The sequence below is a fragment of the Trichosurus vulpecula genome, chromosome 1 (assembly GCF_011100635.1).
Source record: "Trichosurus vulpecula isolate mTriVul1 chromosome 1, mTriVul1.pri, whole genome shotgun sequence".
Taxonomy (NCBI): Eukaryota; Metazoa; Chordata; class Mammalia; order Diprotodontia; family Phalangeridae; genus Trichosurus; species Trichosurus vulpecula.
The window spans coordinates 517259737-517403915 of record NC_050573.1 but is presented as its reverse complement, the minus strand read 5'-3'; the positions used below and the strand labels follow the sequence as shown (position 1 = coordinate 517403915).

The following is a 144179-nucleotide window of genomic DNA, read 5'->3' as shown; positions in this document are numbered from 1 at the left end:
TCACATTGTTGTCTTCTTCTATGTTTATGTCTTGGTATTTCCTGCCACTGTAGTAGCTTTTTATGGTCAAGTTCTTTTTTTGTTGTTATTTGTGCATTTCCCAGCCTATTTCTTCACTTTGAACTTTATGTTAAAGTTAGGCTCTGCTCACCTGGGGTTGGGGAGATATTGTGCCAAGCTTCAGGCTTTTTCATGCTGCTGTTTTCAGAGCTAGTTCTGGAGGTCTGCAAGTTTTCAGTGCTTCCAAGGTGGTGTTATCCTTGGAAAGGTGGGGTCACTGCTCACGTGGTCTGCATTCTAATCTTTATCCAGGAAGGTCCCCTGCTCCCCTGCAGCAGCAAGTAGTAGTTCTCCTCTTCACCCTGCAATTGTGACCAGGGTCCCTGCTCACTCGTGACCAACCACAAGTGCTCCTCTCCTCCTTGAACCTGATCCCAAAACTGCTTATGGGTTGTAGAATTGTTAATCAGTGCCAACTGTGCCCAGTGCCGGTAAAGGGTATTTCTGACCAGTTGACCTTTTGTTGGCTCTGCTGCTCCAAAAGTTGATTTGCAGTGTTATTTTAAAGTTGCTTAGACAGGAACTTTGGGTGATTTCAGCTGGGTTCCAGTTTATACTCTGACATCTTGGCTCTGTCTCCAACTCTGCACTAAGTTTGGTACCAATATAGTGAGTTACCAGGAGCTTAGTTCTGTGATACTGCCCAAAGAGAGGTGAACTGCTTGGGTTGGAAATGGAGCAGATCAAAGCTCCCATTCCGTTTGGTAATGGTTTCTATCTTTCTATCTTCTAATCCCATTCAGTTAATGGATAAAGATAAGGATCAATGTCTCTTCCAAGGAGACATTATTTGAATCCAAATTAATTCTTTTATATGCTTACTTGCCCAACTCACGCAAAATAGACTATTTAACCCTTTGGAGATTAGAGCAATGATTATTTTAAAAGTTTCTTTTTATAATTGTAATAAATAGACATTGAACACAGCATGGGATGATCTCTGCTGACCCTGACATTCATTGTGGAGTGGATAATGAACTGACCTCCAAGCCTGGAACATTTGGGTTCAATGACATATACTTGTTGTGTGGCTCTAGGACAGTCACATCTAAGCTCTTGGTTCCCCAGTTAACTCTAATACTATAAGCTGCATGGAAAGTGCTAACCTGCATTGGATACAGGGAATTTATTCATCTGGGAATTTGTTGTATCAGTGCTATTGAGTCCATAGGTCAATTTCCTATCCTCTGTGTTGTCTTAGTCTTCTGGAGTAAGAGGACTGTTTGCTTTGGGTTTACACCTGACTGACTTAGCTGTGGGACCAAATGAGTCTTACTTCACTGATTCCAGCTTACTCCTTCCCAGTAATATATAAAACCTAGTAGTCCTGGACTGGAGCAAGACCCCCAGGGCTTCTTTTTTTCCTAGTAGCTGTCCAACATGTTCTCTTCCCCCGCCAGCCCTCTACCAAAGCGTTTCCCAGTAGAGCATCTTGGATTTGCTTTCGCAGTTACCCAGGGCACCAAGGAACTGTTTTTTTTTACCTTCCCATTTACACAAGGGGCCCTTCCTGTACTCTGAAAAAACATTTTTGCTTATCATTTCAACTATTTAGATCTATTTTCTAATTTAAATTGGGTATAGAATACGGAGAGAATCATTGTAGTGGATGGCCTATTAGAAAGTAGATGCTTCCTCCACCCCACTAGAATTTCAGAGAGTCTTAGTATCTCATAGTGGAGCACCCATCTTTATCCTGAGTGCTTCTCCTGAGAGTAGCTTTTGTTATCTTTAGGAGTGAATAATAATAATAATAATAACTAATTTACAATGCTCTTCAAGGTTTAGAAGGTGTTTTACATATATTACCTCATTATATTTTCATAACAGCTTAGTCCTGTTTTAGAGATGAGAAAGCCTGCTGCGGGAGATTAAGTGATTTGCATAGGGTCTCACAGCTTATAAGTGTCTGAGGCAGTATTTGAATTCAAGTCTTCCTGATTCCAATTTTAATATGTCCATTGTGCCACTTCACTAAATTATTTTCTTTTTAGGTTAATGTTAAGCCATTAAAAATATCCTATCGTGCTTTGGTCAGGGGAAGGGAAATATCAAGTGAGTTTAGGAACAGAAATGATGTGTTACCTTATTCTGAGGATAAGTCCTGGGTCTGACTGATGCTCTTCTTCTGGGGTCTATGTTCTCTTTTCTAGAGCCACAAGGACTATGACATGAGCTCTCAATTTATAGAAGAATAAAAGGATCAAAACAGACTCCCAACTTATAGAGAAACAAAGGAGTCAAACTAGGCCTGGGTTACCAATGGTTAAACAAATACCAAAAATGTTTAAGGACCATTCCATTTGTCTTTTTTCCTCTTAAACTCAGTGAGTCTGAAACTTTGTCTGCCTCCCTAAATTCTTCTCTCTTTCAAAATCTCCCGGGACTATTGAGGAGACCACAGTTATCCTTGTTCCCTGGAGCTCATAACCTCTTTGCCAATATCTTACCTGCCTTTGATCTCATAGTAGAAACATACTGTATAATCTTGGAATAGATTCGAGGGTTTTAATGTTTCTTTCAAGACTATATCATAATTTGAGCACAAAAATCAGAATGGGTAAAATGAACCATTTGACAGGTGAAATTGTTAAATGTAGAAAAAGGATCTTCCCTAGTTCACCTCTTCTTTTTAAGCTTATGCTATGTTTAAATAACTTGGCACATTAATGGATGGATGGATTACATGTCCTCAAGCTAGAACAAACAAGAAAATAAGAATTCTACTTTGTGCTGATGTCATGGTTTTGTTAAGGAGTGGACCTAAGAAATATCTAAAACTGCTGGCTAATTATTTCCAGAAGGCATTGCTTAGCATCAGTTGATACCAGACCTAAAATGGTTACATTTGGCAGACTTTTTTCAATATTTAGGATAGAGCAAAATGACACTGACCAGTCAGTCAGTTCACTCAATTACTTTCTGGTGCACTTTGTAGTCAGTGACCAAAATTCAGTCCCACTCCAAATCAGAAATTCTACTGGTTTCATACTGAGGTTCTTACATGATAAAAAGCAGTTGATTAGTAATGCCTGGTCTAAAGATTATTTTCAGGCTAAAATCATCTGTCCCAAGTGCAGAAATGTGAAGCCTCAATTGAATACTTGTCCAAGTGCTTGCACAGGTTCAGAACATTCTTTAAAAGAAAACTGTGACTCTTAGGGAATCCTGTGGCCCATCTCCATGCAGAAGTGGGCTGGCCCTCCATCTGGATGAGGATACAAGTCAGGTCCCTAAACTTTCACAACAAAATACCCACTCTACCTCCCATATGTCTGGTATCTGAAGCATATTGATTCCTCTTTAATCAACAACACAGAGTATCAGCACTTAGAGGCACTCATCAGAGAATACGATCATGAATTGACTTTGATCCAGCACTTGCCAAAGGTTGGCTTGGAGACATCTGTTTTTGAGAGATAGAAGGAAACCAGATGGACTTGTTAAATTTTCATTCCTCTAGGTTCTCTAAGCACTATTCCTATGTTGCTAGACCATCAGAAAGTAGTGTACTTAATAACAATAGTTGACATTGTTTATAGCACTTTAAATGCATTATCTCATTTGATCCTCATAACAACCTTATGAATTGAGTGCAGTGATAATCCCCATTTTGAAGCTGGGGATGCTGAGGCTCAGAAAAAAGAGACCTCATCAAGGGTCACATAGCTAGTGTCGACAATAGGATTTGAACTCAATTCCTCAAAAATATCCTCATTTTCTTCCCAGTAGAAGACATTTTGAATATTTATTTTCCTTCTGTGATAGCACTCACTTTGGATTTCTTTGGTTTCTCCCACCATGCTCCCAGTCATTGGGAAATGTTATCATTTTGTAAGATGCAATTGGCCTTGTCACTCACACCTCATCAATACCCTTTGTCCCTCTTACTGGAATGTAGAGCCATGAACTCTTCCATTTAAGGAGAGAGAACAGGGCAAACGTCTCCTCATACACTTCTTTATTTCTCACCTGGCTGTACTCATTTTGAGCTTCTTTGATTTCTCCAGCAGCTCTCATTCGGGCTTCTTCAACTTCTTCAGCCTTCTCCAGAACTAGATGCCATCCCTTTCTGCTTATCAGAATTCTTTTGTGCGTTGTCTTCCCTCATAGATAATAAGCTCCTTTAGAAAAGGGATTGTGTTGGGGGCGAAGCCAAGATGGTGGCTGGAAAGCAGAGACTTGCCCAAGCTCTCCCTAGGTCCCTCCAAACACCTATAAAAATGGCTCTGAACAAATTCTAGAACTTCAGAACCCACGAAATAGCAGAGGGAAGCAGGGCTCCAGCCTAGGACAGCCTGGATGGTCGCTGGGTAAGGTCTATCGCATGGAGCTGGGAGTGGAGTGGAGCAGAGCCCAGCACGGGCTGCACCTGGACCAACCAGACTGGGAGCCAGGTGGAACAGGCCATAGCACCCTGAATCAGTGAGCTGTGGCAGTTACCAGACTTCTCAACCCACAAACGCCAAAGACAACAGAGCGGGTTAGTGGGAAACAACTTCTGGGACAGAGTGAAAGGAGTTCGAGGTAGGCCACCACCCCAGGGGCGGCAGAGGTGGTGCGGCTCTGAGGTTGCTTCCAGGGCTACAGCTGCAGTTTGCTTCTGGCCCCAGGCCCACCTGGTAGGAGGAATTAAGTGGCAGATCAGAGCGGGAGTGCAGAGAGTGCTTAGATTTGAGTTGCAGTCTGGGTTGGCAGTCCTTGGGGGAGGAGGAGCACTGGTGTGGCAGAGCTTGCTGCATAGAAATAGCTCTGAAAACAGTAGCACAGCCCCTCAAGCTTGGGACAAAGTACTCTCTACTCTACAAGTAGTCATACCTTGACGAAAAGCTCAAGGGTCATGCAGTTGGCTGGGAACATGGCCAGGCAGCAAAAACAGAGTCAGATTCGGACTCAGACTTTGGAATCTTTCTTTGGTGACAAAGAAGACCAAAATGTACTGCCAGAAGAAGTCAACAAAGTCAAAGAGCCTACATCAAAAGCTTCCGAGAAAAATATGAATTGGTCTGAGGCCATGGAAGAGCTCAAAAAGGATTTGGAAAAGCAAGTTAGAGAAGTAGAGGAGAATGGGATGGCCTTTCTTTTTCATATTGGTATCCTCAGTGCTTAGTGTGGTGTAGCACATAGTAAGTATTTAATACATGTTAATTGGCTATTGAATTTTTCCTTACTCAAAGTTCAGCACTCTGTACACTGGAAAGAGCAGACCTACTCCCTACTTTATACATGGAAGACTGAGTCTCAGAGAGTTAATAAGTATATGAGGAGGAATTCAAACCTACATCTTTGTACCTCCAAGTGCACAATATTCTATCCATTAACCTTGCAGAAATATCTTCTCAGAATTTATTTAATATTATAGCCCCATCTTTCAGGAATATGGGGCTCAATAAAAAGAATGCCCATCTTAACATTTCTGTCTTTTCCAAACCATATCTAAATAAGGTGTTTGCTATGTTCCACAAAGTCCCTTGTATAAAGACCAATTAAAGAAATTCCTTCTGGGAATTCAATTTGAGACTCCAGAGATGCCTATTTTCTTTCCTTCATCAATTAAAGAAACTTAATAATCCATGTTTCTTATCTTACTTTCCAGGAAATTCAAAGCTTAATTCAGCAAATGCCCTTACCTATCTAATCTGAAATACTTGACAATATCATTTTTCATTCATTTTAACTTAAAATTATTGACTTTTATATTGTAATTAATTTTCAATTCCCTTCAAATTCTTTAAGGAATAGATTATGAATGTTTATATATGCATATATCGTATATATATGTATGTTTGATATACATATATACGCATACATATACCAATATTTTATTATTGTAGTGACATTTTTATTGGCACATTTCATATAGCTCCAAATATAAGCATCTTGAGGGCAGGAAACTTTTGGTATTTCCATAGCATCTAACATAATACCTTACTTATAGACATGGCTCAGTAAGTAAAGACTTGTTGGGTCAAATACTGAGACATTGGAGGGCAGAGCCAAATTTGATTTCAGGTAGGTGGCAAGGAAACAGAACTGTTTGAGTTATACACCTATTTTGTTTTTATTAAAAAATATTGATGGCTAAGGAAAGGAACTACTGAGTCTCTAGTTGTGGCTTTTTTTGAAAACACCAGTCTTTCTTCACTTTCATCTTCAACAGAGAAATCTCTTGGGTAGGAGTTTTTTCTTTAATGTTTTGACAATTCTAGCTCCATGTGTTGCACCTACAAGCACTGGTGAATGAATACATTATGTCATATTTGGTTAGATATGCAAGAAGAAGGAGGTCCTTTGAGCTTATTTCCATTTTTATTGTTGTTTGTGTGTATGTGAGAAAGACCTTCCACTATTCCAATAATCAGTAGAGACAGATATTCCTACAGTTATACATTTTCTTACTCTTTGGAGAAGCTCTTTATATCTCTTTCCAGGACAGGTTTGAATTTTTTCTCTCAGGATCTGGACCAATAACTTTTTAAAACCAGTTGGTGATAAATTGGTTTGCCTTCTATCTCCACTCTCCAGCTGGGATCATCAGCAATTTGTTGAGGTCTTTATTTTCAGTGCATTGTTCAGTGAATCTTTTTAAAAAAATGAATGTAAACATTTTCTTAAGGCGCTTCCTGGAGACTTCCACCCCTGGTTAAATAACTATTTGTATTCTTCCCAGCACATTATTTTCTGTAGTTAATGTGTCTTTCCTCTTTGTACCTTTTCTTTCAAGAGAAATAGGATGTCAGAGAATGTCTCCGCATCTTAGAGGGCCTTTAAATGCTCACTGTAGGAAATCTAGGTCTCTAAAATTAGTGGTGGGGACTTGACAGTATAGCCTCTCCCTTTATTATTATTTGTACATGCTATTGGAACTGTTGAAACTTTAGAACCATGAGTGGAATCTTCAGACACCTAGCATGAACATTTAAAATCAGTTTTCATTTGTGAATCATAACATTTCTATAATTTTGGAAGAAATTATTAAAATGATCAATATTTTCATTGCTAAAAAAGGATAGTGGGGTTATAGCTAGCTCCCAAAAGATGGATTAATTCCTTCTGAGCACTCTTCATAAACTTGGATTAATTTTCACCACCTGATAAAGCTAGCTTGGGCTTGGTAAATAAACTTTTCTTTTTTCAGGCATGGATAACAGAGAGAAGATGGAGAATTACTGATCATAGAATTTTAGAGCTGGAAGGAAATATCGGCCATTTAGAACAACCCTATCAATTTTACACATAAAGGAACTGAGGACCAGGAATGTATAAAATGGGGATAATAATATTTGTGCTACCACTAGTGCACAAAGGGCTGAACAGAGAATTAGGAAAATTTTGTTAAAATTAGTCTCTGATACTTGTTAGCTATGTGACCCTGGTGAGGTCACTTTTCTCTGAGCCTAAATGACTTGCTCACGTAACACTAGCTCACTTATGTCTCTTCTATTTTGTTGTTGTAGTTGGGCAGCTAGGTGGTACAGTGGATAGAGTATTTGGCCTGGAGTCAGGAAGACTCATATTCCTGAGTTCAAATCTGGTTTCAGACACTTACTAGCTGTGTGACCCTGGGAAAGTCACTTAACCCTGTTGCCCTCTGTTCCTTATCTGTAAAATAACCTGGAGAAAGAAATGGCAAACCACTCCAGTATCTTTGTCAAGGAAACCCTGAATGGGGTCACGAAACTACCCAAGTAACTTGCTCATGTGTAGGTCCTTGGGGTAAAAAAGATAAAAACAAAGCAGTCTCTATCCTTGAGCTTACAGTCTACTGGGGGTGGTGTACAACATGTACAAAGATAAATGAAAATATATCTGGAAGAGGGCACTAACAAACAAATGGATCACAAATGCTCTTGAGCAGGAAATCACAACTGGGCTGTGCTTTGTTAGAAGCTACATGGATATAGGGGCAGTTAGATGGCTTAGCAGATAGAGAATTAGTCCTACAGTCAGGAAGACATGAGTTCAAATCTGGCCTCAGATATTTACTAGCTGTGTGACCTTGGGCAAGTCACCTAACCTCTGTCTTTATCCACTGAAGAAGAAATGACAAACCACTCCAGTATCTTTGCCAAGAAACTCCCCATGGACAATGTGGTCCATGGGGTCATGAAGAGTCAGACATGACTGAACAACAACGGGAAGTGAAGAGGAATAAGAAAGTGGTATTTTTTTCTTTTCTTTGATTTAGGTTTCAGTTGATGATAATTTGACTTGTTTTTTCTTTTTTTAGCTATCCCATGAAAATATTATTTCTAGATTTTATAGCATCCATAGCATGTCAGAGGTGGAAGAGGTAGACCTCTCCAAAATCCTCTAAGCAGTAACTGACATTCAACAGTGCTTTAAGATTCATAATTCATACATCATCTCACCTGATGCTCTAAAAAAAACATAATGAGAGAGGTACTATAGGTATTAGTACCTCCATTCTCCAGAGGAAGAACCTGAGGTCCTCAAAGTTTTATTGATTTGATCCTTCTCACATGGCTCATAAATACTAGAGATGAGATATGAACTCAAGTCTCTAATCCAAATCCTATATTCTAAAGGGTTTTTTTAGACATGATTTAGACTCTAGTCCAATCATGTCTAAAGAAGAACCCTTTCTTTTCTCCTACCCCTCAGAACACGCTTGATGAATGGTCATTCAGCCTTGATCTCATGATCACCAATCTCTATAATAAAAAAAATTGTTATTGAATCATTACATTTAGAATGAACCCATGTTTTATTTTGTATTATTTTAAACTAATATTTTATTTTCCCTCAATTACATGTTAAAACAATTTTTAACATTTGTTTTTTAAATGAGTTCCAAATTCTAGCCTCTCTTCACTCCCTTCCCTCCCCCCTCCCTGAGATAAATTCATGCTTTTAGAGAAGTTTTGGTGCCTACACTAGCAAATAAAACATTTTAAGGGCACATGGATTTTATCAATTTGAAATCTCTAAATCCTATGCATGATATTTGCCAAGGAAATATTTTGAAGCTATTGGAAGCATCTAACAGCTGAAGCATCACTTTCGGTGACAAGTAAGAGCTGAAAATGTTTGTAAAACACTTGCTGTCCCAGTGCTTTTTAAAACAAATGTTTTTCTTCAGCCACCACACAAAACAACATTTTAGAAGTGTCTGTTGGTAGAGCAAATATTTTCAAATGAAAACATTTATAAAGCATCACCACTTTTGGACTGCTAAGTCCACTTGGCTCGAACAAATGTTTTGTTTAGCAAATGCTTTCCAGAGTTCTGTGGCCACAGCATATTCTTCCTAAAATGACTGTGAAAATTCTACAGAGTAAGAATTTTTGATTCCTAAAATTTACTATTAGAATTAAAAACCAGTAATCTAATGATGTTCAGATTCAAGGTTCGTGTCCACTCAATAATGCTTGAAAAACATTGAAGTTCAAAGGACGAAAAGAAAGTCTGGTAAATGGCACAAAGCAATTTATTGGTACCTGGTCACATGTGATCCACATTGACAAGATATCAATGTGAGGTTGATTTACCTTGAACCTCATCCAAGTACTAGAAGCACTTTTTGGTTTCAATCACAGAAAACTATGTTGGCAGTAGAATGTCATTTCCTTGAGCCAAGGAATTATTTTTCATTTCGTTTTGGTATTTCTAGTGCCTAGAACAATGCCTTGTGCAGAGTGGGCAATAACAAATGCTTGTTTTGTTCAGTTGAAATGGATCTTCAGGACAACTTTGACAGTGAGGATTCAGTATATGGGCCCATTTTGCTGGCTTTCATTTGTGATAATTTGGGGAGGCATAGATTAATTTGACTGTGGTATGGAGCATTCTAAAATGTTTTGCTGAGTGTTTCTTAATGAAATTGACCTTTAAATTTTTCTATAGAGCCCTTCTTTGATTTTAAAAAAAGGTGCCAATGATTGAAGTGTCATATTTCAAGTATTTCTGATTTCAAGAGAGTGGGTACTGTTCCTACCACTGATGTAGATTGTAGCCTCTTCATCTCTATTAAGATAGTTTTCATGAACTGAAAGTATCATAAAATAAGTTAAATTCTGCTGAAAGTTTATTTTTTATTTTTGGACTCACGATTTCATCAGTGGAGGGAGCTCTCTTTTGAAAAAGTTCTTTTACCAATGAATAAAAAAGGGGCTGGTGAAAATAACTGCCTAGATTTTACTACTTGACCAGATACTACGGAGAGGTCACAAGGTGGTATCATAGATTTGTAAAAGACCTTGGAAGTCATGTAATATAATCCCCTATTTTTTTCAAATAAGAAAACTGAAGACAAAAGAGGCAATGACTTGTGCAATTCACATAGAGAGTAAATGGCAGAATCAGGATTGAATCAGATCCCCTGGTGCCAAATCTGATGCTCTTTTCTGCATATAACAGAGCATGATATGGAAAGAATAGCACATGGAGAATTCCAGAAATTCAATGTGGCTTAGTGTATAGAGAACCACTCTTAAAACAAGGAAGGTCTGAATTCAAATCATGCCACTGACACATACTGACTCTCTGACCCTATGCAAGTCACTTAACATAGCTGCTCTGGGCAACTAAGGCTATAAATTGTGGAGAAGGCACCTATTGCATCGAAAGAGGGAGCTCTTTAATGTAATGAAACTATAGCTCCTGTCCCTATTCTAATCAATAATATAGAAAAAGAGCAGAGAAGAATGATGCTGCTGGCCTCATATACACTAATGTACAAAATATGGGCAATGAATAACGTAACCTGGTGGCAACAATCCCAGGTGATAAATATTACTGATATGTGGAGGGTTGCTACTTGTTACTGCAATATGGCAGAGAACATTTAGAATAAAATGGATGGAGAAAACATAAACCGTATTGTGATAGAATTATGCTAGGAGAATGTAAATTGAAAACTTTCTGAAGGGAAAAAAACCATGCTTTTTATAAATTTTGTATCTCTTACAAATCACTGCACACAGTAGGTGTCTAATAAATTTTATTGGATTGAATTAAGTTTAATTGAATTGACGTGCTAAATGAAGACAACAGATATAGTTCTGATGTGAGCCATACAGCTGGCATGCTATAGATAAAACGGATTTGGGTTGGGGAACCAACCTTCAAGACATTTTCTGGAAATTTGTTAAAAAGAGTAGCTGATAAATTTTAAATAAGATATTGATAATTTCATCTTTCCAAATGACAAGACAGAACTTTTATTCTAAAGCTGGTTCTGACAATAGGAAGGAACTTATTGCTGAAGGAGAAAAAAAAGCCCTGGAAAGAATTGATCATAATATCCTAGCTTGTAATGGATGAGAAGTGCTAGACAGGAGGTGGATGGAGGCTGGTACATAGAAAGACAGGCATATGATACAAAGATTGCCAGGAAACAAGTATGGTGGCTCTCCAAAAATGGGTTGATCACAACAAGGTTAAATTTAAATAGGGATGCGTGTAACCTCATTCATTTGGATTAAAAAATGAACTGAAATACTACTAGCTATTGAATAAGTATTTTATATGTCAGGCACTATGCTAAGTGGTAGAGATACAAAGAAAGGCAAAGACAATCTTTTTTCTCAAGGAGTTCACAGTCTAATGGGAGAGAAAACACACAAACTACTACATACAAACAAGCTATACAGAGGATAAATTTGAAAGCATCAGCCAAAAGAATACGTGAGAGGCTTCCTGTAGAAAGTGGGTTTTAGCTAAGAAATCTCAAGAAGCCAGGAAGCAGAGGTGAAGAGGGAGAGCATTCCAGCATGAGACAATACAAATGCCTGGAGTTGGGAGATGGAATATTTGGTTTGAGGAAAGAAAGGAGTCCAGGGTCACTGGATTGCAGTGTGTGTGTGTGTGTGTGTGTGGTGTGTGTGTGTGTGTGAAGGTTAAGGTTAGATAGTGATTCATAGTTTAGTTTTAAATAAACTGAGGATCCTTATCTAACTCACACTGATGAGTCTGATTCCTGAGAAAGGCTATATATCCCTATCATGATTTTATGGTACCTCTGGGAGGTATCTTTTTTTCTAATGCTATTGACTCAAGCTCTCTTTCCAGAATATTCTCCCCAATACTAGTTACAAGTGATTAATGCCCCAGTATCTTTTAACCAATTAACAATTAGCTTTTACAAAGGGATATTTACTGAGAAAGTATAGTAAGAATGTAAGTACAAACATTTGCTCCCAACATTTGAGGGCATATCACCTCAGTCTCTGTGGAAAGTGGGCTCAAATACAACCAGTTTCTACATAGTATTTAGCCAAAATAGTTCATTTCTGAATTTAACATAACTGGTAGATGAGTCATTGAAACACTCTCTCTGCCGCCTGTGATCTATGCTGGGTCAAACCGGTCACATGGAACATTACTTCTATCATCTTGTCATAGACTACGTCTTCTAGACTTCTGGCACTTGATGTCCTGACTTTTTGAAGCTCACAAAATCATAACCCTGTCCATTACTACGTGGCACAGTGGATATGGCTCTGGCCTAGAATCAGGAAGACCTAAGTTCAAATATGGCTTCAGACCCTTACTAGCTGTGTGACCCTGGGAAAGTCACTTAACCTCTGTTTGCTTCCGTTTTCTCATCTGTTAAAGGAAAATAATAATAGCACATATGTCCCAAGGTTGTCATGAGGATCGAATGAGATAATAATTTTAAAGCACTTAGCGCAGTGCCTGGCACACAGTAGGTGCTATTTAAAAATGAGCTATTATTATTGAAAACAGTGAAGACTAAGCAGAAACAGGCAAATAACTAAGGCTCATATTCTAGGGCCAAATAGGGAGGGGCCAAGACCTGTCCTTATCTAGATGCATGGAGTGGGTCCATCTCCTCAAAGGCAGTTAGGCAGGAAAGAGAAAGAGATCCGCTTGAGCTGGTTAGTGCCTTTTAAATGGACCCCAGATCTGCTTCAACAACCAGTCAACACACTTCTTCACCACATGGTTAGCAGACTGGAACTAGTTCTAGAATACTTGTGAGTGCTACAGAATCAGGGCTCCTTTATATATGTCATTGTTCTTTTCTAGTCTCCACTTAGCATTGCTTCTCTGCCTTGTTTAAACTCCACTAATAAGATACTCCTCCCAGGATAAGCTCATCACTTCTTGGCAAAGATATTGGAGCAGTTTGCCATTTGCTTCTCCAGCTCATTTCACAAATGAGGAAACTGAGGCAAACAGGGTTAAGTGACTTGCCCAGAGTCAAACAGCTAGTAAGTGTCTGAGGTTGGATTTGAACTCAGTTTTTCTTGACCCAGCACTTCTAGGCCTAGTACTCTATCCACTGTGCCACTTAGCTGCACCTTCTAAACTGCCCACTATGCTGCTAACTCAAGCCTTAACTGACATCACTTCTCTCAGCCTCCTCTCCCTTCTGTTTGGAGAGTAGAGTACTAAACTCCTCCCAACGTCTTCCTTTATAGACAGCAGGAACTAGATTTCACCTAACTCCACTTTTTATCTGCTGCACTGCCTGGTTTCAGCTGCACAGAACAAGTTGCCTTCTGGGTACTCTCTGAAACTCTGCAATCTGGCTTCCTACCTTATCATTCATCTTAAACTGCTTTCCAAGTCATCAATAATCTTTCAATTGCAAAGAAAATGGTCACTTCTCAATTCCTTATCATCTTTACCTCTCCATAGCCTTTGACACAGTCAATCACCCTCTTCTGGATACTTTCTTCTCTTTAGGTTTTCATGACCCTATTCTTTCCAGGATCTCTTCCTACTTCTCTGTCAATTCTTCAGTGTTTTTGCTGGATCTTCCACCAGATCATACCCAGAACCCATGGATAGCCGCCAAGGGTTTGCCCTTTCCCCTTTTTTCTTCTCCCTCTATACCATCTCACTTATTATTTCTATGCAGATGGTTCTCAGATCTATTTATGTGGCCCTAACATCTTTCTTTCCACTCCGATCCATCCTCCACTCAGCTTCTAAAGTTATCTTCCTAAAGTTCAGGTTAACTATATTACCTCTCTACCCAATAAACTAAAGTGATTCTTTCCTCCAGAATCAGATATGAAATTCTCTGTCTTTTAAAGCTTTTTACAAGCTGGGGCCTTCCTATATCTTTTTTTTGTGAGGCATTCAAGATTAAGTGACTTGCCCATGGTCACACAGCTAGTAAGTGTCAAGTGTCTGAGATCAGATTTGAACTCAGGTTGTCCTGACTACAGGGCTGGTGCTCTAGCCACTGTGCCACCTAGCTGCCTTGATCCTTCCTACTTTTGCAATCTTCTTATACTATACTCTTATCCAATACTTCTTATCCTGCCATCTAATGTGACAGGACTTCATGCATGTCCTTGTATACTGCATTCCATTTTCTGACTCCCTGTCTTGTCATTGGCTATCCGTCATGCTTAGAATTCTCTCTCTCTCTCTCTCTCTCTCTCTCTGTCTCTCTCTCTCTCCTTCTCTCTCTCTCCTACCTCTCTCCCCTCTGCTCTGTCTCTCTCTCCCTGTCTCTCTCTCTCTCTGTCTCTCTCTGTCTCTGTCTCTCTGTCTCTCTCTGTCTCTGTCTCTCTCTCTCTCTGTCTCTGTCTCTGTCCCTGTCTCTCTGTCTCTGTCTGTCTGTCTGTCTGCCTCTCTCTCTCTCTCTCTTTCTCTCTCTCTCTCTGTCTCTCTTTCTCTGTCTTCCACTCCATCTCCTGGCTTCCCTGGCTTTCTCCAAACTCATTTCAATACTACTTTCCACTAGAGCCCTTTTGGTCTCCTAACTGCTAATGCCTCCCCTCTGAATTACCTACTGCTCACGTTGTATATATCTTGCATGCATGCTATCTTGTTTGCATGCTATCTCCTCTACTAGAATATGGGTTTCTTGAGGGCAGGGATCATGTTTTCTGGTCTTCGTTTGTACATGCAGTACTGATTTGCTGACTTTTTCTGATTAGACCGGGGAGGGGGGCAGGAGTAGGAGCAATGTGTAAAAGTCGTGGGTTAGATTTTAATTTAAAACAAGCAAACTTCTCAACAATTTGAACTGTCTGACAATGCAAGCGGCTATTTTTCTGGGCAGTGAGTGTCTTTTTACTAGAAGTCTCCAAGTAGAGACTGGGTGATCTAAGCCCATCACAGATGATACAAATGCAGGGTCATGCTCCAGGTGGAAAGTGAACTGGATGTCCTTTGAAGTCCCTTTCAACTCTGAGAGTCTATGATTCTGTGATGCCTACCCTGTAATAAGGTAGTTCAGTTAATGGCAAAGTTGTCTGGCAAAACCACAAACAGTGCAGAATATAGTTCTTATGGCACTTTTCCCTTATGCTATGCAATTCAGTTCAATTGAACTCAACTGTAAATATTTGTTGAACAGCTGACATATGCTTAGCGTTCTACTATGAGCTTTTGGGGATGGTGCAAAGGAAGTTGCAGTAGTTTCCTCTTACTGAATAATCTATAAATTCCTTTCCTTTGCATTCAAATCCCTTGCCAACTTGGCTCCAGCCCACCTTTCCAGTATCTTAAACTGCTTAGCATCACTTCCCCTGTGTTCTAGCTAAATAGTGTTATTCTCAGTAATCCCTTTTTTATCCTGCCCTCTCTTTTTTCCATGTCGTTACCCATAACCATGACTGGAAAAGACTCCTCCACAACCTCTAATTTCCATCTCCACTTTTCTAATTTGTCTGTCTATCCTCTAGGCCTAACTCACATGCTTTCTCTTCCAAGGACCCTTACTTTAATGTTTTCAGATAAAAGTGGTTTCTCCTCATGTTTCTCAAAGCAGTTTTGCCTCTTCCATTTGCCCTGAGTATCATGGTTATTTATATATGTCTTCAAATCTTCCTCTATCTCTCCAATAGCAAAATCAGCATTGTATTTCCATATTTCAGGTACCAACCTTATACATAAAAGGGTCTTAGTACAGGTGGATGTTATGTTATAGGGGGTATATGTAGCTTTTAGTTCTAAGTCTATCTCCAATCAGCTACATGACCTTGGACAAGTCACTTAACCATTTTACATCTTGCCTCTTTCTATTCTAAAAAAGGAAAATCATCCCTATATTACTTACCACCTAGGATTATGGGGAGGATCAAGTAAGATGATGCATGTGTTTTGAAAGACACCTAGTGATTTATAGATTCATTGTATTAATATTATGAACTGCAATTCCAAGTGGTCCCAGTGGGGTTATGAGCAATTATGAAGCAGTGCTGGGCTATATTTCATAGTCCCTTTGTGAGGTAGGTGAAGGATTGTAATGAAGTGCATAAAAAAGCTTGGGATATGGGAGACAAAAAAAGGGAGAATGGAATAAAGTGGAGAAACCAGTTTAATTATCGATTAGACAAGAATTGATGTCCAATCCTGAAGATACCAAGGTATTTTTAGTTATCTCAATGGGGTATGATGAAATTATCTCCAAATAGATATAGATATATGTATGTATATACACACTATATGTATATTCCCTTCAGCTAACACTGAGGTTTCATGAATTATACACATCATCTTTCCATGTAGGAATGTAAACAAAACAGTTCAACCTTAGTAAGTCCTTTGTGATTTTTCTTTCTTGTTTACCTTTACATACTTCACTTGATTCTTGTGTTTGAAAGTCAAATTTCCTATTCAGCTCTGGTCTTTTCACTGAGAAAGCTTGAAAGCCCTCTATTTTATTGAAAATCCATATTTTGCCTTGGAGCATGATACTAGGTTTTGCTGGGTAGGTGATTCCTGGTTTTTGTCCTAGCTCCATTGACTTCCAGAATATCATACACCAAGCCCTTCAATCCCTTAATGTAGAAGCTGCTAGATCTTATGTTATTCTGATTGTGTTTCCCCAATACTCAAATTGTTTCTTTTCTGGTTGCTTGCAGTATTTTCTCCTTGATATGGGAGCTCTGGATTTTGGCAACAATGTTCCTAGGAGTTTTCTTTTTGGGATCTTTTTGAGGAGGAGATCTGTGGATTCTTTCCATTTTTATTTTACCCTCTGGCTCTAGAATATCAGGGCAGTTCTCCTTGATAATTTCTTCAAAGATGATATCCAGGCTCTTTTTTTGATCATAGCTTTCAGGTAGTCCAATAATTTTTAATTTATCTCTCTTGGATCTATTTTCCAGGTCAGTGGTTTTTCCAATGAGATATTTCACATTGTCTTCCATTTTTTCATTCCTTGGTTCTGTTTTATAATATCTTGATTCTTGTAAAGTCACTAGCTTCCACTTGCTCCAATCTAATTTTAAAGTTGTATTTTCTTCAGTGGTCTTTTGGACCTCCTTTTCCATTTGGCTAATTTTGCCTTTCAAGGCACTTTTCTCCTCATGGCTTTTTGGAGCTCTTTGCCATTTGAGTTAGTCTATTTTTTAAGGTGTTGTTTTCTGCAGTATTTTTTGGTCTCCTTTAGCAAGTCATTGACTTGTTTTTCATGGTTTCTTGCATCCTTCTCATTTCTCTTCCCAATTTTTCCTCTACTTCTCTAACTGTCTTTTACAATCCTTTTTGAGCTCTTCCATGGCCTGAGACCAGTTCATATTTTTCTTGGAGGCTTTTGATGTAGGCTCTTTGACTTGTTACTTCTTCTGGTTGTATGTTTTGGTCTTCTTTGTCACCCAAGAAAGATTCCAAAGTCTGAGTCTGAATCTGAGTCTGTTTTTGATGTTTGGCCATGTTTCCAGCCAACTACTTGACCCCTGAGTTTTTGTCAGGGCATGACTGCTTGTAGAGTAGAGAGTACTTTTTTCCAAACTTCAGGTGATGTGCTGTTGTTTTCAGAGCTATTTCTACACCAGTAAGCTCTGCTGCACCAGAGCTCCTCCTCCCCAAGAACCGCCAACTCAGATAGCAACTCGGATCTTAAGCAGACTCTGCACTCCTGCTCTGATGTGCCACTTAATTCCTCCCACCAGGTGGGCCTGGGGCCAGAAGCAACTGAAGCTCTAGTTCTGTAGGGGCCACCATCTCCACTGCCAGGGTGGGTTGGGGGGGGGTGGTGCTGAACCATGAACTCCTTTCACTCTCACCCTGCAGCTTTTCCCACTAACCTTCTCTGTTGTCTTTGGTGTTGTGGGTTGAGAAGTCTGGTAACTGCCACAGCTCACTGATTCAGGGTGCTACGGACCGTTCCACCTGGCTCCCAGTCTGGTTGGTCTGGGTGCAGCCCACGCTGGGCTCTGCTCCACTCCACTCCCAGCTCTAGAGTGATAGACCTTACCCAGCAACCATCCAGGCTGTCCTGGGGTGGAGCCTGCTTCCTTCTGCAATTTCGTGGTTTCTGAAGTTCTAGAATTTGTTCAGAGCCATTTTTCATCTGTTTTTGGAGGGTCCTGAGGGAGAGCCCTAGGCAAGTCCCTGCTTTCCAGCCACCATCTGGCTCTACCCCAAGTTATTGGTTTCTAACCAAAGGACTAGACCTATGAAATTAATATTTTATGACTATTAACATGGAAACTAAAGTAGAATGGGTTGGAGATGTTTCAATAGCCTAAACTTATTAAGTAATAATAATACTACTAATAAATAATGCTGCTGATAAATCATATGGATATCACTGTGAGTCATGGAACTCTATAGTACAAGAATGAAAACTGAATGTCATTCAGAGGGCAATGGAGAAGCATGTAGTAGATGTAAGAAAAATGACATGACAAGAAAGAAGAATGGAGAAGGTATTAACACTCCTCAGTGAAGAGAAATGCTTCATGTAGTCTAGGGGTGTAAAATCTGTGGCCTTGAGGCTACACGTGACCTTGTAGGTCCTTGAGTATGGCCTTTTGACTGAGTCTAAGTTTCACAGAACAAATTCTTTTATTACGGGGATTTATTCTGTGAGGTTTTCATTCAAAAGGCTGCACTGAGGACCTTTAGGGTCACATGTGGCCTTGAGGCTGCTGGTTCCTCACCTCTGCCTTAGTCAGTGTTGAAAACAGAACACCTTTTCTTAAGAGAGCAACTATGCATTCAGAGATCAAGGATTTAAAAACTGTCAAAGGGAATGTCAGGCTGTTGCTAAAAGCAAGAATAGACAATTTAAGTCATATTCTAAAGAATTGGACAGAAATAGTCTTCCTCCTCTTTATTAAGAGATTACACTGAGATTAAAACATGATGTGGTCTGTGAGCATATATTTTAAAAAATGCCGTTAGGCATGTACACTTATGCTCTCATAAAAGACATTTAGACTGAAGCTATGTATGCCAAGTGAAGTGGAGGACTGGGGCAACATCTATATATCATAGCTATTGCATAATTGTTCTTATATAGAATGACCAAGTGTGGTCATCATAGTTATAGTACTCAATTTTAATTACTTTGTGATCACAGTTCTTTTCATTTACATGATAACTGTGTACATTATTCCCAGGATCTGTCTATTTCACTTTTTATCAGTTCATATAAGCCTTCCTATGATTCTCTGAGAACTTCATATATATTACCCCTTGTGACACAATAATATTCCATCACATGCTTCTATCAGGATTTATTTTGAAATTTATTGTTTTCCTGTCTTAAAGCTGTATCCACATCACCACAGAATTGATGAACAAAAGATTTGATCTGTCACAGTTCCTGCAGGCTTCCTCATGAACAAAAGAGAACAATACTCCTGGAATCTTTGCCATTTGTAGAACTGAAATGTAAAGAATTAACTTTTAGGTCGGGTTCTACAATCAGAGATCAGCATTTGCCAGGAGATTTTAGCCTCTTACCTGATTGTTCAACAATCTTGCCAGCAGCTACTGTGGCTGTGTAAAACCAACAACAACCAGCACATAGAGAATGCTGCAAGCCCAAGTTCTTTTGATCTGCTTACTGAGGAAAGCAACATTAAGGGTTAACAATTTACTTTAATCCAGCATACAAATATCATTCACTAGTTAACTACAGGGGAAAAGCCAGTACCCTGAACTTCAGAGCAAACACAAACAAATTGCAAACATCAACAGACAGATCTTGTCTGATTCAAATTTTCAATTCATAGTTACCAGAGCTTAACAGAGTCTGAACATCCTGGTTTACAAGCTGGAGGGCTCTTAACTATAGCTGCCCAGTCTCTACATCAGCATACCACCAAGAATGACAGCCCTAAAGCAAGTAGCTCTGTCTTCTCTTTCTACGCAGTCCTCGGCTGCCATCAAACATGATCTGAGCTACTATAACTTAAGCTCTTACGATTGGCTATGGTCGTAGCAACTCCCCTTAGGACCCTGGGGGCTTCACGCCCACATTGGCTTAGCACCTGGTAGCTCAGGGGTTTCGGGCCTACCTGGGAGCAAAGATGTATAGGACCTCCCTTCACTGGCCCTACCTGGAGCCCCCACCTTGGTTACCAATGCACTGATATACCTCCAAGTTAGTTTTGTTTGACATTGCCTTACTTTCTCACTATGTGCTCCTGCCACTTGCTGGAATTCACTTTGGAAAGGAAATGAAGCTGACTTCATAAGACCTCCTCTCCTCCCTCACTTGGGCACTTTTCTGTTAACAATCCCAAGTTTCCTTCTGTCTGATCTCAAGGCTCTAAGGAAATTGTGTGTGTGTGTGTGTGGTGTGTGTGTGTGTGTGTGTGGTGTGGATGGCTACTGTGAACAAACTCCCTCTACCAGTAATGTGGCATCAACTACTAACTACAACTTGAGTTGCCTGGAATAATGGTGTAAACTAAAAAAGAAATGGGGTACACTAAATAGTACATGGGGACCCTCATAGGCTGCATATTGACTTAGTTTTAAAATGTAATATTTCTATGCTTTTTTGTATTTTTAATTGTTTTTTAATGTTTCTCAATTACATTTCAATCTAGTTCAGGTTGCATTCAGTAATGTTGTGGGCTGCATATAGAGTGTTTGACACTTTGGCCTAGAGCACTGAGACTAATTGATTTGCCATGGGTCACATAACCAGTATGTGCCAGAGGTGCCACTTGAACCCAGGTCTTCTTGGCTCTTAGGTTATTCTCTAGTCAATATGCTATATTGATTTTTTGAAGGGAACAATATCCAGGCCCCAGTCTTGCCTAATATTTACAACAATATTGTTTATGTTGCAAAACAGCTATGTGAACCAGTTAATTTCCCACCCATCTATAAGGACGGTGGTCTAAAGTATGAGGTAGTCATACTGTACATTATCTAGTTCTCTAAGTATTAATTGCCAGTTTCTCACTACATTACATTTGACTTTCCCATTCCACAGCTACTAGTTATGATTCTTGGATCACAACTGAATTTTTCAAATTACATGTAAAAACAACTTTCACTTTTTTTTAAATTTTGGGTCCTGAATTCTCTCTCTCACACCATTTTCTTCCCTTGTTGAGAAGGCAAGCCATTTGCTATAGGTCTGGAAACTGCCACTGCTGCCAGTGATTCAGTCCCTGAGGCCTGCTCCGGGTGTACTAGGGCCTGGTCGGAGCTGGCATGGTCTGCACTTTCTTTTCCTCAGTGAATTTCTGTATATCTTTTTCCATTTGGCCAATTCTGCCTTTTAAGAAATTCTTCTCCTCAGTGGATTTTTGTGCCTCTTTTATTATTTGGCCTATTCTGTTTTTTAAAATACAAAAAATAAATTTTTGTGTGCCTCTTTTTACCAAATAGTTGACTATTTTTCATGACTTTCTGGCATTATGCTCATTTATTTTCCTAATTTTTCATTGACTTCTCTTACTTGAGTTTTAAATCCTTTTGAGCTCTTATAGGAATATTATTTTTGGACCTGAGACCAATTTACATTTCTCCTTGAGGCTCTGCATGTAGGTGTCATAATATTGTTTTTGTTTTGTTTTATGTTATGACATTTGTTTTTGTCTGAGCTTGTGTTTTGATCTTCCTTTCACCAAAGTGACTTTCTATGGTCAGGTTCTTTGTTGTTGCTGTTCACTCATTTTTTCAACTTATTTCTTAATTTTTAATTTTATGTTTAAGTTGAGATTATGTCCTGGTATGGAGGGGGCACTGTCCCAAGCTTCTGCTTTTTTGTGATACTGTTTTCAGAACTAATTTTACAGACGTGTAACTTTTAGGTTTTTTTAGGTGTAAGGATCCAAAGAAAGGAGTAGTCACTGCTCTTCTGGCCTGTGATTTTGTCTCTGAGTGACCACAGGCACTCTTTTTTGCCCTGGAGCTGTGTCCCGAGTTCATGCTTTTGCTAGTGCTCTTCCTCACCCTGGGACTGTGACCTGGAACCATGCATGGGTAATGCAACAGATTCCTTCTCCCAGTGTCAGCAAAGGGTCTCCTGCAATCACCTTCTGACCAGCAGTCTGACCAACTTGCCATCTGTCATAGTAGATTCAAACGTCTCTAAGGCCTGCTGCTCTCTTACAGGGCATGACCTTCAGTGGACCCTGCTCTACTCTCACCCCAGTGAGACAAACCTTTCCTGCCAACTTTCTAAGTTGTCTTGGGCTGGAAAATTGTTTCATCTCATCCTCTTTTTTTTGTTCTGCTGCTTCAAAATTCATTTTGAGTTATTATTTTAAAGTTGCTTGGAGGGAATTTGGGAGAGTTCAAGTCCTGCCTTTACTCCACCTTCTTCACAACTGGCTTTTTAAGGTTTGAAGGTTTTACAAAGAGAAATATGATTAAGAGCCTTATGATTTGTTTTTTACTTTTTAACATTTTTTCCTTTTAATAATAAGTAGAGGTACTGTATCTTTATCACCTCACAGGTAGTAGCATATTTGCTAGGAGCATAATGCACTAAATACTTATTTTTTAAATGTTTTGCCTTGACAAAAGAAATGATCATAGTAAATAAATAAAAATAAAATTATATTAGCATAATTGTTAATAAGCCCAATTTCTTTTTCCTTGAACACATTAGTCTCTTGCTTTCAATCACATTTCCCCAATGCATTCCACAAGATAAAAATCTCATTCAATAATTTTCAATAAATAAAAAACACCATAAAACATAGCAAAAAAGTTCAACCCAAAAGCTACAGTATGTGAAAACTTCCATAATTCAGGTTCTAGGGAGGAGATTTATGAAGGAGAAAGATCTAAAGGGAGATATATAGCAAACTATAATTTTATAGAGGCAGAGAAGGATTTAGCATTGGGTTTTGGAGGGGATTTTATTGGGGAAAGAAGAGAGAACATGATAAGAACAGAAGAAAAACAATTACCTATCGACAAGATAAGATTATTTTTAAAACTATCTTTCATGATTTCGGGTTTTTATATTCCCATTTGTGGACACCCAAAGGACTTCTTGGCTCTCTGAGGTCAATAGTAAAGGTTTAAAAACATCCATGAAATATTTGTTTTTCATACTCCAAGAAGAAAATTTGTTTTTTCCATTAATCTAGCCTAACCTTCCCATGGGTCTTGGTCCAACAAGACCTTGTTTCATTAACTTTAACATTTTTACTCAAAATATCAATACTTCAGTTATCTGGGAATAGTGATTACTTATTAATATTTTGTTTCAAAATAAAACACTGACTACATAAACTATTAGACCTAAGTGCAATCACTATTTAAATATATATATTATATAATATATATATTTATATATTAAAGATGGATCTACTTAAGGGCCTATAACTCAGACATAAGAGCACAGTGAATGTGTGATAAGTATTCACCATGAATAGATATGTATTTTGCTCTTTATTTGGAGGGGCTTCTTCTTTTCTAGCCTCTTCCTATGTTTTCCAATATTTTACATTTTATTCTCCCACAATCTCTCATTCAGCTTCATTAGCCACTTGCCATTTCCTCACACACGGTACTCTTTTCCCAACTCCATGCCTTCAAACTGTCTATAAGTCATGCTGAAATATTCTCTCTCTTCACCTCCTTCTCTTTGTTTCCTAGATTTCCTTTAAGATTGATCTTAAATTACACCTTCTGTAGTTGGCCTTATCCCTCCTACAAGATATTCTGGATATATATGGTTATTTACATGTTTCCCCATTAGAATGCAAATTTCTTGCATGCAAGTTTAGGGTTTTTGTCTTTCTTTGTAGGTCCAGTGCTTAGCACACTGCCTGGCACATAATAAGCACTTAATAAATGCTTGTGAATGAATTTGACTGATTTCTAATTTTACTTCTTCCTTACTTCCCCTTCAGGACAGAGGTACATATTGAGTATAACTGATTTAGGACAAATTTAAACATTGTCTCTCTCCCACAAGGTACGCCTCAATGTTTCTTATAAGTGTCACCACGTAGCTAGAAGGCTCTTTTGTTCCCTTTTCCCTCCTCATTTAGTAAGCTGGCTACCTACCATAAATTAAATTCCTTGAAATCTTATGTCATTCAGAAGGTCTTCCTGGACTCATCCAGTGAGAATCAATGGTTTCCTAGTCTTGCCCCTATAGTGGAGGTCTTATGGCTATCCTCTACCTCCACTTTCTACCCAAGGTGTCCACAAATGAAAAAGAATCCTCACTCTAACCTAACTGAAAAGTGTTCATCGGTCTCTCAATATCTCCAGTGACAGGAATCATTACTACCAGGGCAGCCCATTTCCCTTTTGAGTGGTTCTAATTGTGAAGAAGTATTGTTGATATCAAGCCTCAATGCTTCTGTGCACCTCCTCTCCCTTCCCCCACCCATAACATAGAATAATAAAGAAAGATTGCACAAGAAACCACATCATACATACTATTCCTTTTAATATATACTAAAGCTATCATGAAAATTTCTTTTATTCCTCTTCCTCTCTCCTACCCTAGAGATAGCTACCATTAGACACCAATATGTATGTATGTGTGAGCATGTGTGAGTGTGGTGTGTCTCTGTGTGTGTGTGTGATGTATAAAATCATTCTATACATACTTCCTTCTATTTATCGATTTTTCTCTGGATGCAATAATATCTTCCTTTATATGTCCCTTGTAGCTAATTTGAGTATTTCTAAAAGTCAAAATGACATTCACTCAAAATTGTTCTCAAAACAATGTTGTTGTTACTGTGTACAAAGTTCTCTTGGTTCTGCTCATTTTACTCTTCATCATTTTGTGCAAGTCTATCCATGTATTCTAAGATCATTGAGCTCATCATTTCTGATAGTACAGTAGTTTTCCATTAGATCATCCCACAACTTGACCAGCCATTCCCTAATTGATGGATATCCCCACAATTTCCAATTCTTTGCCACTACAAAGAGAGGTACTCTAAATATTTATAACATATAGGCTCTTTTCCTTTTTCCCTAATCCTCTTTAGAGATAGATCTAATAGCGGTATCTCCTTCCCTCCCTTTTTGTTGGTTCTACCATTTATGTCCAAATAGACCAAATCTAATACCTCTCCCATGTGACAGCCCTTCAAATACTTGCAGACAGTTTTGATGTGTCTAATTTTTTTCACTTGAGCCTCATATGGCATGCATAATAGATCCTTCACCATCCTAGCTGTCTTCTGGATGTTGTCCAATTTAACAACATCATTCCTAATTTCTGTAGCCTAGAACTGAACAAACTACTCCAGATATGATCAGACCAGACAGGGTCAAGTGGACCCATTTTCTTTTTATTCCTATAAGTTTTGCCTCTTTGAATGAAGCATAAGCTTAGTGTGGCTACCCTATCAAGCTTGCAGTCTACCAGAAGTCCTAGGTTTTTTTTCAGATGAAAATATCTAATTATGCCAATCATCTTGTGCTTTTGAAGTTAATGTTTTTGCAATATCAGTATAAGTATTTACATCCCTATTGGATTTTATCTTAATAGATGAAATTCCTACCATATAATACCTAGGTTGGAACTATCCTTCTATTTAAACTTTATGTAGGGTAATTTCCATGATGCTAAAGTCATAGTTTACTTATTTCTTGTTTGATCATTACAACCATCTTAGTTCAAGTTTTAAGAAACTTAAAGGTGAGAGAATTTAAGAGATTGGTAGATAGTAAATATTAAAGGCAGGATTTGAACTCAGGTGTACCTTTTTTAAAGTAGTGAAACAGGGACCATTTTTTGATGGTCATGTTTTATTCTTCCTTTTCTTTAAACAGGTTAACCAAATACAGGCAGTATTTGATAAAATAAAATAGGTGAAATGAATTTTCAAGAGACTGAGATGACACATGCTACATTTAACCTATTTTTATTCATGCTTGCTTTGGGATGGGGAATAGATCATAGTAAAAACATATAAACAAAATATGTCTTACCATATAAACCTTTTGACCTACATTAATGAAGTACCTTAATTGCATCCATTCACATAAGTCTAACATTATAATTTATTAAAAAATAAACACAGTTAAGACTTATAGGAGCATTTTATAATAATAATTTCTAAATTTTCTTTGTAGATAGATCAAGCACCTCCAAAATAACTCAAGGATCTTTTTATACCAGGTCTAGCTCTCTTTTAGCCACATCCCATGCTGTAATGGTAATTCAAATTTGAAGATCTTTCCCACCCATTACTAGGTCCATGTGACCTGTTCCTCGCAGGAAGCCCAAGTCACATGTGGTGGGAGGATCTTGCTGAATGAAAGGAACTGTAAGGGTGGAGCAGGAAATTCACAGAGCAATTAAAGCCGAGGGAGAGAGCAGACATGTGCTGGCTGTGCTATGAGTGTTTCTTGGTGGCAAGGCCCCAGCAGGGGATGGCTTGGCTCCCTGCTGTGATGTCATGTTTTAGATTCTTTGCTGTTATTCTAAAGTGGATTTACTGGTTCTGGAATTTGCTTGCTGCTTGGATAGGTCAGACTTATTGGTTTGGGGATCTGGTTCTCTGGTGCCTGAATAAATGGTTTACATCTGCCTTCTATATGGGCAGTCTCTTGTATTTTATGATACAGAACTACATAGGCATATTCACAATTATGGTCCATATTGTGATTATTGCCTTGCTAATACACATGCTTCTCCCAAGAAGGAATTATTTAAATGACTAAGGCTTGAGGTGAGGGAGGCCAGAGCTGAGGCTAACTTTGATCTGAAGTTGTGAAGAAGAGTCATAGAATCATAGATTTTCAGCCAGAAGGACCCTCAGAGGTCATGAAGAATTCTCTTACAGATGAAGAAACTAGGACATAGAGTGGTCGAATGCTTTTCTCAGAGTCACATAGCTGGCATATGTCTCAGGTAGGATTTGACTCAGGTCTTCCTAAGTTCAAAAGGGCCCATTTGAACTCATTCACTCTAACTCCAGTGCCACCCAAATAAGCCCTTCCTAAATGGTATTTTCAATGACCCTATTTGCATTATTTTTAGAAATGCATAGACTGATTTTTAGGAATACAATATTGCAAGGAAGTCATTTCAAAGGCATAGAATAAAGGAATGGGAATACTTGCTCATTGGACCAATGCAATAGAATTAATCAGAACTAACAGGAGAAAGGGAATCAGAAGAAAATCACAGGAATGAAGAACCATAGGACACCAGCATGAGCCCAGCCACTGGTAGACAAGTGAGCAAGATCACTATCAGGACAAGTTGGAGCTTGGACTGGATAAATAAGTTGTACATATGGCAGTAAACAATACTGATGGCGTGACACCTAGGACTGACATTTGTTGGAAACTGGGAAAGTGTCAGAGAGGAACAATGCTTAGTGGTTAGTATATGGACAGTTCAACAAACCTGCTTGGATGGTCCGAACACTGACTCTTAGCAATCTTTGTCTACTTTCCTACCACTCTACTACAATCACTGAGGGCTGATTTATTTTTTTTCTGTTTCATGAGTCATCATGACCAAATAATCTATCTCTTACTGGCTATATTTTTTCTGATTAATAAGCTTCTCCATATTTAATTAGGTTGGTCTACAGGCATAATTTTCATGACTAAGAGAGACAGATACCTTTCTAACTTAGTCAGACCTTGCTGTATAGTCTTCAGAAACCCCTGGTCACTTCCATGCTATAATAAAGCCTTTTGTAGAGGATTCATCACTCCTCCTGTTGATAAAAGGATTGATCTTCCTTTGGTTACCTGTGAAAAGAACTAGATAGGACGATACAAATTCAGCATCCGTATCTTTATATTGATCTCACTAAGCCTGTGACCTCAAATAATTATTTGAAGTAGTAGCTCACATTTTTATAATGAAACTTAGAGTGAAGGGGGATGTTATATGATGAATAGGAAGCTGACCTTGAAGCCAGGGTTCTAATCTTGCCTCTAATACATGTTGGCTGTGTGTCCCTGGATGAGTCACTTAGACACTCAGTGCTCCAGGCAACATTTTTAAGGCTATAAGTTGCAGAGAAATTGTCAATCTGCATTGATAGAGGGAATATCCTCCCTTGGGAGTTCTCTATACCAACTAAACTACACTTTAGTGCCTAGTCCTATCCCAATCTTTTAAAGTTTACAAGACACTGTTCTCACAACAATCACTTAATATTCAGTCTAAATGATATTGGCCCTCCTTTTTTACAGCTGAGAAACATTTCACAGAATGAGGAGACCTGGTTTTGACTTCTGACTCCTAGCTGTGCTCAGGGTCAAGTGTCTGGATTGAACTGTGGTCTCACTAAAAATCAAGAACTCTCTTCCATGCACCCCCGCTGCCTCTTGATTGAGCAGTGGATGCTTTGGCCAATGATTGCCTTCCAGCAAAAGGGGCACCCTGATGAGTACAGTGAATCACCTGCTAACTCCTGAATTCAGGAAGGTATAATGGTTTTCCAGGCTGCCAGTCAGAACAATAGTTGATATTCAGAAGAAAGAAGGACAAAAGTCTGAAGAACAAGCCACTCCAAGTTTGTTGTTTCCTCCTTCATAATTGCACTTGGCTGTGATTTGCCATGTTTTCATGTTGTTCATCCTACACTATTTTTCCCTTCATAATCATAAAAATAATAGTCATTTGCTATTTTGGAAATTGGTGCTGTTTCATGCACTGACATAATTGTTTATTGCATTAAGGATACTTTTACATTTTTGTGAAAGACAGAAGGGCATAGCTTACTAAGGCTACTTTATTTTTAACCACATCTGTGCCTTTGTGATAACATGAATATGAAACCATTTCCTGAACATTAGACAGTACCGTACTTGCATAACAACTTGCAATTCTGAGAGAATATTCTACATGCACATTTTAAATATGTCAGCCAGGTTTTCCATCTTTTATGTGAATGAGTGATGAGTTTAAACCATTAAACATAAACTATCCTTCAAGTTAGATGCATATATGTACATATAAATATCCATATGTTATCTATCTTTATCTATCATCTAACTAATGTGTTATCTATCTGTCTATTTGTTCATCTGTATGTCCATCTGTCCATTTTTCTGTCAGTCTGTCATTCTATCTCTATCTATCATCTATTATCACTGATCTATAAGCAGCTAGGTGGCACAGTGGATAGTGTGCTGGCCTTAGAGTCAAGAAAACATGAGTACAATCCAGACTCAGATATTTATTAGGTATGGACCCTGGGCAAGTCATTTAAAACCTCCAACTGCCTCAGTTTCCTTATCTCTAAAATGAGGATAACAATAGTACCTACCTGTCTGTAAGAGCAAACACCCTGGCACGCTAAGCATGGCCTGCTAGCAAATTTCTTTGATCTGCTTTCCTAAAGGAAAGGCAACCTTAAGGGGTCAAGAATCTTACTTTAATTACAAATAGTAGAAAATACTAGCAAAGAGATTAGCACAGAGATGCACAGACAGGACTCCAATTGTCTGAGCAAAGCATACGACCACCTACATACACCACCATATCAGGAGAGCACAGACATCTGAGCAGTCAGCGAACTCTTAACAATGGCTACTCAGAGTCCCAGCCAGAGATCAAAACGTTCTTCTCATGAGCAAGCCCAAGCCCCAAAGCAAAATACAAAACCAGAATATATATACATCTCAGAGCCAGAAGGCATCATGAGCCTTGTGACTTAGTACCTAATTAGCTTAGTACCAAAAGGTGTGAAAGCCTTCCTACAAGTAAGCCTCCCTGAAAAAAAGCTTTCCCTTAGGCAGTTCCTCCCCCAATGGGCTCTATATGACTCAGGATGTATCACAGCTGTGAGCTGGGCCATTGCTCAAAGCAGCAAGACATCTGTGATTGAAATATTTGTGTACCTTTAGACTGGGGAACACGGCCCTGTTCCAGGAAAATAAAAGGGGACACTAGTGGTCACATAGGCCTATTAATGGATGGGGAAGATCTTCCTATTCCATTAACATTACACTTTCTGAGTTGTTATGAGAATAAAAAGAGATGATACTTGTAAAGTTTTTGCATGCCCTAAAAATGCTAGATAAGTGCTACTGTTTACATTATCATCATCATCATTTGTGTTATTCAGTAGTTCTTCAGTTATGTCTGACTCTTTCTGACCTCATTTGAGGTTTTCTTGACAAAGATCCTGGAGTGATATGTCATTTCTTTCTCCAGCTCATCTTAAAGATGAGGAAACTGAGTCAAACAGGGTTAAGTGATTTGCCCAGGCTCATATAGCTAGTAAGTATCTGAGGCCAAAGTTTAACTTGGGGAGATGAATCTTTCTGACTCCAGGCCAGCACTCTAACCACTGTGCAACCTAACTGTCCATTATCACCATTTTTATTTATGATTTTCTATCAAAGGATTTAGAGCTGGAAGGGACATTAGAGGTTATCTGGTATAAATTTCTATTTTGTTTTTAATTTATTTATTTTCAGTTTTCAACATTCCCTTCCACAAGATTCTGAATTCCCAATTTTCTCCCCATCTTTACCTTCCCCCACCCCATGACAGCATGCATTTGAGTACCCTTTGTCCAATGTGCCTGCCTTCTATTACCCCCCGCCCCTTCTATTATCTCCTTCTCTTCTATTTTCCTGTAGGGCAAGATAGATTTCTATGCCCAAATTTCTAATTTTAAAGACAAGATAACTAAGGACCAGAATATTTATGTAACTTGCTTAAAGTTACACTGGTAGAGTAAATAGCAGAGTTAGAATTGAAAACCAACTGGAAAGAAAGCCGAATTTGGTATAAGAGGTCGTGAGTTTGAAATGTAGCACTGCCATTTCTGTGTGACCTTGTACAAGACATTTTATTTCCCTGGGTCTCAGTTTCCTCTGATGAAAAAAAATGATTAGACAAAATAACTTTTAAGATCCCTTCCAGTGCAGAACCTCTGACCAGTACCCATTTACAATGCAGAATAATTACTCTTGTGCCTTTCCATTCCCAAAAAGTATAATCACATATGTATAATTCCTCCAAAATAATGCATTTATCAAGCCTCCAGTTCATATTTTTAGTCACCCAGCTAAGGCAAACCCATCCTTCACTTTCTAACATGAGGCAAAGCTGAAATTTCAGAAGTGCAAAAGAATTTTGTTTGCATTTTTTAAAAAAATTCAGTTTTGAGGAAGTGTGGTACTTTCAGGACTAAGTTTTATAAAGAAAAGGACTATAGATCAAGAAATCTGGCACATGAGACAAAATGGAGCAAGCAGGGAGAAGAAAGTAGAAGCAAATAAAGGAGAAAGTACAGCATAGTCATGATCCAAAAAGAAATAGCATGTGGAAATGCAAAACATGTTCCAATAGACAAAAACAATTCTGAAGTCTGAAACAAAGAACTCTTTTCACTGGAATATAGGAAAGGACCCATGGAACAGCAGATAGTCAACCCTAGAGCCAAGAAGACCTGGATTCAAAAATCACCTCAGAAACAGTCTGGCTATGTGACCCTGGGCAAGTTCCTTGATCTCTCCTACTTTCTAAGACTACAACAATAAAGAATACTTGCATTAGTCAAGGTGGTCCTTCACTGGGAGCTCAATAGGCCAATAAAATCATAGGTCATATTTCTATCTCAATGTTACAGTTATTTCCATTTACATGACAAAGATAGGCCTGGGACGGGAGCTGTGATTTCATTGGCCTAAGGAGGTCCCAGTGAAAAACCTCTTCTAGAAATGCAAGTCAGCACCTTCTCTGCAATTTAGAGTCTTAAAGAGTATGGTCAGGTCCCAATTAGTGCAAATAAAGAATCCCCTGAAGTGGTTGCATGTACTCCAATCTGCACTATTCAAATATAATTACATAAAATATGCAAAAAGCCCAATAGAAATATGCCATCCAAATTAAAAAAATGAGAACTACTTTAGGAGATTTATTATTCACACTAATCAGAGCCTAGCTCTAAGGTACATAGAGAATATATGAGATTATAGTTGTTTTTTCTTTTATACTAGCAATCTAATAGAAATGGAATAAATGTATATATCTACAGTCGTATGTACTCAGGGGTACAGCGAAACACTTTTAAAATGGACTTCATTAATTAAAAATTCAGATAATTAGTATGTGGGATATTTACCTTTATATCATCTCTGAAAACAGTAAATCATTAACGTAAGTGAGGAAAAAAAAAGCTAATAATGAAAGCAAACCTTCAAGGCAGTTGTTTAGCACACAACTATTTTCAAGGACTCTTCAAGCCACTTTATCCACACCAACTGAAATATAAACCATTAATGTACTAATTACTGAGAAGTGTTATCTCTTCATTAAGGCAAATCTGTCAGTATTTTTATTTCAAAACTTTGTAAGCCTTGATAATATTGCTTTATCTGCTTTGAAATGACTAAAGTAACATTTATTTAAAAATTATTTTTTCTTATTGTTTTCCACATGTGTTTCCATATTGTTTTCCTTTTCTCTTATGAGTTAATAAGATTTTTAAAAAATATATTTCTCATTGATGATTTTAATCAACAAACATTAAGTACTATGTCAGGTACTGGGGATTCAAGAACAAAACCAAGACAATCCCTGCTCTCAAGGTGCTAACTCTATACTGGGGGAGGGATGTAATATTTTATATGGATAAGGAAATAAAAATTATTTGAGGAAGGGGAGAAGAATAGAGACTGAGGGAATCAGGGAAAATGCTACAGAAGAGGTAGAACTGACCAGAGCTTTGAAGGAAGATAAGGAGTCAGAAAGACGGAGTTAGGGAGGAAGTGTATTCCAGGCATGGAATAATAGCTTATGTGAACATGGAAGCACAAGATGGATTCCATTTGGTGTGCAGGTTTGCTGCAAGCAGAAATGAAGTGACATCAAATGGATCCATACTGTGGAGGATTATCAATACCAGGCTAAAGAACATATTTTCCCTTGTCTCCCATCTTCCAGATGTTGATTCATTTGACTGATATCAATAAATTTCTCCCACATGAAAGGAACTATTTTAGATACAAAGAGAAATTAGATATTATTCTGTCATCAAGGTGTTTGCAATCTAGTACAGAACTAAACTACACACTGGAATAAATAGAGGGATAAGTGACAAGTACTAACTAAAATCTCAGGGAGCAATATTCCAGGTATGCAAGACAGGCAATGCAAAGGTAGGAATGCCATGTGTAAGGAACAGAAAGAAGGCCAGCATCTCTGGGAGGTGCTCGTCTAACTTCTGATGGTTTGGTGAACAGATTTTTCTTTATTAGTACATTTTAAGCTTTTTCCTGCAACCCTTGTGGAGGAGACAGCCATCGATCACCAGACACAACAAAACACTACCACCATGTCGACTACCATCTCCCTGAAGATCAGGAGGGAGACATCCTAGTATCTTGTGTCCTACTGCCCCAGAATATAAGGTCAATCTGTCTTTTCCCTGTGCTTATTTCCAGATCATAGCCTACAGCACTGATTCCTTTATGGAGGTACTTCATGGCAGCTGCTTCTGTTGTCGATTTAGAACCCCACTTCCTTAGCAGCCACAGTTATTGAAGGCCTAGAAACTTGTCATTTCATTTTCAAATGTTCCAAATCAGAACTAGATACATTTTTTTAACTAGTGGAAATAACATTAAAGATGTACCACTATCTGCTTTGCTATTGCTCCTTAAGTGCATGACGATTTTCCATCTGACTTGGAGCTGAAAACCTATTGTTTTCCCCCATTAGATAGTGAGTTCCTTGAGAGTAGATTGTCACCTTTTTTTAGCTTTTACTTTATATAAAGTAAGTCTTTAATAAATGGTTTTTATTCATTATTAATTCACTGAAGGCCAGGACCTTGTCTCTGAATTTTCCACCACACTTTCTACAGTGTCTTATGCAAATAAGCACCCAAATATCATTATTTGTTGAATTAATGTATCAATACATTAAGTGTCTCTGATTTCTCCTTCACTGTGGGTGATGGCAAGATATTTGAAAGGACTACCGGAACCATACATAAATATCCAATTTTCAAAGAACAAGAATACCAAAAAAAAAATACACTTGCTAGGCTTCTCTAATATTACCTAGTCATTTTCTCCCTAGAACCCCTAATATGGCATGCTAAGATGAGAGACCGTGCTTTGGAGGACTTAACCCTGTTAGCTCAAAACTCCAGCTCATGACCCTTCTGTCCTGTTTGATGAAGGCTTTGTATGGCTCACTAGATCTAGGTAACCCCAGTCAAGTAGCCATGCATTACTTTATGCTGCAGCAGTCTTATTATCCTTCATTACTCTGCTGCCTGGAGAGTATCCAATCCTCTTTTCCCATGAGAGTATTCCTGTAGTAGAATGGGAGCTCGGAGTGAAGATTCTATCCTGCTTCTTTTTATTTTTTTAATCTCCGGGGTTTAGGAAAATGCTTGGCACATAGTAAATACATGTTTTTTTAATTAACACATTCATATGTCCAGAAATTATGAAACAATCACTATATTGAATCATATAATTACACCAACTTTCTAAGTGCAAACACACGACTCACAGTATTGTAGATTATTATAATTATTATTGTTATTACATGTTCTATTGAATTTTCATTTGTTAAAATATTTGCCAATTACATTTTATTTAATTTTTTTGTCTTTTTAAAATAGTATTTTATTTTTTTCCCAGTTACATGTCAAGATAATTTTTATCATTCATTTGTACAACATTTCGAGTTCCAAATTTTCTCCCTCCCTTCTTCCCCTCCCTTATTTTGAAAACTATAGGCAATTTGATATAGGTTTACACATATGCTCTCATGTAAAACATATTCCCATATTAGTCATAGTTGTGTGAAAGAAGAAATAGATCAAAAGGAAAAAAAACTCAAAAAGAATAAAGGAAGTAAAATAAAGTATGCTTCCAACTGCATTCAGAGTCCATCAGCTCTTTATCTGGATGTGGATGGCATTTTCCTTCATGAGTCCTTTGTACTTGTTTTGGATCATTGTGTTGCTGAGAAGGAGCTGAATCTTTCATAGTTATCATCGCACAATGTTGCTGATACTGTGCACAATATTTTTCTGGTTCTGCACATTTCACTTTAGATCAGTTTGTAGAAGTCTTTCCAGGTTTTTCTGAAATTGACCTGTTCATTATTTCTTATTGCACAATAGTATTATTTCATTATATTCATATATCACAGCTTGTTTAGCCATTCACCAATTGATGGCATCCCCTCAGTTTCCAATATTTTGCCACCAAACAAAGGGGTGCTATAAATATTTTTGTACATGTAGTTCCTTTTCCCTTTTTTATGAAATATTTGTGATGCAGACCTAGTAGTAGTATTGCTGGATCAAAGGGTATGCACAGTTTTATAGCCTAGTTTCAAATGTGTTCTCCAGAATGGTTGGATCACTTCACAATACCACCAACAGTGCATTAGTGCAGTTAGTGCAATTTTCCCACATCCTTTCCAGAATTTATTGTTTATTTTTGTAATATTAGTCAATCTGATAGACGTGAGGTGGTATCTCAGATTTGTTTTAATTTTCAATTTCTCTACTGACAAGTGATTTAGAGCACTTTTCAAATGCCTATACATAGCTTTGATTTCTTCATCTGAAAACTGCCTATTCATATCATTTGACCATCAATTGGGGAATAGACCGTTTTCTTATAAATTCAATTTTTTATATATTTAAAAGTGATCCTTTATCAGAGACACATACTACAAATATTGTTTCCCCAGATTCTGCTTTCCTTCTATTCTTGGTTGCATTGGTTTTTTTTTTTCTGTGCAAAAGCTTTTTAATTTAGTATAATCAGAATGATCTATTTCATAGTTTGTTATGCTCTCTATCTCTTGTATGGTCATGAACCTATAACTCACTTAACTTCTCCTTTAAGAATTTGGATGCTTTGCCACTTGGTACATATATGCTTAGTATTGCTATTACTCCATTGTCTCTGGTACCTTTTAGCAAGATGTAGTTTCCTTCATTATCTGTTTTAACTAGATCTATTTTTGCTTTTTCTTTGTCTGAGATCCGTACTGCCATACCTGTTTTTTTTTTACTTCAGCTGAAGCATAATAGATTGTGCTCCATTCCCTTACCTTTACTCTGTCTCTCTGCTTCAAGTATGTTTCTTGTAAACAACATATTGTAGGATTCTGGTTTTTGATCTACTCTGCTATCCTCTTCCATTTTATGGGAGAGTTCGTCCTATTCACATTCACACTTAAGAATACTTTGCATTTCCCTGACTCCTATTTTTTCTGCCTGTTTGTCCTCTCCCTTTCCCTTTCCCTCCTCACCAATGTTTTGCTTCTGTCTACCACCTCCCCAATCTGCCCTCCCTTCTGTCAGTCCTTCTCACCCTTTTCTTAATCTACTCCCATCCTACTTCCTTGTTGAGTAAGATAGATTTTTATATTCAGCTGACTGTGTTTATTATTTCCTCTGAGACAATACTGATGACAGCAAGGTTCAATTGATGACCATTGCCCACCCTCCCACCTTCTCTACTGCAATAAAATTCTCATGCCTCTTCATGTGAAATAATTTACTCCATTCTACCTCTCCTTTCCTTCTGCCCAGTGTATTCTGCTGTCTCATTCCTTAGTTTTTTAATGTCATTCCCTCAAATTCAATTTATACTCATAGCTTTTGTCTATATTCCCTCTAGCTATATTATTAGTGATAGAACTTTTACTAATTATAAGTATCATCTTCCCATGTCGAGATATAAAAAGTTCAGGTCCATTGAATCCCTTATGTGTTCTTTTCCCATTTTACCTTTATAAACTTCTCTAGGGTACTGATGCTGGAGATCAAATTTTTTTGTTCAGTTCTGGTCTTCTCCTTACGAAGCTTGAAATCCTTCTATTTCATTGAATGACCATTACTCCCTTGAAGTATTATGCTGAATTTCACTTGGTGATTCTTGGTTGTAGTCCTAACTCAGGAGTGGGAACAATGTGGCCTTGAGGCCACACATGGCCTTCTAGGCCCTTTGGTGTGGCTTTTTGACTAAGTCTAAGTTTTACAGAACAAATCTTTTTATTAAGAGGATTTGTTCTGTGAAGTTTGGAATCACTTGAGGACCTAGAGGGCCATATGTGGCCTTGAGGGCACAGCTTCCCCGACCCTGTCCTAGCTCCTTTGCTTTCCAGAATATCATGTTCATGACCTCCAGTACTTTAGTGTTTCAGCTAATAAGTCCTGTGTAATCCTGACTGTTGCTCCCTGATATCTGAATTGTTTCTTTCTGGCCACTTCCAGTATTTTTTCCTTGACTCGGTAGTTCTGAAATTTGGCTATAATGTTCTGTGGAGTTATTATTTTGGGATCTCTCTCCTCTGATGATCAGTAGATTCTATTTTGGCCTCTTTTTCCAGGACATCAGGCTGTTTTCCTTGATAATTTCTTGAAAGATGCTGTCCAGTTCCTCTTTTTAATTGTGGCTTTCAGGTAGTCCAATGAATCTGACATTGTCTCTCCTGGATCAATTTTCTATGTCAGTTATTTTTCCAATGTGGTATTTTGCATAAATATGTTTTTCATTCTTTTGAATTTGTTTGATTGATTTTTGATGTCTTGTAGAGTCATTACCTTCCATTTGCCTAATCCTAACTCTTAAGGAGTTGTTTTCCTCTCTTAGCTTATGTCTTTCCTTTTCCATTTGGTCAATTGTACTTTTTAAGGAGTTTTTTTCTTCACTGGAGTTTCATATTTCCTTTTCCATTTGGTCATTTCTACTTTTTATGCTGTTGTTTCCTTTTTCCAAGCTGCTGACCCTTTTTTCATAATTATCTTGCATTACTCTCATTTCACACCCCCCCCCCCAAATTTTCTTCTACCTCTCTTAAATTATTTTTAAGGTCCTTTTTGAACTCTTCCTTGAGTTCTTTCTGGGCTTGAGACCACTTCTTATTTTACTTTGGGGCCTTGCTCATAGGTGTTTTGACATTGTTGTCCTCTTCTGAGTTTGTGTTTTGATGTTTCCTGTCACCACTATAACTTCCTGCAGTCAGATTGTTTCTTGTTCGTTTTCACTCATCTTTTTTGGCCTTTTTTCTTTCTTTTAAATTTGAGCTTTTCTTCCAGGGTGGAAGGGGCACCGCCTCAGGTTTCTTGTGCCAGGGACTTCTGGTTCCAGCTGACTTCCTCGTGATGTACTGATGTTGCCCTGAGGCCCATGGAGACTTTTGTGTTTGGTGCTGTGTTGGTGGGGTGGGCTAGGGGGTGACTGGCCCTGCTGGAGGTTGTAGGGGTCTCCTGGCTTATCTGTTGCTGAGTGTGGGGGCGGGGCTAGTGCTTCTGTCTGGTGTGTGTTGAGGCTGGTGGGGTGTTTCTGCATTTCGCTGGGGTTACACTAATGCATGTGGCTGTCTGGCCCCTGGAGGTTGCCTTTTTGCATGGGGCTATGCTGTAGCATGTGGTGGTTCTTATAGCTGGAGTCTGCCCATTCCCCTTGGTATGCTGAGGCACTTGGTAGTTCCTGGTGCTGGAGTTTGCTGGCTCCACCACAGTTGAGCTCAGGATCTCCAACTGGCTTGTGAGGTAGGGTTTACTGCTGATTTACTAGGACACTTTATGTCCTGGACTGTTTCCCCTTTTGCCCAAGTGGACAGACCTTTATTGGCAGTCTTCCAGGTGTCTTGGGCTAAAAGATTGCTATGCCCTGTCTTTTAGCTGCTTTTGCTATTCCAGGATTGTTTTGGGAGCACTATTTTATGGATGCTTAGAGGTGAACATGGGAGAGGTATAGTGATTTACTGCTTATTCTGCCATCTTGGCTTCCAGAATAAATGAATATTATTAATAAAAATATTAATAAAAGTAATAGCATTTTTATATTTTAAGTTTTTCAATGCACTTTATAAATATATCATTTTATCCTCAGAGCAACCCTGGGAGGTAAGTGCTATTTTTGTCCCATTTTACAGATGAAGAAACTGAGGTAATGAACAGTTAAGTGAGTTGGCCACAGTCATACAGCTAAGAAGTATCTGAAGCAGTGTTTGAATTCAAATATTCCTGACTCCAGTTCCAGCACTCTACCACTTCACCACTTAGCTGCCTCCAGAGAATTTCCTGGAAGAAGTAGAAAACAAATTAAGAACTTTGGAATGAGCAATCTGTAGTCACAGAGATCCCGCAATGGAAATCCTTCTAGTGTACTTCCAATATAAAGTGTGTGAGGCCTTCTACTTATTGTATAATCCTGGCCTCTCCTGATAACTCCATAGAATGAGGAGATTGCTTTGTATTGATTCCTGTTGTCCTACAGCTTTCTTTGGAGGACCCCAACAGGAATTCCACATTGTCTATACTCCCTCCTGGTGGTTTCAGACATTACTATCTTACCTAACAGCACAACTATCTTTTGGTGAGTTGAGTAAAGATTGCTGAGAGCTTTCTGTTTTTTTGGATAGTAAGCCAGTGGTTCCACCAACACACAACAAAATCTCAGTTTTCCTTCACCTCTAGGATTCACAGATCCCTCTGTAGTATATCACGGCCCTAGCAACATAGTCAAAGATCTAGGACTTTTCCTTACTAAAACTAAATCTTTTCTGCTTCCCAAATCTTGAATACATAGAGGATTACCGTCAAGAAGACTGCTTCTTAGTCTGTCAACAAGTGTTTATTAAGCCCTTCTTTGTGCTTTTCATTGTACCAAGCACTGAGGATACAAAGAAAAGCAAAAAATTCTTACCCTCAAGGATCTTACATTTTAATGGGGAGATGGCATGTAAATAAGAATAGACAAGTTAGGTACAGAGGTACATATAGTTAGATAGGTACATGCATATATACAGAGCAGATGCAAGTTAATCTGAGAGGGGAAGAGACAACAGCTCTAGGAGTTGGGGGACCTGGAAAGGCCTCCTACAGAAAGTGGGATTGTGTTTTGTTCCAGTTCCATGAGAATCCCCATCACTGACCTCAAATTTGAGTTTTTAGATCCTGATTCTGGATACCCTTTCCTTCTCTGATCTCTGGCAGAAGTGTCCTCTATCCAAGGAAATGTTTTCTGCTTGTTCAGGAGTCAGTAAAACACATGAATTGTATTCTAATTGCTTCCACTTAATTAAGGATTTGAGTGGGATGATTCAAATCTGTCAAGGTGTCTGCCACCTCTACTACTTCCTTGCACAAGCATGGAATGTTACTTAAACAATTTCTATGGTATTTGGGCCCATAGAGCGATTCAATCCTTTAAAATAAGCTCAAAAGAGGAGGATGATTTCCTCAACCAGAAACATCCTTCTCCTCCTCTTCCTCCTCCTCATCATCTCCTTCCCCTCTTCCTTGCCTTCCCCCCTCCTCCTCCTCATTTGTCTTCTTCTTCTCTTTCTCCTTCTCCTCCTTCTTCTTCTCCTTCTCCTCCTCCTCCTCCTCCTCCTCCTTCTTCTTCTTCTTCTTCTTCTTCTTCTTCTTCTTCTTCTTCTTCTTCTTCTTCTTCTTCTTCTTCTTCTTCTTCTTCTTCTTCTTCTCCTCCTCCTCCCTCCTCCTCCTCCTCCTCCTTTTCTTCTTCTTCTTTTTTTCTTGTTTTGTTCTTCTAACTGGGTCTCTCTAGCTCTACTCATGGGCTGTTTCCAAGGCTTATCAGCACACAAGTTTTAATCTGTTCTGTTTCTGACCTGAGCTAGTTCTGCTCCCTCTACTCCCCTTTAGGTACCCTGGTCCTCACCTCACTCTACTTCTCACCATATTGGCTCTGGACTTAGTGTGGGCACACAACCAGCTTTAGTCTTAGAGCAGCTCAGAGCTCCAGAACTCAAATGATCTATGTGCTTCAACCTCTCCCAGGAGCAGGGATTCCAGGCATTCACCCTTATGCCAGGCAATGTTACACTGTTAAGAATTATTATTATTAGTATTGATGAAATGCAAAAGTGAGAAAGTATTTTGCATAAAATAAGCTTTTATTATACATCTTTTTATGTTTGTTTCCCCAAACCATGGATTTACTGGTACAGCAGAGCTCTTGGTGAGGAAATACTCACTACCAATGCAGATCAGTCTCTGTTCTACATCTTTGAGCTTTGGAGCATTGCCTGGGAGAGTTGAGAGGTTAAATGATTTGTCCAGTGCCACACAGTAACCATGTGTCAGAGATGGGACTTGAACTCAGGTTTCCTTACTCCAAGGCTGGCTTTCTATGTAATGTGTCATTCTGCTTCGCAATATAGAATATTCTCCCTTCTACTCTCACCCCCCTCACCCAAATGCTTTAGTGAAAGCAAGATTTTTTTCCAACACTTGATTTAGAGATGTTAGACTTTTTAAAAAAATATTTTAGGACAAGGTCAGTTAGAGTAATTGGTACAATGCAACCAATAGGGAAATAACTATTAAAAACAGTCTGGAATGAGACAAATTGTTCTATGAGCCAACATTTATATTTGTTCTATAAATCATTATGAATAAAAATGCAATATGTTTTATTTTTATATTTTTAAAAGTAGGGGGTACTTTAAAATTCTTTTTTTCTTTTCTGTTTTACTTGGATATGTAATCATTCCTCTCAATTATTTTCTTATTTGCTTAATATCCATTGTAATGTCCTTAAGGGAATGGTATCAATAGGAGATACATGCTGCCTGCATCAGCGATCAGTAATGTTTTTTTTTGATGGTCTCCTTTAGATGAATAACCTCCAGTTTTCTTTATTCTATGCTTCTGTTTTTATGGGATTTTTCAGACTGTTTCCACCTTTGTTTTTAGTTTTACTGATGAGTTTTACTTTGACTGCTGAGGGGTTTAGGGTTTCTCTATTTATAACCCTCCAATCCTGGTCTAAAGTCCTGAGGGGCTGTGCCTCCTTGTCCGCAGTTTCTTCTTCCACTTGCAGACTTTGGTGTAAGTCCAATGTTGCCCTTCACAGCAGGTGAGAGGCTGTTAGCAGGACTGGGTACTAGCTAATATGCATACTGCCATTCATCATCTCTTTGTCCCTTTGTTACAAGGATGCCACGAGTGCTTGAGCTGGTCTCTGCTGTTCTTCCTCACTTTCAGGATTAGGTCTGTGGTTCCTTTCTTCATGTTAAGTGTAACCACTTTAAAGTGAATTTACTATTCAAGAAGGCTCCCCAGGCTGATAGCCTGTGGGAACCTCAGAATCTTTTCAGTTTTCAGACCTCTGTGATAGGACAAAAGACGTTGTGGACCACCTACCTTATCTATCTCTGCTTCCTGTAGTCAGGGAACAAAACGCCCCAGGATTAATAAAGAATGAGCTGCCAAACAGGTGATGTAGAACAGTAGGAGGAAAGCTGGGTTTGGAAGAAGAAGGCTAGTGTTCAAATCTTGCTTCTGTCACTTATCTCCTGTGCGACCATGAGTAAGTTAAATTAACTAGTCTTTATGAAGTGCTTACTATATGCCAGCCACTGTGCTAAGTGCTGGGCAAAGAACAACAAAAAGGCAAAAACACAGTCTCTCAAGTTCACATTTTAATGGGGGAGACAAGCAAACATCTATGTACATTATATATTCATCCATTTGTATATCCACAAACATATATATTTTCTTTCTTTCCTCCTTCCTTCCTTCCTTCCTGCCTGCCTTCCCTCCTTCCTTCCTTCCTTCTTTTCTTTCTTTTTCTTTATTTCTTTTGTTCTTTCTTTTGTTTTTCTTCCTTCCTTCCTTCCTGCCTGCCTGCCTGCCTTCCCTCTTTCCTTCCTTTCTTCCTTTCTTCCTTTCTTCCTTCCTTCCTTTCTTCCTTCCTTCCTTCTTCCTTCCTTCCTTCCTCCTTCCTTCCTTCCTTCTTCCTTCCTCCTCCTTCCTTCCTTCCTTCCTCCTTCCTTTCCTTCTTCCTTCCTTCCTTCTTTCCTTCCTTCCTTCTTTCCTTTCCTTCCTTCCATTCTTTCTTTCTTTCTTTCTTTATCAGATTACATGCCATCTTAGGGGGGAGGGGGGAGGAAGGGAGGGAGAGAAAATGTGGAACTCAAAAACTTGCGGAACTGAATGTTGTAAACTAAAAACAAAAAATAAATTAAAAATCATCAGATTAGGTTTTAGAAAGAAATATTTATTTCAAAAGTATAGCAAGAATGAACATAGAAACATTGCCCCAACACCTCGGTGGGACATAACCCCACCTAGAACATCTCAGTTTCTAGGGAAGGATAGAAGATTAGGTTCACAGTCCCATTAAGTTCAAGTCCAGAACTCCCCTTAGACTAGTATTCTGGGATCCTGACTTCTCAAGGATTGTCTACTGGGTTGGCCACAACATTTGGCCTGGGATCCTGCATTTGAAGGTCCCCATGACTCAAGCTCCAGCATCTGGGACTCCACTCCCTGAAAGCAGGACTGAAAAAAACAAGCAAAAAGATTAAAACCCCAAGCCCAACTGGGGCCACATGGCCTGGGGTGGGGAGAGAAGGACCTCAGGTATCTTCCTTCTCTTAGTTCATGACATCCCCTCCTCTGAGTGAAATAGGTGAGTCCTGAAAGTTCTGGAAAGATAGAATAGATTGTTCATATAAGGTGATTTTTTCTCTTTTTTCTTTTTTTTATTTTTATTTTTAGTTTACAACACACTGCTCTACATAATTTGAGTTCCAGATTTTCTCCCCTCCCTCCCCCTCCTCCCCAAGATGGCATGGAATCTAATATAACTACCACATATAACTTTGCATTGAATTAATTTATACACTAGTCAAGTTGTGGAAATTATGACCAATGGAATGAATCATGAGAAAAGAAAAACAGAACCAAAAAAACCCAAAAACAAAAACAAAAGAGAGAAAAAAAGGTGGAAAAAAGGCGAGCATGAAGTGTGCCTCAATTTGCATTCAAACTTCATAGTTCTTTCTCTGGATGTAGATAGCATTCTCCAGTATCTCTAATAAAGGCCTCATTTCTAAAATATACAGAGAACTGAGCCAAATATTAGGAACACAAGCCATTCCCAATTGAGAAATGGTCAAAGGATATGAACAGGCAGTTTTCAGAGGAAGAAATTAAAGCTATTTATAGGCATAAAAAAATGCTCTAAATCACTACTTATTAGAGAAATGCAAATCAAAACACTCTTAGATACCACATCTCTCCTGTCAGATTGGCTAAAATAACAAAACAGGAAAATGATAAATGCTGGAGAGGATGTGGGAAAATTGGAACATTGTTACATTGCTGGTGGAGTTGTGAGATGATCCAGCCATTCTGGAGAGTAATTTGGAACTATGCCCAAAGGGCTGTAAAAATGTTCATACTCTTTAACCCAGCAATACCACTCTAGGGTTGTATCCCAAAGAAATCACACAAGCGGGAAAAGGACCCATATGTACAAAAATTTATAGCAGCTCTTTTTGTGGTAGCTAAGAATTGGAAATCAAAGGGATGCCCATCAATTGGGGAATGGCTGAACAAGCGTGGTATATGAAGGTAATGGAATACTATTGTGCCATGAGAAATGGGATGATACAGACTTCACAACAACCTGGAAAACCTACACATAAGAGTTTTAAAGTTGCAGTTAGTGCTAGCCGTGCAGCTAGTGGAAACAGCCATTTTTGATCACATGGAAGCCAAGACCAAATGTTTGTATGTCCAACCCTGTGGTAGACCAATGCAGGATGTCCCACATGTCAATCATCCTTTCTGTTTCCCAGAAGTGGGTCTCCAGTGCTTCCCATGTGGGTGATGCCATTTTAGGTACTTTTGGAATATACCAAATCCCCAACACACTTGTATCAGTTATTTGTGCACAATGTTCCTTCCCATTAGCTTACAAACTCCTTGATCTCTGGCTCTGTGTCATATTTTTCCTTGTGTCCTAATGCCTAGCATCATATTTTGTACATAGCAGATTCTTACTAAATGTTGGCTGAGTTATGCATGTTGAACTAAATCTCTACTTCAGGTCACATTGAAGACACAATTACCAAGGAATTTCCTTGCTGATATGGCACATCATTACCCTTCCCCAGGTGGACAGATAGCAGTGGAAGAGTGGGAAGAACAATGAAATGGAATCAGAGTTTGAATCCCAACTTTGATACTCATTGATTGACTTTAGGCAAGTCACTTAACCTAACCCAGGTCTCTGTTCCTTCATTTGTTAAATGAGGGGTTGGACTAGGTCAATTCTAGGGACTCTTTCCTATTTAGATCTATGATTCTTGCAATACTTCTAGCTAGTCAAAATCAATTCATTGCACCTTTAAACTGTGCCTACTGAATTCGACAAACATTTATTTCAATTCCTACTATGTGCAAGGCACTGGGTTAGAGGCTGGAGTTATATAGATAATTAACAGCAACAGCACAATGGCAACAACAAACCTGGAGTTTCTACCTCCCAAATAACTTGCATTCCAACAGGGGGCCAACAACCTTTACACGAATATGTGTAGTATTGAGAATTGAATTAATATCCTCTTTTTACTTCACAGAGAACACTTTATTGACTTTCATCCAATATGATTCAGGCATTCAATTTCATCTATAAAACACAGAATTCTGTATTTTGCGTTATAGCCTTTGAAACATGCATAGTAGTTTAATGTATAATTTTATCTATCTTTCTTAGGCTGTGGCACCCTCCTACACATATATTGTTTTCAATTTCTATTGCGTGCATTTTGTATCTAATTACCCTGTCTATGTTGTATCTCCCACTAAGAATGTAACCTCCCTGGGACAAGCACTGTTTTGATTTTGTCTTGTATCTTCAGTACCTAGCTCAGTGCCTGGCGTATCACAGGTACTTAATAAATGTGTTGTGAATTTAATTAAATTTAATTGCTTGTGTTTATAACTCAGAACTAGATTTTCTTTGGGGTGGGGGACTCAGCTCACTCTCACTATCTCTTGGTAACCACATAATGCAAAATGTGCTTTTAATTGATCACTTAAAATTCTCTGCTCAGCTATCTATAAATCTCTATTAATTTTTCTTTAGTACGATGGCTTTTAAATAAAGATTTATGTCTGATTCAGGCTCAGCTGTTTAAAAAAATGACATCCTTTAAATAGATATCATATTGTTCTACACACAGAGTTTCAGAACAGAGTCACAACAGGCAGTCTCCACATGGAAGATAAATGCCTTCCCAACGATTTAGGAAAAATCACAAAATAAAACAAACAAAACCAACATTCTCTGTATGTACTGAATACCGTAGATCAAGCTTGAGGATCTTGGTCTGAGAAATAACCCACACACATCTAAAATTTACCAGTGGTTGTAGAATCAAAGTAGTTCAGAGGCCCTTAGTGGCCAACCACATCAATCCATACCTGAAAAAGATTCCTCTCTATAATCTTCCTGACAAATGTTCAGCTAGCTTTCCATGGAAGAGGTGCTTGGCACGGTGGACAGAGTGCTGGGTGTGAGAGCAGAGGGCCAGGTTTCAAATCTTGCTTTTCCTCCTCATTATCTATGTGACCTGGGCAAGTCATGTAAAATCTTCAGGTCTCAGTTTCCTCATTTTCCATAAAATAAGATAGTTGGACTAGACCAAAGGTATCAAACTCAAATAAAAATGGGGATCACTTAACCAGATGCTGAGACAACCACGCAGCAATTTATCTATATTCTATTGTATTTTTATTTATTTTGTTAAATATTTCTCAGTTACATTTCAATGTGGCTTAGGCAGCACTTCAGAGTGTTGCAGTGGCATCCACATCTGGACTAGATGACTTCAGAGGGATCTTCTAGCACTACGTCTATGACCTTTGACCTCCAGGGAAGGGGCACTCATTCCTTCCAGAGAGTGCATTCCATTTTGGATAGCTCAATATGAGGAAGCCTTTCCTTACCTCAAGTCTAAATTGCTTGTTTGTAAATTCCACTTATTGCTCTTAGTTCTGCTCTTTATTTTTTAAATTGTTCTTGAGTTATGACTAAAATAATTTATTTATTAAAAGATTGTTGAGTTTTATTTTTTAGATTAATTAATTTATTTTTGGTTTTCAACATTCATTTCCACAAGATTTTGAGTCACAAATTTTCTTCCCATCTCTAGCCTCCCCTCACCCCTAGATGGCACGTATTCTGATTACCCCTTCCCGAGTCTACCTCCCTTCTATCACCCCCATCACTTGTCCCCTTCCTCCTCACTTTTTTGTAAGGCAAGATAGATTTCCATACCCCATTGCCTGTATATCTTATTTCCCAGTTGTATATAAAAACAGTCTTTAACATTTGATTTTAAAACTTTGACTTCCAAATTCTCTCCCTTCTTTCCTCCCCATCCACCCTCATTGAGAAGGCAGTTCTACTCTTTAGAGTCAAACAGAATACATTTAATTTCTCTTCCTTGCAATAGTCCTTCCAATACTGGAAGGCAGTTATCATGTCGCCCTTACATCTCTTCTCAGGGCTAAATAGTCATAGATCCAGTCAGTCAGCATTTATTAAGCACCTACTATGCACCAAACACTGTGCTAAGTAGTGAGGTTAGAAAGAAAGACAAAAGATGGCCCCTGCCCTTGAGGAGCTCACAATCCAATGAGGGAGAAAACATACAAACAACTATATATAAACAAGCCATACATATAGGATATATTGGAAATAATCAACAGAGAGAAGGCCCTGGAATTAAGAGGGATTTGGAAAGGCTTCCTATAGACAGTGAGATTTTTGTTGGGACTTAAGGGAAGCCAAAGGATCCAGAAGGTAAGTCACCTCTTAGGGCATGAGTTGCATGTATGTCACAATCCAACTTTCCCTCTCCTTGGTGCTTTCTGACTTGAAATGACATAGTATCATAGAATCATAATCTAGAGCTTAAAGGATTCTCAGGGGTCATTTAATCCAAACCCTTCATTCTGCAGATAAGGAAATTGAGGTACAGGGAGTTCAGGTGATTTTCCCAAGATCACAAAAGGTATAAACAAGTGAAGTGGGATTTGAATTCTGACTCTGGAGGCATTGCTATTACTACCAACACTCATCCTAAACTGTGGTGCCTCAAATTGAACAAAATCCTCCAGATGTGGTCTGATCAGAGCAGAGGACAAAAGTACAGTCATCTCTTTATTCCCAGATGCTCTGCCTCTCTTAATGTAGCCTAAGTTCACATTAAGATTTTTTTACCCCTCCCTTACTATGCTTAACACAAAATTACACCCATGCATATCACAGCAGTATTGCAGGTGCTGTTGTGAGCATTTGCAGACTAGAGAGCTGAGGCTGGTACTTTAAGTTTTAATTAACGTTCTTATAGTTTGCAGTCTGGTTTTGTAATAGACCCAACTTAATTCCTTTTGGAGCCTGTCTGTGGACCTATACTAATTTGCATGGACATAGTGATTATATTGTTACCTTGAGAAAATACTAAAGAGAGATAGCCTGCTAAAGTAGAAAGGATATTGCCCTAATACTCAAAAAAAACGTAGGTTCAAGACCTGGCTCGGTCACTCCCCAGCTGTGTGATTTAGGATAATTCAGTAAGGCCTTGGGTCTCAGTTTTCTCTTCTGTAAAATGATGCTAAAAAGGAACACTAGCATCTGCTCTAGTTCTTAAATCCAGTGGTTCTACATGTCTATTATCATAAGGTTAGATAAATAGGATAAAGCTCAAATATTTGAATAGCTGCAAATATTTGGGAACAAATAGATCTAGTTAGGGTTTCCCTTTTTCTCAAGGATGCCTTATGTAGCCACTCGATACTTTCCACAGCAATTCTCAGCTCTGTTAACTTTCTCCATTTTAAATAACCATACACTGGCAGTGTTCACTTGCTTAAATATTTATATATCATACATAGAGGGTGCATTATGATAGATCTATTATAGATTCAGATTGGATGGAATGAATACATTATGGATCCTGTCCCTCAAAATCATAGTTTCTGATGTATAGCTGCATGAGGTTGGCAAGGCATTGAATCCTACTATAATGCACCAAGAAACGAAAATACATTACTTTCAGAAGAGGGACACACGGTGATAACTTTCATTACAAGTAAATCTGGACAGTATTTCATGAGTAACCACTACAAGAAGCCCAGTAATTCTGTCTATGAATTGCTTAGGGATGCAAGTTTTTTTTTTATTTAATGTTTGATATTCTCTAAGGAAGCTTGTATTTCTATAGCACTTTAAAGTTTACAAAGCACTTTGCAAAGTGCTTTGAACCTCAGAAGACCTTAGTGAGGCATGTGCTATTATGATCCTTATTTTAATATTGAAGGGACAGAACCTGAGAGAGGTTAAAACAGCTCAGAGTCAGACAGCTATAAAGAAACTGAAGTAGGCTGCACACTTACATCTTTCTGACTCCAAGTACAAAACTCTATTTACTGTGTTACTTTGCTGCCCAGCTTATTGCAAAACTTCAAAGATCTATGATTTTGATAAATCATATTCATAAATTGCTGTAGTTGAGAAAACACACATTAATTGATAATCCAAGAGAATGTAAGCTTCATGAAGGTAGAGACTGTTAATTTTTATTTTTGTATCCTCAGTACTTTGAATAGTGCCTAAAACACATAGGCATTTGATAAATATAGATTTTTTGGTTAGCACTGTCAGGACCATTGAGGACCAAGATGCCCAGAAGAGGCACTGGAGTAGAATTTTGTGTAAGTTATATTATATGACTTATTGAAAGTATCAAACTTCAGAGAAATTGGGGTTTACAACACACTTTGCTGTTTCCTTGGGGCTGTGCGTGTGTGTGTGTGTGTGTGCACATAGGGGAAGCAGGCTTCATTTCAATTTCCTTGCATGGCCCTTTAAAAGACTTCTTGAAGTTATGAGTTCATCTGCCTTATTTGTAACTATTGTGATTTTATTTTTTATACTGTCTCTGAAATGAGATACTCAAATTTGTTTCCAGTTGGGTAATTTCCACTTGGAGTAGGGTTCTTTGTTGCATTAGGTCACCATACTTGTCCTCATGTCATGGTTACAAGTACCTGGCTGAAGCTTTTGTATTTATTTATATTCAGGATATGTATTGATTGTTGTTTAATCATTATACAATAGAAAAGGGAATCAAGATACCAGAATTTAATTAATGACTACACTTTTGGTCCAATTTATAGTACTGACCAAATCATTTTCACAACCTATATGCCATAAAAGCTACTTTACACTGGGCAGCCTTACTTATTTATTTTGCTAATCAGTAAAATGATTGAAGCTGATCCTCAGAAGAGTAGAAGAGCGTGCCTTTTTAAAGTGAAGTATAGTTTTTTTGAATTTGTCTTCCTCAAAGGGTGCCTTCTTTGAATTCAGTAGCTTAGAAAATCAGTCTTGTGAGCAGATTGAATTATACTAGGAGATTGTTTAAATTACAATATCTGAAGGGTATAGTGTCTCCCACATGAAAGTAACTCTATCTTAAATTCTACTTTTAGACATTCATTCCTTTATTTCTTAAAGGATTTGGGGCCACCAAAAGGGCTTTATTAGATAGATAGGTAGATAAATTGAACAATAGATAGAGAGATACAATGTCTATTAAACCATTACTACAATGGGCCAGTCATCATAGGATATAATTAGGATACAAATGCAAGAAAAAAAGATGATCCATAGTCTCAAGGAAATTATATTCGAATATTGAAAGGCAAAAAATAAAGGGGAGCTAACAAGATGGGGTAGGAAGGGTATCTGTGAGGGGACAAGGAGGTGGAGCACTACAGAGGTTTTCTTAAAAATAAATTTTTACATTTTATACTTCATTTATACACACACACACACAGAGAAATAAGGGAGTCAGGAGCATTTCAAAATACACAACAGAATACCAAACTAGGATTATATGTGAAAGTTGCTATTTCATATTGCTCACTGTTTAAAAGAAGTATAAATTTGATTCTACAAGCTACTTTAAAAATGTTCCATTTGTACTTCCTTCTGAAATTTATTTTATTTCCTTCTATACATTAAAATATTTCAGTGGCCCTCTTTTTTTTGGCATGGTGACTGCCAACCTCACCTCCCCCATCCATGCCCTCCACTCCATTTAAAACAGAATGAGGGGAACTGGAAAAAAATAAGAGTAGTCAAGAAAAAATAAATCTATATAGTGTCTATATGTACAAATATACATTTCCCTCTCTCTTATTTTTGCCCTTGGAATCCACCACTTTTCTCATCTTCTCTTGATTCTTGTGTTTGCATTACAAAGTTCCTACTCAGCTAGATTTTTCATCAGATATGCTTGAAAGTCCTTTATTCAATTAAAGGTCTATTTTCCCCTTGTAGAATTATACACAACATTGTAGTCATATCCTTTGCCTATTGGAATATTGTGTTTCAAGCTCTCTTCTAGTTTAAACAGAAGCTACAATGTGTAATTCTTCTTGTGGTTCCTTGGTACTTACAGCTCTTTATGGATACTTGTAGTATTTTTTTTTCTTTGATGTAGAAACTCTGGATTTTGACTACAAGATTTCAGAGACTTCTATTTTTGCTGTTTTTTTTTCAGAGGTGATTTATGGCTTATCTTTATATTTATTTTGGTCTTTGGTTCCAATATATCAGTGTTGTTTTCATTTCTTGTTTATTGAAATATAATGTCCAGGTTTTTTTTTTAATTGCAACTTTCAGAGAAGCCAATGATTCTTAAATGAGCTCTGTTTAATCTGTTTTCCAGGTCAGTTTCATGTGATATCAAATCATCTTACATTTCCTTATATTTTTTCAATATTTTGACTTCTTGTAATATCTTTTTTAGTGGAGCCATTGATTCTTCTTGGTTCATTCTAATTTTTAGGGAATCTTTTACTTGGGCAAGGCTTACCATTTTCTGCTTTAAACCATTTATTTGCCTTTTGATTCTTTCTTTCAGAGCTTTCCTTTTTTCTCTCCCCCTCCCTCTTTCCCTTCCTTTCTTCTTTCCTTCTTTCCTTCCTTCCTCCTTCCTTCCTTCCTTCTTTCCTTCCTTCATTCTTTCCTTCTTTCCTTCATTCTTTCCTTCCTTCCTCCCTCCCTTTCTTATCTTTGTCATCATCATCATCATCTTCTCTCTTTCTTCACTTTTTTGTGGAATATCCATTCCATCCTTTCAATATCTTCTTACAGTGATGGTGACAGTCTTTCTGGTTGGATTTGGGGTACTTCTGCATCTATGATAATTCTTTATAATATTAAGTTTTTTCCTCTTTTCACATTTTTTCCAAAACAAAATCTTGTGACACGGCCAGACTTTATCACATATTTCATTTTAGGATAAGTTGGTAAGCCCTGCTTTATCTTGATCTTGGTTACCTGGATTCCTATGTTTTTTTCCATATCTTAGGGTTAGGTTTCCATAGATTTTTGAGGTTCAGGGCTCTAGATCTTCAGGCTGCTCTATGTAATGTCCAAACAGAGTGTTAGAGACTACAGAACCTTGGGATCTCCTCAATTGAGCACATAAACAGTCAGTAATGTATATAACTCTTGGCAGTTTCCAGGGTCTCTGTTATGGCTTTTGACCACTATGGATCTTTCTGGAGGAATCCTGCTTTTATTAGGTTTAAAAAAGTCCCATAATCATTAGTGTTTTGGGGGGGGTAGTAGGATGTATATGGGGAAAGCAAAGGCTAATTTTATCACCCTCATATTTTAAGTGAGAGTTACTCTGATACCAAACTCTGAAGCATAATGACAAATATGGCTTACCTCCTTTGTGTCTATTCATACATTTTCTCTGATGCAGCACTTTATAAAGCAGGAACACAAAGGAGGTCCTTCATGTTGGACCAGAGGATAGACAGATTCCTTTTATCTTGCCTCCTGAGCTGATTGACCTCTCTTCTGAACTCTACCTACCTATTTGCAAATACCTACTGCATTTTTTTCTGCTTGGACTACAGGAGTACCCCCACCCCTTTCAGAACTGAAAGGGATTCCAGAGGTCACCTGCTTTAACTCAAATCTGAGAAAGTATCCCTATGACAACCTACTTGGTAAGTGTTTATCTAGCTTCTACTTAAAGTTCTACAATAAGGTGTAACCCACTATCTCCTAAAGAAACTGATTCTACCTTTGGGCAGGTTTAATTGTCAGGAAGGTTGTCTTTATCTCAAGTCTAAATTTACTTGAATATAACTTTTGCTGATTGCTCCTGGCGCTTCCCTTTGGGGTCACATAGATTAATCCAAGTCTCTTTGAAATATTTGCAGATAGCTATAATATCTCCCCTATTTCTTCTCTTTGGGCTCAACATTTTCAGTTTCATCACCCAATCCTTATATGGCATGGACTCTTGTTTCTTTGCCACCATTACTGTACTCCTGTGGACAGTCTTTAGTCTATCAATGTCCTTCTTAAACTGCGGTGCCCAGAACCTAGCACAGTATTACACACGTGGCCAGTCTAAGGAATATTAGAGTAGAACTATCAATGTGAAACATTATATATAATATATACATATACATATATGTATACATAAGTCATTAATAAAAATAATTTTATATAAGATTTGTTTTTATTTCATTTTATTTTCAGAGAGTGGAATGATTCAACTTTCCAGCTGACCTTGATTTGGAAAAGCCGTGCCATTTTCCACAATGAAATGATAAAGATGTAGCAGCTAGGTGAAATGGAAAGATGGATTTGTAGTCATAATATGTGGGCTCTGCCACTTTCTTCCTATGTAACCTTGGGAAAATCACTTCAATTCCTTGGGTCTCAGTTTGATCATATGTAAAATCGGGGAGTTGTATTTTATGGTCTCTAAGATACTCTATTTGAATCCTAAGAACTCTGCTGAAGGGATAGAACCATTCAAACCGTGGACTTGAAATGCTTTATATGTAAGATAAACATTTAGGTGCCATTTGTGATGTATTGGCAAATAGGGATAAAACTAGTCTCCTTCATACCCTGATAACAAAAAATATATGACAGTGAAACTACACATAAATGCAACATAATAAAGTGACAAGCACAATATGTCAAGGGATGCATAGTAATGCTACTTTGTAAAACATTTACTGTATTTGTCTCTAAAATGAACAACAACAGAAACCCACCAAATGGTTGCATCTGTGTTTATTTCCTCCCTGGTCTTTGATACTTGGAATCCTTTCAATGTTCAATGTCTATAAAGAGAGTATATATATTTTTATATGGGACACCTTTCTTTTAACACTGCTGTCTGGGGGACCCTCAACTAATGTCTTTCTCTGATGCCTCAATGTAGTAAGAAGGTGACCTTAGATTCTTGAAGGTGATGCCAGTGGAGTGCTAGTTCTCACAGGTCCTATCAAGTTGGAAAAGTTTTAAGTCTGTACCTGGTGATGGATGATGTATCTTTATTTTTGGGAAGAGCTTAGCTAAGTGACGAGAATCTTATCATCAGATGAATGAGCAATAAATGACTATTTTTGGCCTTAGAGACTCATGCAGAATTATCAATTAAGAAGTGGAGGGGCTATGTTCAGTGAGGATGGAGGTTTTAGCCATGTCAATGAATTCTGTTTTTTTGAAAAAAGTATTAGGAGGCATACTTTCTAAAGCCACATGCAGTAGATAAAAAATACTGTGTGGCTCTTCCCCCATTCTATTTCTCAACATTTAAAAACAGGAGACATATAGGTTGAATAGGTGACATATAGGTCATATCAAGGACAGCTTTGAATGTAAAAATGAGATGCAGGAGATATTCCAGAAAGGCAATGGGCAAGATATTTATAGAAGTGAGGAGATGAGAGTAAATACTGGGAAGGCAGTCCATGGTTGACTTGGTATCAGCGGAGAGGTGGGTTTATATGCTGACTATCTGTAACTATGTGAACATCTAAGTACCTTCAGGCTTTTTTTTCTTAGACCACTAGGTGGTGCAGCTCCTTCCCATTTACAACCTCCCCAGGTCCCCGGGAAAATGAAGCTAAAGCAAAAGGTTCACTTCTTCACCCACCCAAACATGGGGATCAATGCAATTATCCCCATAGTAGGAAAACTCAGGTCTGGAGACACGGGTATGCTCTGATGTAGTAAGAAATATATTACTTATAAAAAAAGTGAGAGGCATCATTGGTTAGAGAGCCAGCCATGGGAGTCATAAAGAGCTGGGTTCAAATCTTGCTTCTGCCACATCCTGGCTGTGTGGCCCTGGGCAAATTGCTCAGCCTCTCAGTGCCCCCAAACAATTTTCTAAGACCATAAGTCAGATATATATTTGTCAGTGGGAGCACCCCATATGGGTGAAATATGAGGTCTAGTTTCATGCAAGAGAGGTGGATATAATTTTGTATATAATAAGAATAAATTCTTGGTATATGGAGCTGTTTTACAAGAGTTTTGGAATATCATAAAATTAGAAGCAATTTGATAAGTCAGGTTCCTACAGTAAGGTCTTTCTTTTTCTAGGAAGAAGAGTCAGCCAACAAGTATTTACTAATAACCAATCTAATATTTATTATGCACCTACCTACACTATGCTATGTATGGGAACTCAGTTCTTGCCCTCAAGAAATTTATATTCCTCTCTACATACACAGTATTTAAATGGGGATTTTTAGATATCTAGTTCAATTCTCTCATTTAACAGATAAGGAAACTGAGGACTAGAGAAGTGAGGTGAGTTCCCCCAGATCATTCCGGTCATTATACTTTTAGATAGCTCTAAAAGTTAAGCAGATTTTTTTCCTTAACTAAATCTACTTCTCTATAATTCCAAGCCATTCCTTCTAATTTTACCTTCTGAGACCAAACATAATATGTCTCATCTTTCTTCAATTTGACAGGCCTTAGTAGACCTGTATACAACTGTCACATGCCCTCTGAATCTTAGCTTTTCCAGGCCAACTATCCTCTGTTGATTCAGCCGATCTTTATATGGTATGATCTTTGGGCCTTCACCATCCTAGTTATTTCCTTCTGGACATTTTCCAGCTAATCAAAGGCCTTCCTAAATTGTGTTGCCCAGAACTGAACATAAAACTCTAGAAGTGTTTGATTAAGTCAGAGTATAGTTGGGACTTCCACTTATTTATTTTGGTATGATATACCTCACTTAACATAATATTATACATATTACCTTTTTTGACTACCATAATCACATGGTTATCCCATTGAGACTGGAGTTCACTAAAGCATCTGGATGGTTTTCAGATACATTGATAATCTTGTACTTGTGAAGTTGTATTTTTTTTAAACTAAGTATATCATTTCATATTACCTCCATTAAATTTCATTTTAACACATTTATCCTAGTATTCTAGCATGTTGATTTTTTTATCCTAACGTTCATCCAGTATATTAATTCTTTGGTTATAGATTTGTGTCTTCTGTAAATTTGATATGCAGGTCAGCTATCCTCTTGTCAATAAACCAAAAGACATTGATTAAGTACCTACTATGTTCCAGACATTTTTTTTGAATCATTGATAAAAATGCTTGATAAAGGACCAAGCTTAGATACCTGGGACATTCTAGGAAAGATCTACTGAAGTCGATATTCAACCTGTTATGTACTCATCTAAATGTATCATCAGATGACCCACATTTCTACAACTTGTTCAAAGAATAGCATTAGAGATTTTGCCTAATAGTTTTTTTTTGCTAAAATAGATAAATTATATTTATAGTATTCATCCAGGTACACACTCTCCGTAAAAGTAAAGAGATGAGGTTAGCCTTCCCAATGAAGTCATGCTGGCTTTTTGTGATCACTGTTTATCTTTTTTCTAAGTATTTATTAACTATTCTTTTATTAGTATTTTCTGGTATATTCCTAAGACTCAAAATCAAGGGCATTGGTCTATATCCTCCAAAATCCACATGTTGCCCTTGACTATCATACTAACATACCTGCTTCTGCTCAAAGTCTACTAGATACAGTCAGAATAATTTTTAGGTGGATTGGAGATTAAGAGTAGAATAAACAATAGGATTTTTTTCTTGTTAATAACCATCAGGATCAGGGAACTAGTGGCAGATCTGAGACTAGGACCTGCACATTCCAGGTTCAACCTTAAGGTCTTTTTCATGTACTCTTCTAAAAATTATTCTAACTTTCTATTTAATAGCTTGGCTATCATATTGATGCACTGGTCTACCTTTTAATTTTTTGCTCCATAACAAAATAGTGAAAATCATTTTTGGGGAATATTTTAGGTTATTCTCTGCCCAGTGGAGAGGGTATATTTCAATTCCAATATTCCTCCAGTTTTGGGAAAGTCAACAGAACCTTCTTTTGTCTCCACTGTGAAAAAGACTTTTGTATGGATGACATTGCCTTAAATCTCGGGGCATATGGTCCTCCATCTTGGGCCAGACCCTACTTCCCTAGGAGACCATACTTTTGTTTAGAGTATAAACAGAATCCAGTTTGGGCAATTTCTTGCCTCTGTCCTTCTACTCCTCCATTAGAATTTAGGGGAACCCAGATCACAATGGAGAAAAACAACCAGAGAGGTCTGGATGGAGATGGGTTCTTTTGTCCAGATTGTTGTCTCACAATCAAACCAAATTCTCATCAGAAGGAGCTGAAGACTTCTAACCTATTTCCTCATTAAGTGCCCACCAATTAGAATTGATTTTCACTTGTCAGGGGCATTTCCTTTAAAAAAATATTTAAGGCTTTCAGTCTTTCAGGCTTTCCATATTTTTGTCTTTGGTTTTGTGAGAGAAACCACTGACCATCAATTTATTGGTTGTTAGCTAGGCTAATTAATAAATTGATTATTAATTACCCAGAAACTCTCTCGGGTTTTTAATTCACCACTGTTCCTACTATAAACTTAGTTTTTCTTTTTCCTGTGAGTCAAACTCAGAGTCATCCAAAAAGACCACACATCCTTTTGAGTTTTCACTCTCTTTATATTGAGAGGATCAATACAGATTAAGGTAGAAAGAACTCTACTACATATAAAATGCACATAATGGGCACAGTTTACTACAACTCCATTCTGATATTTGATACCACATCTACACGATGCTGATGAATCATGTGTACTTTTATTCATGATAAATGTGGAATGACCTTCTTTCTGACCCTAGGAAATATACCTTATCTTGTTTGACACTAGAGAACTGGGGCTATATCTCCTTTATTTTCCAGGACATGTCATGATATGCACAGTGCAAATCTTGGAGTCAAGTAGACCTGAGTTTAAATCTTGCCTCAGGCACTGACTAATTGTGTAGCTTCTGGGTAGGTTACTTAATCTATCACAACCTCAGTTTTCTTATCTTTAGGGCAGGGCATTAGGTACCTGCCTAATAGGGTTATTGTGGGGATCAATTAGATATGCGCAATGCATTGCAAACTTGAAAGTGCACATTAATGTGCAGCCTAATAGCAGAATGTGCAATCTTCTATATGGTGGGATTGCATACAAAGGCTAGTATACACCAACATATAATTTTCCTGCCTCTATGTTTTCACATTTAATGATTCATTATTCAAAAAAAAATGTTCTACGTGTTTACTATGAGCCAACATGGTATAGTTTATATAAAAAAAAACTTAACTGTAAAATTTGGAAGATAAAGGTTCAAATCCTTTCACTGGCACATTTTGACTGTGTGACCCTAAGCAAGTCACTTAACCTCTCAGAATATCCAGGCAACACTCTTAGATTAGAATTTGCCAAACAGTTGCTGGTTAATTTTTTGGAGGAAGTTTCCTCACTAGGAATTTCTGTTGCTGTGAATGTCCAATGAGGAATTTTGAGGAACAGGAATAAAATATACCATCAAGGAATTACATGATAGACAGAGATGTGATCCTGTGGTGAGCACCAGAAGATAGGTAGATGGCCAGATTGCTCCCCGACCCCCTCAGGATGTCAGGACAAAGTGAGAAAATCCTCTAAACTCCTTTTGTGAATCTCTTTTGGTTAATTTTCAGGAAGTAATGGATGAGAGGCACAGGATAGGCAGACATGAATGGCTTGCAAAATACATTATTGGAGGGATCTTCCAAACTGATGAGATCACAGAGCCAATTGAATTAAAAACATTGGTCTGAAATTAAAAACGAATTTTTCCAGTCGATCAACAAAGAATTTATTAAATTCCTACTATGTGCCAGGCACAGAAATAACTTATTTCAGTGGCCCTAGTCATTAAATGACATGGTAACTGTTTCTGACAGCGTCTGTGAAATTTCACTTTTGTAGTCCCCTACCTCTCTGCTGAGTCATCAATAAGCACTTAATAAGTGCCAGAAACTGTGCTAAGAATTTCAGGTACAAATATAAATAGAACAAATAGTTCTTTGCCCTCAAGAAGTTTACATTCTAATTGGGGAAGATAACACATAAAAAAAGTGATGAAAAGTGAAGGCCAATTCCTGCAGAGCATATGGTGGGAAAAATGTTCAGAAACTCAAGAATGGTGCCAGAGAAGAATGAAGGGGTGAATATGGCTGGCCTGGGTATTCTTCTTTAAAATGGAAATTCCCTGGAGGAAATGACCAATCAGAAGAAGGAACTGCAGAAGTGGAAGAATCTTTTAGCATGAGAAGGCTATTGGTGCAGCTTGGAAAAAGAAATCTGGAGAGCCAGGAGTGGGATCTGGAACAGAAGGAAGGCATGAAGATGAGGTAAGGAATGTATAGTTCATCATCTGTCCTTTAACCCAACATTGGGCATAGCTTTCCATTTAAGTTCCACTGCTTTTTACTGTTTTTCTCATTTATCTTATTGTAGTGACCACATGTTATTCTTCTCATTATGCTCCCTTCATTTGAATCTATCCATACAAATTCTGTATTTTTGTAAGAATTTCTCATATATTCCTTTTTATTGCACAATGATATTCCAATAAATTCATGCCCAACAACATGTTCATCAATTCCCAAATTAATGGAAACTATTTTCTTTCCAATGTTTTTTGCTAATATGAAAAATATATCTTACTTTGTGTTTTTGTTTTACCTTCTTTGGTACAATGTCTAATGGTTAAATCATTGGGTCAAGTGGTGTTTTTGTGCATATTTCTCAATTGTTTTCCAACTGTTAGAACCAATTCATGGCTCTACCAACAGTTCATTACCATACTCATCTTCCCACAACTTCTTCAACACATTAGTCACTTTTTATCATCTCAGCATCATTTTAATTTGTGATTCCTCTGATTAGTGATATGGTGTATCTTTTCATATGGTGGTGGGATTCATGTCTTTAGAAAACTGTTGAAATCCTATGACCTCTTATTGCATTGGATTAAATTTTAATTATATATTCAAGGTTTACCTATTAAAACACAAATATTATCTAAGAAAGATAACATACTAAGCCACACATTAGCCTTCTTAGCTAAGATTAGTCAGATATTGGAAATGAAAGAGCAGAATCTTAAGGGAATAGGCCATAGAAGAGATGAGTTTTGATGAGGAATTAGGGGATTAGAGAAATAACTTGGCTAGTGGATGGAGTGTCATGCTTTGGAGGCTGGAAAATTTAAGTTCAATGTCTACCCCTGATACATTCTAGCTGAGTAATCACATGAAGGTCACATAACATTTCAGTGCTATGTAACTCACCGATTCAATAATTCACAAATGAATTGTCTAGTGATTAGCACAGTACCTAGTGTGTAGTAAGCTTTTAATAAATGCCTGCTGATCAAACACAGGTTCAGGTACTGTGCTAAAAGATGGGGATATAAGTACACAGAATTAAGCAATCTCTACTTACAATGAACCTACTTTTAGAGAAGTGTGTAGGAAAGACTGGAGTGAGGAGAGACTTGAATTAATAAGACTAATAAATTGTTGGGGGCAGAGCCAAGATGGTGGATATGGGGCAGGTACCAAGCTGAACACTCTCAACATTTCCCTCCAAACAACTTTAAAATAATGCCTCAGGTCAAATTTTGGAGGGGCAAAACCAACAAAAGATTGAGGTGAGACATTTTTCTCACCTAAGAAAACTGAAGAGGTTGGCAAGAGAAGTCTGTGACACCAGGGTGGAAGTCTGTCGGGAGCCCACACATGTAGTTGTGGTAATAGCCATCACAGCAGCAGCAGCAGCTTCAGGAGCTGTCACCCCAAAGGAGATAACAGGATCAGACAACTTGTCAAAAGTTTACAGTGAGTCCTTTGCTAGCACTGAGTATAGCTGATGTTGATTGGCAACTCTATTGCCAATACTCAGTTCTGGGTGGCACTTCCAGGGTGAAAAGGAGTACTGATGGTTGGTCACAAGAAAACAGGGGCCTTGATTACATTTTCAAAGAAAAGAAAACTGCTAATTTTTGCAAGTACAGTAGAACACAGACCCTTCCTGGGCAAAAAAAGAGTGCAGACCAGGAGAGCAATGAACATACCTCTCCCAGGATCACACCTCCTTGGAAGCATTGAAAACTCACAGAACTAGCTCTGAAAACAGCAGTACAAAAAAGCATGAAGCTTGGCACAGTGCTTTCCCCCTGAGGTGAGCAGAGCCAAATTTTAACATTAAGTTAATGTGAAGAAATAGACTGGGAAAATGAACAAACAAACAAATGAAAAAAGAACTTTACCATAAAAAGCTACTATGATGGCAGGGAAGAGCAACACATAAACTCAGAAGACAACAATGTGAAACCAGCTACAAGCAAAGCCACAAAGAGAAATGCTAATTGTACCCAAGGCCAGACATTCCTGAAAAAATTAAAGAAAGAGAGGAGTGGTAGAGTAAAACTGGAAAAACAAATGGGAGTGATACAAGAAAATTATGAAAAGAGAAGTAATAGCTTAGCAAAAGAGGCACAAAGAATACAGAAGAAAACAACACCTTAAAAAAGAGAGAATTGGCCCAATGGTAAAAGTGGCTTAATAATTCACTGATTAAAATATATTTTAAAAAAGCAGAATGGATTAAATGGAAAAGGAGGTTCAAAAATTTACTGAATAAAGGAACTTCTTAAAAGCAGAATTGGTCAAACGGAAAAAGAGGTACAAAACCTCACTGAAGAAAATAATGCCTTAAAAATAAGAATTGGCCAGGTGATATTCCTTGAGATTTCAAGAAACAATAATACAAAGTCATAAGAATAAAAAAATAGAAGAAAGTGTGAAATATCAGAATGGAAAATAACTGACATGGAAAATAGCTTGAAGAGAGAATTTAAGAATGATTGGACTATGTGAAGGCCATGATCAAAAAAGAAGCCCAGATATCATATTTCAAGGAGTTATGAAGGAAAATTGTGCTGATATCTTAGATCTAGGAGGTAAAATAGAAATAGAAAGAATCCATTGACTACCAACTGAAAGATATCCTCAAATGAAAACTCCCAGGAATATTATGGTCAAATTCCAGAACTTCCAGATAAAAAATACAATGGTTCAAGTAGCCAGAATAAAATAAAACAGATTTTGTAAAACCATAGTCAGGATCATAAAAAATTTAGCAGCTTCCACATTAAAAGAGCAGAAGGCTTGGGATATGATATTCCAGAAGGTAAAAAATGCTAAGATTACAATCAAGAATAATCTACCCAGAAAAATTGAGTGTAATCATTTTGGAGAGAAATGGATATTATAAGAGGACTTCCAAGCATTCTTGATGAGAATACCAAAGCTGAATAGATAATTTGACATTGACACAAAAGACTCAAGAGAAGCATAAACAGGTAAACATGAAAGCGTAGTCATAAAGGATTCAATGGAGTTAAACTGCATTTCTCTATGGGAAGACGACACATGTAATTCTAAGGACTTTATCATTATTAGGGCAGTTAAAAGGAGTTTTCATAGAGTGAATGTGTGTGAGTCAATTATGTTGAAATGATCTCCAAAGACAATGAGGGGGAGAAAGGGAAACGCACTGGGAGAAGAGGGAAAGGAGGAATGTTTTTGAACAAAAGAAGCACACATGGAAGAGCTTTTACAATGAAGGGGAAAATGGAAAGAGGATGGTGGGCAATGTTTGAATCTCACTTTTATTGGAATTGGTTCAAAGAGGGAAGAAAATATCTATCTATCCATCTGTCTATCTGTCTATCTATCTATCTATCTATCTATCTATCTATGTATCTATCTATCTACCTAACTACACACTCAGTTGGAGGTAGGAAACTATCTTACCCCATAAGAAAACAGGATGGAAAGAAGATAAGAGAAAAGTGGGAGGATAATAAAGGGGAGGGTGGATTAAGGGAGGCAGTGGTTAGAAGGAAAACAGACTTTTGTGAAGCAACAAGACAGAGAGAGAGAGAGAGAGAGAGAGAGAGAGAGAGAGAGAGAGAGGAAAATAAGATGGAGGGAAATACACAGTTAAGAATTATAACTCTGAATGTGAATGGAACGAGTTTGCCCATAAAATGGAAACAGATAGCAGGATGGTTTAGAAACCAGAATCCAACAATGTGTTGTGTACAAGACACATTTGAAACAGAAAAACACAGAGTTAAAATAAAGGGCTGAAGCAGAATTTAATATTCTTCAGCTGTAGTAAAAAAGGTAGGGATAATAATCATGATCTCAGGCAAAGCAAAAACAAAAGCAAAACCAGACCTCATTAAAAGAAATAATCAGGGAAACTACATTGTGCTAAAGTTACCATAGACAATGAAGCAATATAAAAAAAAGATCTCATTCCTCAAACATATACTGAGTATAGAACTGAGTCAAATTTATAAAAAGAGGAGTTATTCCCAAATTGATACATAGTTAAAGGATGTAAACAATTTACAACAGAAGAAATCAAAGCTATTTATAGTCATAGGAAAAAATGTTCTAAATAACTACTGATTAGAGAAACATAAATTAAAACATCTCTACTGCCTCATAACTATCAGAAATGACAAATACTGGAGAGGTCAAGGGAAAAATAGGTACACTAATGAATTGTAGATGGAGTTGTAAACTGGTCTGAGTATTTTGAGAACAATTTGGAACTATACCCAAGGAGCTATGAAACTATGCACACCCTTTGACCCAGCACTACTTCTACTATGTCTGTTTCCCAAAGAGATAAAAGTAAAAAAGAAAGGAATTATATGTACAAAATGTTTATAGCAGTTCTTTTTTGTGGTAGCAAAGAATTGGGAATTAAGGGAATGCTCATCAATTAGGGAATGGCTGAACAGATTGTAGCATATGATTGTGATGGAATACTGTTGTGCTTTAAGAAATAATGAGAGGGGGTGGTTTCAGAAAAACATGGCAAGATCTATATGAACTGATGCAAAGTGAAGTGAGAAAAACCAGGAGATCATTGTGCACAGTAACAGCAATGTTATAATGATAATTAGCTGTGAAAGATTTGGCTACTCTTATCAATCAATAGAATGATCCAAGATAATTTGAAAGGACTCATTAGGAAAAAATCCTATCCACCTCCAGAGAGAAAACTGACGAACTCTAAGTAGAAACTGAAATATAATTTTCTCACTTTATTTGTCTTGCTTTTAAAAAATATTGCAAATATGGAAATATTTTACATTATTTCACATGTATAATTGCTATCATATTGTTTGCCTTCTCAGTGGGTGGTGGAGAGGTAGGAGAGAAGGAGATAATTTGAAACTCAAAAAAAAAAAACAATGTTAAAAATAAATAATAAATTAAAATGTTAGAAAAAGAAAGACAGAAGTGGGCTATTGTAATAATCCAGAAAAGAGGTGATAAGCAGCTGAATTAAGATTATAGCTATGTGTATTTAATGGGGGGATAGTATCTACATATGTATGCCTGTGTGTATATAATACATGTAGTAAAAATGTGAAGTGAGCAAACACAAATATAGATGTAGTACTTAGCTCAAGACAATTTTGGAGGGAAGGCACTATAATTTGGTGAGATCGGGAAAGGTTTCATGGAGGTGATTGTGTATAGTCTGTGTCAAAAGAAGAGAGGGACTCTGTGAGGTAGAGGTAAGCATGGACTGCATTCCAGGCATGTAGGATGGACGGTTTAGAGGCATAGAGATAGGACAGGAAGTTTGGTGTGTAAGGAACAGAAAGAGGGCCAGCTGGTTTGAATTGAAGAGTTTAGGAATGGGAGTCATGTCATAATGGGGCTGGAAAGATATAGTGGGGCCAGATCATGAATAACTTTAAAAGCTGTACAGAGAAGTTTCTATTTTACCCCGGAGGCAATAGGAAATTGTTGGAGTAGATTGAGTACAGAAGTCAAATGGTCAGATATGTACCTAAGGAAAATTACTTCCACAGTAGTGTATCAGAAAGACTGGAGTGAGCAGAGACTTTAGGCAATGAGATTAATTAGGGGGCTAATCTAAGAGAGATGTGGTGAAGGGTTGAATTAAGGTGGTTTTTTGTGTGTGGAGAGAAGAGGTCAAATGTTAGTGATTCGGAGTAGAAATGGCAAGATCTGGTCAAGTGATCAGGTATGTGGAGTGAGGGAGAATGAGGATGCAGGCATAATGTTGATGTGAATTTTGAAGAGGGAAAGGAGAGTGTTGCCTTTGGCAGAAATAGGGGAGTTTAGAAATAAAGAGGGGTTCTGGAGAAAGATGAGTTTAATTTTAGGTATACTCAGTTTGAGGTGTCTTTGGTACATCCAGTTTGAAACACCTAATAGGCAACTGGTAATACAAAAGTGAAGCTCAAGGGAAACACTGGACTGGATGTGTATGCATATATATGCTATGCAGTCATCTGCATAGAGATGACAGTTAAACCTATGGGAGCTGATATGAGAGAGAGAGAGAGAGAGAGAGAGACAGAGAGAGAGACAGAGACATAGAGACAGAGAGAGACAGAGAGACAGAGACAGAGATAGAGACAGAGGGAGGGAGAGAGAGGGACAGAGAGAGAGACAGAGAGACAGAGACAGAGAGAGACAGAGACAGAGACAAAGACAGAGACAGAGATGAGAGAGAGAGATTGAGAGAGAGAGACAGAGAGAGGAGAGAGAGAGATTGAGAGAGACAGAAACAGAGATAGAGACACAGAGACAGAGAGACAGAGACAGAGATAGAGACAGAGGGAGGGAGAGAGAGGGACAGAGAGAGAGACAGAGACAGAGAGAGACAGAGACAGAGACAAAGACAGAGACAGAGATGAGAGAGAGAGATTGAGAGAGAGAGACAGAGAGAGGAGAGAGAGAGATTGAGAGAGTGAGAGAGGTTGAGAGAGAGAAAGAAACAGAGATAGAGACACAGAGACAGAGACATAGAGAGACAGAGATGAAAGAGAGAGACAGAGAGAGAGACAGAGATAGAGACACAGAGGCAGAGAGACAGAGAGGCAGAGGCAGAGACAGAGACAGAGAAACACATAGAGACAGAGAGAAATCCAAAGAGAAGAGAATATTAATAGTAGACAAGAGTGTCAAATGCAGATGTCAAGAAGGATGAATGCTATCTGACTCTTGACTGTGATTAACATTTAGGTAGTGAATTTCCACCAATGAAAGGTTCCCATGCAAACAAATCACAAGAGAAACAATGAAGAGAGAGGGGATTAAAACTGCTCCAGAAGGAGACCCTATTCTTCAATGCCAAAACAAGCTTCATCATTTTGGCTCCAGCCAGTTCTGTATTTGAGTATATAGAGAATCCATGAAAAAAACACATTTGAAATTTAAACTGAGAGGTATTTCCAGACTGAGAACTATAATCCCAAATGAAACAACTCAGTTATTATTTCTTTAAATCTCTCCCTCCCAGCCCACAATATCCCAAGGCATTAGCTTGCTCACTATAGAAGATGTCTAGATGATGGTAGATTTCAGAGCTGAAACAGTTTTTCCTTTTCACATAATAGTTAAAAAAAAGAAGTGCTCATGATGGGTTGGATGTCTGGGTTCAAATTTTCAAAAATTAGCACCTAAATTGCACCTGTAAAATATGTCCTCACACATGCAAGCAAGTCATTTCCCTTGCAAATCATTGTTTTGCATATGCAATTACTTTCCTACATCTGGGCATACACTTTGTGGGACAATTAAGTGTTTATGGTAGAAAATTAGATCACTAATTTTATGTTCATTCATATAAAACTCCTTTTTTTAGTCTCCCAGCAGGCTTCAGCAGCTAGGTGGGAATATGGTGAGGACATGCAAAATTGGAATAAGATTCTGAATGTGGCCATTTAACCTGGCACACACTTGAGTCTCAGGAAAGAGACTAGCAATTAATCATACTTTTGATAACTTCTTAATAAGCAAATAGTTGGCACCACTCATAATCATGCAAATCTCAAATTAATATCAGGCTGAAGATTGGTATTTGAGATTTATTTACCACTATTATTGCTTGATGGCATGAACACTGGTAGAGTGTGGGGAAAGGGAAGGGGAAAAGCTTTTATTAAATACCCACAATGTGTCAGGCACTGTGCTAAGCACTTTGCAAATATTGTCTCATTTGATCAGTAGAGCACAGAAATTATTTCTCTCATTCACTCAAACGATGTTGTGAATATAAATGTCTTTAGTGTGCATTTTGAAATCCACAAAAGACTAGATATAGATGATTCATTAAAGCAAAGTTTAGTTACAATTAAAAAGTAAACAGATTCTTTGAGATGGCCTTTTCTTTAAGGGCAAAGTGCTCAAGTTTTGTTTAGTCCATGGACTTTCTGAGAACTATTTAAGCTATACAGAGCGCTTTTCTACTTCTAGGCTCAAGGCTAAATCTTGCGGGCGGGGGGCGACAAATCAGTTTGTTGGAAGTTGGACATTAAGATAAGTATAGAATCACAATTTAGCTTTATTCTACGTATATGTGTCTGCTTTTAAACATTTTAGTGCTCCAATATGACATCAATATGAATACTCCTTCTATCAGTAAAGATGGCAACTTATCCATATTTTCTCACCTATGTGACTCTTACCTATTTTGTCCTGTAAATCCAACCCAGGAATTCTACCTAACGTGTGAATGACTTTCTTGTCCACATTTTTACATTACATAGATACCACTGGAATATCCCTGGTGAGCATACTCCTTCTGGTTTTATGCTCTGCTTGCTGTTAATAAGAAAAAGGTGATTGAATAAAATTATGTTTTTGTTAGATTTTCAGGGAATTATATATGTTTAATGTTAGATAAATGATAAACGAAGGATAAATAGATTTATTAAGCTCTTATGTGACAGACACTGTATTAAGTGTGGGGGAAAAATAAAATCAAGCAAGACAGTCTCTGTCTTCAAGGAATTCATTTAATGGGAGAAGACAATACTGGAAAGGGGGGCATGGGGACATGGTGAAGATACTGCAGGAAGAGTTTTGGTAGCTTGGTTAGGTCAAGATAAAACAAAAGGATCATATATTGAAATGGGGTTGGTGGAGGAACAAATGGTAAAGTCTAAGTTTCTGGTGGCACGCTGACTTCCAAGGGATCATGTTTCTCTCCCATGGCAGTTGCTGTCCTTTTGTCTTGCCATTTTCCCTGGGCCCATGCCCCTGTGTGCTACCACCATCCTGGGGCCATCCCCAAGGTCCCATCAAAATGGTGTTCCCTGGCTCTGGGGCTTCCCCGCTCCTTTCCCCCAACCCTCACAGAGCCAAGTGTCAGACTTAATGCAGCATGGTTTCTTCCTCTTCTGGCACGATTACACTCATGGCTAAATGATTGGTCCTCTGTGCTGCTGCTTTCGCCACCTGCTTCGATTGTCTCTCTCTCCTTTCCCCACATGGAGCTCAACTGATCTGGTACCAGATGAAAATATCGCTATTTACAACTTTGTTTTCCATTAAACCTGGTTGCCTTCTATCGCACCCTCACCCGGCCCCCACATACTTAGATGGGAGAAAGTTAAGAAAAGGGGTGTCCTTGAGATAGGGGATTTGAACTGTTAGTGGCAAAAGCAAGTATTTTTCTTCCATCTGAAACAGATCCACTTGATTCTGGTAGTCCTGTGGCATCTGATTATAGCACCACCTTGTCTGAATCTCCACTGCTCTCTGATTTTATCTTGGAGTATTTCTCCTGGTATTCCCCAGTTCCTGAATAGTTCTTTCCCACTGCTGATGAAAGCTGCACATCTAACAATCCAGTTAGTGGTAGGTAGCCCTGAAGGAGAAATAACAATTAAATAATTTTCCAACCAACTTAAGGAAGTGCACGGCCCGTAACAGACCATGCAAGCTTGATTTTTGCCAACTTTATATGGAAAATTGGTGTAACAGAAATCTTCACAACTAATTCCCATAAAATCAGCATTTTCCATTTCAGATGACTTTGTCTTGTATTCTCAGGGCATGTGTACAGGGAGAAGATAGAAACAGAGAGAAACTTGCAGCACAAATGGGTTATAATAGTAAAATTGCTTAGCTTAATCTGAAAACCTTAAAATATTTCATTTTGAATTGACCCTCTTGTAATCTAGGTGGAAGAGGACATACATTGTGCATTGGGCCCTCTTGTTCATATTCTCAGACTGTTGCTTCTGTAAAAGCAGTTTTTTTGTGCATGTGTATGATTTTCCTGTTCATATATGATGATAAATCATATACAGAGTTAGAAATAACATCCTGTACTTTTGACACTTAATGCCCTAGCAAGAAGCAATGGGATGTCATGGGAGGTATGGAAAGGGAAAATATGCACCTCAAGGGTAGGGGCCATGTCAGCAACTTTCTTTGTATGTCTCAACACAGCACTAGCACTATAGAGTAGAAGTGTCCTAAATGTTGCTGACTGAAGAGGGCAGTTAATGAGGCAAAAGGAACCACATGGAGGTTAGAGCATAAAAGAGAAAAGACTGCCAGTGTCAATTTTTTTAAAGGAAAATTATCCCTTAATATGGGGGATATTAACTTTTTTAGTTGGAAATACGCATAGTAACTTTCCATAAAGCAGTTCTTTTAGAGACAGCAATCATCTATCCATCCATCTATCTATCTATCTATCTATCTATCTATCTATCTATCTATCATCTACCTATTCATCTCTCTATGTTTACATATGTGGTACCCATATCCTCTACAAAAAATTCTCAAGATCATGAATCTAGACCTAGGAAGGCCATCAGAGGTCAACTGGTCTAATCCTAATTTTACAGATGACCATCTGAGGCCCAAAGAGGTTAAGTGACTTGCCCAAAGTCATACAGGTAGTAAGTATCAAAAATAGGAGTTGCACTAAAGTCCTTTGGCTCCAGTCTATGCTCTTTTTCACTGCACTGGTCTGTTTTCTTTAATACCTCATTATGCCATGTAAGTCAAGGTTCTTGAAGCAGGAAGGTCTCCTGATGGAGGGACAGGAGACAAACATGTGTCAGGCTTGTCAATCCCTCCCCCCTGCACACACCCTGACCACATTCTTCCCTTAGACTCTGAAAGAGACAGCTGAAGATCCGAATACAAAAGTTTGGGGAATAGCACTGTCTCCTAAATCATCAGACCGGCTTCCAGTCTAGCCCCTGCAGTTGTCATTCAGGGGAGAAATCCTTGTGGAGAAGGAGCTCACCTTCCCATTACCATCAGCAACAATTGTTCATGAACTTCTATAATCAGGCAGATAAGCACAGGAGCCTTGAGAATTTTATCGTTCTGTCAGACCACCAGTCCTACTTCTAGCTTGTCCCTCATGACCACCATCTAGGGAAACTGCTCTTCTTATGGAGAAGGGGCCCATCATCTCAACTAACTGCCAACCTACTGGCACTCAAAGGGCAGGTAAGACAGCCTGGCTGGAACAGCAAGATCCCCTGAGAGAGAAATAGGAGGCAGCCTGTGCCAGGCAAGTGAAACTGCCACTACCCTTGACCACCACCTTCCCTCAGACCTTAATGGAGATAGTCCATGACCCTGAAATAGCTCTTTGGAATATCAATTCCTGTGGAGACACAGGCTGGCAGTTTCTCCCGGATTTATTATAACCACATCTATTGAAGACTCAGAAAAGAAAGTTCTTGTTGCCAATGTCCTTGGTACTGTCATGTGCTTAAACATCAGAAACTGATATGACTTTATTGGTGTAAATGACATTAAAGAAGAAGCCTTGACATTTGTTTTGCCACTGTACCTTAAGGACTATGGGCCCTTTCAATCTCCTTTGTGGCTGCAATCTTTCATACATATTATCATTTTCATTAGAATTGGAGCTCCTTGAGAGCAGAGGATGTCTGATTTTCTCCATGTATAGCCCCACTGCTTAGTACAGAGCTTTTTATTAAATAAATGTCCTAGCAAGTTACTTTCCTAGGGCCAGACTATATTTGTTGTTCTAGGACCAGTCTAGGTAAGTTTGGAGGGGATCATTACTAGTAGTTGGGCCAGTAGGTGTTTATTATTATTATTATTATTTTGGCCCAAATAACCTGTAAAATAGATAAAATAACTAAAAAACAGCCATCAATCTAGAATTATCCTCTTCTTCTTTTTAAAACACTATTTTATTTTTTCCCCAATTCTATGGCAATACAATTTTTAGCATTAATTTTTGCAAGATTTTGAGTTTCAAATTCCCCCCTCCTCTCTTTCTAAAACGGCAGGCAGTTTGAAATAGGTTACATATGTATAATTAGGTAAAACGTAATTAGTCACAGTTGTGAAAGAAGAAAAAGATCAAAAGGAAAAATAAAACATAAAAATATAGTAAGTGAAAAACGTTTTTTTTGATCTGCATTCAGAGTCTGTCAGTTTTTTATCTGGATGTGGATAGCATTTTCCATCATGAGTTCTTTGTACTTGTATTGGATTAATGTGTTGCTGAGAAGAGTTGAGCCATTCATGGTTGATCATCACACAGTGTTGCTGCTATGGTGTACAATGTTTTCTTGGTTCTGCTTATTTCACTTTAGATCAATTTGTACAAATCTTTGCAGGTTTTTTTTTTCTGAAATTGGCCTGCTCATCATTTCTTATTGCACAATAGTATTCTGTTACATTCATATATGACAACTGGTTAAGCCATTCCCCAACTGATGGGCACCCCTCAGTTTCCAATATTTTGCCACCACACAAAAGGCTGCTATAAATATTTTTGCACAAGTAGGTCCTTTTCTCTTTTTTATGATATCTTTGGGATACAGATCTAGTAGTGGTATTGCTGGGTCTACAAAGTTTTATAGCCTTTTGGGCATAGTTCCAAATTGCTCTCCAGAATGACTGGATCAGTTTACAAGTCCACCAACAGTGCATCAGTGTCCCAATTTTCCCACATCCTTTTCAACACTTATAATTTTCCTTGTTTTTTTTTGTCACATTAGCCAATCTGATTGGTGTGAGGTGATACCACAGAGTTCTTTTAATTTGCATTTCCCTAATCAAAAGTGATATAGTGCAATTCCTTATATGCCTATAGATAGCTTTTTTTTTATCTGAAAACTGCCTGTTCACATTCTTTGACTATTTATCAATTGAGAATGGCTTATATTCATATAAATTTGACTCAGTTCTCTGTATATTTGAGAAATGAGGCCTTTATCAGAGATACTTGCTGGGAAGATTGTTAATGAACTTTCTACTTTTCTTCTAATCTTGGTTGCATTGGTTTTGTTTGTGCAAAAGCTTTTTAATTTAAGATAATCAAAATGATCTATTTTACATTTTGTTCTGCTCTTTATCTCTTGTTTGGTCATGAATTATTCCCTTCTCCATAGATCTGACAGGTATTGCTTGCTGTTTTAATTTGCTATGGTATCATGCTTTCTGTCTAAATCATGCACCCATTTTGACCTTATCTTGACAGCATACAGGGAGAGCTGTTGGTCTATCATCTATACCTAGTTTGAGCCCTATTGTTTTCCAGTTTTTTCATCAGTTTTTTGTCAAATAGTTCTTATCCCAAAGGCTGGGGTCTTTGGATTTATGAAATACTAGGTTACTATGGCTACTGTGTTTTGTGTAACTAATTTATTCTGCTGATCCACCATTCTGTTTCTTAGCCAGTACCAAACAGCCTTGATGATTACTGCTTTATAATATAATTTGAGATCTGGTATTGCTAAACCTCCTTCCTTTGTATTTTTTATTAATTCCTTTGATATTCTTAACCTTTTGTTCTAGATGAATTTTGTTGTTTTTTTCTAACTCTGTCAAATAATTTTTTGGTAGTTTGATTGGTATGGTACTGAATAAGTTAATTAGTTTAGACAGAAGTATCATTTTTATTATATTGGCTTGGCCTACTCATAAGCAACTAATATTTTTACACTTGTTTAGATCTGACTTTATTTGTGTGAAAAATGTTTTGTAGTTGTGTTCATATAGTTCCTGGGTTTGTCTTGGTGGTAGACTTCCAAATATTTTATATGGTTTACAGTTATTTTGAATGGAATTTCTTTTCTATCTCTTGCTGCTGGTCTTTGTTGGCCATATAAAGAAGTGCTGATGACTTATGTGGGTTTATTTTGTATCCAGCAACTTTGCTAAGGTTGTTAGCTATTTCAAGTAGTTTTTTAGTTGATGTCTAGAATTCTCTAAGTATACCATCAAATCATCTGCAAAGAGTCATAGTTTTGTTTCCTCATTGTCTATTCTAATTCCTCCAATTTCTTTATCTTCTCTTATTGTTAAAGCTAACATTTCTAGTACAATATTGAACAATAGTGGTGACAATAGGTATCTTTGTTTTACCCCTGATCTTACTGGAAAGGCTTCTAGCTTATCCCCATTACAGAAAATAGTTATTGATGGCTTTAGATCGATACTGCTTATCATTTTAAGGAATGTTCACCTTATTCCTAAGTTTTCTATACTTTTTTTTTCTTTTTTTCAAATAAATTTATTTTTTATTTTTAGTTTATAACAGTTCCACAAGTTTTTGGATTCCAAATTTTCTCTCCCTGACACTCCTCCCCTCTCCCCTCCAAGATGGCATGTAATCCAATGTAGGTTCTACATATACCTTCACATTGAACTTATTTACATAATAGTCCAGTTGTAAAGAAGAATTATAACAAATGGAATGAATCATGAGAAAGAAGAAACGAAACCAAAAAAGAAGGAAAAAAGAGAGCAAATAGTTTGCCTCATTCTGCATTCAGACTCCATAATTCTTTCTCAGGATTGCATAGCTTTTTCTATCATGAGTATTTTGGAGCTTACTTTGAACCTTGCATTGATGAGAGGGGCCAACTCTATCAAAGCTATTCCTTATAGATACCACATGTCTGTAATCATGCATAAAGATCTCCTGGTTCTGCTCCCCTCACTCAGCATCAGTTCATATAAGTCTTTCCAGGTTGTAATGAAGTCCATCTGCTCCTCATTTCTTATAGCACAATAGTTTTCCATTACATTCATATACCACAGTTTGTTTAGCCATTCCCCAATTGATGGGCATCCCCTTGATTTCCAATTCTTTGCCACCACAAAGAGAGCTGCTATAAATATTTTGTACATACTGGTCCATTTCCCACTTGTATGATCTCTTTGGAATACAGCTCTAGAAGTGGTATTGCTGGGTCAAAGGGTATGCATATTTTTATAGCCCTTTGGGCATGGTTCAAATTGCTCTCCAGAATGGCTGGATCAATTCACAACTCCATCAACAATGTAACACTGTTTCAATTTTCCCACATCCTCTCCAGCATTTATCATTTTCCTGTTTTGTCGTGTTAGCCAATATGACAGGAGAGATGTGGTACCTAAGAGTTGTTTTGATTTGCATTTCTCTAATCAATAGTGATTTAGAGCATATTTTCATATAAGTATAGATACCTTTAATTTCTTCCTCTGAAAACTTCCTGTTCATACCTTTTGACCATTTCTCCATTTGGGAATGACTTGTATTCCTATAAATTTGGCTCAGTTCCCCATATATTTTAGATATGAGGCTTTTTATCAGAGACACTGGCTGTAAAGATTCTTTCCCAATTTTGTGCTTCCCTCCTAATCTTTGTTGAATTGCCTTTGTTTGTACAAAAATATTTCAATTTAACATAATTAAAATTATCCATTTTGCATTTTGTAACACTATCTCTTGTTGAGTCATGAATTCTTCCCTTCTCCATAAATCTGACAGGTAAAATATTCCTTGCTCTCCCAAATTGCTTATACTATTAACCTTTATTCCTAATTCATGAACCCATTTCGACTTTCTCTTGGTATACAATGTAAGATACTGGTCTATACCCAGTTTCTGCCATACTGTTTTCCAATTTTTCCAGCAGTTTTGGTGAAATAGTGAATTCTTAACCCAGAAGCTGAATTGAGTTTATCAAAGAGTAGATTGCTGTAGTTGTTGACTACTGCATCTTGTGTACTTAACCTATTCCACTGATCCACCACTCTGTTTCTTAGCCAGTACCAGGTAGTTTTTTATGACTGTTGCTTTATAAAAGAGTTTGATATCTGGTATGGCTAGGTTCCCTTCCCTAGCATTTCATTTCATTAATTCCCTTGATATTGTGTACCTCCTTTTCCATTTGGTTAATTTTACTTTTTGAGAAGTCATTTTTTTCCTCCTTAAACATTTCACCAATTTGATTTTTAAAAGATTTTTTCTCATCAGTGAATTTTTGTTTCCATTTTTTCTTTTACCTCTCTAATTTGGTTTTTAAAATCCTCCTTGAGCTCATCCGGGAATGCTTTTTCCATTTGAGATTAGTTCATATTCCTTTTTTGGGTTTCAGATGTGCATATAGTGTCAATGCTGTCCTCTTCTGAATTCGTATTTTGATCTTCTCTGATCCCATAATATGATTCCATGGTCTTTTTTACTTTTCTAGATTCCTTCTTCATGGTGCTTGCCTTTTTCCTGACTTTTGAAGTCTATCTCTACTTCTGAGGCCCCAGAGGGCTCTGTCCCAAACTTTTTGGTCCAGTAATTGGGGGCCTGGTTACTGGCTTTGTGTGTTGTGGCCTCTGGTTTTGTCAGCTAGAGGCTATTTAGTGCTGCTGCTCATCTGGTACTGAGCTGGAGTTGGCTGGTGTGTGCTAAGGATCGAGGCCCAGTGAAGTGTTTCTGAGTTTCTCTGCAGGGGGGCAGGGTTCACCATGTGAGGTGGGGGAGAGGGGAGGCCTTGCTGCTGGAAGTTGCCTCTTCCCCTAGGGCTGTGCTATAGCATGAGTGGTCTCAGCCTTTGTCTTCCCTGGTGTCTGCCAATTCCCCTGGCTGTGCAAAGGCACACCTGGGGTCCTGGCGTTGGTGTTTGCCAGCTCCACCCACTGGGACTCAGGAACTCCCACTGGTCTGCCAAGGTAGGTCCTGCTGGGATGCCTCCCTTCCTGCACTGATCTCTTTCTGCCACCACAAGAGAGGCCTTTTCCCTAGCCTTCTGACCTATAAGATTACTGAACCTCCACTTCTGGCACCTCTATTCTAGGGTTTCTCCTAGGGCAGTATCCTCTAGATTTATTCAAGGGAGGGATGAGAGTCATTTTACCTGGTCATCATGGCTCCCAGAAGTTCAAGAAGGTGAGTTTAAAACCTTTAGACTGTGGGCTGAACACCTCAGGAGTAGCTGCTCCTGAGGCTGCAAGGTCTGCATTGCTGCCTCGTATAGCTCTGATAGACTCCCATCTGGGACTGAGAGGTCTGGGGTTCCCCACAAGGGCTGGAAGTTCAGCCCTGGGCCTGCTCCCACTCTTGCTCCAGTATTGTTTTGTTCTGCACTTTCCCAGACCAGTTTGCTGGCAGAGTTCAGCTGCTGCTCCCGTTCTTGTATGGTTGGGTACAGTTCCCTGTGCCTGGTGTTCTCTCAGCCCACAGATCTGTCCAGTTGACCCTGGGTTCTCTGCTGGCCTAGAAGTCTGCCACACTCAGTATCCTAGTGTCTTCTACCTTTCTCAAATCTGCTCAGATTCACTTTTTAGAAGTATCTGACAGAGTTTGTAAGAGACCTCTGGTAAGTCACTGTTTTCATGCCATCATCTTGGGTCCGCCTTGCTTTGGGTCCGCCTTGCTTTCTATAGTTTTTAATAGGAATGGGTAGTGTATTTTGTTAAAATATTTTTTACCATCTATTGAGATAATTCTATCATTTCTATTGGTTTTGTTATGATATGGTCAGTTAGGTTGATAGTTTTCCTAATACTGAACCAAACCTGAATTCCTGCTATGAATCCCACTCTGTCATAGTGTGTAATCCCTGTGACACATTGCTGTAATAGCCTGGCTAGTATTTTGTTCAAAAATTTTGCATCGATATTCTTTAGGGAAATTGTTCTATAATTTTCTTTCTCTATTTTGACTCTTCCTGGAATAAGTGCCATATTTCCCAGGACTCCTTCTTTGCCTATTTTTCCCAAAAGTTTATATAGTGTTGGAATTAATTGTTCTTTAAATGTTTAGTAGAATCCACTTGTGAACCTATCTGGCCCTGGGAATTTTTTGTTAGGGAGTTCATTAATGGCTAGTTCAATTTTTTTCTAAGATGGGGTTACTTAGACATTCTATTACCTGATTTGTTAGTCTTGGTTATTTATACTTTTATAAATATTCATTGATTTCACTCAGATTGTCAGATTTATTGGCATATAACTGGGCAAAGTATTGCTAAGAATTGCTTAAATGTTTTTCTTCATTAATGGTGATTTCACCTTTTCATTTGATACTGGATATTTGGTTTTCTTCTTTTTTTAAAAAATCAAATTAACCAATGCCTTATCTATCTTATTGGGTTTTCCCCCATAAAAACACTTCCTAGTTTTATTTATTAGCTCAACAGTTTTTTTTTTTTACTTTTGGTCTTATTAATCTTAACTTTGATTTTCAGGATTTCCAATTTGGTGCTCAATTGGGGATTTTTAATTTGTTCTTTTTCTGTTTTTTTTTTTTGTTCAGTTGCAGGCCCTATTCATTGATTTGTTTTTTATTTTGTTCATGTCAGAATTTAGAGAAATAAATTTTCCACTGCTTTATCTGCATCCCATAAATTTTTCTATGTTATCTCATTGTTGTCATTCTCTTTAATGAAATTATTGATTGTTTCCATGATTTGTTCTTTGACATGCTTATTCTTTAGGATTAGATAATTTAATTGCCAATTAATTTTTAATCTATCTTTCTACTACCCTTTGTTGAAAGTAATTTTATTTCATTATGATCTGAAAGGAATACATTTAATACTTCTTCCTTCCTACATTTGATTATGAGGTTTTTATGCCCTAATAAATGGTAAGTTTTGTGTAGGTGTCCTGTGCTACTGAGAAACAGAAATATTCCCTTTTATTCCCTTTCATTTTTCTCCAAAGGTTTATCATATCAATTTTTTCTAACATTCTCTTTACCTCCTTAGTTTCTTTCTTGTTTATTTTTTGGTTGGATTTATTGAGTTCTGAGAGCAGCCAGTTGAGGTCTACCTGAAGTACAGTTTTGCTGTCTCTTTCTTCCTGTAACTCGCTTAATTTCTCTTGCAAGAATTTGGATGCTATACCATGTGGTGCTTATATGTTTAGTATTGATATTGCTTCATTGTCTATGGTACCTTTAAGCATGATATAGTTTCCTTCCTTATCTATTTTAATTAGCTCTATTTTTTGTGTTTGCTTTTACTTCAGCTGAAGTATAATAGATTCTGCTCAAGGCCCTTACCTTTACTCTGTGTGTCTCTGTACTTCAAGTGTGTTTCTTGGAAGCAACATATTGCAGGTTTCTGGGTTTTGGTCCACTCCATCATCTGCTTCTGTTTTATGGGAAAGATCAGTGTATTCACATTGTCAGTTATGACTACTAACTGTTCATGTCCCTCCATCCTATTTTTCCTCCTGCTTGTCCTCTCTCTTCTTTCACCCTTTCCTTTCTCACCAGTCTTTTGCTTTTGTCTACTACCTCCCCTATCTGCCCTCCCTTCTGTCAGGCCCTCCCTTTTACTTAATTGACTCCACTTCAACTTCCTTGATGGGTAAGACAGATTTCTATATTCAACTTATTGCATATATTATTATATCCTTGGGCCAATGCTGATGAGAGTAAAGTTCAAGTGATGCCCATCGTCCATCCTCCTACCTTCCTCTCCACTCTAATAGGACTTTTGTGCTTCTTCATGTGAAATCATTTGCCTTGTTCCACCTCTCCCTTCCTGATGTACCCAGTGTACTCCTCTTTATCAACCCTTATTATTTTTGTGTCATTCCCTCAAATTCACCTGATATTCAAATCTTCTGTTCATTTATATTCCTTCTAGCTATGCTATTAGTGATATGATTTTTAAGAATTACAAGCATCATCTTCCCATCTAGGGATATAAATAGTTTAGCACTATTGAGTCCCTTATGTTTTCTTCATCATTTTTACCTGTTCATATTTCTTTTCAGTCTTGATGCTAGAGACCAAATTTTTGTTTAATTCTGGTCTTCTCCTTATGAAAACCTGAACTCTTTTTATTTTGTTGAATTACCATTTTTTCCCTTGAGATATTATGCTAAATTTTGGTGATTAAGTGATTCTTGGTTGTAGTCCTAGCTCTTGTGCCTTCTAGGATATCATCTTCCATAACCTCTGATCCTGTAATGCTGCAGTTGCCAAGTCCTATGTAATCTTGATTGTGGCTCAGTGATATTTGAATTGTTTCTTTCTGGCAACTTGGAGTATTTTTTCCTTGACCTGATAGTTTTGAAATTTGGCTATAATGCTCCTTGGAATTTTTATTTTTGGGTCTCTTTCCTGAGGCGATGCCTATTTTACCCTCTGGTTCTAGGCTATCAGGGCAATTTTCCCTGATAATTTCTTAAAAGATGCTGTACAGGTACTCCTTCTGAGTATGGTTTCAGGTAGTCCAATGATTCTGATGCTGTTTCTCCTGGCTCTGTTTTCCAGGTCAGTTATTATTCCCATGAGGTATCTTATATTTTCCTCCATTTTTCATTCTTTTGAATATGCTTGATTGATTCACAATGTTTAATACAATCATTAGCTTCCACTTGCCCAATTCTAAATTTTAAGAAGTTGTTTTTCTCAGTTAGCTTTTGTACCTCCTTCTCAATTTTTCTTTTTAAGGATTTGTTTTCTTCAGTAGATTTTTGCATCTCATTTTCCATTTGACTGATTCTACTTTAAAAAGAAGTTGTGGTATTATTTGATCAGGGGGTATGCATGGTTTTATAACCATTTGGGCACAGTTCCAAATTGCTCTCTAGAAAGGTTGAATCAGTAAACAACTTCACCAATAGTACATTAGTGTTTTAATTTTTCCCACATCTCTTCTAACATTTGTCATTTTCCTTTTCTATCATATGAGCCACTCTAACAGGTGTGAGGTAGTACCTCAGAGCTCTTTTAATTTGCATTTCTTTCATCCATAGTGATTTAGAGCTTTTTCATATGACTATAAATGTCTTTAATTACTTTGCCTGAAAGCTGCCTGTTCATACCTTTTGACCATTTATCAATTGAGGAATGACTCTTATTTCTATAAATTTGACTCAGTTTTTGTCAGAGAAACAGTAATGCTTATCAACTATGTATTTCCCTTCATCCTATTTTCTCCTTGTTTATCCTATTCTCTCTCCCTTTACCATTTCTGTTCTCAAAAGCATTATGCTTCCAACTTTTACCTCCTCAGAACTGCCCTCCCTTCTATCAGCCCCCCTTATCTTATCCTCTTCCTCTCCAATTTCCTTTATATACATTTTAGTGGCCACACAGCTAATAGAAAAAAATATAAAGAATATAAGACCCTGTCATGTCTATTGTTCCTTGATAGGAAAAAAAAAATCACTCGACTTGGTAAGATGTACTCTTTAAAGGCTCTCTTCACAATATCTTCTACTAATATATTAAAATCACACAAGAATTCATGACAGATGTAACTACAGAGGTAACTTTGTTCAGTGATCCTCTAATCAATAGCAACTTCGGTACAAAACCAGAAGATACATGGTCTCCAAAAGGAAAGACTCTCAGTGTGCATTTCTATAGAGCTTTAAGGTTTGTAAAGCTTTTCACAATTGTTAGGCATTTGATTCTCATAACAATCTTGGGAGATAGGTGCTACTATTATCTCCATTTTACAAATCAGGAAACTAAGGTAAATAGCAGCTAAGTGACTTGCCCAGAATCACACAGCTAGTAAATATCTAAGTCAGAATTTGAACTCATGTCTTTCTGACTCCAGGTCTACAACTTTATTCGTTCTGCCACCTACCATCTTCATGGAATATCTCTGTGCATTATCTAGAGAAAAGAGGGATCCTTTTGTGAATGGACATACTCTGTGCTTCTATTTGAGAAGCACATTGTACTATTTGCGTTAAATCTCAGAACATTATAGGTTCTCTTCAGTAAGATCTACTGTCACTTAAAAAAAGATCAATTAACTCACCCAGGAGGAAAGATATAATAAATGAATCAATTAATTAACAAACATTTATTAAGAACTGCTACATGCCAGGTGATGTGTTAGGTCCTGGGGATACAGAGACAAAACCTAAAGCAATGAATTTGCATACAATTTAAGTACAAAGTATGAAGAAGGTAAATAAAAGGTGATTTCAGGTTTGGGGATAGTTACTAAGAGGGTTAGGAAAACCTCATGTAAGAAGTGGTTCTTGAGCCAAGCCTTAAAGGGAGCTACACATTTTAAGGGGTAAAAGAGAGGAAGGGAGACATTCTAGGCATAGTAGCTCGTGTAAAGAAATGAAAAGAGAAAGGAGATGGGATATTTTGCATTAAGAATATAAAAAATAAAAAAAAAACAAATAACAAGGTGATAAAGAACACATACAGTATAAAGGAGATGCAAAGACTTCATTGAAGTAGTTCACAAGTGCACATATCTTAGTTGGGACTAGAGATGGGTATCAAATTAGGCTAAGAATTGAGTAGTAGGGGAATATTTGGATGAAACACATTTGAAAAACTGCACCAGGCTTCCAAAACTGCTCACTTTCTCTTTGGCTTTGTTGACTTCTTCTGGCTGTATGTTTTGGTCTTCTTTGTCACCAAAGAAAGATTCCAAAGTCTGAGTCTGAATCTGAGTCCGTTTTTGCTGCCTGGCCATATTCCCAGCCAACTTACTTGACCCTTGAGTTTTTCTTTGGGGTATGACTGCTTGTAGAGTAGAGTACATTGTCCCAAGCTTGAGGGGCTGCACTGTTGTTTTCAGAGCTATTTCTATACAGCCAGCTCTGCCACCCCAGTGTTCCTCCGCCCCCAAGAACTGCCAACCTGGACCTGACTCAGATCTTAAGCAGGCTCTGCACTCCTGCTCTGATCTGCCACTTAGTTCCTCCCACCAGGAGGGCCTGGGGCCAGGAGCAACTGGAGCTGCGGTTCTGTAGCTGCACCTCCTCTGCTGAGCCCGGAATGGTGAACTCCTTTCACTCTGTCCCCCACAGCTTTTCCCAGTAACCTTCTCTGTAGTCTTTGGTGCTTGTGGGTTGAGAAGTCTGGTAATGACCACAGCTCACTGATTCAGGGTGCTAGGGCCTGTTCCGCCTGGCTCCCAGTCTGGTTGGTCTTGCTGCCACCCACACTGGGCTCTGCTCCACTCCGCTCCCAGTTCCATGCAATAGACATTACCCAGCAACCATCCAGGCTGTCCTGGGCTGGAGCCCTGTTTCCCTCTGCTATTTTGTGGTTTCTGCAGTTCTAGCATTTGCTCAGAGCCATTTTTTATAGGTTTTTGGAGGGACCTGGGAGCGAACTCACGCAAGTCCCTGCTTTCCAGCCACCATCTTGGCTCCACCCCAATACTACTCACTTCTGAAAACGTCCATCTTTTCAACACCTCAGTGATGCTCTATTGCTGTGAATTATAGAACACCATGATCTCAAAAGAAACAAAATTGTAAGTGACCCAAAGACCAATGCAAAGGCACATGGTATGTGTAAGTAGGCTCCAGCATATTGTTAATGATGACTTGCATGCCCAAAGTTGTGTAACAGACATTAGGATGTAAACAATTGAAAAGGAAGGTGGGTTAGTTAGTGGGTTAGTCTTGTAGCAAGACAGAACAATAAAAGACAGACTGTGCTTGTCACTGCTATCTACAAAGTATTAGACAAATCAGAGGAAAATGTCCAGTCATTGCAGTAACTCTTCTATGAAAGATTTATAGATAGACATGTGCAAGAATCTCAAAGGATGAGAAGGCATAAATGAGTTGTGATCTCTCCTAGAGAAAGGAGTATCCACATTCTCATACTATTCAATAAGGAAACCAATTCATTGTCCTTTTCCAATGCCTGTGCAAGATTAATGTTCTTACAGGGTAATGCAATGGGCTTCTTGTCCAACTACATATAGGCAATATGCATTCTTTATCAACTTGTTTCTCTTTTTATTTTTATTCTTGTTCTTCATGTTACACACTATTCCATCTCCCATACCTATATAAAGGTTCTACTCCATCTTGAAATTCTTAGAATGTACTCCCTAATCTCCCATGTTTTGTAGAACTACTGGCTCTCTTCAAATCTCAGCTCAAGTGCTTCCTCCTGTAGCAGACCTTTCTTGATCCTCCCAGCTACTAATACCCTTCATCTTCATCTTGTTCCTACCAATCATATTTTATTTCCTAATTTAGATACCTACTTGGTGGACAAGGACAAGGAAATAGGTATCACCTTGGACTCTTTTTTTAAAGTAAATATTGCTGGAAGTGTAATTAATTCTAGAATTCCAAAAAGAATCCAAAGATACATGACATTAATATATTTTTTCTAAACCATTGATTAACAGACAACTAATTTCTCAGCTTTATGAATTTTGGGGAATTAATGAGTCATAGTGGCACATTGAACAGGATGGTAGTCAGAGTTGGGAAGATTTAGGCTTGAGCCGTGCATTAAATACTAACTATTCAATTTTGGAACCTCACTAAAACTCAGTTTCCTTGTCTGCAAAAATCAGTCTAATAGCACCTATTTTATAGGTGTATCATGAGGGTCAAATGAGATTGTCTATGTGAAATATCTTTCTGACTTTATTGCACTATATAAATGCCACCAAAGCTTCACTGTGTTGCAACAGAAGTAAACAGGAAGAAGTGATTACTATGATACTCAGCATATATGTTATAATTATAATTCATTCTGTCCAAATCCATCTAAATTGAAAGGAATAATCAATATATGAAACTGAAAAGTAGCCTGAGAGGGTTAGCCATTTATATTCAATTAGAACATGCTTATAAAAGTTGTCATGAGTGACAATTAATGCCCTTTGGAGAATTACATTTGATTTGTTTATGGAAAGAGTGATTTTTTTTAAAAAAAAGTTTATATCCCATCCTAACTTGAGCAGTTTTACTGAATGAAATAAAATGTTTCATTAAAATAACTGTGCTATATAGTGCTTTTAATAATAGCTTTGAACAAAAAAAATTAGGGGAAAATTCCTCAAACTTAACCTTCTAGTTACTATTTTCTGTGCCAAAATATTAATGTAACCAATGTTGTGTATAATTCTTAGAAGGTAAAGTTCACTAGCATGAAGAATTTTAACTGCTGTTGAGAGCAGTGTTAGTTGGGACAGTATATTTACTTAATGAGACAATGATATAGTTAATTATGTGTAAGGAAACTCAAAAGCATGGTGTGGCAAAGTCCTTCATTTGTAAGGAAATCTGTGACTCACTTTTGTGAGGGTGTCTGCAGTATGATTAACACACTGAAAATACATGGATTCCTGAGGAGAAAAAGAATGAGAGTCCTCCTTTAACTAGGATTTCACCTATCATGGAGTAAGGGTTCAATGAATTGCTATTGCTATTGGGGTTGTTGTGTTTGTCCTTCATTCTCCAAGAGGACCGTGACATCAGGGAAATGATGACATGACTTGCAGTTGACTTTGATATGAGTGAGGCAGGGCTGTGCAAGGTCACTAGTCTCACTTTCTCCTCCAGAGTCATCTGGGCCCAGATGACTGGAGATGGCCCAGGATGCAGTGGGAGACCCTGGCCTTTTCAAGCTAAGGTCTTTTCAGGTTCTCACTTTGAGTGAGGTAAGGCTTATTCATGAATAGGCCACTTTAAGAAATTAATAAGGGGGTGGAGCCAAGATGGCAGCTAGAAAGCAGGGACTTCCTTAAGCTCTCCCCCAGGTCCCTCCAAACACCTATACAAAATGTTTCTGAACAAATTCTAGAGCTGCAGAACCCACAAAATAGCAGAGGGAAGCAGGGACCCAACCCAGGACAGCCTGGATGGTTGCTGGGAAGGTTCTATCCCTGGGAGCTGGTTGGAGCAGAATAGAGTCCAATGTGGGCCACACCAGGACCAACCAGACTGGGAGCTGGGTGGAACAGGCCATAGAGCCCTGAATCATTGATCTGTGGAAGTTACCAGACTTCTCAACCCACAAACACCAAAGACAACAGAGCAGGTTAGTGGGAAAAGCTGCTGGGACAGAGTGAAAGGAGTTCTCCATCGGCCACTGCCCTGGGGGCGGCGGAGGTGGTGCAGCTCTGAGGCTGCTTCCAGAGCCACAGCTGCAGTTATTTCCAGCCCCAGGCCCACCTGGTGAGAGGAATTAAGCAGCAGATTAGAGCAGGAATGCAAAGCCTGCTTTGTCCTGCCTAGATCTGGGCCACAATCATGGTTGGTGGTTCTTGGGGGAGAAGGAGTGTGATGTGGCAGGATTGCTGTGTAGAAGTAGCTCTGAAAACAACAGCACAGCCCCTCAAGCTTGGGACAAAGTACTCTCTACTCTACAAGCAGTCACACCACAACAAAAAGCTCAAGGGTCTAGTAGCTGGCTGGGAACATGAACAGGCAATGAAAATGAACTCACATTCAGACTCAGACTTTGGAATCTTTCTTTGGTGACAAAGAAGACCAAAACATACAACCAGAAGAAGTCAACAAAGTCAAAGAGCCTACATCAAAAGCCTCCAAGAAAAACATGAACTGGTCTCAGACTATGGAAGAGCTCAAAAGAGAGTTGGTAAAGCAAGTAAGAGAAGAAGAGGAAAAACTGGGAAGAGAAATGAGAGTGATGCCAGAAAACCATGAAAAACAAGTCAATGACTTGCTAAAGGAGAACCAAAAAATACTGAAGAAAATAGCACCTTAAAAATACACTAACTCAAATGGCAAAAGAGCTCCAAAAAGCCAATGTGAAGAATGCCTTGAAAGGCAGAATTAGACAAATGGATAAGGAGGTCCAAAAGACCACTGAAGAAAACACTACCTTAAGAATTAGATTGGAGCAAGTGAAAGCTAGTGACTTTATGAGAAATCAAGATATTATCAAACAGAACCAAAGGAATGAAAAAATGGAAGACAATGTGAAATGTGTCGTTAGAAAAACCACTGACCTGGAAAATAGATTCAGGAGAGATAATTTAAAAAATTATTAGATTACCTGAAAACCATGATCAAAAAAAGAGCCTAGATACCATCTTTCAAGAAATGAGCAAGGAGAACTGCCCTGATATTCTAGAGCCAGAGGGTAAAATAGAAATTGAAAGAATCTTCCGATTGCCTCCTGAAAAAGATTCCCAAAAGAAAACTCCTAGGAATATTGTCACCAAATTCCAGAGCTCCCAGATCAAGAAGAAAATAGTGCAAGCAGCCAGAAGGAAACAATTTGAGTATTGTGGAAACACAATCAGAATAATACAAGATCTAGCAGCTTCAAATTTAAGGGATCAAAGAGCTTGGAATATGATATTCCGGAGGTCAAAGGAGTTAGTATAGAAACCAAGAATCACTTGCCTGGCAAAACTGAGTATTGTGCTCCAAGGAAAAATATGGATTTTCAATAAAATAGAGGACCTTCAATCTTTCTAAGTGAAAAGACCAGAGCTGAACAGAAAATTTGACTTTCAAACACAGGAATCAAGAGAAGCATGAAAGATAAACAAGAAAGAGAAATCATAAGGGACTTACTAAAGTTGAACTGTTTTGTTTACATTCCTACATGGAAAGATGATGTGTGTAATTCATGAGACCTTCCTCAGTATTAAGGTAGCCAAAGGAATATACATATACATATATATATATATATATATATATATATATATATATATATATATATATATGGACAGAGGGCACAGGGTGAGTTGAATATGAAGGGATGATATCTTAAAAAATAAAATCAAATTAAGGGTTGACAGAGGAATATATTGAGAGAGGGAGAAAGGGAGAGATAGAATGGGGTGAATTATCTCACATAAAAGTGGCAAGAAAAAGCAGTTTGTTGGAAGGGAAGGGGGACAGGTCAGGGGGAATGAGTGAATCTTGCTCTCAATTTGACTTGAGGAGAGAATGACATACACACACAATTGGGTATCTCACCCCACCAGAAAGAAGGGGGAAGGGGGTAAAATAGGGGGGATGATAGAAGGGAGGGCAGATAGGGGGAGGAGATAATCATAAGCAAATACTTTCAAAAAGGGACAAGGTTAAGGGACAAAATTGAATAAAGGGGGACAGGATAGGAGGGAGCAAAATACAGTTAGTCTTTCACAGCATGAGTATTGTGGAAGGGTTTGGCATATTGATAGATGTGGGGCCTATGTTGAATTGCTTGTCTTCTTAGGGAGGGTGGGTGGGGAGGGAAGAGGGGAGAGAATTTGGAACTCAAAGTTTTAAAAGCAGATGTTCACAAAAAAGTTGTTTTAGCATGTAATTGGGAAATAAGATATTCAGGCAATGGGGCATAGAAATCTATCTTGCCCTACAAGAAAGTAAGGGGAAAGGGAATGGGAGGGGGAGTAGGGTGACAGAAAGGAGGGCTGACTGGGGAACAGGGCAATCAGAATATATGCCATCTTGCAGTGGGGGTGGGGGGTAGAAATGGGGAGAAAATTTGTAATTCAAAATCTTGTGGAAATCAATGCTGAAAACTAAAAATATTAAACAAATAAAAAAAGATGTTAATCAAGGGATGTCCCCTTTAATCAAAACTAAAAAGAAATCAGACTGGGAGGGGAAACCCCCAGGGTTCCTGGCTAAAAGAGAAACAACCACTATTTGGTATTCACATTCACTCTGTGCTGGGAGGACAGGGACCTATTGTCCAATCTATGAGCTCCAGAGTGAATTGAGTTTAAAGCTTGGATTTTGAGAAAGAAATCTAGCCAGTAAACCTGAAGTTAAAGAGGCAGGCTTCAGCACGTTATGTCATCATTTCCATGATGTCATTATCCTCTTTGAGAACAAAGGACAAACATAACTCGTGAGTAGCCTCTTCCTCTGCTTCTGCCCCTGCCTCTGCCCCTGCCTCCTATCTGTACTCCATTTCGATGAAGGCTGTGTCAATTAAAGGGGCCATCCCTTGAGTAACTTCTGAAAGTTGTGGGCAAAGATCTTGGAGAATTTAACTTTCACAAGTGGGAGTGTTTTGAAGATCAAAATGAACTGGGCCAAACTATAGTCTTCTGGATTTATGAGAAAAAAAGAACAAAGGTCACAAAATCAAGTCAATGATGTCTCATTAGTTCAAGTATTGAATGTTACTTGAATTGACAAGGTACTCTGGGTGGGGGGTTAAGAGGCAGCATGTTCCAGGTGAGTCAAATTACTGTCATCACCTCAACCACCACATCCCTACACACCCCACAGAAATATCAAGCCCTGCCTGGACCCAGAGCTCAAGAACTCTTGGAAATAAAAGTCCCTCCCCCATCCTCTGGTGCCTTAAGGCCACCTGCCCTGTTCCCAACATCGTCAGCAGAAATCATTAAAAGTATAAATGTCTGTGAAGTAGAGTTATCACCATCACTGTCACCAATAGGCAGATAAGCCCAAGAGGGCCTATAAGATCAAGTGCCTCCCCCAGCCACTTCATAGGTCACAGGATCTGCTTCCAGCTTGGCTCTCCCTAAATAATCCAGGGAAGCGAGTCTTGGAGTATTGTGACCTAGCAACTGCCCATCCACATGCTACGTCTCCAGCATCCTCTGCAGACATAGCTACAGAAACCCTAGAAGATGGGGAAGGTGGAAGTACTCATCACCAAAGTCTCAAGCACTGTCCTATGTTCAACATCAGAACTGGAAATGGTTTTATTATTGGAAGTAACACTACAGAAGATGCAGGTGCATTGCCATCTGCTTTGCTTCTGTATCATAAGGACCAGTGACCATTTCATTTGAATCCTAGTTAAAACTTCCTATATGTATCTCCCCCGATTGGAATATAAGCTCCTTGAAAGCAGGGACCATTTTATTTTTCTATTTGCATTCTCAATGATTATTAGCATAGTGTTTTAGACATAATAAGTGCTTAAGACATGCCTTTTCATTCATTTGTGAATTGTCCAGAACCAAAGTAAAAGCAGACATGTATGTTCCCTTTACTCTTATCGATGGCAGTCTTTAAGGATATCATCCCCAGTTTCTGTTTAGAATTCAGCAGCAAGTGATTGTCAGAAGTAAGGTTACATTCCACATTTGAATATTTTACAAGACTCACGTATACACCTGCTCTGGACCCATAACTCATGGTAAATTAGAGCTAGGATCTCTTCATTGGAGGCAATACTAAAACCTGAAACTCATTACTCCCAATCTGCAAGCAAATCATAGGGTTAGGATAAGGGTCAATGGTAGAGAATAAGCCACTTTTATTACATGGCTCCAGTTTTCTCAATGGCACAAAAGGTAGCGGATCAATCTGGCAATCTTGGAAGAAGATCTTTTATTAGTTTTTTTAACCTTTCAGAAAAATTTCACATCACTTTTATCTCTTTTATTCCCCTTTTATTCTTTTATTGAATTTATATAATTATCTCTATTTTACAGAAGAAAAAATGGAAAGCTAGGGAAGTTCAGTGACATACCTAGGGGCTTACAACTAATTAGCAAGAGACTTGATGACCTTTTTTTGGATCTTAAACTCCCGAAAGGAAGAAATTGTGTTTAGCTTATTTTGCGTCATGGATAAAGGTGCTTTTTAATAAATATGTTGTTTTTGTTACTGTTATTATAACCATTACTCAAGATCTGTAATTTTATTGACACAGGGAACAACATTCTGCAATTTATAATCTTAGACAATTGCTTAAGGCACTGAGAGTTAAGTGAGTTGCCTGGGTCACATAGCCAGTTTATGTCAGAGTAGAGACTTGAACTCAGCTCTTTCTTACTCTAAGGCCTGCACTCTATACAGTATGCTCCATTTCCTCTCTATCTGCTGCTACACTATATTAGGATTACAAATGATAATAAATACAGATGATGAAAGTATTAAACAACAAAAAGCAGTTGCTTTATCTGCCTTTTCCCTAGTCTATAGTATATTAAATACACAAAATTAATAGCGTAATAGAGATTTTGTTCAAGTATTGTTTCTACCTATCAATCTGGAAGTCAAGAATCAATTATTAGGCACCTATTCTGGGCTAGGCATTATGTAAGGGGCTGGAATACAAAGACAAAAATGAACTTATATTTAAAACTCCAACAAGATAAGCAGAAGATAATAAATTATAAGAACACCTGACATTTAAGAGTTTCGAATCACTTTACCGTATCATCTCATGTAATACCATGAACATGTGCTGTTATTCAGTCATATTCAATTTAAACACAGTACTTGCATTTTTTTTTGCTCCTGTTTTTCAGGGGAAGAAAACTTTAAGACGAGACTCAGTTCAATTCCAGCTGATGTTCTTTGGCAAGAGCATAGATGTCATAAGATTCTAAGGCATCCATTACTGTGGTTCTGATGTAGCCCACTGTCCCCCTGGCAAGCTCTTCTGTGGTACCACAACTCTGGGACTTGGGGAATAGATTTTTATATTAGATTCATTCTGGCACAGGCCTGGGAAAAGGAGGAAGATGAGGAAGAAAAAAACACCCATAACTCCCCAAATATGTGATACTTAATGAGAATATTCTATTTTTTCTCACATCACATTAATTGTTTTTAATTTTCTTAAACAACTTGGCATCAATGTCATATGGAAAACTGAAGGAGCACCAGGAGGCCCTTTTTCCACAAGAGGTCAGGAAGCATAATCAGTGGCAGACTGTAGTAAGTCATCAAGGATGCAGTGCACACACTCATTAACGCCCATGTGTTATAAAACTACAAAATGTTAATTTCCTGACTCTGGCCATTTAGGCCAAAGTGGTTCAGTTGGGGACATTTTTGGCTAGATTCGCAGAAGGATAGACAAGTAACTCCTCTGGCTCTTGCTTAAGATGCAATGTTTTATTCTGAGGTTCATCTTCATTTACACCAAGGGAAAAAAAAGCTCCCCTTGATAGTTAAATAATAAAGAAGGCTGATTGCTTACACAGTCATGCAACAAGAAACGTTTGTGTACCATGATCCAATCTCTTCTTAAATCTTGAAATTCTCATCCAACTTAATGATGGCATCTGCCAGGAGGAGAAAATTTCCATGGAGTATCTTTGCAGCAACCCCAAATATCATGGCACCAAGCCAGGAAAAAAAATAAATGGGATTGTAATCCTCTGGGGAAGGTACACTTAGATTTTTTTCTTTTAATGGAAACTTTGTTTTGCAGACAGTGAACAGTTTACTCAGATGATGCCAGCAACATCTGCTGCTGTTGGAGGGAAAAAAAGAACTGACCTCTTAATCATGAGCTACTCATTTAAAAAATGACTGCAGGCTGTTGGAACAACACAGATCTCCTCAAGAAGTCCCTTACAACAATACCACACAGATTGAATGCCAGAATCATCTCTTACCTTTTCGTTTCCAACTACAATGTGTTAAGACACAGAGGAAGGCATAGAACAGGAGAAAACAACAGATCAATCAAATGAGATGAATGTGATTTGATTTGTTTGGCACTCGCTCTGTAAGAGGGATGCTCTGGTGTTGCAAGGTGCCTTCATTTCAGGTTAGATTTGTTAAATTTGAGGGAGTCTTCTCTTTTCTGTCTCTTCAATACTGCCCTTTCTGCTGTGGTCATATCAACTGCGTTGTTAGTATCCTCTGATAGTTAAAAACTGCTTCTTGCACCAGCTAGTTTTAGATTTTATTGGCTTTGATAACCTTCAAAAATTTTTCATTTACAGGTTTGTGCTATGAAATGATACCCTTCTGACTTTATCTAATCGAATATGGGCAGAGAAGAGATGATTATCATATTATGACTCTTGGACCATTCAAAACAGGGTTTCATTGCTTTCTGTCCCTTTCTTTGGATCATTGGAATGATAGATGGCCATTAGTGTCGGGGCAAAAGGAATAGTGATAGAAGGGGGCAGGTTTGAAGACAGGCAGCATTGTACAGTGGTAAGAACATAGTCTTTCAAATCAGAGGACCTAAAATTCAAATGCCACCTCTGTGACCCTGATTGAGTTACTTAAACTCCTTGGATCTCAGTTTCCATACCTGTAAAATGAGAAAGTTGGGCGAAATGGCCTCTGTGTCACTCTCAATTTTAGATCTAGAAACCTATATTCTTGTGAAGAGCTGTTATGGTAATTAGAGTGGGGCTTTTTTTTTTTTTTTACTGTTTTCTCTTTTGGAATGCTGAGGTAATCAAGCAGCTTTGATGAGTTTTGCCTTTCAACTGTAATGGCAAACAAAGTGGACTTTTTGTAGTTTTTCCTTTGGAATGCTTCTCAGCACTAAAAATTCTTGACTGAATCAGGAGTCTTTGATGACCGGCTTACATCAAGGGAAGGCCTAAGTCATGTGGGTTTGAGTCGCGTGGTTGTGATGCGCTTTGACCTTGAATATGTGTATATAAACTCAGAGGTTAGTCTTTTGCCTTTGGTCTCTCACTCACTGGAAGACTGGCATGTGATTTGACCAGATGAGACTCTGGGTAGCCATTGTTAAGAGGCCCTGCACCCTGCTTTGAAAACTGAGATGTTGGTGCTTTTCTTTCTGTAACTATGTATATGATGTCTTGATCAGACAAAGCCTGTCTGTTGATCTGTTTTCAGTTTCTATTTGTATTTGTTCTGAAGTTCAGGGTGCTAAGTTTTTCCCCTGAACTAAGTGAATGATATATGTATGTTAAATTAAAGTCGGATTGTTAAACCCCTTAAAGTTGTTTCCTTAGAAAAGCAGATCAAAGGAAATGTGCTAGAAGCCCTTCTGTGTGCTGGTCTTATTGGTCTTATGCCCCCACAGCAGCTGCTAGCAACATTGTAGTTACAAAATGGCATAGTCATGCAGGATCTACAGATTAAAAAGAGAGTATGGGAATTCAGGGACTGGGATAGTGGTTGGATGTTTCCTAGTTATTGGGTTCCTCTTTATACTTGTCATGGCTGTGGTTCTGTAGACCTGCAGAAGTAGCAAAAGCCTGAAGGCAAACAGGCAAGTAGCAGTGATGGGAGTGGTTTCCCAGGAGCCTAGAGCAGGGGCCATGGGAGATAACCTCTCCTTCCCTCTCCATACCTCACTAGCACTCTGGAGAAGATGGGCCTGAGCAGCGGCTGTAGAAGGAAAACAAGTGGAGGCTTGGGGGAGGTGGGGATGGCTAGAGACAGGGCTCGAGTGGATTAGCTAGCTCCAGACTTTGCTGGAAGGGTGATTGTCCTGAGATTGTATTGTATGTGGAGCCTTGAAACAGGAGCAGAGGACCTTTGTACAGAATTGGCAGGAGTGGTTGGTGAGGTGAGACAAAGAGCGGTGAGCTTCCCACTTACCAGCACGGCGAGAGAGGAGAACTGCTTTTGAGCCTATTTTGGTGAGGTGAGAGCAAAGAGAAATGCTGCTTGCATCAGGATTTGGGAAGAAACCAGGAGTGTCAGGCTCCTGCTTGAGGACCAGGAACCTTGCAATGATTGTGCTTATTTGCTGCCTTCTTCTAGGATGGTTTGAGACCCAGGGGGAGGGTGGAGGTGTCTGTGGTGCATGGGGGGAAGTGCCTTGGACCCCCCAGGACCCCACTCTGTTGACTTTGTTGCCCAGCTGTCCCTCTGGACGTGAAAGGTGGGGGCTGGAACAGTATGGAGAGAACAGACCCCCAAGAGAACTTTATTTGGACTTTTTTATTTGTGTTGGGACTTTGTTCGTTAAAGAATGCCTGGTACCTGAGGGTGCCAGGAGAAAGCCTGCAATGGCAGTATGGGGAGAAGGACACACCCTCAAGAAGACCTTTACTTGAACCCTCTGTATTGATTAAAGAGATTGTAACTTGCTGCGACCTAGGGGTGGATGGTGTTTGTTTTGTAAACAAGTATTTTGGGGAGTGATACTGAATGATATGTTTTGTTATGTTGTTGTGAATGTTATGCTTTAGTTCCCTGATAGAATTGCAATACATAATGCCTCTATTTGTTCCAGGATTCATGGCCATGTAGATTGTATAAAGCCAAGTATCCTGGAAGGGATGGAAATGTTATGGTAATTAGAGTGGGACTTTTTCTTTTTTACTGTTTTCTCTTTTGGGATGCTGAGGTAATCAAATACCTTTGAAGAGTTTTGCCTTTCAAATGTAATGGCAAACGAAGTGGACTTTTTGTTGTCTTTGTTTTGTAGTGTTTCTCAGCATTAAAAAATCTTTCATTGAATCAGGAGTCTTTGATAATCTGCTTAAATCAAGGGAAGGCCTAAGTCATGTGGGTTTGAGGTGCATGGTTGTGATGCCCTTTGACCCTGAAGAAGTGTATATAAACTCAGAGGTTAGCATTTTGCCTTTGGCGGCACACTTATTGAAAGAGAGTTAGTGATGAGACCCTGGGTAAGGAGTTGAAGCAGCCCCCGGCTTTGAAAACCCAGATGTTGGTGCCTCTCTGGTAACTATGTATTGTGATTTGGTTAGACAGAAATGCTGATCTGTTTATATTGTCTCTGTTTGTAGTTTCTGTTTGTATTTGCTCTGAAAGTCAGGATCCTGGCTTTTTCCTCTGAACTAAGTGAATGATATATATATATATATATATATATATTTAATTAAACTGAGATTGTTAACCCTTTAAAGTTTCTTTCCTTAGAAAAGCAGATCAAATAATCTGTGTTAGCAGCCCTCCTGTATGCTGGTGTTGTTGGTCTTTAACTGCCGCAGTAGCATCAAGAAACATTGTTACAAGAACTCTGTCCAATTTTCCCAAACAAAACACTTCACTTGCTGGTTGGTAGGGATAATATTGGCAAAGAAAATAAAAGCAGAAATTCCTTGGATATTTCTGATAAGGAGCATTAAGGTATTTTAATATTTTCAATTTTATTGCAATTAGTATTCCACCATCACATTCTAATCCTCCAACCCTGACTCCAACAATTTAAAAATTTTATCCCTTATGCGAAAGACTCCAGATTTCTTATTCTGGGAGAGTCATTACATAATTAAAGGTTATCATAAACCTTTAAGCATCACATTGAGTGTTTTAAAATTAGTAGTTTTAAATAAAACTAGAAGAAAAGGACATGAAGATCTTCCCATGTTTTTTCCATATTTATCATATTCATAATTTTTTACAGTATACTAATACCCCATTACATTCAAGTACACAATTTATTTATCCATTCCCCAATCAATTGACACTGCTTAGTATTTTAGCATTGACTCTGGCTCCTTAAGCATATTTCAATCAACATTCTTTTGAATCTCTGCTTTAACATTCATTTATCAGGAAACAAAAAGTAATAGCAGTTTTGAAGGATCAGTTTAAGGATAGAAACTACAGAGCAAAAACTATAAGATTATATGGTATAGTGCATAACATTGGACCTTGCAACTTACTAAATTTACAAATTTATTAACTTGCATGGGGAAGTCACTTAATATCATTGAGCCTCAGTTTCCTCAAAAATGAAGATAATAATGCCTGTAGTATCCACCTCACAAGCTTATTGTGAGACTCACATGAGACAATGAATTTAAATGATATGAAGAAGAATTTAAACTGTAAAGTTACCACAGCAGCAACACTGTCCTTGTTGCTTTTTTTTTATACAGCACTCCATCTCTCAATTCTATGCCTCTTCTTTACCTGTCCCACATTCTTAGAATGCTTTCTTTCCTCCTTCCTCCTCTCTGGTTTCCCTTGCTTTTTTCAAAACTCAGCCTGAATTCCATTGTTAACAAGAAACCTTTTCTAGTCCTTCATTGGTTAGTGCCTTCCCCTTAAGATTACCTCTCATTTACACTGTATATTTTTTGTATGTACATAGAGTTTTTTATATGCAGTCTTTCCTTTTAGAATGTGAGCTTCTGGAGGGTAGGGACTGTATTTTTGCCTTTCATTTTTCATCAGTGAACAACAGAGCGACTGAGATATGGTAAGCCTTAATAAATGATTGTTGTTTGACTTATGCTATATAGATACCAGTTATTATTATAAGGAGAGTCAAATAAATTCAACATGTATTTATTGACATCAGAATAATACATGTCTATTCCATTGACTCAGTATGTTTGGAGGTGAACACAGGTTCCCAAAAATTAAACCTGAAAAGTAAGAGCTCTGGTAGGTCCCACGAACTTGTTAAAATTTGATGTGGGATATATTTGTTTACAGTCAGAAGACTGACCTAACTCATTGGTAGATGGCATAAGGTGATGATTTTGTTTTCTGCCATTATGATCATAATGAAAGCAATCTATTAAAATGCAGATGTATTGCCTGCCATGTTTGTTAGTAGAGGTCATGTGTGTGTCAGATTGTTCTGTTTATAAGTTCCTATATGTGGTTTTCTTTGTCACCGTTTGTAGAAGTATTCTTCCATTCCTGGAATGTCCTCCCTCTATATCTTTGCCTCTTGCAATCCTTAGATCCTTGTAAGGCTCAGCTCAAATGCTAACTCCTGTATGAGGCCTTTATAGATCATGTTTCACACCCAGTAGTCATTACTCTTACTTTGCCCCTGAAACAACCTTGCCTGTACTTTTTGTGTGCATGTTGTCACCCCTCCCCACTCCCCCTCTACCCCTCGGTACAGTGTAAACTCCTTGAGATGAGCCACTTTTTAATTTCTGGCATTGTACTTCTAGCACCCAACATAGAACCCTTTATATAGAAAGCCTTAATAAATGCTTATTGAATTAAATAGAATTCATTCAATGAAACTACATAATGTTTAAATAAAAAATAGAATAAACAGCAATGTGTATGGCATGTTAGTCATCATCCAGAAAACTTTTTAAAAAAGAAATATTCAATTCAATAAGCATTGATTAAGTGCCTATTATGTGTAAAGCATTGTGTTAGACACTATGGATACAAAGACAAAAGTGAAATAACACCTGTCTTCATGGAGCTCGCATTCTACTGCCCATAGTTACATAAATATAAAACAATTCTTCTTCTCAAGAAGATTAGAGTATTATTGAAGATGGAAGAGTTGGCTGAGGATGGCAGCACATCCCTATAATCCCTCTTACTGGGGAGACTAAGGCATATAGATCTCAAGCACAAGTGTTTTGATTTAGAGTGGATTAAGAAGATAGGGTGTCTAAAATGAATTTGGCATTAATATGGGGTCCCCTACTCAGGGTTTGGAGGAACTTTCAGTTACCTAAGAAGGGGCAAACCAACCCAGGTAAGTCAAAGCCCCCATGCTGATCCAAGTGGTATCAGTTCACATGGGTAACCCTTATACTTCCAGCCTGGGAATATAAGGAGTGATAGAAGCCAGAATATGTTTAAATGCAAAGAAGAGTTTAATAGCTTAATTAAAAAAGAGGAGAATGATGGAGCATCATTATTATTCATGGAATAAAAATTTATTATGAAATGAATTTCTAGTGATTATCTTGACCCTGTTAACTGTAATAGTACATTGGAATTAATGGTGTGAGTTTAAAGGTAGGATTTTCAAACAAAAAGTCCGTAAAGGTTTGATGGTAACTAAGAGGTCATCTTCTAGTCCAAACCATTTATTTTACAGGTGAAGAAACTGAGGCCCAGAGAGATTAAGTGACTCATCCAAGGTCACACAGTTTTTTAGTGTCAGAGATAGCAGTATTCAAATTCAAATCCTCCAACTGCAGAACCAGTGTTCTGTCCACTATACCAAAGGAGCCTTTTATCCTTTTTTAATTGAAATATTAACAACTCTCAGAGAAAGTACCCTCCTCTTTCTGTTGGAGCCTTGGCAGTAACTTAAATGATATCAATAATACATACCATTAATCAATCAATACATATTTGTTGAGTAATTACTATGTGTTACATGACATCATTGGAAGAATATTGACCCCTTTGCTTGGTGTCATTAAAAGTACTGAATTATATCTCATAGGCAATCTATCTTGTCCACCTCCTTCTATCCAACTATCCAAAGAGTTCATTGTCCATCCATAGCATCTATCTATTTATTGATGAACCAGCTCTATTAGCTGCCAGTTCAATCATATACCATTGTCTGGTCATTAGGAATTGTTCATCCACTTGGCTTTCTTGCTTTGATAGTTAGGTTAAACCTTTTTGAATGATTATGTATCTCATTTAGGAATCTCTGCAAGAGTTTAGGATTTGAAGCAGTAAGCATAAAGTCATGTATAAACAAAAACGCATGGAAGACCTTACTGTTAATGCAAATATAAAGTTGATTAATATGAATTACTCTCCATTAAAATTCTATTCTCATCTTTTTGGACCCTTGACTACCATATAGGAAAACAAACCTACTTGAATCAAAGAGCATACTATTTTATTTCTTGAAAATTTCTGCCTTCCTGCTCAGAAGCTGACCTTTTCAGTCCTATTGCTCTAATCTGGGGTTGCTGTTGATCCTGCATTGATTCTACAACAAACGCCATTTTTTGTTTGCCTATTTGTCAGAATCTGGGTTGGTCTCCCATCTCCTCTGCAAAATCCATGTGCCACTAGTAGCTGCTTTTTTTTTGTATCTCCTGTGCAAAATTTATTCAGGCTGAGGCTTTCATGACTGTAAAAGAAGTTGTTTGAACTGGTGCCATCTTTGGAGCCAGGTGGGCTCAATTTGAAAAAAACAATCTTCTTTCGAAGCTACAGACTTCCCTTGAGGCATTTTATTTCTCAAAGATGATCCCTTGGGGGATATTGGGCCAAGTGAAGCATTCTCAGGAGAGACAGAGGGCTAAAACAGCCAACTATAATCTTTTATGCATTCTGTCAGCTCAGAGCATGCTATAAAGACATTGTCTCAAAACCTCTGCAGTCCCTTGCTTGTTCCATCTCCTTTTCCTCTCCTTAGTTTTCTCTTTCCTCTTTATCATCATGTTCCTTCATGTCTAGGTAGCTAATCTTTCCTCACTACCCTTTATTCTTTTATTTCTACTTCAGAATAGGTTTTTAAAATCCTATATATCTGAGTCACTTTTTTGTTGTGTCTTACCCTTTATAAAAATTATTAGAATATATAATAAGGAGGCCTTAATTTTGGTCTTCCTTCTAGGTACTGAATAATCTGTGTTTGGGAGAGAGTAATCATATCAACTGATTAGTATATGTTACTAAAATTGGTGGTAGATGGATGGTAGCTTTAGGATTGGGGAGAAAGAATTCAGGAATTTGAGAATGAGAGTGACCCTTCAAAAGATACAATGTTTATTTATAAAAGTACATTTCTATGTTCCCAAAATTATTCTCCTAAGAGATGCATCGTTAATTAATCTTTTGTGCTGCCATCTATTACTTGACACCAGCTCCAATGACCTTCATTCCCATGTGATATAATTCTTTGAATGAAAAGAATATGAAATATCAGGCCAAAAATTCACTTATGTGATGTCAAGGAGAGGAGTGTATTTCAGAGGCAGGCAACATTATTAGTAGAAAAAAATATTCTGAAATGAATTTATAGTGGTTATCTTGGTCATGCTAACTGTAGTAGTACATTGGGATTGATGGTATTAATTTAAAGGTAAGATCTTTAAACTAAAAGTTTATGAAGGATTGATAACTAAGAGGTCATTCTATAGTCCAACTTCATTATTTTGCAGATGGAAAACTGAGGTTAAATGACCACAATTATTATCCACAATAATTTTAAAATATCTACAATAATTTTATGTGCAAAGATGAAAAGCAAAGCAATTTGTTTGTTTGTAGTTTCCTTTAGACAATGGTCAATTGTCTCTTCACCCTCTCCCTCTTCGATAGAATTCACTCATTCCTTTGAAAAAAATGTTAGAATCTGAGATAAATTAAATGATGAAAAACTAAGCCTTGGGAAATAGTGTCAAAACAACCATAAAATACAGAAGAGTTCTTTGGGTACTAGGCTTCAGGTCAACACAAATGTGATGAGTTAATTGTGCTGATCAGTGTTTGGCATTGTTGTTGTGACTAACCACCAAATAATGCATGGTTTGTGGTGAATGAATATAACAAAGTATCACTGCACTGTAAGAAATGCTTAAAACTTTAAATATGTTGACTACAGAGAAGTACGGAAGGAATTCTATAAACTTATGCAAAGTGAAGTAAACAGAACAATGAAACCAATATACACAACCACAAAAATGTAAGTGAAAGAACAATAACAAAGTAATTGAAACTTAGTGCTGTGAAATTATGATAACCAAGCTTGACCCAAAAGAAGATATATGAGAATGCATCTCCCTTTCTTCTGTTCAGAGTCTGAGGAATATGTATTTGGAAAATTGCAAAAAATGTAAGACTTGGTTTGGTTGGTTAGTTTTGATAAACTATTCCCTTCTCCCCATTTTTATTCTTTATAATAGGGATGATTCCCTGGAAGGGAGGAAGTTGAGGAATATGATCTGAAGTGTAGGTAATGAAAAAAAAATCTTTATATCCTTTAAACGATCAAAAATAATTTAAATGTTTACTATATGACAGACCCTATGTTTATCAGTACAGATACAAAGATTAAAAAGTAAAACAATCTGTAGTCTTTATAAACTTATATTGTAGTGAAGAGACTGCATGCATGTGCATGTTCATGAGTGTGTGTGTGTGAAAATTTAAAATAAATAAAAGGCAATAAGAGAGAGAGACCATTGGCAGTTGGAAAGATCAGGAGAGAATAATCACCCCTCATACTTATTTTTCTTGCTGAACCCTAGAATTTGAAAATTTTAGGGGTCTTTAGTAAAGTCTATATCAACCTCATGCCCCCAAAGGAATCCCTTTTATTGTATAACCAACTTCTGCTTGAATATCACTAATGAAGAAGAATGTACTACTTCCCAGGGTCACTCGTTTCACTTTTGTACAGCTCCAATTGTTAAGAAATGTTTTCCTGATATGATATTAAAATTGCCTTTTTGCAACTTTTAACTGTTGCTCCTTGGTCTGTGTTTGGGTCAAATAGAACAAATCTAATATCTTTTCCACATGAGAGAGCCTCAAATGCTTGAAGAAGATGGTTTTCACTATCCCCTGAATGTTCTCTTCTTTAGGGTAAATAGCTTCACTTCCTTCAACTGAACCTCTCCTGAGGGACTCAAAGAGCCTCCCAAATATGTTTCTCTTTCTCTGGATGCTCTCCACATAATTAATGGCCATTTTAAAATTTATTTATTTATTTATGTATTAGTTTTCCACATTCACTTCCATAAGATTTTGAGTTCCAAATTTTATTCCTATCCCTCCTCTCCCTCCATCCCAAGATGGCTTGTAGTTTGATATAAGCTCTACATATACATTGATATTAAATCTATTTTCACATTAGTCATGTTGTAAAGAAGAATTAGAACCAATGGGAAGAACCACAAGAAAGAAGAAACAAAAACAAAAAGAGAGAGCAATTAATGTTCTTCGATCTGCATTCAGACTCTATAGTTCTTTTTCTGGATGTGGACAGCATTTTCCATCATGAGTCTTTTGGAGCTGTCTTAGATGCTTGCATTGCTGAGAAGAGCCAAGTATATTAAAGTTAGTCATCGCACATGTTGCTATTTTTATGTACAATGTTCTGGTTCTGCTCACTTCTCTCAGCATCAGTTCATATAGGTCTTTCCAGGTTTTTCTGAAGTCAGCCTGCTCATCATTTCTTATAGCATAATACTTTTCCACTACATTCATATACCATGCCATTCCTCAACTGCTGGGCATCCCCTCAATTTCCAATTCTAGGCCACCTCAAAAAGAGCTACTATAAATATTTTCATACATGTGGGTCCTTTTCCCATTTGTATATATACTCTCTTTGAGATGCAGACCTAGAAATGGTATCTCTGGGTATGCACATTTTTATAGCCTATTGGGCATAGTTCCAGATTGCTTTCCAGAATGGCTGGATCAGTTCACAATTCTATCAACAATGCATTCATGTTCCATTTTTCCCACATCTCCAGCATTTATAATTTTCTTGTTTTGTCATGCTAGTCAATCTAATAGGTGTGATATGGTACCTTAGAGTTGGTTTGATTTGTATTTCTCTAATCAATAGTGATATAGAGCATTTTTCATATGACTATAGATAACTTTAATTTCTTCATCAGAAAACTGCCTGTTCATGTCTTTGACCATTTATCATTAATGTCCTTCTTTAAATGCAGTGCCCAAAACTTTATAGAATGCTCCTGAGGTTCAGGACAGGAGACAGAAGGGTTATCACTTCCTTGTTCCTAGAAGCCTTTTCTAATATAGCCCAAGATCACATTAATTTATTGTTGGTGGCCACATCTTCCTGCTGACCCTAATTTACTTTGAAGTCCATTGAAAGTCTCAGATCTTTTTAAGACAAATTACATTAAGCACACCTCCTCGATGTTGTACTTTTTAAGTTGATTTTTTCACCACAACCATAATATTTTACATTTAATCTCTTGAATTTCTTTCTAGATTCAGACTAATTACATAAGCCAGGAAAGGGAAGCTTTTTTTTTAACTGTCAAAAAAACTTAAAATTCTGACTCTGTGAACTATTATGCTACTAATCCAGTCCAGCTTTTTGTAATATAATGGCATAATATTACATTAAATTCATGTTTATTTATCTATTCCCCCTTTGTGGGACACTGAGATTTGCTTCTAGGTTTGTTTTTTGCAATTATGAAAACTGTTCCTATTAAAATCTTTGAACATATTGTTCACTTGGACTTTGTTAACCCTTTCAGGATACATTCTCAGTAATGCAACTGTTGAGTTTTTATTTTTCTTCAGCTAATCTGAATGTTCCTTGAGGAAAACAAACATACTTTCACTTTCCTCCTCCCCACCCCCAACATGCACACTAAAAAGGATTTGTTTTGAAAATGGGACCTGATAAAAGCTAGAAATTTGTCTCATTTTTTAGTACTGAAAGCTGCTTTTGAAGCAAAAAAGTTTCCAGATTCAACAGTGAGGTATTTAGTTCTGGTTTCATGTATTTTGTCACTGCAACCAGCAGGATATTAACAATAGTAATCAGAATAATGGTGGCGATAATAACAATAATGTTAATAACAACGTGGCTAATTTTTCTAAAAGAAGCAGGGTGCATAAACAAAGGGATGACTATCTTTGAGGTCTGAAGTGATGATGAAGAGTAATGGTGAAGTGAAGGAGAGTGTTGAAGGGCTAGAAGTCAGCCTTTCTCTGCTTTACAGGAATAGGAGATGCAAGTTTTCCACCTCATAAATGTGTAAGAAGCCCCTTTGTTGTAATTCTTCCTCATGCCATTGTTTCCTCTGAGTTACCCAAGAACTAATTGCAGTTTCTGAGACCCAATATTTTCTCCCTAGGACACATGAAAAGAGTCTTGACTTGACCAGAGCCACACATACCAAAAAATATCTAAGGCAGGATGTGAATCTATATCTTCCCAACACCAGGTTCAGCATATTATCCATTGTGCCATATGTTTCTTTATTCTAAACATACGTCCTATCCAAGTATCAGGATTGCTTATCTTGTCAGATTGACTCTCTTACATTCAGATCTCTCATTCATCTTGCTTGTTACAAATATTTTGTGTATTTGGGCATAAATAGCTAAGTCTGTGGATTTTCTTGTTGCCTTTTTTCTTTGATTTTTGTCAGCACTCAATTTCTGAGCGTGTTTATTGTTTTTCGTCTTACATTGTAACTGGACGTGAAGTCAGGAAGAGCTGAGTTCAAATCTGACCTTAGACGCTTAATATATATATGACCTGGGCAAGTCAGCTTTCCTTATGAAAAATGAGGATAATAATAGCATCTATATCATGGTAATATTACGAGGATCAAATGATGTAACATATAGACCTAAAGCACACCTAAAGCATTATATAAATGTTAGCTATAAGCACTTTATGGTCATACAAGGTAATGTTGCACAGTAGTTAGCTCTATCTGTTCACATACTTTTGATAGGATAAAAAATAGGAAACTTACTGTGGGAAGTCCCTCTACCAAAACAGATTACTTATTACTCATAACTTCATTGTCATAGGTAGAGAGACTTTCTTAAGTGACAGTGGCTTACTGAGGGTGACAAAATTAGAAAGCATCAAGCAGTGATAGTGGTATATTTCTGGTATGTATAGATTAGTGAATTTTGGTACATTGTCCCAAATTTCTTTCCAGAATTAGTGTGCCTGTTTTCCTAAATCTCCTGTGATATCTGCCATTTTCCTTTTTTGTTCTTTTTGTCAATCTGATGGGTAAGAGATGGAACCCTGGAATTATTAGTGATTTGGAGCATTTTAATATGATGGTTGATAGCTGGAATTTCTTCCTTTGAAACCTAACTTCATATTCTTTGACCATTTATCTATTGGGGAAAACCCTTTTGTTTCAATTCCTGAGGACGGAGTTCATCTGAATGAGGTGATTAGTTCATCAAGGGGAGATAGATGGCCCTAACTATCTACTTATGTTTAAGTTTTTTCCCCAAATTTAAAAATACAAAATGAAATGTGCATTATCATGTACATGGTAAAATATAAAAAAGATTATATATTAAACTTGATCTATTATATACAGCTTGCTTTTATTTTAAAATATATGATAAGTTCTGCACGTAACTTTCAAAAGGCATCAGGCTGGATTTGAATCCAGGTTTCTCTAACTCTAAATATATAATAGCTTCAATATAATAGCTCTCAACATAACACCTCTTCAAGAGTTAGTCATTGTAAAGGAATAAATGTGTCCATGTAGCCTCAATTTTCTTCATGTGAAGTTAATTATTAATACTCATGTCACAATGTGGTAAGTTGTTCCCTTCAGTGATGTAAACACAAAATACTCTTGTTTAAAACAGCTGGATGTGCTTTTTTTTAAATTTTCAATGTGAATTTATTTGCATAATCTGAAAAATATACAGAGTGCAGTTATTAAGTATGAACTGGCATAAGACTGTTCACCATGAATCTGAAAGTATCAACCTGATTCCATATCTTAATTCAAGATTTTTTTTCTTTAAGGAATGCCATTACCTGTGATGGGATATTGAGAGGGGGAAAGTGGTCTTACACTTCAACCAGAAGGAATGCTACCTTCTAAGAAACAAAACAATTCTTCTATAATTCCCCAGGCTTGAGTGAGCTTGAATTGGTTCTGGGTCAGATGATGCTTGTCTAGATCTTTAAACCTGTTATTTAGTGAAAGGGTGGTATAAAGCTCCTGCACGTTATCAGAAGCCTGTTGGAACTTGTCTTGTATTTGTATACTGCTTGAGAGCCCCCGGCCTTGAGGCATGAGGTCCCTGAAGGGCAACTGTAATTTCAGAGCAATGATACGGGACATGGCCAGAGTCCGGATTTCCAAGAGCTTTGTATCGCCATCGACATTTTCGAACTGGCTCCTACTCCACTTGATCCACAGCTCAAATAGGGCCTTATGGCAATTCTGCCCATCCTCAGAACCTTGCTTTCTTTGATAAGTCCATTCAATTGCTTCATAGAGATGGTACAAGAGTTTTCTGATGTTGTTCTTAGCACCTCTGATATTTTCCAATGCATGCTTATATGCCTGGGACTGGAGGTTGCTTGGCAGAGAACCTAGTGATGTGAAGTAGGTTGTGCCTTTTGAAGACACGTCTCCAAAATAACCTCCATCTTCCTCTGAAGGTTCTTGGATAGTGTTGGTGATGTTTTGAGACACCTAATTACTGGATAAACTATAACTTTCTCGTGTCTTCTAAACATTGATGAAGAGATTGTACTCTTTTACTAATTCCAACTGTTTCCATTCTATTTGTGCTCCTGCAGGGAACATGGGAAATATCCTGAATACCTTGTCTATGCCATAGAATCAGGAAGGAAAGATCCAAGGATGGAAATGCATTTATTAAGAACCTAGTATTTTCTAGACATTGTACTAGGCACTTTACAAATATTATCCCATTTGATCTTAGCAATCTTGGATTTCTCTGTTATGTGCAAGTATTGATCTAAATGCTTTACAAATATTATCTCTGTCATTTGATGCTCACAACAACCCTGGGAGGAAGGTGCTATTATTATCCCCATTTTGCAGGTAAGGAAACTGAGGTAGAGAAAAGTTAAGTGACTTGCTCATAGTCATACATCAGTAAGTGCCTGAGATTGAATTTGAAATCAGGTCTTCCTGACTTCAGTACAAACATTTCCACCACAAAATCTAGCTGCCTCCAGCAGAAAAGGATCATCAGAGCATGGATTTAGAAGTGGAAGAGACGAGAGATGATATAGTCCAACTTTCTTGTTTTACAAGTGAGTTGAGGCCCAGACACTTTGAATGACTTGCTCAAAGTCACAATTGTAATAAGGAATAGAGTCAGGATTTGAATCTAAGTCCTGTGACTCCATATCCAGAACTTTTTATGCTGAATTCCGATCTGGTCTCTTAGTGAAAATGAGAGACAACAGATGGACTATCTAAATGGAATGTTGGTTTTGTTTTTGTAGCTTGTTAAGTTTTATTACATAAGCTTTTTTAGAGGGGTACTGCATACAGAGGAGACAGGGGAGAATAATTTCTTGGTCTCTTCCTCCTTGGATAAAATGTTGATGATCTCCTCTTTCTTAGCCTGTAGACAATCTTCCCAATGCTTTTGAGGTTCCTTGGTACTGGAGCAGTGTGCCTTAGCCTGGTAAACCAGGATCTTCTTCCAGGTCTCATCTGTCTTCATTTTATGAATGTGCTCCATGAAGATCTGTTTGTTTTTTTCATCTTGAAGTACAGACTGTGGCACATAGAGCAGTCAATCTTTTTGGATTCATGATATCTTTGGAGCAAACAATGCCGAATCTTCATTCTCCTAAATTGGATCACCTTGTCAGGGATATGAGCATTGGTAGTACCCTTTCTCTTGTCATTACATGTCTGCCTACCTTTGCACTGAGTCAGTGTTTTTCTGGCATTGGAAACAAGAGTGGAAGTAGCAGGCTTCAGGATGATCAGTCCAGCTTCTTGATCTGCTGCCTGAAATGTGTGTTGTCAGTTGCACTGGTCTCATTGGGATCAAGCCATACCTTCTTTTCACATTGAAGAACATAAGAGGTAAGCCTCTTCTGAAGCTTAAACATACTCATGACTGTAGCCACAGTGTAGAAAAAATGATTTTGAGATACTAAAAAGTAAAAAAAAATAAGAGGAAGATCTTCAGTGTTTGAATAGATTCTTTATGGACAATTATGGGAAATGAATTCAAGAACTGAACAAGATGAGATGAAAGAGCACTGGCTCTGTGTCAAGAGAAATGCAAAATATGAAAATTCCACCTCTGATACTAACTCCTTGTGTGACATGAGCCATCAGTTTTATCTCCCTAGTTCTCAGTTTGCTCATCTGCAAAATGAAAGGTTTAGACCACATGGTCTTTGGAGTCCCTTCTTGTTCCAGACCGATATTTCTTTGATTCATGTTACTAGATCCACACAGATGGAATATCAAGGGCTTTCAAGTACTGTTGGTTGAAGAAGTACCCCAAACTGATGGAATCGTGAATTTTAAAGGTTTTAGCTAGTGCCATTTTTGTAAGACCTTTTCTGAACACAAATTTGGACAGTTGTGGGTTTATGCCTCAGCTGATTAACATCAACATCAATTTATTATAATTCTTCATACCTAAACATACATACTACTTTTAAAACATTTATAGGATCATAGATTTAAAGCTGGAAAATAACCTTAGAGGCCATATAGTTCAGTAACCTCATTTAACAGATGAGGAAACTGAGACCCAGGGTGAATAGGAGACTTGACTGAGGTCACATGGGTAGTAAGTAGCAAAAGTAGGATTCAAACATAGACCTTATGACTCCAAATCCATTATTCTTTCTATCGTGCCATTCTAAATAATTATTTATTCATCTAGAACTTTTTTCCTAGAAAAGTTTAAAGCAGGGAAACACTGAGTAGTCTGTGCCAGAGCAAGACTCAAATGAGCTTCAGAGGCAAGTAATTTGAGAAGTGGAAACTTCTTTTGAATGTCAGTAATTCAGGTGCCAAAATTTAGCAAAACTCTGACCTCACTTAAAAGCCTCAGAGATTAGAAAACGTTTTTTTCTAGGAATCATGATAATAACAGCAACTGACATTTGTATAGCACTTTAAGTCTTGTGAAGAGCTTTCCATAGTTTACCTCATTTGAGCTTCACAACAATTGACCTCAACTGTGGGGAGGGTGGTTCCTGTATACCAATGATAACTCATCACTTTTGTCCAGAATTCTAGAGAAACGTTTGGGAGTCATAGCGATGACCAAAGATTATTTTACATGTTTGAGATGCAGAATTTTGAAGTAAAGTTTAAAAATAACAAATACCCATCTCTCCTTCTACAAAATTTGTTCCCCAAAGCTTTTCTAGCTCTCTATCATTTTAATGTGGGGAACTTTTACTGAAAATGAATTTGTTCTTCCCTCCCTCCCTCCCTCCCTCCCTTCCTTCCTTCCTTCCTTCCTTTCTTCCTTCCTTCCTTCCTTCTTCCTCCTTCCTTCCCTCCCTTCTTCCCTCCCTTCCTACCTCCCCCTCTCATCCTCCCTCCCTCCCTCCCCCCCTCTCATCCTCCCTCCCTTCCTCCCTCTTTTCTCCCTCTCTCCTTCTTTTCTCCCTCCCTCCTTCCCTTCCTCTCTCCTTCCCTCCCTTCCTTCCTTCCTTCCTTCCTTCTTTCCTTCCTTTCTTCCTTCTTTCCTATCTTCTTCCCTTTCTTCCTTCCTTCTGATTACCTAATAGCTCTAATTTTTCAATCATTTCTTGTCTTAGGTTTCTTGTTTTTTTAATAGTGATCATTATCTTAGAAGAATTACTAAGAACTTGATTATATTTTTCAGTTATTCTGTATACAATGCCATTTTATAAATCATTTTACAATCCCAGCTTCACTGCTTTCTAGTTGCTACTTTGCATAAGACATCACCCATCTCTGGTCTTCAGTTTTCTCATCTCTAAAAGGGCTTGGACTAAGTGATCCCTTTCCTTTCAGCTCTAAATCTTATAATCACAGATTTAATATGTAGAAGTTAAGAAAGAAGACTGAGCCACTCCGACACTTTAATGGGATACAATTAAATTCAGTTGATTTCAATTCTAAAAGCACTTATTGTTGGGGTTACTGTTCACTGAATAGTAGACTCAGGAGTACAGAATTCAACTCAATTTTACAAGCTATTTTAAAGTGCCTCCTCTGGCTAAGGCATTGTATTAACCACTGGGGATAGAAATAAAAAGACGTCAACCTACGTGGCCTTAAAGAACTTAACATCTTACTGAACTTGATGTTTATGTAATTATGCACTTGATAATTTAGAGTCATGTATTATTATTTAACTGTTAAATGTATGTCTGGCATAACTTGACAATATGTTACGGTTAATATTCGTTTTATGGATGGGTTATATTAAATGATGACTGAGGTATCTTCCCACTCTCAAAGCCTGTGGTTCTCTGTATAAATCTTTTCATTTCAAATGGAGTGAAAGGTCCACAAAAGTTGGGATTATGTCATATGCTCTACTTCCTTCTTTTATATGTAGCACTATGCTAAGTACAAAAAAGGCACTCAGTAAATCCTAGCTAGTTTGATGACTCATAAACCTTGGAAATCTAGTACTTCATCTAATAGACCACTTTTATGAAGTTTTCAAGCTGTATATAATTGAATCATCAGTTTCATTTTTAATAGCTAGAAGAGAGCATCCAGATTAATTCGATGGCAAGTAGTTTGCCCCTTTAATTTTACAGAAAAGCCCCAAGGAAGTCAAACGAACTGCCCAATGTCCCTATTAAAAAAAAGGCGTGATGGAGAAAAAATAGAAACTCTACTTTATCCTTATGTTTATTACTATCCATCACTTACTGTCTTGTCAAATCCAAAAAGAGCTAAAGAGCCAATAATTTAAGGAATAAGATGATTAAAAATATATTCCATTGCTTAGGATGCTACTATAATGTTTACCAAAAGATAAATCAAATGAACCCACACAGCAGACTCTTATAATTAACAAGGTACTTTAGGAAACTTCAAACTTGACAAAGGGTTTATTTTTTTTTTGGTAGGGGGGTGGAATGAAGGAAAACATGGTTTCATGGAAGCATGGCTTTAAATGAACTCTTCAGGGTGTAAACTCAATGGCTCTTTTTAGCTGGGGGGTGGGGTAGAGTGGTAACTTAAGTTCATACAAGGAAAAGCTGAGAGCTTTCACCTTGTACTGAACCTGAATATTTCATATTTTAATTGACAACATTCACATCTTGGAGCTTCTCATTTAGACTTTGATAAAATCAACTCACAGAGGCAGATGGCAGGCTGTTATTTTTAATTCACAAGCCATGTTAAATATATGCCATATGTTATAGAACTTTTCAGGCTCAGCCTTTTGAGTGCTACCACAATAAACTCACCACCTTACAGAAAAGGGAATATGACAGGAAGAATTATGAACTTGTGGGTTACAATTTTTGAAAAACCAAATCACTTACTTGCCTTTTTGCCTGATAAAAATCTCAGCAAATTGAAAAGCCACACATTGAAGTGGTAATATCTGGAGAAAAGAGAAGTGAGATCAGGAAGTTTAAATGTTATCTTGCTTTGGGAAGCAATATGCTACATCACAGCCATGAAGTCTCTGAAAGACATGTCAGAGGTTGGGGCAGGTTATAGTGGCAAAGCACTGGACTGGATGTCGAGGGACCTGAGTATAGTTTTTGTCTCTGTCATTAACCAGGTGGGTAAACTACTTATGCTGGCTGAGCCTCGCTTTTTTCCATCTCTAAAATAAGCTGGCTGGGCTAAATGATTATTAAGATTCCTTCTAGTTCTAACATTCTAAAGTTTTCTGAATCCAGTACAGTACAGAGGGGCAGGTCTTTAACTTATCAAAACCTGAAAGATAACTTGTGAGAAGCAATGGATGGAAGTTGTAAAGAAGTTAATTTAGGAAGTAAGAAAGGAAAGAATTTGGAATTAGGAAGAACTGAGTTCAAATCATGCTTAAGATATTTACCATTTGACCTGGGCAGGGTGCTTAATCTCTCAGCCTCAGTTTCCTGATTTTTAGAATAGAGAAAATAATGGCACCTGTCTCATCGTTGTGAATATCGTAAGATACTATACATAAAGTTCTTTGCAAAATTTTAAAAAAAGATCAAATGCAAACAGCATTCTCAATAATTACATCCATCCCAAAATGAAATGATTTGCCTTGGGGAAGTAGTAGAATCCATATCATTGACAGTCTTCAAGCAAAAGATTTAATGTGTTGAGATATTATAAAGCAGATTTACATTCAGATATGGGTTGAAAAAATGACCATTAAAGTCCTTTCTAAATATGAGGTTCTCTGATTTGCAAATGCTAATAATGAATGGACTTTCATTTGGATGCTTTATAGCAGTATTTATTGAATTACTTTTTAAAAACTATTAATTTGCCTCTATATGACAAAATATATACTGTCAAGCCTATTGGAAATTAAAGAATGAACATTTTGTGAATACAAGTTAAGAAATAGATTCAATTGCTTAGGAAGCTATAATGGTGCTTATATGTAGACAAACAAAAAGAAGCAATATAGCAGCCCCTTAGAATTAGAAATATACCATTTGAGAAGCTTAAGATTTGACAATTTTTTTTCTTTTTTGGTAGGAGGTGTGAGGAAAGAGTAATATTTAGTGTCATGAAACCCTGATTGTTAACTATTTATCTATAGAGTCAAAAAATGATGGGATAGAATTATACAAGAGCATAGGGAAGTCAGCCTATTAAACTGACCTTTTCCTTCCTTTGGTAGACCAAAAAATTGTTATTTAATGCTCAGTAAATAAAGAGCATATTTGTTTTAGATAGCATCTGAAATATTTGGATAACAAATTAGAGGTAGAAGAGAAGGAAAGATCATGGGATTTCAAAGACTTTGTTGCTCTTACTTTCTCCCATTCCTTCATCAACCCCACCAATTTTTCATGCTTTCAGTTTTCTATTAATAACTTCTGGTATTCCTAATATAACCAGGGGTGTTCTTATACACAAGTAGAATAGGTATAGAATAGGTGGGGTGATTTGAGTGGGTATCTCCAATAAATAAATTAATAAGGGAAGGAATAAGTAAACAAATGAATGCACAAATTAATGTTTCCCTCACTGGTCTATTCCAGATTATGATTTTTTACCGGCTGTGGTTAATTTCAATGGGTTAAGAGTTATCATTTCAAGATTGTCTTTTAAAATGAAAACTATCTTGGGAATGACATTAAGTCATTAATATGATCTCATTTATCGGATTAACGCCATTGTTTATAGAATGGACAAAGGCCAGTATTATAATGACGGGTACTTTGTAAAATGAGAGAAAAGTTGGAGGGGGTAGGGATGTTGAGAGAGGAAAATAGAACAAAGAAAAATAGTAAAACAATTTGTACTTTTCTTGATTTCAATTTTTTTTCTCAGATTGTTGTTGATAGTCTGAATTTCTTTTTTTTTAATTGACTAAATACATCCTCTGGACATCTACTTATTGGGTAATGGCTCTTAAACTCACAGGTTTGTGTCAGCTGAGTATAGATTTTGGATTTCAGACTTCTAAGGCAATCTCATAGGTCAGAGTTTCTTGCTTATGGTTCACTGAACTTGGCAGGAAAGAAAAACACAAAGAAAGTCCAGAAGAGGATTGGCCTTCAAAACAGTAACAAGGGACAGTGGAAAGATAAGTGTACTCTAGAATCAGAACACTTGAACTGAAATCTCACCTCTAAACATTGTTACCTCTGTAAACTTTGGCAAGTCACTTAACCTTTCTCAGCCTCAATTTCCTCAGCTGCCAAATGAGTGGTCACATTAGATATTCTTTGGGTCATCTTACAGATGTAAATCTATCATCCAACATTTATAAAATGGTGAAATGGGTATTCAGAATGCAGAATAATCATGTAATTCTGCTATAAGTCTAGCTACCAGTACGTACTTAAGGATAACGGTTTCCCATAAAATACCTTGGCTCTTATTCTTGGCTCTTGTACTTTGCTTATATAAATGAAACACCTGTTTCATTAAGCTCTTTCATAAACACTATAGATACTGTAACTGTATTTTTAAGAGGCAAATGGAATGTTGCAGAAAAAGTAGTTTAGAGTTACAGTTGAAAACAGCACCTCATAAGGTGCTTCTCTTTATGGAGTTACAGAAATGTGTTTTTATATTTGCTGTATGGTTACCTATAAGATGAAGTAGGAGAAAGGCAGGGAGGGAAGAGTGAGAAAGAGAGAGAGAGAGAGAGAGAGAGAGAGAGAGAGAGAGAGAGAGAGAGAGAGAGAGAGAGAGAGAGAGAGAGAGAGAGAGAATTTCTTTTGGAAATACCTTTTCTATTATTTTATTAAGAAAGAAAAAGAATTCAAATGCTTAGCACAGTATCAGGTGAAGAGACTCTTTTGTTATAAGCTTGAGAGAAGTAGAAGAAAATAAAAAGGGAACTGAAGAGATCTTCTTTTATGAAGAAGCTGTTTTTATCTTTATCTTCTGATGAGCATTTTTGAGAAGAGACTTTATTGGTACCTTGAGAGAAACAGAATAGTGTAGGCCCGTGTTTTCACAAGTGAAGAGAAGTAAATCATCTGCTTTTATCATGAGGGTTTGAGGTGACTCTTCTCCCTGGATAGTCCTCATAGCCAATATATTATAAATGATGATCCATGTCTTTGTTTTATAATTGATTTGGTTTGCTAATAAATCATATATTCAATAATTTTAATATTTAATTAGACATGATAAAAGGATTTACTCTATCCAGAGATAAGAATAAATACTGTTGGGGGAGGAGTTTACTGAAGTTTATTAAATATACAATGAAAACCACACTCTAGATTTCTAAGTCTTGCATCAGAAGAGTAACAATCTTTTGCACTTGGGATAACACTCAGCCACTGGAAATACTTTAATGGCTTATTGATTTCATTGATGTTGTTAGCCTTCCTTTTTCTGGTCATACATCTCTCTAATCACATCCTTTACACTGTTAATTTGCCCAGTTTTTGGTAGATATAGTGCTGTAGCCTACCCATGCCCATCATGTACCTCTTCACTGTTCTTTAGATCACTTATAACTTCGTTTCTTCAGAGACTGTAACATACCATGACATACAGATAAACAGCATCACTTCACAGACTTTGGTATTTTAAAAGACAGGCCATTGTTCCGTGCCAAAGTTTCAGGTTATTTTAAAAGCATTAATCCGGTGTCCTTTCCTTTTATTCAGTTCTAGGCCAGTTCATTGTCCACTCACAGCATCTGTACATGATGTCATGGTCCTCTTTGAGAACAAAGGGCAAACAACAACAACAACAATCCGTACTGGTAGTCCACCATCTCTGTGGGTTGTCCATTCAATCAATGACTTATTATAATCTGAACAATAGGCATTCTTCATCCACTTAGGTTTTTCTATGTGGATAGTTAAGCCATTTTTTGGAATGATTACAGTGTTCAACAAGCATTTTGTCACATGGCAGTTTCTTGATTTTGATGTTGAATTTTAAAAAGTAAGCAGAATTTCTCTATCGCTTACTGTTACTGAGTGACACAGGAATTTTGACATGATTTATGCAGTATCAAGGAGGTAAGGAAGGAGGAAAGTGAGAATTCACTAGTTTATTCACTTTTTATGATGTGTGAAGTTTCAGCTTATATACTATGTAGGAAGGCAGGCTGAGGAATGTTCAGTCAAATAGTGAAAGAAACTCACAGAGCAGACTGTTCTGTCAGTTGTGTGCCAGGCATCATTTGATAAAGATAATTATTGTTTCTGATCATTTTTTCTACTCAAGTGTTTTGGACTTTGTCAATATTGATGTGTGTAACTTAAATTCTCATTATGCCTCATGTGTCAGTCATCTGAATACTTCTTGTTATAGTCGTGGTGAGTTTGCGTGTCAGCCATCTGATCAGTTTTTGCTGTTTGCAATGAGCTAACTTCTAAATCTCAGAAGCAATGCATTTCTAGTTAAGAGGACAGGATCTTTATTTGGTATATGAAATAGATGGTAAGGATGAGGTTTAGGGCCCTCAATTGCATGTTAATGGAAAACTGATAACGGCAAGAGGAGTACAAACATGCCAAGTACTGTTAGATGACGTTGAGAGTAATTCTATAGTGGCAATACAACAAGAAATCATCAGGAGCTACATTTTAGATGAGGCATAGAAGCACAACTTTAATAAGGAAAATATAAGCAGCTGATGAGGGTGCAGTGGATAGATTTTGGGCATGGAATTAAATCAGGGAGACCTGGATTCAAATCCTACCTCAGATATTTACTGACTGTATGACTTTGTACAAATCACTTAGTCCCTCTAGGGAGTAAAGTTTCTCAATTTTTAAAATGAGTTTGTTGTATTTAATGTTTTCTAATTTTCCTTCCAACTCAAAATCTATGATCCTGTGATTTCTAAAACCAGATTCAAAATCATATTATGAGATTCAAAAACATATTATGAGATTCATATATTTTTAGATATAACGGGGGAAAAAATAAGCAAACTTTTGCTGCTACTGTTGGTTCTTCTGTTGGTGATATTTTGTTCACTGTTAAAGGGCCTCATTTAGGAGTAGAAACTGGGGGTAAATTCCATTTTAAAATGTCTATTTTCATTCTTATTTTTAAATGGATACAAAAAGGAAACTCACTTGTACACTAATTTATATTCAATATCTATCTTTGCTTTGCATGGTATAGTGTAGTAAAGTAAATTCCATAGCATAATGGGTTCTTGAACTAATGACAGCTTGGACATTTTTCTTGTGAAAACAAAGATATGGAACTCCAGCCTAGGCTAGGAGATTCCATTACCACCACCCCATCACTCCATCCATGGTACCATGCCTTTGTTTCCGTGAAGAAACCCAAGACAAGAATGCAGTTTATATCCCACTTCTGATGTAGCCTTGGGGAAGCCACTTAACCTTCATGGACCTTGATTTCCTCATCTGTAAAATGAGGTCATTTGAATAAGATGGCCTCCAGAAGTGATCTTCCAGCTCTAAATCTATGATCTGTTAACTTTCTAGTACACTCCTTAAATTTTAAGCTTCTATTCTCTTCCGTCTGGAGAAGAAACAGCCACCCCCTCTTCTGTCCCTGAAAACAACATACCTTATTTTATATATTTCACAGGGCTTTGCTACAAAGCATTACAAAAAACATATGGAGTATGGGATAGAGAAGTTTTATTATAATGATGAACAGAGATAAGTGAGAGAGGTATTTTAAGCCAGTGCTGGCTTTCCATGTAGAGCTACAGAAAAATTCTGTTTAGCAAAAGTCTTAATTACTCCTCCTCTTACACTGAACCTCTGCTTTTGATTTTATACTCAGAATGAGATCACTCAATGTCTTCTTATTCTGACAATCTAGCCAATGTATATGAGCATAGAGTAGAAGATTTTGAGCTGATAGGTACCTCAGAGATTACTTAGTCCACACATTGTTAACCTTTTAGTGTATCATGGACCCTTTTGGCTGTCTGGTGAAGTCTTTGGATTCCTTCTCAGAGCAATGTTTTTAAATGTACAAAATAAAATACATAAGAGTACAAAGGAAAAAAATTACATTAAAATAAAATTATTTTTACAAAAGCTTACGGACCCCCATTTAAGACCCTTGATTTGTAGTCCAATCTTTTTCTTTTCTAGGTGAGGAAATTGAGGACTAGAAACCTTGTTTCAAGATCAATTATTAATTTAATAAACATTGACTTAGCTCTACGTACATGCAAGATACCTTTGCTAGGCTTTCCAGTCACTTGAATAAGTAGCAAAGCCAGGATTTGAACCCAGTTACTTTGACTCAAAAGCTAATGCTCTACCACAGTACTACATTGGTATGTTCAGATCATCAGATAAAAACATTTTGGTTCTCTGGGAATTCCTGTCCCTCTGTGGGCATCACCTTGAGTAGTGAATAAAACTTTATTAAGTATTTACATTCTGCAATGTTTGAGTGGCTCTGGGGCGCAACAGTGTTGGGTGTAGAAAAAGCTAACACAACCAACCAGATATCCTCTCTGATGACTCCCCTCCTCCTCTTTTGGATTTAAATCCAGTTGGATTTCTGATTTAATTCAATGTCCAACTCTCTATATACTACACCCTCATCAGCTACTTATTTTTTCCTTATTAAAGTTGTGCCTATGACTCATCTAAAATGCAGCTCCTGATGATCTTCCGTTGTATTGTCATTGTAGACTTGCTCCCAATGTCATCTAACACTCTGTAGTCAGCATGTTTGTACTCCTCTTGCTCTGTTATCACTTTTCCATTCTCACGAAATTGAGGGCCCTAAACCTCCCCTCCCCTCTTATTTCTCCCCTCCCTGCACCTAGTCCATTATCAAAAATGTGCTCCCAATATATGCATATTTAAATCATGTGCATGTTTTACTTTGCTACTGTGCAGTATGTCCTAAAAGTCTTAGTGCAATTTTAAGCTTTGATAACCTCAGAAGTCTAAATGCTACAAACTTATAAAAGTATCATTTGAAAGATTATTTTAATTTCTTTTATACCTATTTAATTAAAATTTTAACATCAATTCTAACAAGATGGGGAACTCTGTAATTATCCTCTGTGTATGTGACAGTTTCTGCATGATACTTTCTCAGACTTGTGGATCAGTAGAGGAGGTCCTCTTGCTTGGCTATCTTGTTCACTTGAAATATCTTCAAAAAATTTTTATTGTGTGGTCATGCTAAAACTGTTGTGTATATATCGAAATCATGTTCTTTGGATGATCTGAAGTCTAAGATTACAGATCCATTCTTTCCAGTCACTGAATAGAAGTTAATGAATTTTTTTACAAAGTTCCAAAATTAATGATAGCATTGAAATAGTACAGTATGGTATTTATGCTGAATTTCACTACGATAAATATTTTAGGTATTTAACCTCAGTTTTTCGTGAGTTTGTTGCATTTATATTTCTGAAGTTATTAAAGTCGAAAACTGTACTGAAATTTTTGGAATATGCTGTATTATGCTTTTTGTAGAACACAAAAAGAAATAAACAGAAGGATTAAATAAAGATCAATTAAACAGTGGTTTATTTTATTTATCAATGGTGCAAAAACCTTGTGAGTTAAAGCAATGGGTATGAATATGCCTTGTTATTTTCCAAAAATCTATATATCTATATCTTCTAGGGGTTAGGGCAGACAAAATAATTGATAGTAATCATTAATTATTCAGTTAATTCTATCTGTAGCTACTCAAGAAGGTAAATATCTAAAAGTATACTTTAAAAACTGAATGATTAACAATATATATGTGTTTGCTATATATGTTATATATATTCTGTATGTATATATGTAGGCATGTGCACACACTCACATTCATAATCATCAAAGAACAAAATAAGTTTCAGCAGAAGTTATGTTCCTCTCTATATCAATACACAATAACTGCAGGCCATTAAGTTCCTATGGTCTAAAATTACAAAGCCCCACCCAAGTGCCATAACTTTTTTACTTATCTAGTAAAATCTAGTTAAAATTGCATCATTTGGGAGGCACCTATGTGAAGAAGTAAACCAAATGACAAGCAAATTGTCTCTAATTTTAGTTCATCAGGAAGTATTGCCCTCTTTCTTCACGTTTCTACTTGATGGATGGTATCATTTTTTAATTTTCCATGCATGGATGGACAGGTTGGGGCTAGGTTTAGAAGCTCTTTAAACAATAAACAGAGGAGTTGACATTTGATCCTTGTGACAATAGAAAAGCACTGAAGCATTGATTTGGGGGACATGGTAAGATCTAGCTTTAGGAAAATCCTTTTGGCAGGAATATGGAGGGTGAATTGTAGAAGGGAGAGACTCAAGGCAGGTGGACTAGTTAGGAGGCCATGGCTACATAATATAATGAGGGTGGGGGTGGGGAGACAAAAAGGTAGTTAAAGTGGGAAGGGAGTTTTTTTTCCCCCAATGGTAGCTACAAGGCTGTTGCTTTGGGTACCCTGATGGAGGTTAGGTCATAACTACTGCAAGGGACACAAAAAAAGGGAGGAGGTTGAGAACTTGCATGGCAGTGGGAAGGGGAACAATAGGGGAATGTTTGGGAATAATGGCCAAAGGTGAAATTTGGTGGAGTTGCAGACAAGTCCTACAATTGGCTTTTGCTGAGAAAGTGAGATATAACACATCTTTGTTTAACGGGGTAATCATATACAGGTAGTGATCCCTCCTCCCCATGGGGCTAAGGCCCCACTTTTGTGGCTGTTGTTCCTGACTATATCTTTCATAGTATTCAAGGAAAAAAAACCAAAACACCCTAGGACCATACATATAGAACCATAAAGGCCATCTAGTACAGCCTCTTCATTTATTGATAAGAAAATTGATGTACCAAGTAGAGAGATGAGTTGTCCATGGTCAACTAGCTTTAGGAAAATCCTTTTAGCAGGAATACTCGTTTAGTGAGTCTAGATTTAAACCTCGATCTTTCACACCCCATGTCCTGCACTCTATCTATTATACCTTGTAACTTTAGTAATTCTTTGTACTGATACAGGTTGCAAAAATTTTTCTTGCCTTAATAGATGGTCTCTATAAGTTGCTGTCACCACCTGGTGGTAAGCTTTCTGGTGACAAGCCTCCATATATGCTATATTGTGCATCCTTAGGTAACAGAGATACAGGTTGTTATTAGCCTTGTACTGAGAAATGTGCTGAAGCCAGGTCCAAGTGGCTCGTGGGAGCCGCTTGTTAAACATTTACCAGCACACCACTGTGGCCTGTACTCAAAACAATAAGAGCTTGGCAGGACAGTGCAGAGCTTATGCTGTCCTGCAAAACCAAATAAAACAAGATGAAATAGAACAAAACTTTAAGAACCCAGGGTGCTATAGTGAAGGACTGAAGTTGGATCTCACCCCTACAGTACATAGCAACATTTCCTATGTCCCCTTCCTTTATTTTGTCCTCCCCCCTTTTTCTCCCCTCTACCCTCATTTATCAAGGCAGGGTGATATAGCCATATTAGGACTCTAAAAAAACTTCCCTTTGCCTTATTTTATAAGCCATCCTCTGTTTCCATGGCAATAGAGGCAGAAAAGCCTATGACAGATAGCACTGAGGCTCTCTCACTTGCAAACTTTGGCTGCTGACTGTCAAGTGCTTGTTTGAGAAATCAGATGCAGACTTAAGGATTTTTAAACTTGTAACATTTTGCTAAAGTTTTAAGAGAGCTAGAAAGTTTAAAAAAAGTAGTAAAGGATAGTAACACATTATCTCTCCTGCATGCTTTTCAAACTTACTTTTGAGAAACTTCGAAAAACACTAGCCAGGAGACTCGATAAGAGGAAAATCCAACACCAATGGCAAATGATGACAATGACAAGGAGGAGAATATGACAAAATCCTGGGGTCCTCCTTTCCAGTGATTGGCATGGGATCTCTCCCTCATTACAAAAAAAGATCATCATTTATTTTGCGTTTCCCTAATTGCCCTGCATATTTAGCATATGGAGCTGACGACTGTAATATTTTGCATTAATGGCAGCACGATGAATACATTTTTAGGAAATTCCTAGGAATAATGAACATGGACTGTTTTGGGGATTCAGTAATACCTATGGATTTAGAAGGGGTACAATAGCAATTTAATTTTCATTTCGGCAAGTGTTTATGGAACCAGGTAGGTTGTCAGAGGTCATGACCTCGGAAGTGTGCCTGCCCTCAGGGAAAATGGAAAGGTTTCCATAAGAAACATCAGGAAAGTAGCAAGAAGCTGGGCCCCTGGACATTTTTATTGTCATTGGCCAATTCCCCATTTGGAGTCTGCTTTCTTCCCTATGGATGCTTAAGTTTAAGTGCCAGAATGATTGAGGGACAATAAATGCTGTAGGATTTTCAAAGTGGGAAATACGAATGCATTTAGGAATAGATAGAGAAGGTGTTACAGTACAGCTAGAATTTGACATGGACATTAAAAAATATATAGGATTTGGATGGGCATTGGAAAAGTGAGAAGGGTAGCACCAGTGAAAGAATGGTATGAACAACAGCATGGGAATGATGCTGGAACTTATAAAGGCCTTCCTAAGGAGACAGACTCCACCTCCTGGCTTTCCTGGCTTCCTTCATGTCTCAGCTGGAGTCCTAGTCTTTCCTTTCCTCAATCTCTCCTTAATCTCAGGGCCTTCCTTGTGAGACCAGCCCCAACTTACCTTGTTTATATCTTATTTATACATAGTTGTTTGCATGTTGCCTCCTTCATTAGATGGTGAGCTCCTTCAGAATAGGGAATATTTTTGCCTTTGTTTTTATCCCAGCACACAACAAAGTGCCTGGAACATAGTAGGCATTTAATAAAGGTTAGTTAACTGACTGACTGAACTGATGGTTCATATTAAGTATCAGTTTGCATATAAATTATATTGGGACCAGGATTTAGAAAGCCTTGAACGCAGAATGAGAAATTTGAACATATTTGTATAGTGAGTGGAGAGAGATATAATTAGACAGGAAAGTGGCATTATCAATGTCATCTGGTAGGAGTCTAGAGATAGGGAGACCATTTAGGGAGCTACTGCACCAATTTAGGCACCATAAGGGTGTGACCTAAGGCTGTAGCAATGGAAGGATAAGTCCAATAGACTTTATGGAAAAAAGATTGATTGAATTTAGTGGCCGCTAGACTACCAGAAACCAAGGAGATTAAGATTCCAAGACTACTCATAAGTTTAAACCTAGGGATGGGGTGGGGAAGCCTGCTGACCAGATTTTGTGTCTTTCTAGGAAGTTTTAAAGGTAGCTAGGTGGCACAGTGTATAGAATATAGGGCCTGGCGTCAGGAAGACTCATCTTTAAGATTTCAAATCTGTCCTCAGACACTTACTAGCTGTGTAACCCTGGGCAAGTCACAACCTTTCTGGCCTCCATTTCCTCATCTGGAGGAAGGAAATGGAAAACCACTCCAGTATCTTTGCCAAGAAAATCTCAAGTGGGGTCACCAAGAATCAGATGTGACCAAAACAATTGCAAAACAAGAAGGGAGTTTTAAAATATTTGTAATTATCTGGTAATAATAATAACAAAGGTGATGATAGCAAACATTTATGCATTACTTACTATATGCCTGGCACTGCGCTAAGCCCTGTGCAAATCTTTTCTCATGTGGTCCTCACAGCAGTCCTATGAAATATGTGCTATTGTGCAGCTAGGTGATGCAGTGAGTGGAGCACCAGCTCTGGAGTCTTGAGGACCTGAGTTCAAATCCAGCCTCAGGCACTTGAAACACTTACTTATTTGTGTGACCTTGGGCAAATCACTTGACCTGAGTTGCGCTGCTTTCCTTCTCCCAAAAAAAGAAATATGTGCTCTTATTACTCCCATTTTACAAAAGAGGAAACTGAGGCAATCAGAGGTCAAATGACTTGCTTAGGGTCACCCAGCTAGTAAGTATCTGAGGTCAGCCTTAGACTCAGGTCTTCCTGACTTTGGGCTGGCTGCTTCAATTTTCACCACCTAGTTACCTCTTTGGTTACCAAAGGCTTTACTTACATATACAGCTTTCAAAATGACTATAGCTGACTTTTATATAGCACATGTTAAAGTGTTTTACATTTATTGTCTTACTCCATCCTTACAACAACCCTGGGAAGTAGACGTCAGGAAGTAGGCATTAGTTTACAGATGATGAAACTGAGGCTCAGAATTGACAGTGGGCATGTCAGTATGAGACATACAATTCTACTTGGTTTCTCTTGACTCCAGCCAAGACTACCATGCTTTAAAATATACCACATTTCCTCTCCAGACATTTATTGTAAGAATTCCATTATCTCTTGGCTTTAAGAGTACTATGAGATATGGAAGTGAGAATACTTCAGATGTGTATTTGTATGGATTATATATATATATGATATGATATGAAAATAAAAAATATAACATGTCTAACCTGAAAATGTTAATGGTTTGTTCTATACAGTTCTATGTTCTGAAGAACAATAATGTATATATCATATATAGGATCAGAGACCCAGAATTGGAAGGGATCTTAGAGGCCATTTAATCCAGCCCCTTCATTTTATAGATGAAGAATCTGAAGCATAGGGAGGTTAAATGACTTGGTAGTGTGTACTGGCAGGAGGATTTGAACTTTGGACCTCTGACTGCAGAACCAATTCTCTTTCCATTGTACTCTGTCTTTGTCCTGTTATCTTTCTCTCAGTTTCTCCATGTATCTATTGCTATCTCTGTCATTGTCTTGGTCTCCTCTGTCTTTATCTCCCTGCCTCTCTCCCTCCTTCCCTCTCCCTCCTTTTGTCCCTCCATTGCTCTCCATCTCTGTCTCTCTATCTTTGTCACTCTCTCTGTCTCTGTCTCTCTGTCTCTCTCTCATTGTCTCTGTGTCTCTGTCTCCCTCTCTGTCTCTCTCTGTCTCTGTCTCTCTGTTTGTCTCTCTCTCTGTCTCTGTGTCTCTGTCTCTGTTTCTCTGTCTTTGTCTCTCTCTCTCTCTATCTCTGTCTGTCTTTCTGTCTCTCCCTCTCTCTTATAGAATTGCTAACTACTGCTAAAGCGGAATATCTTCTTTTACCCTATGGGTGAGAGAATTCTAGCTATAACATACATAGACACTAAGGATGTTTCTTTTTCTTATAAATTCTTAATAAATTATGGATTTCCTTTAGCTAGAGAAATGAAACCTGAGATGCTTTCTCTTTCTCCTCTAAAATATTGGCTTTATTCTAGGTTTTTTGCAATTTCAACAAAACACTGTTTAACAAATATTTATTGAGTACATATTAGAGGTCCTGGTTTCCAATCCTTCCTTGTCATCTTCTACTTGTGTGATCCTGGAAAGTCACTTAGTCTCTATGGACCTCAGTTTCTTCATTTGTAAAATGAAAGAGTTTGCCTAGCTGACCTCTTGGGTCCCTTCCAGTTTGAAATCTCTAACCCTAAGATCATTGGCATTTTATTCTGTACAATTAATATTTATGTACCAGGCAATGTGCTAGGCATTGGAGATTCAAAAGCAAAAACAAATTAATCCTGCCCTCAAGGAAATTATATGTATTGTTGACTGTGTAAGAGAGTTGACAAGCTAATACACTCATTATTCCTCATTATGAATGAAGAATCTGATAATTGGGATTAGTAGAAGAGAAGGTGAAATAACTATGAGTGGTCTCTGTGCCTGAAAAGGTGAGGAGAAAAGGTACAGAACAAAAATTAGTCTTTTTAAGTTGCTATTCATGAACATGAGGGGAAGCATGGCATGATGGAGAGAGCACTGACCCTAGGGAGAGCATGACCTAGGTTTAAGTCTTATTATTGACACATGTTGGCTCTATGACTCTGGGAAAGTCTGTTAACTTCTTAGCAGCCCAATCTTTGAAAGCCTCTGTAGAACATCCTAAGTTTCGGAGCAGATTCTGATCTGCCTTAGTGGAGGGGTTCCCCTCACTGAAAGTTCTCTACACCATTGAAATCATAGATTCAATCTTTAAAAGAAAATGAAGCAAAACATAAAGATGATACCTAATATTGACTAGAGTTTACTAAAAGAGCTAGAAAGGCAGGCACACTAATGCATTGGTGGAACTGGAACTGGAACAATCATTTTGGAAAGTCATTTGCCCTCTGCTCTTCTCACTGAGTATCATATCGTATAGGTCTTTCCAGGTTATTATGAAGCCAGTATCTTCCCCATTTCTCATACCACAATAGTATTCCATTATATTCATATACCACAACTTGATTAGCCATTCGTCAATTGATGGGCATCCCCTTGATTTCCAATTCTTTGCTACCACAAAAGAGCTGCTATAAATATTTTTATACATACAGGTCCCTTCCCAACTTGTGTGATCTCTCTGGGAGATAGCTCTAGGAGTGATAGTGCTGGGTCAAAGGGTATGCACATTTTTATAGCCCTTTGGGCATAGTTCCAAATTGCTCTCCAAAATAGCTGGCTCTGTTCACTCTACAAACAATGTATTAATGTTCCAATTTTCCCACATCCTCTCCAGTATTTATCATTTTCCTATTTTTTCACATTAGCCAATCTGACAGGAGAGATGTGGTACCTAAGAGTTGTTTTGATTTGCATTTCTCAAATCAATAGTGATTTAGAGCATTTTTCATATGCCCAGAGACATCTTTAATTTCTTCCTCTGAAAACTGTCTGTTCATATCCTTTGACCATTTCTCAACTGGAGAATGACTTTTATTCCTATAAATTTGGTTCAGTTCCCTGTATATTTTAAATATGAGGCCTTTATCTGAGACATTGGTTGTAAAGATTTTCTCCCAGTTTTCTGCTTCCCTCCTAATCTTTGTTGCATTGGCATTATCTATACAAAAACTTTTCAGTTTAACATAAACAAAATTATCCATTTTGCATTTTGTAATGCTCTCTATCTCTTGTTGGGTCATGAATTCTTTTCTTTTCCATAAATCTGATAAGTAAGATATTCCCTGTTCTCTTAAAGTGCTTATACTATCACCCTTTATTCCTAAATCATGAATCCATTTGACTTTATTTTGGTATATGGCGTAAGATATTGGTCTATGTCCAGTTTCTGCTACACCATTTTCCAATTTTCCCAGCAGTTTTTGTGGAATATGGAATTCTTATCCCAGAAGCTGAATTCTTTGGGTTTACCAAAGAGTAGATTGCTATAGTCATTGACTTCTGTGTCTTGTGTACCTGACCTATTCCACTGATCTACCACTCTGCTTCTTAGCCAGTACAAGGTAGTTTTGATGACTGCTGCTTTATAGTACAGTTTGGTATCTGGTATAGCTAGGCCACCTTCCATAGCATTTCTTTTCATTAATTCCCTTGATATTCTATACTTTTTGTTCTTACAGATGAATTTTGTTATCATTTTATCCAGGTCTGTAAAATATTTTTTTGGTAGTTCAATTGGTGTGGCACTGAATAAGTAAATTAAGTTAGGTAGAATTGTGATTTTTATTATATTAGCTCAGCCTAACTACAAGCAAATGTTGTTATTCCATTTATTTAGATCTGACTTTATTTGTGTGAGAAGTGTTTCATAATTGTGTTCATATAGGCCCTGGGTTTGTCTTGGCAGGTAGATTCACAAATATTTTATAGTGTCTACAATAACTTTAAAAGGAATTTCTCTTTCTATCTCTTGCTGTTGAGCTTTTCTAGTGATATATAGGACTGCTGACTATTTATGTGGGTTTATTTTATATCCTGCAACTTTGCTAAAGTTGTTTATTATTTCAAGTAGTTTTTTACTTGAATCTCTAGGATTCTCTAAGTAAATCATCATATCATCTGCAAAAAGTGATAATTTAGTTTCTTCTTTGCCTATGCTAATTCCTTCAATTTCTTTTTCATCTCTTAGTGCCAAATCTAACATTTCTAGTACCAAATTGAATAATAGCAGAGATAATGAACATCCTTGTTTCACCCCCTTATCTTATTGAGAATGCATCTAGCTTATCCCCATTATGTATAATGCTTGCTAATGGTTTTAGGTAGATGGTGTTTATAATTTTAAGGAAAACTCCATTTATTCCTACGCTTTCCAGTGTTTTTAATAGGAATGGATGTTATATTTTGTCAAAAACCTTTTCTATTGAGATAATCATTTAGTTTCTGCTAGTTTTGTTATTGATATGATCAGTTATGCTGATAGTTTTCCCAATATTGGGAATATTGAACCAGCCTTGCATTCCTGAAATAAATCCAACCTGGTTGTAGTGTATTATTCTCCTGATAAGTTGCTACAATCTTTTTGCTAATATTTTATTTAAAATTTTTGCTTCAATATTCATTAGGGAAATTCGTCTACAATTTTCTTTCTCTGTTTTGACTCTTCCTGGTTTAGGTATTAGTACCATAAATGCATCATAAAAAGAATTTGGTAGGACTTTTTCTTTGCCTATTTTCCCAAATAGTCTATAAAGTATGGGAATTAATTGTTCTTTAAATTTTTGATTAAATTCACATGTAAAACCATCTGGCCCTGGAAATTTTTTCCTAGGGAGTTCATTGATGGCTTGCTCCATATCTTTTCCTGAGATGGGGTTACTTAGGTAATTTATTTCCTCTTCTGTTAACCTGGGCAATTTATATTTTTGTAAATATTCATCCATTTCCCTAAGATTATCAAATTTATGGGCATACAATTGGGCAAAATAATTCTTAATTATTTTTTCAATTTCCTCCTCATTGGAGGTGAATTCACCCTTTTCATTTTTGATACTATTAATTTGGTTTTCTTCTTTCTTTTTTTTAGTCAAGCCTGCTCATAATTTCTTATAGCACAATAATATTCCACATTCATATACCACAAATTGTTCAGGAATTCCCCAATTGATGGGCATCCCCCCAATTTGCAGTTCTTGGCCACAACAAAAAAGAGCTGTTACAAATATTTTTGTACAAGTGGTTCCTTTTCCCATTTGTATGATCTCTTTGGGATACAGCCCTAGAAGTAGTATTGTTAGGTCAAAAAGTATGCACATTTTTATAGCCCTTTGGGCATAGTTCCAAATTGCTATCCAGAATGGTTAGATCAGTTCACAAATCCACCAACAATGCATTAGTGTTCCAATATCCCCACATCTTCTCCAGCATTTGTCATTTTCCTGTTTTGGCATGTTAGCCAATCTGACAGGAGAGATGTGGTACCTAAGAGTTGTTTTGATTTGCATTTCTGTAATCAAAAGTGATTTAGAGCATTTTCTCATATGATGATAGGTAGCTTTAATTTCTTCATCTGAAAACTGCCTGTTCATATCCTTTGATCATTTATCAATTGGGCAATGACTTGTATTCTTATAAATTTGACTCAGTTCTCTATTCATTTTAGAAATGAGGCCTAGTTATAAAATTTCTTTCTCAATTGTCTGCTTCCCTCCTAATCTTGGTTGCATTGTTTTTTTTGTGCAAAAACTTTTTAATTTAATATAATCAAAGTTATCCATTTTGCATTTCATAATGTTCTCTATCTCTTCTTTGATCATAAATTCCTCCATTCTTCATAAATCTGACAGGTATTGCTCTCCTAGTCTGAAGGTTACCCTAAGTGACTGAAGGCAATGGAGCATAGTATAGTGCTCAGTATCAGCCTTTATATTTAAATCATGTGCCCATTTGGGCTTTATTTTGGTGTATGGTGTCAGATGTTGGTCGATGTTCAGTTTCTGCCATACTATTTTCCACGTTTCCCTGCAGTTTTTGCCAAACAGTGAGTTCTTATCCCAGAAGCTGGGGTCTTTGGGTTTATCAAACAAGGATATATTTTTAAAAATAGATATTACTTATATTGATTTTTAGGGTTTACAAAATATTTCATATAGATTATCTCATTTTATCATCACAATAAATGTAAAGTACATGATATTATTATCCCCATTTTATAGATAAAGACACTGAAGCTGACTTGCCCAGAGTGTTATAGCTTTTCATTGCTTAGGAGGGATCTGAAATCAGATCTCTCCTTATTCTAGGTCTACTGCTTTGTGCACTATCCCATACAGCTACCTTTAATTTAATTTTAATTACACCTTCTATTGATAAAAATGTAGACTACTCTCTGTCTTAATATGCATACTGTCTTCATGAGTTGCTTTGGCCAAAAAGAAAAACAAAAATCAGTTATCACCAGGGGATGAAGCCTTTCCATAGATGGCTAATCTGGTCCTCTGATGACAGAATACATTCTTTTAGTAGGTCTATACTTGAATTCTTTTGAATTTTAGAGGCTCTTCCAGAATCTGTGCTCCATTGCCTTCAGTCACTTAGGGTAACCTTCAGATCTTAATGAAATCTCAGAGTGAGAGTTTAGTGGATCAATAATAATAGAAACTTGCATTTGTATTGTGTCTTAAATACTACTGAGATTTATATGAATTGCTTGTTTTATTCTTCCAAACACTCTGTGAAGTTGTTGTTGGATTTGGATGGGGAACTTCTAGGCACACAAAGGATTCACACATAAAGTCTAGAAATTCCTGCAGGTAAGCATTAATTGCATGCTCAAGGACATGTGAAACTAGATAAGAACCAAAAAAGACAAGATAAAGGGGAGGAGGTCTATTGTACAAATGGAGAAAAAGAGGAAGAGTTTAAGACACTTCATAAAATAAGAGCATATGATATTAGACAGTTTCACTGATGCATAGGGAGAAAGGTAATGTAACTGAAGGAGGATGGGTAATGAAACAGGAAAGGAAAAAGTACTTTTGTATATTCTTGTGACTCGTATTTATTGGCAATAACTAACATTTAACATGCTTTTAAAGTTACAAAACTCTTTAATATCACATATTTATAGCTGGAAGAGACCTTAGAGGCTATATGGGCTAATGCCTCCACTTTACAGATGAGAAAACTGAGGGAGGGCCTTAGTTTTCTATAGAACTAAAATGGATCTTAAGTTCTTAGAAATAAAATATAAGCTAGTTGCAGTTCACATAAGTACTAAGTGGCAAAGTTAGGATTTGAATCCATATGTCCAACTTCATAGCCAAGGAATCTTTCAACTGAAACAAATTTTATATAGCTTTTCCAGTTATCTTTACAAGAGGCCAGCAGCAGCTACAGATGTTATCACCATTTATCTATCTATCTAATTATTTTTTATAGATGCAGAAACTGGAGCTCAGAGAAGTTAAGTAACTTGACCATGGGCACACAGCTGTGATTGTCAAAGATGAGCTTCAATGCCATGCATGGGGGGTGGGTGGGCATAAATACTAAGGAGACTAAGGCCAACATAGCATACATAAGTCTTACTCAGATTTAACAGATGAAGAAAGCTTTGCAACTGGACTTAGACAGACCTGAGTTCAACGGTGACTTAGATGCATGACACTGAGCTAGTTGCTTAAACTGAGCAAAGTTGCTTAATCTCCATTTGCCTTCGTTCCCTCCTCTGTAAAATGGGGACAATAACCCCAAGGTTTTTATGAAGTTCAAATGACTTCATATTTGTAAGGTTTTACAAACTTTAAAGCTCTATGTAAATGTTAGCTAAGCCTCAAAAGCCTGACGTAATCCATCTCCCACTGCTCATGAGCAGCAGGTACAAAATTTGAGCTTAGGTATTCTTTGTCCAAGTACAACGTGCTTTCCACTCCACAAAAACTGCTTCCCAAGCTTACTCCGAAACTTTAATTAAAGTGTAAGCTGCTTAAGGCAACAGCATATCACACTTCTGTAATTGCATCTGCAGTGCTCAGTTGAAGGCCTGACATGTTTTACGTGCTCAATTAATGCCTTTTGCTTGTTGATGGATTGCCCTTCCAGATTTGCCTCAGTGGGTGGGATTTGGAAGAGTGAAGAGAATCACATGGTTTTTTTTCTTTCTTTCTTGTAGTTAGGATGGAAATGATCAACAGCTCTTCTAGGTCTTTTGGTTCCTCTCCACCATTTCCCCCTTTAATTGAACAAGTATTCATCTCCAAATGAAATAAAAGGGAAACATTTTGGTGGCTTTGTTGATTCCTTGAATGCAGTTTGCAGACAGGAGGACACAGAAATGCAATGTAAACTAGAATTGCTCAGTCATACACAAAGAAGCATAGCCCTGAGAGGGATATCAGAGGGATTGCAGTAATTCATATGCCCATTTAGGCAGGACTACATATATACCGTCCCAGAACATTCTATTTAGAAAGCTCCCTAGGGAAACACGATTCTCTAACTTGTTATGATTTATTAACCATGAAATGCTGTGTATTTTTTCAGTTAATCAGTTCTCTAAGGTGCCTTGTAAAAGGACTGAATTGTAACATGGAAGCTTCTCCTGTTAATGAATGAATGAAGAAGGAAGGAATGCAAAAGAAGTCTTTGTTCTCAAGGAGCTTACATGGGCTGGCACTTGTGCAGATAGTGATCAGAAGAGATCTGATGACATGTAAGGGAAGTTCTTATAAGACCAGTCAAATTCCGCCTTCACTTTTGCCTCAGTCCTTTTGACTGCTCTGTTCCTCGTACTGTAATTCCTTTGTCCATAAGCTTCAAATGAGAGTTGATGATGGAAGGGGAGAGGTCATAAGGTTTTCTCTGCTCTGAGGCTATGTGGCCCTGAAATATGGGCTTCAGTCCCTGGCTAGGCATTTATTTTTTGCTGTCCCTCCCTGTTTTAGGTTAAAATCTCTAACTTGCAAGTCATTAAGGATCTTGAAGGTATATTGGCATCTCAACATTTTGAATTCTAGATTCCATAGTAAGCATAGCACTGATACCCCAAAGGACAAGTGACCTTGTAGAATGACCTTGACCTAGGCAGGGCATTGGAAACTGAGATGAGAGCTCATATGCTGGTCATCTGGACATGAACCTCATGGCATAAGAATTGAGCTAAGTTGTGAGTCTCCTTCCCCCAGAGACCAAGGTCATGTTGGGGACCATATGCACCTCTGGAAATGGGGAAAACATTCTTTGTTCTTGTTATAGCTTTGAAAGAACTATCTCTTTGTAAAGATGTTATATGATTAAATAGAACTGGATTGGTACTCACTTGCATTTTCCATAAGTTTTCTTGAGCGAATCCACTCAATGTTTTGGAAAATCAACATGGTGAAGATATCAATGGAGCATTTAGAATGTCTACCATTGCTCCTGGCACAAGCAGTCCATCTTATTATTATTATTTTTTTGATCTGACACTGATTTGATAATTTTTTTGCAGTTTTGTCTGGATAATTCCTTATTTATGTGTTGCAGCCTATCTAGGCCCAGGCTTGTGGAATGTATAATCTACTAACAGTTTAGAGTAGGTACTATGATACAAGGCAGAAAGTGATAGGGGAAAAGAAACATCTGGATAATATACTTTTGGAAAATATGAGGAGGTAAAAGCCTTTCTAGGTGAAGATGACAAAATGACAATGGAAAATGTGGCTGCTGACCTGGTGCTCTGAGAAGATGTAGATGTCAGAGATCTGAGATAAAGAAGATGAGTATTCCAAAGTTGGGGTGTGTGTGGAGAATTGACCTACAGAAATGTATTAAAATGAAGAGGACAAGATGGGCAATAAACCAGTTTATCTCCATAGAGTAAGTGACCCATTCCCCAGGATGGATATTTTATCTTCCATCTACGTATCTGTTTCAACAATCTGACTAGCAGCTGTTGTGGGGGTAAAAGACCAACACAAATCCAACAACAAGAACGCTACCAGCACGCTGCAAAAGCACAGGTTCTTTTGATCTGCTTAACTAAGGAAAGCAATGTTAAGGGGTTGACAAGCTTACTTTAATTCAGCATACAAATATCATTCACTTAGTTCAGGGGAAAAGACCAGTACCCTGAACTTCAGAGCAAAATACAAAGTACAAACATCAACAGACAGACCTTGTCTGATTCAAATCCCAATACATAGTTACCAGAGTTTAACAAAGTCCCAGCATCTGGGTTACAAGCTGGAGGGCCCTTAGCTACAGCTGCCCGGAGTCTCTGCATCAGCACCATCACGAGTGAGAGCCCTAAAGAAATTACAAATATTGACAGACAGACCAAATACAGATTCATAGTTACCAACATCTAGGTTCAGCCCAGGAGCTCATAACATGGGCTGGCCCAGAGTCACTCATACCACGACTGCTGTGGGTAAGAGCTCCAAAGAAGAGAAAAGCAACCCCGGGTTTTATATCTTTTTCAGGATCAGGGGTGAGTCACACATGCGACTTACCCATGTGACCTAGAATCGTCACAAAGAGGCGATTTAAACCCACGTGGTCTAAGAGCCTCTGATATCCCAAACCTATCACTCAAACTCATGTGTAAACTAGTCCCTCCCTTAGTTAGTCCCACCTGGGGCCCCACCTTAGTTACTAATCCACACCCACATAGGTTTTCCTCCTAATAGGGGTTTGGGCCTGGGGCTTAGCACCTAGTAAGGCTCAATGAAATACACTGAATTACTCAAACGTAACAAAAGCCAATTAAGTGCTAAGAGCCCATTTTGCTACCAACATAGTATCTCTTGAAGGATTTTGGCCACCATATTCTCTGTAATAGTCTATAGGGAAAGGGGAGAAATACAATGGAATTCTCTTTCTCAATCTTCTCAGGTGAGTGGCTTAGTAGGAAGACAAAGGAGCTTGAGATTACAAATTTAGAACTGAAAGAGACTAAGAGGTCATCTAGTCCAATTTTCTCCTTTTTTGAGGAGAAAACACAATTTGATAAATTAAATGACTTGCCAAAGGTTACACAATCATAGATAGCAAAGCCAGGATTGAAATCCAGATGCTCTGAAACCAAATCCAGTGCTCTTTTCCTGTTGAATCCTGTTGCCTCCAAAAAGATCAGTGAATTTGGAGTGGGAAGATATGGATTTAATTACTTTACTGAAAGTTGCTAATTGTGTGACCCAGGGCAATTTCTTTTTTTTTTCTTCTTTTTAAAAATTTATTTATTTAATTTATTTAATATATTTAGTTGTCAGCACTGATATTTACAGGAGTTTGAATTATGATTTTTCTGCCCATTTCTACCCTCCTGCCCACTCCAAGATGGCATATATTCTGGTTGCCCCACTCCCCAGTCAGCACTCTCTTCTGTCACCCCATTCCCCTCCTATGCCCTTTTCCCTTCCTTTCTTGTAGGGCAAGATAAATTTCTATGCCCCATTGCCTGTGTATCTTTTTTCCTAGTTGCATGCAAAAACCTTTTTTTTGTCTTTGAACATCTATTTTTAAAACTTTGAGTTTCAAATTCTCTCCCCTCTTCCCTTCCCACCCATCCTCCCTAAAAAGGCAAGCAATTCAACATAGCCCACATGTGTTTCATTATGTAAAACCCTTCCACAATACTCATGTTGTGAAAGACTAACTATATTTTGCTCCTTCCTAATCTATCCCCCTTCATTGAATTTTCTCCCTTGACCCTGTCCCTTTTCCAAAGTGTTTGTTTTTGATTACCTCCACCCCCATCTGCCCTCCCTTCTATCATCCCCCCCTTTTTTATGTTCTTCCTCCTTCTTTCTTGTAGGATAAGATACCCAATTGAGTGTGCATGGTATTCCGTCCTCAGGTCAAATCCAATGAGAGCAAGATTCACTCATTCCCCCTCATCTGCCCCCTCTTCCCTTCCTACAGAACTACTTTTTCTTGCTACTTTTATGTGAGATAATTTACCCCATTCTATCTCTCCCTTTCTCCCTCTCTCAATATATTCCTCTCTCTTCCCTCAATTTGATTTTACTTTTTTAGATATCATCCCTTCATATTCATCTCACCCTATGCCCTCTGTCTATATACATATACACATACATATATACATACATGCACACACACATGTATATATATATACATACACACACATATATATGTGTATATGTATATATATGCATATTCCCTTCAGCTACCCTAATACTGAGGTCTCATGAATCATACACATCATCTTTCCATGTAGGAATGGAAACAAAAGAGTTCAACTTTAGTAAGTCTCTTGTGATTTCTTTTTCTTGTTTACCTTTTCATGCTTCTATTGATTCTTGTGTTTGAAAGTCAAATTTTCTATTCAGCTCTGGTCTTTTCACTGAGAAAGCTTGAAAGTCTTCTATTTTATTGAAAATCCATATTCTGCCATGGAGCATGATGCTCAGTTTTGCTGGGTAGGTGATTCTTGATTTTAATCCTAGCTCCATTGACCTCCAGAATATTGTATTCCAAGCCCTTTGATCTCTTACGGTAGAAGCTGCTAAATCTTGTGTTATTCTGATTATGTTTCCACAATACTCAAATGGTTTCTTTCTGGCTGCCTACAGTATTTTCTCCTTGATCTGGAAGCTCTGGAATTTGGCAACAATATTCCTAGGAGTTTTCTTTTTGAGATCTTTTTGAGGAAGCGATCTGTGGATTCTTTCAATTTCTATTTTACCCTCTGGCTCTAGAATATCAGGGCAGTTCTCTTTGATAATTTCGTGAAAGATGCTATCTAGGCTCTTTTTTGGTGATGGCTTTTCAGGTAGTCCAATAATTTTTAAATTATCTCTTCTGGATCTATTTTCCAGGTCAGTGGTTTTTCCAATGAGATATTTCACATTGTCTTCCACTTTTTCATTCCTTTGGTTCTTTTTCATAATATCTTGATTTCTCATAAAGTCACTAGCTTCCACTTGCTCCAATCTAATTTTTAAGGTAATATTTTCTTCAGTGGTCTTTTGGACCTCCTTTTCCATCTGGGTACTTCTGCCTTTTAAAGCATTCTTCTCCTCATTGGCTTTTTGGAGCTCTTTTGCCATTTGAGTTAGTCTATTTTTTAAGGTGTTGTTTTCTTCAGTATTTTTTTCAATATTTTTTTTGATTCTCCTTTAGCAAGTCATTGACTTGTTTTTCATGGTTTTCTTGCATCATTCTCATTTCTCATCCCAATTTTTCCTCTACTTCTTTAACTTGCTTTTCCAAATCCTTTTTGAGCTCTTCCATGGCCTGAGATCAGTTCATGTTTTTCTTGGAGGCCTTTGATGTAGGCTCTTGCACTTTGTTGACTTCTTCTGGCTGTATGTTTTGGTCTTCTTTGTCACCAAAGAAAGATTCCAAAGTCTGATACTTAATAGGAGTGTGTTTTTGCTGCCTGGCTATGTTCCCAACCAACTTACTTGACCCTTGAGTTTTTCATCAGGGTATGACTGCTTGTAAAGAGTACTTTGTTCCATGCTTGAGGGGATGTGGTATTGTTTTCAGAGCCATTTCTGTACAGCCAGCTCTGCCACAACAGTGCTCCTCCTTCCCCAAGAACCACCAACCTGGACTTGACTCAGATCTTTTTATTTTATTTTATTTTATTTTTTAATTAATTTATTTATTTAACATATTTAGTTTTCAGCATTGATTTTCACAAGAGTTTGAATTGCAAATTTTCTCCCCATTTCTACCCTCCCCCCACTTCAAGATGGCATATATTCTGGTTGCCCTGTTCCCCAGTCAGCCCTCCCCTCTGTCACCCCACTCCCCTCCCATCCCCTTTTCCCTTCCTTTCTTATAGGGCAAGATGAACTCCTACACCCCATTGCCTGTGTATCTTATTTTCTAGTTGCATGCAAAACCTTTTTTTTGTTTTTGAACATCTGTTTTTAAAACTTTGAGTTCCAAATTCTCTCCCCTCTTCCCTTCCCACCCACCCTCCCTAAGAAGTCAAGCAATTCAACATAGGCCACATGTGTATCATTATGTATAATCCTTCCACAATACTGTTGTGAAAGACTAACTATATTTTGCTCCTTCCCAACCCATCCCCTTTTATTGAATTTTCTCCCTTGACCCTGTCCCCTTTCCAAAGTATTTGTTTTTGACTACTTCCACCCCCATCAACTTTTTTTTATCTTGTTCCCTCTTCTTTCCTGTGGGGTAAGATTCCCAATTGGGTATGTATGGTATTCCCTCCTTAGGCCAAATCTGATGAGAGCAAGGTTCACTCATTCCCCCGCTCACCTGCCCTCTCCCCTCCTCCCACAGAACTGCTTCCTCTTGCCACCTTTATGCGAGATAATCCACCCCATTCTATCTCTCCCTATCTCCCTCTCTCAGTATGTTCCTCTCTCATCCCTTAATTTGATTTTATTTCTTTTAGATATCTTCCCTTCATCTTCAACTCACCCTGTGTCCACTCTCTCTCTCTCTCCCTCCCTCTCTCCCTCTCTCTTTCTCTCTCTCTCTCTCTCTCTCTCTGTATATATATATATATATATATATATATATATATATATATATGTATATACACATAGATATATACATACATACACATTCACCCATATATATACATAAACATATATGTATGCATATTCCCTTCAGCTACCCTAATACTGAGGTCTCATGAATCATACACATCATCTTTCCATGTAGGAATGTCAACAAAACAGTTCACCTTTAGTAAGTCCCTTGCAATTTCTTTTTCTTGTTCTTTTTCTTGATTACCTTTTCATGCTTCTCTTGATTCATGTGTTTGAAAGTCAAATTTTCTATTCAGTTCTGGTCTTTTCAATGAGAAAGCTTGAAAGTCCTCTATTTTATTGAAAATCCATATTTTGCCTTGGAGCATGATACTCAGTTTTGCTGGGTAGGTTTTAATTCTAGCTCCGTTGACCTCCGAAATATCATATTCCAAGCCCTTTGATCTCTTAATGTAGAAGCTGCCAGATCTTGGATTATTCTGATTGGGTTTCCACAATACTCCAATTGTTTCTTTCTGGTTGCTTGCAGTATTTCCTCCTTGATCTGGGAGCTCTGGAATTTGGTGACAATATTCCTGGGAGATTTCTTTTTGGGATGTATTTGAGGAGGTGATTGATGGATTCTTTCAATTTCTGTTTTGCCCTCTGGCTCTAGAATATCAGGGCATGATATGTAGGCTCTTTTTTTGATCATGGCTTTCAGGTAGTCCAATAATTTTTAAATTATCTCTCCTGGATCTATTTTCCAGGTCAGTGGTTTTTCGAAGGAGATATTTCACATTGTCTTCCATTTTTTCATTCCTTTGGTTCTGTTTTATAATATCCTGATTTCTCATAAAGTCACTAGCTTCCCCTTGCTCCAATCTAATTTTTAAAGTAGTATTTTCTTCAGTGGTCTTTTGGACCTCCTTTTCCATCTGGGTACTTCTGCCTTTCAAGGCATTCTTCTCCTCATTGGCTTTTTGGAGCTCTTTTGCCATTTGCGTTAGTCTATTTTTTAAGGTGTTGTTTTCTTCAGTGTATTTTTCAGTATTTTTTTGGGTCTCCTTTAGAAAGTCATTGACTTGTTTTTCATGGTTTTCTCGCATCCTTCTCATTTCTCTTCCCAATTTTTCCTCTACTTCTCTAACTTGCTTTTCCAAATCCTTTTTGAGATCTTCCATGGCCTGGGACCAGTTCATGTTTTTCTTGGAGGCTTTTGGTGTAGGCTCTTGCACTTTGTTGACTTCTTTAGGCTGTATGTTTTGTCAGCAAAGAAAGAATCCAAAGTCTGAGACTGAATCTGGGTGTGTTTTTGCTGCCTGGCCATATTCCCAGCCAACCAACTTGACCCTTGAGTTTTTCAGTGGGGTGTGACTGCTTGTAGACTAGAGAGTTCCATGTTCCACGTTTGGGGGGGAGGTGCCGGCTCTGCCACACCAGCACTGCTCCTTCCTCAAGAACCCCCAACCCGGACTGGGCTTAGATCTTCAGCAGGCTGTGCACTCCTGCTCTGATCCGCCACTTAATTCCTCCCACCAGGTGGGTCTGGGGCCGAAAACAAGAGCAGTTGTAGCTGCCCCACCTCTGCTGCCCCCATGGCTGGTAGCCGAACCGCGAACTCCTTCCACTCCCGCAGCTTTTCCCACTAACCTTCTCCGCTGTCTTTGGTGTTTGTGGGTTGAGAAGTCCGGTAACTTGCCGCAGCTCACTGATTCAGGGTGCTAGGGCCCTCTCTGCCCGGCTTCTGGCCTTGTTGGTCCACGCTGCTCAGGCTGGGCTCTGCTCCACTCCGCTCCCTGCTCCCAGCTCCGTGTGGGATAAACCTCACCCACAGACCATCCAGGCTGTCCTGGGCTGGAGCCCTGCTTCCCTCTGCTGTTTTGTGGGTTCTGCCATTCTAGAATTGGTTCAGAGCCATTTTTTATAGGTTTTTGGAGGGACTTGGTATGGAGCTCATGCTAGTCCCTGCTTACCAGCCACCATCTTGGCTCCACCCCCCGACTTGACTCAGATCTTAAGCAGACTCTGCACTCCTGCTCTGATTCACCACTTAAGTCCTCCTACCAGGTGGCTCTGGGGCTGGAAGCAACAGCAGCTGTAGTTCTGTAGCTGTACCACCTCCACTGCCCTCAGGGTGGTCACCAAACCATGAACTTCTTTCACTCCCCGCAGCTTTTCCCACCAAACTTCTCTGCTTCCTTTGGTGTTTGTGGGTTGGGAAGTCTGGTAATTGCCACAGCTCACTGAGTCAGGGCATGAGGGCCTCTTCAGCCCAGGTCCTGGTCTGGTTGGTCTTGCTGTCACCCACGCTTGGCTCTGCTCTCCTATGCTCCCAGCTCCGTGTGTGAGAGACCTCACCCAGTGACCATCCACGCTGTCCTGGGCTGGAGCTCTGCTTCCCTCTGCTATTTTGTGCATTCTGCAGTTCTAGAATTTGTTCAGAGCCATTTTTATAGGTTTCTGGAGGGACTTGGCAGGGAGCTCATGCAAGTACCAGCTTTCCAGCCACCATCTTGGCCCTAAGTTCTTTTTCTGACAGAAATATGACGGATACCTGGTTTTTTTTTTTGACTTGTAGTCTGAACCAATGAGACAGCTGTTTTCCCCCACACTTCCAGTCTTGGATGGAGAAAAACTTGATATGAGCAGTATTCCTGGTGCTGGGGAACCAAAAATGAAGTTGTTTTTGGTAAAATGATCATGATAGGGCACTATATCTTTCTAGGGGTGCTCGAGACCCCAAAATACCAACATGCTGGGTCCTGCCCAAAGAATTCGACTCAAGCCCTCTCAGCCAAGGGAAAAGACAAAGTTTATTAGGGATTCACCATAATGGGCTGTCTTAAGAAATCCCATCCTTGGTGATGTCTGTTTTCACAAGCGGGCCAGATTCAATCTGAGCTGAGCTAGATTGAATCTGAGCCCTTGGGCAATTTCTTAATTCTTTTAAGCCTCAGTTTCCTCACCTCTAAAATAGGAATAATTATGCCTGTACTTTCTACAATGTACCTCGTAGGACTGTTGTGATGATAAAGTGAAATATTGGATGTGGAAAATTTTTCAAGACTTAAAATGTTATGAAATTGTTATTCTTGTATTTTCATATGTAATATTTTTAGAAACACCTCTATGAAAAAGAGTCTACTTAAGAGGACACTGACAGTGTTGATCACAGGAACATCAGAGAGTGCTCATTTCACATCAAGGTTTTCCCAAGTTCCAGGGCCAGCATTCTTCTTAGTGCCATGAGCCCCTAGAAGTGCTGTCCAGACATACCACTTATGTCTTGGGCACAGGTAGAAAAGAAGAAAATCAAAAAGAGATAAAAGATAAAAGCAAAAAAAAATACAAGGAATAGGAAAAAAGAATAAGAAGGAAAGGAGAAAAAAATAAAAGGAGAATGAAAGAAAAAAAAAAGATACTGAAGGTGAAAAAAGTCAGAGTCTCTATACCACAGGTCACCAGTCGGTATTTCCTGGAAATGATATAGAGATAAGCACAACCATCTAGCATAACTAACCCCACCCATGATCTCACTGGTGTCCCCTAAGGTGGCATCTCATATGAAATGAAGAACTCAGTGTTTGGTTGTGACAGCAACTCTGCTTTCTCCTCAGAGTTAAACACAATCCAATTTTACTATTCTTCTGGAGACTTATGTTTGAGAATGACTGAAATACTTTGATCCTTAATCTGGAACAAGAATTTGTTATCTTTGATGGGTTTATGTTGGTGCTTTACCTTGGATAGAACTTGATGGTTTGGGGATACCCAGATGATCTATAAATCATTTCATTTTGTACTTTACACATACACCCCCCCACACACGTATGCACATGCACACACACACACACACATATGTATACACACATATATTTTACCAGAGTTCTCATAAACCAGTAAAAAATGATTTTCTTTAGATTTATGTTTGTTTCTTTTATAGACCTATCCTAGGTATTTACTAGAATATCTTGGGGGCAGGAAAATATTCCTTCAAAAAACACTCACATATATTTTAGCCAAGAGGGCCAAGAATTGATTCTGGCTATGGGAAAATTCATTTAGCAGTCAGTCTGTCAGTCTGTCTGTCTCTCCTCTTTGTATCTCTCTGTATCTCTTCCCCCCCCCCCTCTGTCTCCCTGCTCTCAGTCAGTATCTCTCTCTCCCAGTCTTTCGCTTTCTCTGCCTTTCCCTTTTTTTCTCTTCTCCTCTTCTCTCCTCTTCTCTCCTCTCCTCTCCTCTCCTCTACTCTCCTCTCCTCTCCTCTACTCTCCTCTCCTTTCATCTTTTCCCCTCTCTTCCCCTTCCCTCCCCTCACCTCCTCTTCTTTTCCCTCTCTTTCTCTGTCTCCCTGTTTTCTTTCTCTCTGTCTCTTTTTCTCTCTTCTTGTCTTTCTCTCCTTTAAGTCATCTGTCCAGAGATCAGTTTGCTATAGCTAGCAGAGTGCAGATCTTAGAGTCAGGAAAACTTAAGTCTTAATCCTGCCTTTAAAAATGTATGACCCTGTCACTCTGGGCAAGCCATTTTGCCTCTCTTGCTTCAAGTGTGAGAATCTAATGAGATAATTCACATAACGTACTTTCTAAATCTTAAAGTTTTTTTTAACTTGACTTATTGTGAATTCTCAGTTTACTCTTATAATTTATGTATCTACAAAAGACCAATGGAATATCCAAAGGTATGGAAAAGGGAACAGACTGTGAGGAAGTGGAAACAAGGAATGTGTCTCTCGCAGCTCAAAGATGAAGGGGAGGGCATAGAATGACAACAGAAGGGATTAGGATAGTCAAATGAAGGGAAATGATCTGAGATTTCATTGAATTTTGATACTCATTAAAATAATTCAGATTCTACATCCTTCAAACTTAATACAAGACTTTCATGAGTTTCTATAGTCAACTGAGAGCTCTCTTTCTGATTAAAGGACTAAAATTAAATAAACTAGTCCTCAGAAAGGGGCTGCCTAGGACCTCTATTTTGGAACTCTGTTGACAAGACCACTCAAGACCAAGGATTATATCCATGCCATGATCAGGCATCAAAGTAGCATATTATTGGAGATATGAGTTTATAAATAATGAAAACTATACCTATTATGCACATTTTCAAAAAGAACTCAAATTACCTTGTTTTCTTTAATCCACTTTCTTAAATAGATCCCTAAATGCTATTTGGAAAGAATATAAACTCAATCATATTTAAACAATGATTTCAAAATATCAAAACATATCTAAATAGCCATTTTAAAAATGGCTTAAAATAGTAAATTATTTTAGATGAATTTAGTAAAATAGTAGCAACAATTCCAATTCATTTTATCTTCTACAGAATCCACTTTATCTCAAACCTTATTTAGAAAATCTGCCAGGAAGAGGATACTTTAAGTTACATGTTCTGAGACGAGGCAAACAGAAAAAAAACATAAATTATTAGCTTGCAGCCAATACATTACACAGAGAAAGGGACTACACTTGTGACTTTTTTCCTACAGAAAAGTCTCATGTGAGGAAACTCCCTTTATCAATGCAAATTCTCTGAAACTAATAGACAGCTGCCTAGAACACTGGAAAATTTGCTCATGGTCATGACACCAGGGTCATATAAGACAGTCAGTCAAGAAGTATTTTTAAGTGTTTACTATGTGTCAGGTACTGTGCTAAGCACTGGGGATACAAAGAGAGGCAAAAGATACTCCCTACCTTCAAGGAACTTAAATATAATGAAGGAGGCAACAAACAAATTCGTACAAATAAGCTACATATAGGATGTATTGGAAATAACTTATAGAATGAAAGCACTAGAATTAGGAGGCGTTAGCTTAATGTAGAAAATGGAATTTTAATTTTGACTCAAAGGAAGACAGGAAACCAGGAGATGGAGATGAAGACTGAGAACATTGTAGACATAGAGGACAGCTAGAGAAAATGCCCAGAGCCGAGAGATGTATTGTTTTATTTGTGGCACAATATGGGGGCTTTCATCACTGGATCAAAGAGCATGTGGTATAAGAAGACTGGAAAGGTTGGAGGTGTGGGAGTGGTTCTAAAAGGATTTGAATGCTGGGGGACATTGTATTTGATCCTGGATGTGATTGGGAGACATTACAGTTTATTAAGTAGGGGATGGGGTGAAGTGACATGGTTGGATCTGCAGTTTGGGAAATTTACTTTGGTGGCTCAGTGGAGAATAAATTGGAGTAGGGAGAGACTTGCGGCAGGCAGACCAAGCTGCAAGCTATTGTCATAGTCCAAGTGCAAGGTATTGAGGACCTGTAACAGAGTGGTGGGCAGCATCAGAGGAGGGAAGGGAGTATATTAGAGAGATATTGCAAAGATGAAATTGACAGTCATTGGCAACAAATTAGATATGGGGCAGGGGAGAGAGCTGTGAGAGGCAATGAATGAGTAGTCCAGAGTGACATCTAGTTTGCAAGCCTGGAGGACTGGGGGCATGACCATGTTTTTAACAGTAATAGGGATATTTGAAAGGAGGGAGGATTTAGGTGGAAAAATACTGAGTTTACTTTTGAATAAGTTGAGTTTAAGATGTCTTCTAGACATCTGTTTTGAGATACATGAAAGGCAGTTGGATATCTGAGAATGGGGGTCAGCAGAGAAATTAGGGCTACATAAGTAAAGTTGAGAATCATCAGCATAGAGATGATATGATGTCAGAGGCATAGTATGAACCCAGAGCTTTCTGTCTCTAAGGCCGACTCCATCCACTGAGCAACACTGCCTCCCATACTATGTTATGCAGACAATATCTGCCCCATCCCTCATAGGATTATAGGATCACAGCTTTAAAACTCCCCAAAACATTATGCAAATGGGTTTCTTTGTTCCCATACTTCTTACTGGAGTGAGTGTTGGCACAATTCCAGAAATCAAGACCCATAACCTGGAAGATTTTCAGTATTATGTACTGTTACCTTGCTCAGTACCAGTCTCATGTGAAATAATGGACCATGGATTTCATGAGACTCTGTTCTATTGCACACTCTATGTATGATAGACCAATAGTCATTCCTGATTCCATGATAAATTTCAATACTAACTAATCCACTTTGAAGAGGGATTAGACTTCAATGCAAAAGGAAGGATTCATTAAAATTCATCTCGTCGAGATTCAACTTGAATGATATCCTCTATGCTAGAGCAACTCTCTAGTGGCTGTCAACTTCTAGACCTTACTGCTCACATTATGAATGAATGGGATCCAAATATAATCGAGAACTTTAATTATCTGACTCCCTACCCCTCAGAAATTTCCATTTGAAGTAACATGGAGGAATTGTTTTAAAGTTAGACAATTTCAAGACCACTGTAACTGTAACTAGAACAGGTAAATGTTCAAGTTACTTTAGGCAATAGTGATTGTGATGTGGGAAGATGAAAAATTAAATGCATATTGCCACCCCCCTTATTTTGACTTATGCATCATTCCTGTTGGACTCATAGTTGTCAAGCAACTTTACAAATTCACTATGGAAATCAGATCAGACAATCATCTATCAATGTCTCACACTTTCCATATTTGAAATGAAACATCAGAAACTACTGGGCCAAAGTTGAATAATAGCTTCTAAACCTGAGTAATATTTCACATCAAACAAATCCCACTACACTAATACCAGATTTTAAATTTGGTCACTGGG

General features: G+C 37.8%; 1 pseudogene; it reads right to left on the bottom strand.

Moving 5' to 3' along the window:
- Window positions 1-104874: 104874 nt before the first annotated feature.
- On the bottom strand, window positions 104875-106970 carry LOC118841048 (annotated as a pseudogene).
- Window positions 106971-144179: the final 37209 nt, after the last annotated feature.